The sequence below is a fragment of the Perissodus microlepis genome, chromosome 20, assembly GCF_051167445.1.
Source record: "Perissodus microlepis isolate ML-2025 ecotype Zambia chromosome 20, ASM5116744v1, whole genome shotgun sequence".
Lineage (NCBI taxonomy): Eukaryota > Metazoa > Chordata > Actinopteri > Cichliformes > Cichlidae > Perissodus > Perissodus microlepis.
The window spans coordinates 13082976-13211607 of record NC_140480.1 but is presented as its reverse complement, the minus strand read 5'-3'; the positions used below and the strand labels follow the sequence as shown (position 1 = coordinate 13211607).

Here is a 128632-nt window from a genome sequence, read left to right as displayed (position 1 = left end):
TACTTCTACATCACTATGGAACACCAGCATTTCTGCAGAGGACAGAACCATCTGCTTTAAACTACCATGATGCTCTGTGCTATGTTGTCATGGCAATATGAATTCAAATAAATACATAAGTCGAAAAATGCACATTTGAAGGAGGACAAGAAGACAGGCAACTGGAAGAGCTTTTGAAACAGGAAAACTTTTTTGGATTTCTCTTAATTTACCTGGAAATTTTGCTAATACAAGTCAAGGAGGAAACAAGGAGGCAGGTTGGATTATATTTGAGGACAGGACGCATGAAGGAGAAGCATGAGGAGAGAGAAAACAGCAGAGCGACGGTGAAAAGCTAATCATGGATCAAGTCGAAGAAGCAAGCATCAAAACTGTGAGTAAACATAACACACAAAAAGTTAAAAATGACTGTGCTGATTAAGGAAACATTACATTTGGTTAGTTTGGGGTCTCGAGCTTCAGGTTTGTGGGTTCAGTTGCTCTCAAAATTGAGGAAAGACAAAAAATGTTTCTTTTGAAAGGTTGTTGGAGGATTCTTACTGTAAGAAATATCTGGGTGTGCATCTGTTTTTATTTAAAAAAAAAAAAAAAAAGTTGAATTTTATTTAGTCACATTGAAAAGGGAAAATTGGAGGATCAGGACAATAACGTGGCCAAATTTACTGTTTCCTTAATCAGAACAATAATTTTGATCTGAACTAGAAATGTGTAAATGGGTTATTTTCTTTCTTCTCTACTGATCACTGTGTTACATGTTTAGTTACTTGTCAGTCTACATGATTAATGGTACTTTTAAACAATGCAGTTTATTCATAATTTTGTAGAAAAAGGCTCTGCACCTGTGAAAAACAAATCCAAACCCCCAAAATCACTGTAGATCAGAGTAGCTAAGCTCTGGTTAACTGCAATTATATTACAGGAGATTAAAAATATTAAGATGATTGAAAGAAACAAAGATTGCTTTAAGGTCTGAAGATTTGACTTTCTTATTGAAAGAGACGAAAACTAATCCATGTGTGACACTGAGGAAATAACTGAACGCTAAAAAGATGTGGAGGTCCAAATGTTTTATAAAAATGGGCAAACTTGATTTAATGACATTAGAAAGAAAAAATGGGATGTTTAAAAAGGTAATAAATAAAAACGATTTTTATATTACTTGAAAAAATGATGTTGGTTAGTGCAGCTGTATTTGGAAAAGCTACTGGGTCACTAGTAAGATGAGATTTAATGTGATAAACTGAGGATAGGTAATATAATCTGCACACTCGCTATTATTGTTGTAATCCACACACCACCATTATTGTTGCATCCATACACCAGCTAATGTTTTATCAAACATTAATCATAATTGGTGATCAATGCAAGTTTTAAGCAATTATATTTATTTGGATTCAAAACCAATTTACAAAATATAAAAAAGAATCTTGTTTTTTTTAAGATAAAAAGACGTTTCTAACTGACTTCAGTTAGCTGAGCTGTAGAGGAGATTGATGAGCACGCAATAAAGTGAACTTGTTAGGGAGAGTTTGCAATCAACTCAAATTTTGATGATAGACACAGATAAAAATGAGCGTTTTTTTAGACACTGATGTGTGGACCGATCACATGGTTATAAACCAGGTGAAAATTGACTTCAAACTTTTGAGCTGTGGTGTAGATTGATTACAATGATAGCGTATAGTTATCTATTACAGAAGAATATATAGAAGTATGAGGACAGAGAGACACTGTTAAAAGGTTATGAGCTGTCTTGATGCAGAGAAAGTGGAGTTTGTCATCCTGGAGCTGTTGCCAAGATTGAACGATGCTCTGGCTCTGTGGTCAAGTTCAGACATAGGCTTTAAGCAACCATGAGCCACTGATAAGCGTGATAGATTAATAAGCATGTATAAAGTGGACTTGTTAAACAGCTCTGATAGGAGAAAGTCAATGAGCACGCAATAAAGTGGACTTGTTAGGGACAGTTTACCATCAGCCTTGATAAAGTTTAACTTCATTTGTATTGAAAGACAGACTTTAAAGAAGATTCTTATTTGAAACTGGTGATAAAATCCAGGTCAGATACAGTTACATACAAGCATACAGTACACACTACTGCTCAAAGGTCAGAGGTCACTTAGAAAAGACCCTGATTTTAATAGAAAATTGGCTTTAATGTAACATCACATGAAGTTTATCAGTAATGTTTCACAGCTTTAATCAAATCCTTCATCATCCATAAGTTGTGATGGAAAAATGTCTGCAAGCGTGCAGGAGCCCATTTTTAGAGACAATCATTCCTGTGTTATAATGCTCATTGAAGTTTATCAGGTCAGACGACCAACAGATGATAAGAAATATAATCTTACTAATTATTAGAGTTGAAAAGTACTTTGCTAAGCAAAATTCAATGAGGTTAGGCTGGAGATTGAGACGTTAACATAAAAGGGTCAGTTGGTGATGCATGAAAGAAAATAAATTTCTTCTAAAAATCTATTGGAGAATTCTGATTGTAAGAAATGAAAAATATTCAAAGAGTGAAACTGTTAAAAAAAGTGAAGGTTTTGTGCAGCTGGGTGTTGCAGCCCCTTTAGAGGAAAATGGAAACTTGGTTTCATGAGGTTAAAAACAAACACTGGGATGATCCAGACACATTTATTGTTTCTTTAATCACCACAATAGTTTCAGTTTGTGCTAAAATCTCTTAAAAAGCTGTTTTGAGTGATAAGTTTGGCTTTAATGTGTTAAGCTTGCATTAGATAAGACAATGTACCACTGAACACAGGAGGGATTATTGCTGAAAATGGGTCTCTGAACACCTCTGTAGATATTCTATTAAAAATCATTCATGATTTGTGATCAGTGTTAATATTAAGCATTTATATGATTATTTTGATAAATTGCTGTGATTCAATCTGAAACCAAATTTGAATCTATTCTGAAAACAAGACATTTCTAATTCACCTCAGACTTTTGAGCTGTAGTCTACATTGTAATGATAGTGTATGGTTATTGATTAGAGCAGATGATATGAGGCTATCAGGAGAGACTGTTAAAAAGTTATGAGCTGTCTTGATGCAGAGAAAGTGGAGTTTGTCATCCTGGAGCTGTTGCCAAGATTGAACGATGCTCTGGCTCTGTGGTCAAGTTCAGACATAGGCTTTAAGCAACCATGAGCCACTGATAAGCGTGATAGATTAATAAGCATGTATAAAGTGGACTTGTTAAACAGCTCTGATAGGAGAAAGTCAATGAGCACGCAATAAAGTGGACTTGTTAGGGACAGTTTACCATCAGCCTTGATAAAGTTTAACTTCATTTGTATTGAAAGACAGACTTTAAAGAAGATTCTTATTTGAAACTGGTGATAAAATCCAGGTCAGATACAGTTACATACAAGCATACAGTACACACTACTGCTCAAAGGTCAGAGGTCAGTTAGAAAAGACCCTGATTTTAATAGAAAATTGGCTTTAATGCAACATCACATGAAGTTTATCAGTAATGTTTCACAGCTTTAATCAAATCCTTCATCATCCATAAGTTGTGATGGAAAAATGTCTGCAAGCGTGCAGGAGCCCATTTTTAGAGACAATCATTCCTGTGTTATAATGCTCATTGAAGTTTATCAGGTCAGACGACCAACAGATGATAAGAAATATAATCTTACTAATTATTAGTTGAAAAGTACTTTGCTAAGCAAAATTCAATGAGGTTAGGCTGGAGATTGAGATGTTAACATAAAAGGGTCAGTTGGTGATGCATGAAAAAAAAAAATTTCTTCTGAAAATCTATTGGAGAATTCTGATTGTAAGAAATGAAAAATATTAAAATAGTTAAACTGTTAAAAAAAAGTGAAGGTTTTGTGCAGCTGGGTGTTGCAGCCCCTTTAGAGGAAAATGGAAACTTGGTTTTATGAGGTTAAAAACAAACACTGGGATGATCCAGACACATTTATTGTTTCTTTAATCACCACAATAGTTTCAGTTTGTGCTAAAATCTCTTAAAAAGCTGTTTTGAGTGATAAGTTTGGCTTTAATGTGTTAAGCTTGCATTAGATAAGACAATGTACCACTGAACACAGGAGGGATTATTGCTGAAAATGGGTCTCTGAACACCTCTGTAGATATTCTATTAAAAATCATTCATGATTTGTGATCAGTGTTAATATTAAGCATTTATATGATTATTTTGATAAATTGCTGTGATTCAATCTGAAACCAAATTTGAGTCTATTCTGAAAACAAGACATTTCTAATTCACCTCAGACTTTTGAGCTGTAGTCTACATTGTAATGATAGCGTATGGTTATTGATTAGAGCAGATGATATGAGGCTATCAGGAGAGACTGTTAAAAAGTTATGAGCTGTCTTGATGCAGAGAAAGTGGAGTTTGTCATCCTGGAGCTGTTGCCAAGATTGAACGATGCTCTGGCTCTGTGGTCAAGTTCAGACATAGGCTTTAAGCAACCATGAGCCACTGATAAGCGTGATAGATTAATAAGCATGTATAAAGTGGACTTGTTAAACAGCTCTGATAGGAGAAAGTCAATGAGCACGCAATAAAGTGGACTTGTTAGGGACAGTTTACCATCAGCCTTGATAAAGTTTAACTTCATTTGTATTGAAAGACAGACTTTAAAGAAGATTCTTATTTGAAACTGGTGATAAAATCCAGGTCAGATACAGTTACATACAAGCATACAGTACACACTACTGCTCAAAGGTCAGAGGTCAGTTAGAAAAGACCCTGATTTTAATAGAAAATTGGCTTTAATGTAACATCACATGAAGGTTATCAGTAATGTTTCACAGCTTTAATCAAATCCTTCATCATCCATAAGTTGTGATGGAAAAATGTCTGCAAGCGTGCAGGAGCCCATTTTTAGAGACAATCATTCCTGTGTTATAATGCTCATTGAAGTTTATCAGGTCAGACGACCAACAGATGATAAGAAATATAATCTTACTAATTATTAGAGTTGAAAAGTACTTTGCTAAGCAAAATTCAATGAGGTTAGGCTGGAGATTGAGACGTTAACATAAAAGGGTCAGTTGGTGATGCATGAAAGAAAATAAATTTCTTCTAAAAATCTATTGGAGAATTCTGATTGTAAGAAATGAAAAATATTCAAAGAGTGAAACTGTTAAAAAAAGTGAAGGTTTTGTGCAGCTGGGTGTTGCAGCCCCTTTAGAGGAAAATGGAAACTTGGTTTCATGAGGGTAAAAACAAACACTGGGATGATCCAGACACATTTATTGTTTCTTTAATCACCACAATAGTTTCAGTTTGTGCTAAAATCTCTTAAAAAGCTGTTTTGAGTGATAAGTTTGGCTTTAATGTGTTAAGCTTGCATTAGATAAGACAATGTACCACTGAACACAGGAGGGATTATTGCTGAAAATGGGTCTCTGAACACCTCTGTAGATATTCTATTAAAAATCATTCATGATTTGTGATCAGTGTTAATATTAAGCATTTATATGATTATTTTTGATAAATTGCTGTGATTCAATCTGAAACCAAATTTGAGTCTATTCTGAAAACAAGACATTTCTAATTCACCTCAGACTTTTGAGCTGTAGTCTACATTGTAATGATAGTGTATGGTTATTGATTAGAGCAGATGATATGAGGCTATCAGGAGAGACTATTAAAAAGTTATGAGCTGTCTTGATGCAGAGAAAGTGGAGTTTGTCATCCTGGAGCTGTTGCCAAGATTGAACGATGCTCTGGCTCTGTGGTCAAGTTCAGACATAGGCTTTAAGCAACCATGAGCCACTGATAAGCGTGATAGATTAATAAGCATGTATAAAGTGGACTTGTTAAACAGCTCTGATAGGAGAAAGTCAATGAGCACGCAATAAAGTGGACTTGTTAGGGACAGTTTACCATCAGCCTTGATAAAGTTTAACTTCATTTGTATTGAAAGACAGACTTTAAAGAAGATTCTTATTTGAAACTGGTGATAAAATCCAGGTCAGATACAGTTACATACAAGCATACAGTACACACTACTGCTCAAAGGTCAGAGGTCAGTTAGAAAAGACCCTGATTTTAATAGAAAATTGGCTTTAATCTAACATCACATGAAGTTTATCAGTAATGTTTCACAGCTTTAATCAAATCCTTCATCATCCATAAGTTGTGATGGAAAAATGTCTGCAAGCGTGCAGGAGCCCATTTTTAGAGACAATCATTCCTGTGTTATAATGCTCATTGAAGTTTATCAGGTCAGACGACCAACAGATGATAAGAAATATAATCTTACTAATTATTAGAGTTGAAAAGTACTTTGCTAAGCAAAATTCAATGAGGTTAGGCTGGAGATTGAGACGTTAACATAAAAGGGTCAGTTGGTGATGCATGAAAAAAAAGAATTTCTTCTAAAAATCTATTGGAGAATTCTGATTGTAAGAAATGAAAAATATTAAAACAGTGAAACTGTTAAAAAAAAGTGAAGGTTTTGTGCAGCTGGGTGTTGCAGCCCCTTTAGAGGAAAATGGAAACTTGGTTTCATGAGGTTAAAAACAAACACTGGGATGATCCAGACACATTTATTGTTTCTTTAATCACCACAATAGTTTCAGTTTGTGCTAAAATCTCTTAAAAAGCTGTTTTGAGTGATAAGTTTGGCTTTAATGTGTTAAGCTTGCATTAGATAAGACAATGTACCACTGAACACAGGAGGGATTATTGCTGAAAATGGGTCTCTGAACACCTCTGTAGATATTCTATTAAAAATCATTCATGATTTGTGATCAGTGTTAATATTAAGCATTTATATGATTCTTTTTGATAAATTGCTGTGATTCAATCTGAAACCAAATTTGAGTCTATTCTGAAAACAAGACATTTCTAATTCACCTCAGACTTTTGAGCTGTAGTCTACATTGTAATGATAGTGTATGGTTATTGATTAGAGCAGATGATATGAGGCTATCAGGAGAGACTGTTAAAAAGTTATGAGCTGTCTTGATGCAGAGAAAGTGGAGTTTGTCATCCTGGAGCTGTTGCCAAGATTGAACGATGCTCTGGCTCTGTGGTCAAGTTCAGACATAGGCTTTAAGCAACCATGAGCCACTGATAAGCGTGATAGATTAATAAGCATGTATAAAGTGGACTTGTTAAACAGCTCTGATAGGAGAAAGTCAATGAGCACGCAATAAAGTGGACTTGTTAGGGACAGTTTACCATCAGCCTTGATAAAGTTTAACTTCATTTGTATTGAAAGACAGACTTTAAAGAAGATTCTTATTTGAAACTGGTGATAAAATCCAGGTCAGATACAGTTACATACAAGCATACAGTACACACTACTGCTCAAAGGTCAGAGGTCAGTTAGAAAAGACCCTGATTTTAATAAAAAATTGGCTTTAATGTAACATCACATGAAGTTTATCAGTAATGTTTCACAGCTTTAATCAAATCCTTCATCATCCATAAGTTGTGATGGAAAAATGTCTGCAAGCGTGCAGGAGCCCATTTTTAGAGACAATCATTCCTGTGTTATAATGCTCATTGAAGTTTATCAGGTCAGACGACCAACAGATGATAAGAAATATAATCTTACTAATTATTAGAGTTGAAAAGTACTTTGCTAAGCAAAATTCAATGAGGTTAGGCTGGAGATTGAGACGTTAACATAAAAGGGTCAGTTGGTGATGCATGAAAAAAAAGAATTTCTTCTAAAAATCTATTGGAGAATTCTGATTGTAAGAAATGAAAAATATTAAAACAGTGAAACTGTTAAAAAAAAGTGAAGGTTTTGTGCAGCTGGGTGTTGCAGCCCCTTTAGAGGAAAATGGAAACTTGGTTTCATGAGGTTAAAAACAAACACTGGGATGATCCAGACACATTTATTGTTTCTTTAATCACCACAATAGTTTCAGTTTGTGCTAAAATCTCTTAAAAAGCTGTTTTGAGTGATAAGTTTGGCTTTAATGTGTTAAGCTTGCATTAGATAAGACAATGTACCACTGAACACAGGAGGGATTATTGCTGAAAATGGGTCTCTGAACACCTCTGTAGATATTCTATTAAAAATCATTCATGATTTGTGATCAGTGTTAATATTAAGCATTTATATGATTCTTTTTGATAAATTGCTGTGATTCAATCTGAAACCAAATTTGAGTCTATTCTGAAAACAAGACATTTCTAATTCACCTCAGACTTTTGAGCTGTAGTCTACATTGTAATGATAGTGTATGGTTATTGATTAGAGCAGATGATATGAGGCTATCAGGAGAGACTGTTAAAAAGTTATGAGCTGTCTTGATGCAGAGAAAGTGGAGTTTGTCATCCTGGAGCTGTTGCCAAGATTGAACGATGCTCTGGCTCTGTGGTCAAGTTCAGACATAGGCTTTAAGCAACCATGAGCCACTGATAAGCGTGATAGATTAATAAGCATGTATAAAGTGGACTTGTTAAACAGCTCTGATAGGAGAAAGTCAATGAGCACGCAATAAAGTGGACTTGTTAGGGACAGTTTACCATCAGCCTTGATAAAGTTTAACTTCATTTGTATTGAAAGACAGACTTTAAAGAAGATTCTTATTTGAAACTGGTGATAAAATCCAGGTCAGATACAGTTACATACAAGCATACAGTACACACTACTGCTCAAAGGTCAGAGGTCAGTTAGAAAAGACCCTGATTTTAATAGAAAATTGGCTTTAATGCAACATCACATGAAGTTTATCAGTAATGTTTCACAGCTTTAATCAAATCCTTCATCATCCATAAGTTGTGATGGAAAAATGTCTGCAAGCGTGCAGGAGCCCATTTTTAGAGACAATCATTCCTGTGTTATAATGCTCATTGAAGTTTATCAGGTCAGACGACCAACAGATGATAAGAAATATAATCTTACTAATTATTAGAGTTGAAAAGTACTTTGCTAAGCAAAATTCAATGAGGTTAGGCTGGAGATTGAGACGTTAAGATAAAAGGGTCAGTTGGTGATGCATGAAAGAAAATAAATTTCTTCTAAAAATCTATTGGAGAATTCTGATTGTAAGAAATGAAAAATATTCAAAGAGTGAAACTGTTAAAAAAAAGTGAAGGTTTTGTGCAGCTGGGTGTTGCAGCCCCTTTAGAGGAAAATGGAAACTTGGTTTCATGAGGTTAAAAACAAACACTGGGATGATCCAGACACATTTATTGTTTCTTTAATCACCACAATAGTTTCAGTTTGTGCTAAAATCTCTTAAAAAGCTGTTTTGAGTGATAAGTTTGGCTTTAATGTGTTAAGCTTGCATTAGATAAGACAATGTACCACTGAACACAGGAGGGATTATTGCTGAAAATGGGTCTCTGAACACCTCTGTAGATATTCTATTAAAAATCATTCATGATTTGTGATCAGTGTTAATATTAAGCATTTATATGATTCTTTTTGATAAATTGCTGTGATTCAATCTGAAACCAAATTTGAGTCTATTCTGAAAACAAGACATTTCTAATTCACCTCAGACTTTTGAGCTGTAGTCTACATTGTAATGATAGTGTATGGTTATTGATTAGAGCAGATGATATGAGGCTATCAGGAGAGACTGTTAAAAAGTTATGAGCTGTCTTGATGCAGAGAAAGTGGAGTTTGTCATCCTGGAGCTGTTGCCAAGATTGAACGATGCTCTGGCTCTGTGGTCAAGTTCAGACATAGGCTTTAAGCAACCATGAGCCACTGATAAGCGTGATAGATTAATAAGCATGTATAAAGTGGACTTGTTAAACAGCTCTGATAGGAGAAAGTCAATGAGCACGCAATAAAGTGGACTTGTTAGGGACAGTTTACCATCAGCCTTGATAAAGTTTAACTTCATTTGTATTGAAAGACAGACTTTAAAGAAGATTCTTATTTGAAACTGGTGATAAAATCCAGGTCAGATACAGTTACATACAAGCATACAGTACACACTACTGCTCAAAGGTCAGAGGTCAGTTAGAAAAGACCCTGATTTTAATAGAAAATTGGCTTTAATGCAACATCACATGAAGTTTATCAGTAATGTTTCACAGCTTTAATCAAATCCTTCATCATCCATAAGTTGTGATGGAAAAATGTCTGCAAGCGTGCAGGAGCCCATTTTTAGAGACAATCATTCCTGTGTTATAATGCTCATTGAAGTTTATCAGGTCAGACGACCAACAGATGATAAGAAATATAATCTTACTAATTATTAGAGTTGAAAAGTACTTTGCTAAGCAAAATTCAATGAGGTTAGGCTGGAGATTGAGACGTTAACATAAAAGGGTCAGTTGGTGATGCATGAAAGAAAATAAATTTCTTCTAAAAATCTATTGGAGAATTCTGATTGTAAGAAATGAAAAATATTCAAAGAGTGAAACTGTTTCACACAGTAGAAATTTGTATTCATCGTTTATATTGGTTTTTTTTCTGATTTTAGTGTTTATTTGTGAGTGTAGTTTTTATTTGCATGATTTTATTCTGTTTGTATCACATTGTTTCAGTGTGTTATTTTACATTGTTTTAATCCACTGTGGATTGGCTGGCAATGGGACAAATTAGCTGATAGTGATCACATGTTGAGGCATGGGTGTGTCCAGAGGTGTCCTTTCAGCTGTTTAAAGGTCGTATTAAAAGGAAGCAAGCTGAGCACTGGGAGGAGAGAGGCCCTAGATTGGAAGAGGAACGCATGAAGGCCAGGTGGAAAAGAGGGATCCGCTGCGTGATCGTGGGGGGTGCGACGCCTCGTCTGGAGACCGGTCAGCGTGATGTGGTGACCCAGTCCCGACAGCAGGAACGGCGACAGTAGGAGACAACGTGTGTGATTGACATCAGGGCAGATGTATACTGCCTGCATTTGTGAGTAGTGTCTCACTGTTGTTCACTGGGTGCAGCTGTGTTGGGAGAGGGTCGCCATGGCTATAAGCCAGGGCAGCTTCCGGGATGATGGTTCTGGCTCCTATTTGTTTTTACTTATAGGTGATGACGTGAGGGGAGCCGCGGTGGTATCGAGCGACGGACTCCAATGCAGAATGCGAACTGGGTTGGGATGTGATGGACCCAGTTGACGGACGAGACTGGGACAGGAGGCTCCTCGTCTGCCTGACACGAGGCTGGCGTGGACCCCGCTCAGCAAGAGGAATTTCTGTCCAGCTCAAGAACACACAAGGAATATTTGTCCTGGGTTGTGGGACTGGGTGGGATTTCTGTGCATGAAGAGAATTGTATTTTGACCAGTTTTAGAATAATCTTATCCAGTCTCAGTGGGAATTTTAGCATATCGAGAATATTTCATTGTATACTTTATTTCTTAGTATCTGGTTTGTTCTATTCCTGCTGTCCACCTCGTGGAATAAACATGAATGAAACAATACTTTCCTGTCAAAAACAATATTTTAGTCAGGGCTAGCGGAAAGTTTCATATATATCATGAACATCTTTCCTCTTTGTCTTCCTATAGTTTAGTTTCATTTTCTTACCCCAACCGGTGGAGGCAGATGGCCGCCCCTCCCTGATTCTGGTTCTGCCGAAAATGGAGTTTTCTTGCTCATAGGGGGTCATTTGATCGTTTGGGCTTCCTCTGTATTATTGCACAACCTTTATCTTACCATATATTTCAAGTTTATATGTTGTGAATTGGCTTGATTTAAATCAAATTGAACTCATTCAATTAAAACCAAATATAACTTGTAATCGAATCTATTCAAATGTAAAGTCATCTCACTCAATTTGTACAACTAGCACTGAAACATACACTGACATCCTCTGTTTCCCAATTAGCAGATCAGAGGTTGCTGTTTTATTCATGACTCAATACTTGAATGGTTTTAATAAACATTTTAAAAGTACATTGCTTCATTGTATGATTAATTCTTTGTCTGTGTCAGTCCTTAATACACACACGTATACAATAATTCTAGTTGCCACAGTCTCCGGAGATCCTATGCTCCCTTTTCTCATACTTTTCTTCACTGTTTACCTCATTTTGCGGAATAAAATGTATATTTTTGTAAACAATGACTTGTTTTGGGCCATTAAAAAAACTGTCTCCATATGAGGACGTACTTGAAGAGAAAAAGTCACCACTTTGCATTTTACAAATCAAGTAAACAAACACGGGGCTGTTTATCATATAACTAACTTTTAGGTCTGTGGGATGGAAGGACAGGAGCTTTAAATGTTGTGCCTCCATAATTATTCTAGAGTCTTTACAGTGTTCAGCGCCTGCTGTGATTTAGTGCTACATACATAAACTTGAAATGAATGAATCCACCTGTTCACAGGAGATCACAGGAAGATGACACCAAACATCAGAAGATCTTATTGTGCGCCACAGGGTGGTTTCTTGGGGCTAAAAGCACATAATAAACTACAGCAGAAGCTCACATAAAGCAGGAAATAAGCAGGCAGCACTTGATCTGCTAATGCACGTTTCCCACTTTTATTGTTCAATGGTGCAAGATTACCATACACAGAATTAGGATATCTGCATGACACATCTATGCTGTACAGCTAATGGATTATAATTATTACAAATACAGTAAACATATTTACATTTTAGTTCAAGCTCCATACAACATAGATATTTACAAAGCATGAAAATGAAACCGGTCTGACAAATAATAAACAGCGTTAATGACGTTTTATTTTTATTTTCTTTTGGTGAACAAATCTGAAAGGGGGCGGGGTTAACTGATATTAATTGTCAGAGGGGGAAGGTGGAAAATATCATGGCTAGTTTTGTTTGAAAGGCATCAACAGAAAAATAAACACACAGAAAAAAGTGATGAGGTGAAGAAAGACACAATAAGTCTGCTGTCGTTTTAGATGTCACCAGCTACTTTGTATAGTCCTATATCTCTGATATTAGAAAAAATTAAAATGAGTTAAAATACACCTTTATTTTGATAGAGCTCAGATGGATGCCTCGCATGACTAATGAGTAGACCTCCTCCAAAAAAATAACAGACTTCTAATTCACTCAAACCGCTTTCTAATAAAGAGGAAGCACTAATGTAACTCACCTCCTCAGTCGAGCTGCAGGGGTTACATGTTAGGTCTGCTTTTCCTTTCCCCCCTCTCTTACATTCAAAGCCTCTCTTAGTTCACACTAGAACAGGCCGCCACACCATCATTTGGTTTAATATGAGTGGAACAACTAAACCGCACAGACTTTATTTGATCAGTTAGTTGAACCTTTTATTAATATGTGCAAAGAGCTGCAAACTAATATTTAAAGATTGAAAACAATAAATACACAATCCAAAATAAAAACACCTCTGCAAATGCAGTGGAAACGTTTGCTCTGGCAGCGCTTCGCATCAACATGTATATGAGGTACATTGCACTTTTCAGACTTGATCTGTGCATAGGTGCATCTTTGATGTGCAGCTCAGAGATCCACAATCCAGCACGTTTCTGTTTCTCTGACCGTCAGGCTGGCTGACCCGAGGTCACGTCAGAGCTTTATTTTTTATCTATATGTAACAGACAGTTGGTACCTCTCCTTCCATCCATTTCATACGACACAGCAGGCAGACTGCTGGTTGGTTGACCAGAGTTTTTCAATACCTTTCTGCATTAACACATCTCGAGAGGCGTAGGTGCCAAAAAGTGAATCCGAAGCCGAATGTAGCAGCTGCAGCACGGCACACAGAGCAAATATTTTCATGGGGTAGTATCAGAAATAAGACCTTTGAATATGTAGTCCCTTTAACTTCTTTCCTTCTATTAAACCATTCATTCATTCTTTTTCCTTAAGTCCTTCTAACCTTTTCACTGTGTTTTCTTTGCGTCTTTACAACAAGAGTGTAAAGTTAATAGCAGTAAATGTCAAGGCTTTCTGATTCTCAGTGAGATAGAGCGAGCTAGAGGAGCAGAGAGGAATGTGTTAAATGAGGGTTAACTACCACACTGATCCCAGAACAGACTGCATGTACAAATCAAGTTCTCTCCTTAGTTTGTTTTCATCCTCCTAGTCCTCGTCCTCATCTCCTTGTAACCCTGTTTTTTTTCCTTGGGATGAAAAAGCAAAAAGGGGCCCAAATCTACTCCTGCAGGAACAATCGGTCATTGTTTGTTTTTTAAACTGCTGAGATATGAAGCGATCCGCGCTTGTTTGTCTCTAGTTAGTCTGCAGTTTTTATGTTAACACAAATGCATGAGTATTTTACTGACTCACTAACTGACACTGGCACTTTCGGGGGTTTAGAGGCGGCGTATGTACACAGATTGAGGAGGATCTAAGTATGACGTGGATGACAGTGGAAATCGGGCGTGGCCCTCCTGTCAAAGTTCATTCCCACTTTGAGTTTTTGTTTCAGAGACGGTTCAGCCTGATGCAAATTCACTGCGAGAAGAAAAATACCCTATAAATCTATTAGCAGCTATAGTTTAGGTAGCAGAGCGTAAACTAACACGTCACTTGGAGATGTAAGCTGTCTGATTTGGTTCATTTTTGTTTTTTGTTTGAAACTGAGTAAACCTGGTCTTCTCCTGAGGACTGCTGCAGGTATCATGCGAGCATGTTAATTTAATAAAAAACCAACAACAAAAAAACCCAAAATAGAATGAAACTCATTTCAGGAGACAAATAAAACTGATAGAGGCAGGGGCAGACCCAAGACAGGCTGAGAGATTATATCTCCCGGCTGGCCTGGGAACGCTTTGGTGTTCATATTCATATTAATATTCTTATTCTTCTATGACAAAAAGTACAAGTGTTCATTTAAGGAAATAAACAGAGCAGTAAGAGATATTTTTCAATTTTTTATTTTTTTATTTTTGATTTGCCGCCAATTACATGTTTTTATTTGTAATTTTTGTAGTGCTCCCTACTATGTGAACCCCTCACCTGATGTTTTATGTTTATTAGTTTAGTTTAGATTCTAAACTATCAACCCCAACAATCGAATGATCTCCTTTAATAGCAAGCGCTTGGCAACGGTGGAAAGGAAAAACTCCCTTATAAAAAGGGAGAAACCTTTGACAGAACCAGGCTAAGAAAGGGGCAGCCATCTGTCGTGACTGGTTGGGGGGTGAGAGGCAGAGGAAAAGAAAAAAGAGAGCACATGTTAGCTATATGTTGCTCACATTGCCTAAAATGAACAACGTATGGTTTTCTGGACTGTTCATTTCCTTTCTTGGAGAAATGAACTCCGTTGCGCAAAAAAATGGAGTTGTCGAAAAACCTGATATGCGGAGGCTCAATAATCACTCCATCGAAGCGGTCGACAGCCTTTCTAATGCTGGCATTCACAGTCTTCCTGTCCTTATTGATTTTGCCTGGATTTCCATATATCCACACTTGACGCTCGTTGATGGATGAATATGCAATTGTCATTGAGGGGAACTCTGTGTGCAATTGCATTAATTCCTTCTCAATGACAGAAGAAAGTTTATAAGCAGAAAAGAGTCCCAAATCATTGCCCCCAGCATGGATTACCAGTATGTCAGGTGGGCTCTGTGTGGATAGCTCCTTATAAAAACGAGGAAGGACTCCCCACCAGCGCATTCCTCCTTTGCCAAACCACTGGACTTTGGTATTAAGTCCGAAATTTTCTCCAAAAATCTCTTTTGCTTCACCCTCGGCTCGTCTGATGTAACTGGACCCAATGATCCACACATTTGTTTCTCTCTGGTCTTCTGGGCTCTCTTTCTATTTCGGTGTGTTTTCACAGGTGTTGGTATCACTCAAGGCCGTATCGTTTGTTTTCTGACGTGGGAGTCGGATAGTCCTGGACCAGGGACTTTTTTGGCTGCTCTGTGTCACTGCTGCTTGTTCTGGCCTCTTGTTGTCTTTCAGTGTGTTTTCAGAGGTTTTGGTATCACTCAAGGCCGTATCGTTTGTTTTCTGACGTGGGAGTCGGATAGTCCTGGACCAGGGACTTTTTTGGCTGCTCTGTGTCACTGCTGCTTGTTCTGGCCTCTTGTTGTATTTTGGAGTGTTTTCAGAGGTTTTGGTATCACTCGAGGTCGTAACGTCCATTTTCTCAACTACGTGTTGGATAGTCCTTGACGAAGAACTTTTCTGGATGCTCTGTCTAACTGCTGCTTGTTCTGGCCTCTTGTTGTATTTTGGAGTGTTTTCAGAGGTTTTGGTATCACTCGAGGTCGTAACGTCCATTTTCTCAACTACGTGTTGGATAGTCCTTGACGAAGAACTTTTCTGGATGCTCTGTGTCACTGCTGCTTGTTCTGGCCTCTTGCTGTCTTTTGGTGTGTTTTCAAAGGTTTTGGTATCACTCAAGGTCATATTGTTCATTTTCTCAACTAGGAGTCGGATAGTCCTTGGCGAACAACTTTTTTGGCTGCTCTTTGTCACTGCAGCTTGTTCTGGCCTCTTGTTGTCTTTTGGTGTGTTTTGAGAGTTTTTGGTATCACTCAAGTTCATATCGTTCTTTTTCTGAACTTGGAGTTGGATAGTCCTTGAAGAAGAACTTTTTTGGATGCTCCGAGTCACTGCTGTTTCTTTTTTCTCAGTGTCTATTCTCATCCTCTTTCTCTCTGGAGAGTAGCTCTCAGAGTTGTTTTTGCTGCCTTTGGAAATCTGACTGTATTTTCTTTTCAACACAGTTTTTTCTTCACAGATTCGTCTTTTTTTCCTTGGTGGAGAGCAGCTGTCGTCACTTCTGCAATTCTGTGCAACATAATTCGGGCCTCGCTTCCTCTTGAGTGGAAGCTGGAAATGTGTTTCATCAGAATTTGGCTCTGGATTTTGGTGGTCCATTGTAGTAAAGCCTTTGCCGTGTTTACTCTGAGACATGTCAGAGTGTTGATGAAGTGACTGTCTTAAAGATTCAACTGTTTTAAAATTTTTCTCAGGCGTACCTTTGAATGCTGCAATCTCGAGTGTTACAAGTAAACTGCATGAAAGTTTGGGCTTCTTACCCGGATTTAAGGATTCACAGATCAAAGGCATGTTATGACATCATGATGATGTCATAACATAATGTAACAACAACATTCTTTTTTTCTTCTTTTTTTAAAAATTTGGTTCTATTGTCTATGGGGCTTTGGAGCGTGATGTCACGGCAGGGGGCGTGGCCGCCGGGGCGCCAATTTAGCAGGCCAAACAAAGCTGCAGTCATGGAGAAACTTGCTTATCTCTGTTCGGGAATGGCAGATAGAGCAGGACGCTGAGAGGAGGTCCGCTGCTTGTTTTTTCCGGTAAGTTAAATGTGTTTGTCAGTAACTACCGTCCTTGCTAGGTCCTGAAATCTAGGCAGGTAAGATGAGAAGTGGGCTCTTCGGGGAAACTTGTTATGTAAAGTTGGTTTAGCTAATCCATAGAAGGGAGTCATTGATGCTAGCTAAGAGGATGTAATAAAGGCACGGTAGCAGAGATGAAAAAGGAGTGGTTGTTGAGAAATAAGTGTAGAAAGAGGTGTGCAGGGAAAAAAGCAGGTGTGGGTGTGTGAAATTTGTTGAGTATTTGAGTGCAAAAATGTGTGGTCTCCAGCTAATTTGGAAAGGCTGGTTGCGCGATGTGCACGTTGTGCTCTTTAAAAGTGTTTCCCTGAGCTTTTACTTGCAGCTTGAAATCTAAATAAATGGTAATGGAAAAAAAAGCTGGAAAAAGGAGGAGCCCGGAGCTTCGTCTTTCGCTCGGCCTACCCCGCTGTAGCAGACAGACCGTCAGAGACTCGAACTTGGCCGTTAAACTCTGGGGTCTGAATGCTGGCCTGTTAACGCTGTGCACCACACAGCAGGCCAGTTAACGTTATAAAAAAAGGACATTTATCTTCTGTTCTTCAACAATTTTTTTTTTCGTTTTTCTAAATCTATTTAGCTTCTTGTGCAGTATTGTTCCACACAAATTACACATGGAAACCTAGTTATTTTTTTAATTGGCTTTCACAAAATGGGACTGCCAATGTTGGAGGTGGTACCCAAAGCCTTCCTGCTAGCCGGAAACCTGCTGGCAGCGCCACTATGTTCTCAACACACTCTTCAGCTTTGTTGCCTCTTTTCGGCACACCTACCTAGTCCCACTCATCCACTTTATCTGCTCATGGCTTTACCCACACTGACCACTCCTTCCATTAAGGTAAATTCAAGCAGGTCATTATAAAAAAGACACACAGCTTATCATCTTATCCTTGGGCAACACCTAAAACCACTCTGTTCATTTGTTTGCTAGATTAGCCACTAGCATACACACACTGTGTTAGAGGCTTGTTGCTACCTAGTTAGCGATGCTACACACCTGTTACTGTGTATTTTTCAATGATTCAGCACTCCTTGGATTTTTAGACAGTAATGAGATCATCTGCACACTCCACAGAGGTCCAGAGTTACTGTTAATAGCAAAAATGTAATGCTGTCCTTAGGAGATTTTCACATAAGACTGTGAGTGTGTAATGGATTTAAAAGTGTTAAAATGTTCAGAGCACTCTACAGCCTGGTAACATGGAAAGTTTGAAAAGAGCAGCAGAAGGTATCAGTACTGTAGTGTAACTTGTTCTTTTCATTTCATAATAGTGAAGAGAGTGCAGATTATTATGAACAGCTACATCCACCCGGGGTGAAAGTAGTGTGGGAGACCATCAGGACCCAGCTGGGTTTCGTTAGCCCAGAGGTTTGGAGAAACTTCTTCCTTTTCTTTCATCACAGCTGTCCTGTGCCAGATGTTCTGTTGACCCACTGAAAGAGGCATCTTTGAGAAACATCAGAAAGACTGAAGCTCATGGCAGGAATCAAGGAGGACATTGTGATCTTCACCAGCAGCTCCCTCACAAGGAACTCTTCAGAACTCCACTGCAGGCACGCCCCAGAAGATGGATAAAGCCAGCGTTTCATGAAGACACTGGAACCAATCTATCTTCATAACAGTGAGTTTTGTCAACAGATCATATGCTCTTGAGACATAGTCTGGTCTCGTTGGTGCGTTTAAATTATAGCAGCTATGTGGTGTAGCTTATAGCAACATGTACTGTGTGCTCTGGATGTTGTAGGTGAAAGCAGCATAGTTCACTACAAAAAGCTTTCATGATCAACATTTCTGCCACTATAAAGCAAAAATGTATGAGGAATTCATAGATCAAACTTAATGAGTCCCTCAGGTGGGTTCAAACTATCATGCATTTTAATCTCCTTTACAATAAACACACAGTGACATGATTTGAAACTTGAAATTGTTACCAATTAACCAACTTGTTTCATTTGAGTTTATCTGATTAAAAAAATGCTGCTAAGTAAGCTTGTTACAGTATTGGATGTAAATTGTGTATGCTGTTGAAATATCTAACAGACCAAAATATTTTTCAGTGGTGAATGATATTAGGAAAACCCGTAGATCTTATTTTATAACTGCATTATAAGTAGCAGATAATAAGGGATGGCGTTCAGCTGCAGTTAAAGAGGTTAATGTTTAGAGCTGTACCCAAGCTGGCCCCCTGCCTTTGGCCACACAGCTGTGTAAATAAATTTGGCAAGGTGGCTTGGTCTGACTGTAGACTGAGTTTAAATGACAGTTGCACTTTCACTGGGTGAGTGATCTCCATTTCCTGTGCAAATGCAAATTCCTCGCTGACAGTTTGACCAAAAGGCATTTCCAGTGGAAATTGGCCGACATATCCTCAGCATAACCATGTATAATATCCACAAAACTTAAAAAGAGGTTATACACACACAATACGGTAATATTATGTTGAAGCACAGTACGTATCACTCCGCAAGGCGCCTGCCTACGATAGCCGTAATGCTCCGACAATCCATCAAGTGGTGCGGGTTCGTAGCTTAGCAAAGTCGTACTAAAACATTTGACAGATTTTCGAGCGCCATGTACATACAATCGTTTCGAGGTCAGTAAACACAACCAGAATTTATACATAAGGCCCATTGGATTATAAGGGGCACTGTCGATTTTCAGAAAATTCTAAGGATTGATTTTAAGTGTGCCGTATTTTCCAAAAAACATAGTAATAACTAGGGATGGGTACCGGTATCCGGTGCCATGATGGCACCGGTTCTGACATAAACGGTAGTAACCAGACCGAAAAGCAGCGCACATTTCGGTGCTTTTTTTTCCTGAGCTGTGATACACTTTAGATTCTAGCCAATCATCTTACGTTTCCGAGGATAGTAGGCGGGCCCAGGTACGTACGTTCTTTTAGAGCAGAGCTACAGATTAAAAATGCCCAAGGCGAAGCGGTCAAAAGTCTGGCTGTACTTCACAGCAAAAGATGGAAACTCAGCAGCCTGCAACAAGTGCTTTAAGGTGATACTGTGATACTGTCAAAGGAGGTAACACCTCAAATCCGATGAAACACCTGGCGACGCATAGCGTTTTTTTTAAAAAGCCGAAAAATGCGCCGTATTTGATAGCTTGCTGCGAGACCTCACACCGTGCACATCTACTGCGGGTGTGGTGCCTGTTATCAGTCCTGGAGTTAGCAACATCCCCCAAAAACCCAAAGAGGAGAGTCCTGGCCCCTAGCCCTGCCAGTGTAGCAGAAATGATGACGGATGATGTGTGAGACAGCAGGGTGCTGCCACTGGTGTTGTAATGTGTGATTTAGTTCCTCCTAACATTTCAGTTTGCTTCCAGTATCTATCCTCTGTGATTACTGGCTCTTTAGACAGATTTAATAGAAGTGTGTGAGCTATTGGCTCAGTATAAAGGGTCAGTAGTGTTTTCATGTCACCTATCCATCCTCCATTTAGTCACCCAAAGCATGTAGTAAATACTCCTCACTTTTATTCATCTTCTCTTAAATTCAGACAAATTCCCACTTGTTAACATTGAGCGTGTGTGTGTGTGTGTGTGTGTGTGTGTGTGTGTGTGTGTGTGGCAGTTCCAGCCACCAAGTTGAACACCATCACCAAATCCAACCTGGGTCAGTGTGTCAGCAAGTACGACCTGCTGGTCTGGTTTGAGATCAGCGAGCTGGAGCCCACTGGAGAGTGAGTATCCACCTGGAGTGTTATATTCACGCACAAGCTTTAAAGGAACCATAAAAATTATCTCCACGAAGAATATTATAAGTTGGGATGTTGTGTCACCTCCTCCCTCCATGCACAGGTACATCCCAGCCATCGTGGATCACAGTGGAGGCCTGCCCTGTCATGGTACCTACCTGCTGCACCAGGTACATTTTACTGTAAAAACGGAAATTCAATCATCAATCCTTCTCCCATTTTCACATAAGCAGCACATAATTTATGTGTTGGTTCCTTCCTCAGCAGTAGTTAACAACATATGGTGGCTTATTTTTCCTTTCCAAATCTTGAGTGACAGCCACTTTTGCTGCTATCACGCTTAAAGATAGAAATAAAGCAAAGTTATCAAAAGACTGATCTGCAGATTGCAGCTACTTAGACAACTGACAATCTGTTTGTGCCTGTTTTTTTTCCTTCATTGATATATGTGTAACTGATACATGTGGTGTGTAAATCAGAATCTATGTTATTTAAAGTAGTATTAAAGTACTTATACACTGTAAATGGCATAAAATCAAGTGATGATGTAGCTTAATAAAATAGTGATGGGTATAGATAATGTTGTGGATATTTAAATGTTAATAATCTGGGCAGTTTGTTTAAAGGTTTAAGTAATGTTTTAAATATTGTTTTGGATGTATAGCTACTTTTAGTTGCTCCCTTGTGACAAAGCTTCTGTGTGTGTGTGTGTGTGTGTGTGTGTGTATGTGTGTGTGTGTGTGTGTGTGCGCGTGCACGCAAGTTCCAGCCACCAAGTTGAATGAACACCATCACCAAATCCAACCTGGGTCAGTGTGTCAGCAAGATTTAAAGAAAACATAAAAATTATATTGTCTCCTCGAACGGATGTTGTGTCACCTCCTCCCTCCATGCACAGGTACATCCCAGCCATCGTGGATCACAGTGGAGGCCTGCCCTGCCATGGTACCTACCTGCTGCACCAGGTACAGGATTGGTGCACATGTTGTTTTCTTATTACTCACACAGTGGTAACTGCTTCCTTTGTATACAGTTGAATCTCTTCTTTTAAAGCGTAATGTTGCTCTAGCTGTGCTCACTGTGATCCTGAGCTCCTGTTATGTTTGCTGCAGGGGATCCAGCGGAGGATCACAGTGACCCTCATCCACGAGAAGGGCAGCGAGCTCCATTGGAAAGATGTTCGTGAGCTGTTTGTAGGTGAGCAGCCTACCTTTAGGGTCTAGTCGTACTATACCTCTCTGTAGTAAACAAAAGCCCAAGCTCAGAAACAATGTTTTATAGTGTTTGTGTGCTTTTGATAGAAGAAGACAGGACAGAACATCATTAAAGGGATTTGACTTTGTGAGATCACACTGAAAACGCACCACTCGGTTCACTCTGAGATATTTTCAGTCTGGAAAGATGAATCTGTCGGGCTTTAGGCTGCTTCTCACTTTAAGCAGTTCATGCTGTAGCTGATGGACCAAAAAAATTACATTTCATATTTTAGACATTCAGCTGCTGACTCTGAAGCCAACAGGGCTCTTGAGTGTGGATGATTGTGTTGGTACTGGATGCTGTGATCAAACAGCTGTTCTGATCTGTCTTCATTCATGCCTGTTGATATTAAGCCTCCTAAGCTCCAAACCAGTAAAAGCGATCTTTGGAGGCAACACCCTTTGTAGTACTTTTCTGTATTTGTTTGTGATTGTGTGACACTGAACCACAGTGCTATGTATATCCTCTGTAACACTCAGACGTTTCCAGATCAATGTTTTCCCCCTCAGCTGTTTCTCACTATAGAGCAGGGGTAGGCAACTCCAGGCCTCGAGTGCCGGTGTCCTGCAGGTTTTAGATGTGTCCTTGATCCAACACAGCTGATTCAAATGGCTAAATTACCTCCTCAACATGTCTTGAAGTTCTCCAGGGGGCTGGTAATGAACTAATCATTTGATTTAGGTGTGTTGACCCAAGGTGAGATCTAAAACCTGCAGGACACCGGCACTCGAGGCCTGGCGTTGCCTACCCCTGCTATAGAGTCTTACCTCAGTAACAATGAGGCACCAGCAGAGCATATCTGGCTCTCAGTCTGTGGCTGATAGTGCCCCCTGCTGTTAATAACAGGAACAGTGTAACCTTGTATAGAGCTCATAGTGATGGTCTTAAGATTGCTGCTGCAAGGCACTAATTTGTATCCATGTGTGCTGTATATTCTGAGCATATGCAGTTATGTGAGCTCTCAGGTTTTATGTATCAGGACATAATTAAAAAAAATCAGGTCCTTAGTAGGTCTTAATATGAGGTAAATGCAACCTCAGATGAACAACACATAACACATTATACCAGGTCATTATTTATTTAACAAACACTGAGCCGAAATTCAGATGTTTAAAAAACTAAGTACATCCAAGACTATTTCCATAATTAGTTAAGAGGGTCAGTATCAGCCAGGTGCTAATCAAATGCAATAGATCATCAGTAAGTGTAACCACTACTGTCAGTTTGCTGGTGTGGCGTATTCAGGTAAGTGGTAACATACTGAGGAGGAGAGAAGCAGTTGTTGATACCCATGAATGTGGGAAGGCTTTGAAGTCCATCATTTTACAGCAAGAAAGATTATTTGCAAGTTCAAAAAATCAAAGACTGTTTCCAATCTTACCAGGAGTGGACGTCCCAGAAAATTCACCCCACACATCTGAGGCTCTACAGGCCACAGTTAGCATGCTAAATGTTGGAGTTCATGGCAGTGCAATTAGAAAAAGACTCAACATATATGGCCTGTTTGGAAAGGCTTCCAGGAGAAACCATTTTCCCTCTAAATACAACATGGCAGCATGGGTTAGGTTTGCAAAGTTGAAAACCTAAGCCCTAATGCACAGCTTCAACATTGGTAAAAACCAAACACGGCATATCAGCACAAACACCTCATACCAACGGTTTTGCTCGGGTGATGATTATTTGGGCTTTTTTTTGCTGGCAAAGAACCTGCAAAGTGTCCAGGTCACTGAGTGAGCCATGAAGTACTCTAGAGTCAAAGAGATCATCGTTGGGTCTGACTCCAGAGCGCAGCAGCAAAGCAACAACAGAGTGGTGCTGCAGTGGCTCAAAGTTGAGACTTTAACATGATTGAATGTTAAGAAAGCTGTGAATGAATAAATATCTGCAAACTTCAATGAACCGAAGAACCATTGTAAAGACAAATGGGCCAGAAATCCATCCACACTGCTGTGAAACACTAATAAAAAATGATTACCTCAAGTTTGTGCTGCTAAAGTTGGTTCCATCAGCTGCTGCATCACAGGTATAATGATGATGTGGTGTAATAATCTAGATCCAGATCCTTAAACTGCTTTTTCACGTGTCTGTAAATGAATTTCTTATCATTGTCCCGATTGGTGTCGGCTGACACTTGACACTCTGTGGCTCCTGATTTATCTGTTGTCAAGGTCTCACCTCAGTGCGATTCCTCACGTTTTGTCATGATTCAAGGATGAATGTGAACACCGCTTCAGTCACTGTGTTCACTTCCTGATATGTCAGAACTGTGCTCACGTCACTCACTTTTTTTTAACAGCATGACACACTGCTGTAAACAGAGACCCTGTAATGTTAGCACCAAGTAGGACTTCATAAAAAATAATGCTGTCAAGCTAACTTTTCCTCTTTCTGTCTTTTTCAGCACTTTCTATCGCTTTGAGGCAGTGTGGGACAGATCCCTGCACAACTCCCTCCTGCTCAACCGCGTCACTCCCTATGGAGAGAAGATCTACATGACCTTATCTGCGTATCTGGAGGTCAGCCGCTGCTCCGCCGTGTTGTACCTGTTTGTACGTGTTTTTAAGTGTCTTGATGTCATCGTGTCTAACACACACCCTTTATCTCCTCTCTGCAGCTGGACCATTGCATCCAGCCTGCCATTATCACCAAAGACATCTGCATGGTCTTTTACTCCCGAGACGCCAAGTTGTCCCCACCTGTTCTCTCAAGAACCTCTTTGGGACTGGATACTCCAAAACTCCTGACTGGTAAATCTGGGCTGCTGCACTGTGGCCATCTCTGTTTCACAATCAAAGATATCTGCCCTGTTACAAAGTTTCCTTGTTCATAACTTCTGCTTCATTATAGCAACCGAGTGACTGGGATCTACGAGCTGAGCTTGTGTAAGATGTCTGACACTGAAAGCCCAGGTGGGCGGCCATGAAACATGTTTAAAGAACAGCAGCTGTTTTATCATAATTCTGTGGAGAGCTTCATCCTAATGAGGGCTCATGTCCGGAGCAGGGATGCAGAGGAGGAGGAGGAAGGTCTTGGACACATCAGTGGCTTACGTGCGAGGAGAGCCTCGCTGGCTGGAGACCCAGAGGAGATAGCCTCATCCTAGAGCAGCGGTCCCCAACCCCCGGGCCTCGGACCGGTACCGGTCCGTGAGTCGTTTGGTACCGGGCCGCGAGAGTTGAGGCTCGGGTGAAAAATGTATGGTTTTCAGGGTTTTTATCGGTTTTCAGCGTTATTTTGTTATCATTTTTATCGTTAACTCGGTTTTCCTGGGTCTTTTCACGTGTGTTCTGAATAAATCTTCTTTTTTTCGGTACCGGTACTGGTTTTATTTTGTTGTATTTATCCGTGACACCTTAAAGGCCGGTCCGTGAAAATATTGTCGGGCATAAACCGGTCCGTGGCGCAAAAAAGGTTGGGGACCGCTGTCCTAGAGCACCAGTGGGAGCTAGAGAAGATGGAGCAGCTGCAGGAGGTGGGGCCTTAAAAGATTTATAAAGAAATGAATCTCTGTTTAATATCGTAGAGGGAAAAAGACTTTTCAACTCAAAGACCAAAGTGCTATTCTAAAAAGTTTTTTTTAGAGTACAGACTTTACATGACTAACCCTCCCCTTTTCTCCCCACCTCACATTCGCCCCCATCCTTCGTCCAGGTGGATGAAAAGACCCGTCACCTTCTGGCGCTGAGAGAGAAGCTGGGAGAGGCGGCTCCCGTGGGAACAGCTCCCACCTCCAAGTCCCTGAGCGAGTCTCTGTCCCCCAGTGTGAGCTCGGGTACTCTGTCCACGTCCACCTCCATCTCCTTGCAGATCTCAAGCACCACCTTTGAAAGCGCCATCACGCCGAGCGAGAGCAGCGGCTACGATTCCGCTGACATGGAGAGCTGGTGGATCGTGAGAAGGAGCTGGCCACCAAGGTGAGAAAAACGTCGGAGGCAGGATAGACGTAAAACTCTCCCAGCAGATCTAAGCTGGCGAGGCGGCGTGGCAGCCTGACGAAGAACTGATCGGGCGGAGCGGTACGCGGGAAAACCACCGCTTCCATCCTTTCTGAAAAGCCTTTGAAAATACAGAAAATACCAAGTGTTAAAACTTAGTAATCATTGTGATTCTTGACGGTTTTCTCTTGTAAGTAGACTTGTGGCTTAAGTCTCTTTTCATGCAACTCAAACGTTTAAGTTCCACAGAACTTTTGCCTCCCCGCTTCCCTCCAGCAACCCCGCTGCCAGCTTAGCTTTCCTCCTCTCTATTCCCTCCCCTCAGCTTTTTGTGTTTTTGTTTCGATGACAATGTTTGGGTCTAATTTTGTTCCGCTTGGTTGTCATTCCCAAACTCCCCTAACTAAGTAGCATGTTGTAGTAGTCTACTTGTGTGTGCACGACTCTTTAGAAACTTTCCGTTTGCCAATCATCTGTACAAAAAAAATGTCTCTATCAGTTTTATTTGTCTCCTGAAATGAGTTTCATTCTATTTTGGGTTTTTTTGTTGTTGGTTTTTTATTAAATTAACATGCTCGCATGATACCTGCAGCAGTCCTCAGGAGAAGACCAGGTTTGCTCAGTTTCAAACAAAAAACAAAAATGAACCAAATCAGACAGCTTACATCTCCAAGTGACGTGTTAGTTTACGCTCTGCTACCTAAACTATAGCTGCTAATAGATTTATAGGGTATTTTTCTTCTCGCAGTGAATTTGCATCAGGCTGAACCGTCTCTGAAACAAAAACTCAAAGTGGGAATGAACTTTGACAGGAGGGCCACGCCCGATTTCCACTGTCATCCACGTCATACTTAGATCCTCCTCAATCTGTGTACATACGCCGCCTCTAAACCCCCGAAAGTGCCAGTGTCAGTTAGTGAGTCAGTAAAATACTCATGCATTTGTGTTAACATAAAAACTGCAGACTAACTAGAGACAAACAAGCGCGGATCGCTTCATATCTCAGCAGTTTAAAAAACAAACAATGACCGATTGTTCCTGCAGGAGTAGATTTGGGCCCCTTTTTGCTTTTTCATCCCAAGGAAAAAAAACAGGGTTACAAGGAGATGAGGACGAGGACTAGGAGGATGAAAACAAACTAAGGAGAGAACTTGATTTGTACATGCAGTCTGTTCTGGGATCAGTGTGGTAGTTAACCCTCATTTAACACATTCCTCTCTGCTCCTCTAGCTCGCTCTATCTCACTGAGAATCAGAAAGCCTTGACATTTACTGCTATTAACTTTACACTCTTGTTGTAAAGACGCAAAGAAAACACAGTGAAAAGGTTAGAAGGACTTAAGGAAAAAGAATGAATGAATGGTTTAATAGAAGGAAAGAAGTTAAAGGGACTACATATTCAAAGGTCTTATTTCTGATACTACCCCATGAAAATATTTGCTCTGTGTGCCGTGCTGCAGCTGCTACATTCGGCTTCGGATTCACTTTTTGGCACCTACGCCTCTCGAGATGTGTTAATGCAGAAAGGTATTGAAAAACTCTGGTCAACCAACCAGCAGTCTGCCTGCTGTGTCGTATGAAATGGATGGAAGGAGAGGTACCAACTGTCTGTTACATATAGATAAAAAATAAAGCTCTGACGTGACCTCGGGTCAGCCAGCCTGACGGTCAGAGAAACAGAAACGTGCTGGATTGTGGATCTCTGAGCTGCACATCAAAGATGCACCTATGCACAGATCAAGTCTGAAAAGTGCAATGTACCTCATATACATGTTGATGCGAAGCGCTGCCAGAGCAAACGTTTCCACTGCATTTGCAGAGGTGTTTTTATTTTGGATTGTGTATTTATTGTTTGCAATCTTTAAATATTAGTTTGCAGCTCTTTGCACATATTAATAAAAGGTTCAACTAACTGATCAAATAAAGTCTGTGCGGTTTAGTTGTTCCACTCATATTAAACCAAATGATGGTGTGGCGGCCTGTTCTAGTGTGAACTAAGAGAGGCTTTGAATGTAAGAGAGGGGGGAAAGGAAAAGCAGACCTAACATGTAACCCCTGCAGCTCGACTGAGGAGGTGAGTTACATTAGTGCTTCCTCTTTATTAGAAAGCGGTTTGAGTGAATTAGAAGTCTATTTTGATAGAGCTCAGATGGATGCCTCGCATGACTAATGAGTAGATCTCCTCCAAAAAAATAACAAAGGTGTATTTGAACTCATTTTAATTTTTTCTAATATCAGAGATATAGGACTATACAAAGTAGCTGGTGACATCTAAAACGACAGCAGACTTATTGTGTCTTTCTTCACCTCATCACTTTTTTCTGTGTGTTTATTTTTCTGTTGATGCCTGTGATGGACCGAGTTGAAAAACAGGAGGAGTCCCAGGAATTATTAGAAAAATATAGTTTCCATTTATTTAACCCCCAAAATTATATTTACAAGAGTAATGAATGTTGAGCTCATAAAAGAGGTCAAAGAAACAAAACTGAACTCAGGCAAAGACTGCAAACTTAACAAACCAAATGACTGCTACAAACAAACATAACTGACCTAAAACATGAAATGACATACAAAGGTATATATATAATGGCTGATCAGACCATTGTGACACATGAGGGGTAACAAACAAAACACAATCATAAATCACAAACAATGCAGTACAATCTAGTTTGTTAATAAACTAAACACCAAAGAAGAAAATCAAAAACCCCATTAAACCCTAAACTCAAATATTTAATTAAATACAAATACTTTGTTTTTAAAGTAAAGAAAACACACATTCCCCCTTCAGCAGGAAGTGGTGGTGTGGTCCAATTATCTTCCTTTGCATTTAATGGTTTCAAACCCTGGCTACCATCTTTTGTCCAGCAACGACTTTAGAGTGTGGCCACGGGTTTGGCCATCACACACCCCCCCACTTCTGGATCTTCCATCAGGCAGCGAGAGAGGTAATCAGCAGTGGTGTTGTCTTTACCAGGGATATAGTGAACCTTAAACCGGTATGGCTGCATAGCCAGATACCACCTGGTGATTCTCCCATTAGTGTCTTTCATTCTTTCCAGCCACTGCAGGGCTTTGTGGTCAGTTTGAAGGATGAATTCTCTTCCCAGCAAATAATATTTGAAAGAGTCAAGTGCCCATTTAATGGCCAAGGCTTCCTTCTCAACCGTTGCGTAGCGGCTCTCCCTTGGTAGCAGCTTACGGCTGATGTAAGCGACAGGATGTCGATCCTCTGGTGGTCCCTGCAGAAGCACTGCTCCCAAACCCCTTTCAGAAGCATCAGTCTGCAATGTAAAGTCTTTTGTGAAATCTGGTGAGTGCAGAACAGGGTTCTTACTCAGGGACTGGCGAAGGTCTTTGAAAGCTGCAACGGCTTCAGCTGTCCACCGAATCTTATTGGGACATCTTGAGCCAATCCTGTCCGTCAGTGGGGCTGCTCTAGCTGAGAAGTTGGGAATGAATCTGTTGTAGAACGCAGCCATGCCGAGGAAGGATCGCAGCTGTTTCCTGGTTTGTGGAAGAGGACATGATGCAATTGCATTAATTTTGTCAACCTGTGGTTTAATTGTCCCACCTCCAACAGTAAACCCGAGGTACTGGACTTCAGTCCTAGCAAGAGCACACTTTGCTGGATTGATGGTAAGGCCTGCGGAACACAGCCGATCCAGCACGATCCTTAGGTGATCCACATGCTCTTCCCAAGTTCCACTGAAAACAACAACATCATCAAGGTACGCACAGGTGAATGCTGAGAGCCCACAGAGTATCTTATCCATTAGTCTTTGAAATGTTGCTGGGGCCCCATGCAGACCAAATGGCAAGACTGTGAACTCGAACAATCCCCACAGAGTACGGAATGCTGTCAACTCTTGAGACTGTTTAGTGAGAGGTACTTGCCAGTATCCCTTGGAGAGATCAATGGTCGTTAGATATTTTGCCTTCCCCAAACGCTCAATGAGATCGTCAATGCGTGGCATCGGGTAAGAGTCAAATTTTGATATGGAATTGAGGTACCTGAAGTCGATGCAGAAACGTATCGTGCTATCCTTTTTCGGAGCCAACACAACAGGGTTGCACCACTCACTTGTTGAAGGTTGGATGATTCCAAGAGACAGCATGAGGTCCACCTCCTCCTTTAACTCCACCAGGAAGCGTTCCGGTATCCTGTAACTCATACGCTTCACAGCTGCATCAGGTTTTAAAACAATGTCATGCTCCACCAGACTCGTGCGACCTGGGTACTTTTGAAATATGTCTGAATTAATCAGAGGTGTTACCTGAGACTGTTGCTCACTGGTGAGATGGCTCAGGTCCAGGACAGAGACTGTTACTGAAGGCAAGTAGTCATTAACTTCTTCCTCCTCATCCACGCTGTGAATAAGCAAACCCTCCGTTTTATTCTCAGTGCGTGGAATCCATTCCTTAAGAAGGTTAACATGGAGCACTCTACTCCCTCGCTGGAGACCTGGTGTGGAAACTTTGTAGGTAGTAGGTCCAAGTTTCTTCTGTACTTCAAAGGGTCCCTGCCACTTTGCCAGCAACTTGCTGTCAGAAGTTGGCAACATTACCAAAACCTTCTGGCCAGGGACAAAACTCCTGTGGCGAGCTTTTTTATCAAACAAAGTCTTTTGTTGCCTCTGAGCAGCTGCCATATGGCTCTGAGCCAGTTCACTCATCTGCTGAAGCTTTTCTCTCATATGAATGACATATGAAATAACATTGACCGATTCCTCTTTAACTTGCTCTCCCTCCCATGAGTCCTTTAGCAGGGTCAATGGGCCTCTCACCTCATTGCCATAAAGAAGCTCAAACGGGGAGAAGCAAGTGGAGGCTTGAGGAACTTCCCTGTAGGCAAAAAGGAGGTATGGCAGCCACTGGTCCCAATCAGACCCTGTATCATTGACAAACTTTCGGAGCATTTGTTTGAGAGTTTGGTTGAAGCGCTCCGTCAGTCCATCTGTCTGTGGGTGATAAGGGGTTGTCCGCACACTCCTGATGCCTAACAGCTTATAGACCTCTTTCAACAGTGTGGACATAAAATTAGTGCCCTGGTCAGTTAAAATCTCCTGTGGGAATCCAACCCTTGAGAACAGTTGAATCAATGAGGAAGCTACAGTTTTTGCTTTAACAGTTTTTAGTGGAAAGACTTCAGGATACCTCGTAGCATAGTCTGTAATGACTAGCATAAAGCGATTTCCAGATTTACTTGTTTCTACAGGACCAACTACGTCCATGCCAAGACGCTGAAATGGTATACCAATGATTGGGAGAGGTTGGAGTGGTGCTTTGGTGGGGACCCTAATTGAAGTCTTCTGACATTGAGGACAACTCCTGCAAAACATAGCAACATCTGAGCGCAAAAACCAGGCCAGAAAAAATATCGCTTGATGCGAGCGGTGGTCTTATGCTTCCCCAGGTGGCCAGCCCAGGGAATAGAGTGCCCCAAAGTAAGCACTGTTTCACGGGCTACTTTAGGGACCACTAACTGTTTAACCTGGCCGTGCTGGTGGTATAAAATGCCATCTTGCAGAATGTACAGCTCTTTATTTGTGTCAGATTCAACAGAGTCCTTTTCCTTAGCCCTCAGCAACATGGCAGACAAAGTTGGATCAGCCTGCTGCATTTGTCTAATGTTTGTAGGTACTGAAAAACCTAAAGGCATATCTGGAGCAGCCTGAACTGATGTATTTCCAACAGTGTGTTGAAATTTTTCACTTCTTCTTTGACTGCGTGGCTTCCGAGACTTCCCGGGTTCTGTCTCTAGTTCAGCCTCAAAGAAGGGTAAAGCACTGAGGGTTGCATAATGCTCATCCTGATTTTTAGTTTGAGCCCTTGTTATAGCAACATTACACTCATGTACTTCCCTCAACAGATCATAGATGACTGGCAGATCCTCCCCAAGAACTACAGGATAGGGCAGATTATCAGCTACACCAACCTTTAACAGATAGGGTGTCCCCTGCACTTCAATAAACAGATCAGCAGTAGGGTATGGTCTTTCATCACCATGTATACAGCAAACTGATATGGTTTCAGAGGAGCATGTGTAATCGTTTGACACATATTTCCTGTGTACCAGAGTCTGTGTGCTGCCAGTATCTATTAAAGCATTAATTTCTTGTCCATTAATCTTAACTGTGGTGATTTTATTTGACTGCTTTCTCTCAGATGTAATATCCACATTCTGGTGAGGCACAAAACACATCTGAGATAATTTGCTTTGATTATTAGGACACATGGGCTTAGTGTGACCTTCCTGTCCACAAAGGTAGCACACTGGTGGCCTTTTACCTGGCTTCAAGGTATTCAGAGGCTGCTTTTCCCTTGTAAAGGGCTTACCCACACCCGTCGCTGACCTCTGAGGATGCTGAGGGGGTTGCGACCGACGTGAATCTCTGGCAGCCTTCCATGCACTGTTGCTCCATGGCTGACTCTTACTTCGGGCAGCTACAAACACATCAGCCAGGGTGGCAGCCTCTGCAGCAGACTTTGGATTATGCTCCTTAATGCAGACCTGAAGCTCAGGACACAGCATTCTTAAAAACTGCTCCAAGATAATAATTTCACCAACTTCTTTTACAGTTCTGTTTTTTGGCTGAATCCATTTTTCATAAAGTTCTTTCAGTCTTGCATACAGTTCCTTGGGACTCTCATCAAAAACTTCAAGACAGCGAAATCTTTGCCTGTATGTTTCTGGGTTTATATCATATTTTTGCAAAATGGCAGCTTTTACCTTATCATATTGCAGTGAATCGTCCACATCCATATTAACATAGGCACTTCGAGCCTTACCAGTAAGAAGAGGAATGAGGTGAAAAATCCAGTCTGACTCTGGCCAGCGACAAGCAGCTGCAATTCTCTCAAAAGTGGTCAGAAAATGTTCAACATCATCTTCAACAGCTAGTTTCTCTAGTTTAGGATGATGAATATGCACAGACTGACCTGTTAATATGGAGGCTGAGCCAGAACCCTCATGCTGAGATGTTGCTTGTGTCTGATAATCAGCTGGAGTTTCAACAGGCTCTGGATCAGTTGATGTGGGCTCTGGAAGTGGGGTGGTTCTGGCCTGCACTTCCATTTGCAAAAGCCGAAACTGGTGTTGCAAACTCTTAAAACGCTGTTCTTGCAGTATAGCATCCTCTCTCTGCTTTTTATCTCGAACTTCCTGCTGTCCCATGAAAGCCTGAAGAATCCCAGCAATATCAAGCAGAGTTGGCTCCCTGGTATCCTCTCCTTCAGTGTCTCCAGCCACAACTGAAATTCCTTCTTCCATCTCCCTCTCTGGCTGCTGCAAGGCCTCTTTGGCCTCCATTTTATTTCCTCTCTTTGGGCGCACAGCATTCTGCATGGCTCAAAAAGTTTGTCAGGGGACAAAAAAGGGCAGAAAAATGCAAAAAAAAAAATCCTGTCTCCTCAACTGAAGGATCCCACTTCTGACACCACATGTGAAGGACCGAGTTGAAAAACAGGAGGAGTCCCAGGAATTATTAGAAAAATATAGTTTCCATTTATTTAACCCCCAAAATTATATTTACAAGAGTAATGAATGTTGAGCTCATAAAAGAGGTCAAAGAAACAAAACTGAACTCAGGCAAAGACTGCAAACTTAACAAACCAAATGACTGCTACAAACAAACATAACTGACCTAAAACATGAAATGACATACAAAGGTATATATAATGGCTGATCAGACCATTGTGACACATGAGGGGTAACAAACAAAACACAATCATAAATCACAAACAATGCAGTACAATCTAGTTTGTTAATAAACTAAACACCAAAGAAGAAAATCAAAAACCCCATTAAACCCTAAACTCAAATATTTAATTAAATACAAATACTTTGTTTTTAAAGTAAAGAAAACACACATTCCCCCTTCAGCAGGAAGTGGTGGTGTGGTCCAATTATCTTCCTTTGCATTTAATGGTTTCAAACCCTGGCTACCATCTTTTGTCCAGCAACGACTTTAGAGTGTGGCCACGGGTTTGGCCATCACAATGCCTTTCAAACAAAACTAGCCATGATATTTTCCACCTTCCCCCTCTGACAATTAATATCAGTTAACCCCGCCCCCTTTCAGATTTGTTCACCAAAAGAAAATAAAAATAAAACGTCATTAACGCTGTTTATTATTTGTCAGACCGGTTTCATTTTCATGCTTTGTAAATATCTATGTTGTATGGAGCTTGAACTAAAATGTAAATATGTTTACTGTATTTGTAATAATTATAATCCATTAGCTGTACAGCATAGATGTGTCATGCAGATATCCTAATTCTGTGTATGGTAATCTTGCACCATTGAACTGTTAGTGAATGAGGCAACAATAAAAGTGGGAAACGTGCATTAGCAGATCAAGTGCTGCCTGCTTATTTCCTGCTTTATGTGAGCTTCTGCTGTAGTTTATTATGTGCTTTTAGCCCCAAGAAACCACCCTGTGGCGCACAATAAGATCTTCTGATGTTTGGTGTCATCTTCCTGTGATCTCCTGTGAACAGGTGGATTCATTCATTTCAAGTTTATGTATGTAGCACTAAATCACAGCAGGCGCTGAACACTGTAAAGACTCTAGAATAATTATGGAGGCACAACATTTAAAGCTCCTGTCCTTCCATCCCACAGACCTAAAAGTTAGTTATATGATAAACAGCCCCGTGTTTGTTTACTTGATTTGTAAAATGCAAAGTGGTGACTTTTTCTCTTCAAGTACGTCCTCATATGGAGACAGTTTTTTTTAATGGCCCAAAACAAGTCATTGTTTACAAAAATATACATTTTATTCCGCAAAATGAGGTAAACAGTGAAGAAAAGTATGAGAAAAGGGAGCATAGGATCTCCGGAGACTGTGGCAACTAGAATTATTGTATACATGTGTGTATTAAGGACTGACACAGACAAAGAATTAATCATACAATGAAGCAATGTACTTTTTAAATGTTTATTAAAACCATTCAAGTATTGAGTCATGAATAAAACAGCAACCTCTGATCTGCTAATTGGGAAACAGAGGATGTCAGTGTATGTTTCAGTGCTAGTTGTACAAATTGAGTGAGATGACTTTACATTTGAATAGATTCGATTACAAGTTATATTTGGTTCTAATTGAATGAGTTCAATTTGATTTAAATCAAGCCAATTCACAACATATAAACTTGAAATATATGGTAAGATAAAGGTTGTGCAATAATACAGAGGAAGCCCAAACGATCAAATGACCCCCTATGAGCAAGAAAACTCCATTTTCGGCAGAACCAGAATCAGGGAGGGGCGGCCATCTGCCTCCACCGGTTGGGGTAAGAAAATGAAACGAAACTATAGGAAGACAAAGAGGAAAGATGTTCATGATATATATGAAACTTTCCGCTAGCCCTGACTAAAATATTGTTTTTGACAGGAAAGTATTGTTTCATTCATGTTTATTCCACGAGGTGGACAGCAGGAATAGAACAAACCAGATACTAAGAAATAAAGTATACAATGAAATATTCTCGATATGCTAAAATTCCCACTGAGACTGGATAAGATTATTCTAAAACTGGTCAAAATACAATTCTCTTCATGCACAGAAATCCCACCCAGTCCCACAACCCAGGACAAATATTCCTTGTGTGTTCTTGAGCTGGACAGAAATTCCTCTTGCTGAGCGGGGTCCACGCCAGCCTCGTGTCAGGCAGACGAGGAGCCTCCTGTCCCAGTCTCGTCCGTCAACTGGGTCCATCACATCCCAACCCAGTTCGCATTCTGCATTGGAGTCCGTCGCTCGATACCACCGCGGCTCCCCTCACGTCATCACCTGTAAGTAAAAACAAATAGGAGCCAGAACCATCATCCCGGAAGCTGCCCTGGCTTATAGCCATGGCGACCCTCTCCCAACACGGCTGCACCCAGTGAACAACAGTGAGACACTACTCACAAATGCAGGCAGTATACATCTGCCCTGATGTCAATCACACACGTTGTCTCCTACTGTCGCCGTTCCTGCTGTCGGGACTGGGTCACCACATCACGCTGACCGGTCTCCAGACGAGGCGTCGCACCCCCCACGATCACGCAGCGGCTCCCTCTTTTCCACCTGGCCTTCATGCGTTCCTCTTCCAATCTAGGGCCTCTCTCCTCCCAGTGCTCAGCTTGCTTCCTTTTAATACGACCTTTAAACAGCTGAAAGGACACCTCTGGACACACCCATGCCTCAACATGTGATCACTATCAGCTAATTTGTCCCATTGCCAGCCAATCCACAGTGGATTAAAACAATGTAAAATAACACACTGAAACAATGTGATACAAACAGAATAAAATCATGCAAATAAAAACTACACTCACAAATAAACACTAAAATCAGAAAAAAAAACAATATAAACGATGAATACAAATTTCTACTGTGTGAAACAGTTTCACTCTTTGAATATTTTTCATTTCTTACAATCAGAATTCTCCAATAGATTTTTAGAAGAAATTTATTTTCTTTCATGCATCACCAACTGACCCTTTTATGTTAACGTCTCAATCTCCAGCCTAACCTCATTGAATTTTGCTTAGCAAAGTACTTTTCAACTCTAATAATTAGTAAGATTATATTTCTTATCATCTGTTGGTCGTCTGACCTGATAAACTTCAATGAGCATTATAACACAGGAATGATTGTCTCTAAAAATGGGCTCCTGCACGCTTGCAGACATTTTTCCATCACAACTTATGGATGATGAAGGATTTGATTAAAGCTGTGAAACATTACTGATAAACTTCATGTGATGTTACATTAAAGCCAATTTTCTATTAAAATCAGGGTCTTTTCTAACTGACCTCTGACCTTTGAGCAGTAGTGTGTACTGTATGCTTGTATGTAACTGTATCTGACCTGGATTTTATCACCAGTTTCAAATAAGAATCTTCTTTAAAGTCTGTCTTTCAATACAAATGAAGTTAAACTTTATCAAGGCTGATGGTAAACTGTCCCTAACAAGTCCACTTTATTGCGTGCTCATTGACTTTCTCCTATCAGAGCTGTTTAACAAGTCCACTTTATACATGCTTATTAATCTATCACGCTTATCAGTGGCTCATGGTTGCTTAAAGCCTATGTCTGAACTTGACCACAGAGCCAGAGCATCGTTCAATCTTGGCAACAGCTCCAGGATGACAAACTCCACTTTCTCTGCATCAAGACAGCTCATAACTTTTTAACAGTCTCTCCTGATAGTCTCATATCATCTGCTCTAATCAATAACCATACACTATCATTACAATGTAGACTACAGCTCAAAAGTCTGAGGTGAATTAGAAATGTCTTGTTTTCAGAATAGACTCAAATTTGGTTTCAGATTGAATCACAGCAATTTATCAAAAATAATCATATAAATGCTTAATATTAACACTGATCACAAATCATGAATGATTTTTAATAGAATATCTACAGAGGTGTTCAGAGACCCATTTTCAGCATTAATCCCTCCTGTGTTCAGTGGTACATTGTCTTATCTAATGCAAGCTTAACACATTAAAGCCAAACTTATCACTCAAAACAGCTTTTTAAGAGATTTTAGCACAAACTGAAACTATTGTGGTGATTAAAGAAACAATAAATGTGTCTGGATCATCCCAGTGTTTGTTTTTAACCTCATGAAACCAAGTTTCCATTTTCCTCTAAAGGGGCTGCAACACCCAGCTGCACAAAACCTTCACTTTTTTTTAACAGTTTCACTGTTTTAATATTTTTCATTTCTTACAATCAGAATTCTCCAATAGATTTTTAGAAGAAATTCTTTTTTTTCATGCATCACCAACTGACCCTTTTATGTTAACATCTCAATCTCCAGCCTAACCTCATTGAATTTTGCTTAGCAAAGTACTTTTCAACTCTAATAATTAGTAAGATTATATTTCTTATCATCTGTTGGTCGTCTGACCTGATAAACTTCAATGAGCATTATAACACAGGAATGATTGTCTCTAAAAATGGGCTCCTGCACGCTTGCAGACATTTTTCCATCACAACTTATGGATGATGAAGGATTTGATTAAAGCTGTGAAACATTACTGATAAACTTCATGTGATGTTGCATTAAAGCCAATTTTCTATTAAAATCAGGGTCTTTTCTAAGTGACCTCTGACCTTTGAGCAGTAGTGTGTACTGTATGCTTGTATGTAACTGTATCTGACCTGGATTTTATCACCAGTTTCAAATAAGAATCTTCTTTAAAGTCTGTCTTTCAATACAAATGAAGTTAAACTTTATCAAGGCTGATGGTAAACTGTCCCTAACAAGTCCACTTTATTGCGTGCTCATTGACTTTCTCCTATCAGAGCTGTTTAACAAGTCCACTTTATACATGCTTATTAATCTGTCACGCTTATCAGTGGCTCATGGTTGCTTAAAGCCTATGTCTGAACTTGACCACAGAGCCAGAGCATCGTTCAATCATGGCAACAGCTCCAGGATGACAAACTCCACTTTCTCTGCATCAAGACAGCTCATAACTTTTTAACAGTCTCTCCTGATAGCCTCATATCATCTGCTCTAATCAATAACCATACACTATCATTACAATGTAGACTACAGCTCAAAAGTCTGAGGTGAATTAGAAATGTCTTGTTTTCAGAATAGACTCAAATTTGGTTTCAGATTGAATCACAGCAATTTATCAAAAATAATCATATAAATGCTTAATATTAACACTGATCACAAATCATGAATGATTTTTAATAGAATATCTACAGAGGTGTTCAGAGACCCATTTTCAGCATTAATCCCTCCTGTGTTCAGTGGTACATTGTCTTATCTAATGCAAGCTTAACACATTAAAGCCAAACTTATCACTCAAAACAGCGTTTTAAGAGATTTTAGCACAAACTGAAACTATTGTGGTGATTAAAGAAACAATAAATGTGTCTGGATCATCCCAGTGTTTGTTTTTAACCTCATGAAACCAAGTTTCCATTTTCCTCTAAAGGGGCTGCAACACCCAGCTGCACAAAACCTTCACTTTTTTTTAACAGTTTCACTGTTTTAATATTTTTCATTTCTTACAATCAGAATTCTCCAATAGATTTTTAGAAGAAATTCTTTTTTTTCATGCATCACCAACTGACCCTTTTATGTTAACGTCTCAATCTCCAGCCTAACCTCATTGAATTTTGCTTAGCAAAGTACTTTTCAACTCTAATAATTAGTAAGATTATATTTCTTATCATCTGTTGGTCGTCTGACCTGATAAACTTCAATGAGCATTATAACACAGGAATGATTGTCTCTAAAAATGGGCTCCTGCACGCTTGCAGACATTTTTCCATCACAACTTATGGATGATGAAGGATTTGATTAAAGCTGTGAAACATTACTGATAAACTTCATGTGATGTTGCATTAAAGCCAATTTTCTATTAAAATCAGGGTCTTTTCTAAGTGACCTCTGACCTTTGAGCAGTAGTGTGTACTGTATGCTTGTATGTAACTGTATCTGACCTGGATTTTATCACCAGTTTCAAATAAGAATCTTCTTTAAAGTCTGTCTTTCAATACAAATGAAGTTAAACTTTATCAAGGCTGATGGTAAACTGTCCCTAACAAGTCCACTTTATTGCGTGCTCATTGACTTTCTCCTATCAGAGCTGTTTAACAAGTCCACTTTATACATGCTTATTAATCTATCACGCTTATCAGTGGCTCATGGTTGCTTAAAGCCTATGTCTGAACTTGACCACAGAGCCAGAGCATCGTTCAATCTTGGCAACAGCTCCAGGATGACAAACTCCACTTTCTCTGCATCAAGACAGCTCATAACTTTTTAACAGTCTCTCCTGATAGCCTCATATCATCTGCTCTAATCAATAACCATACACTATCATTACAATGTAGACTACAGCTCAAAAGTCTGAGGTGAATTAGAAATGTCTTGTTTTCAGAATAGACTCAAATTTGGTTTCAGATTGAATCACAGCAATTTATCAAAAATAATCATATAAATGCTTAATATTAACACTGATCACAAATCATGAATGATTTTTAATAGAATATCTACAGAGGTGTTCAGAGACCCATTTTCAGCAATAATCCCTCCTGTGTTCAGTGGTACATTGTCTTATCTAATGCAAGCTTAACACATTAAAGCCAAACTTATCACTCAAAACAGCTTTTTAAGAGATTTTAGCACAAACTGAAACTATTGTGGTGATTAAAGAAACAATAAATGTGTCTGGATCATCCCAGTGTTTGTTTTTAACCTCATGAAACCAAGTTTCCATTTTCCTCTAAAGGGGCTGCAACACCCAGCTGCACAAAACCTTCACTTTTTTTTAACAGTTTCACTGTTTTAATATTTTTCATTTCTTACAATCAGAATTCTCCAATAGATTTTTAGAAGAAATTCTTTTTTTTCATGCATCACCAACTGACCCTTTTATGTTAACGTCTCAATCTCCAGCCTAACCTCATTGAATTTTGCTTAGCAAAGTACTTTTCAACTCTAATAATTAGTAAGATTATATTTCTTATCATCTGTTGGTCGTCTGACCTGATAAACTTCAATGAGCATTATAACACAGGAATGATTGTCTCTAAAAATGGGCTCCTGCACGCTTGCAGACATTTTTCCATCACAACTTATGGATGATGAAGGATTTGATTAAAGCTGTGAAACATTACTGATAAACTTCATGTGATGTTGCATTAAAGCCAATTTTCTATTAAAATCAGGGTCTTTTCTAACTGACCTCTGACCTTTGAGCAGTAGTGTGTACTGTATGCTTGTATGTAACTGTATCTGACCTGGATTTTATCACCAGTTTCAAATAAGAATCTTCTTTAAAGTCTGTCTTTCAATACAAATGAAGTTAAACTTTATCAAGGCTGATGGTAAACTGTCCCTAACAAGTCCACTTTATTGCGTGCTCATTGACTTTCTCCTATCAGAGCTGTTTAACAAGTCCACTTTATACATGCTTATTAATCTATCACGCTTATCAGTGGCTCATGGTTGCTTAAAGCCTATGTCTGAACTTGACCACAGAGCCAGAGCATCGTTCAATCTTGGCAACAGCTCCAGGATGACAAACTCCACTTTCTCTGCATCAAGACAGCTCATAACTTTTTAACAGTCTCTCCTGATAGCCTCATATCATCTGCTCTAATCAATAACCATACGCTATCATTACAATGTAGACTACAGCTCAAAAGTCTGAGGTGAATTAGAAATGTCTTGTTTTCAGAATAGACTCAAATTTGGTTTCAGATTGAATCACAGCAATTTATCAAAATAATCATATAAATGCTTAATATTAACACTGATCACAAATCATGAATGATTTTTAATAGAATATCTACAGAGGTGTTCAGAGACCCATTTTCAGCAATAATCCCTCCTGTGTTCAGTGGTACATTGTCTTATCTAATGCAAGCTTAACACATTAAAGCCAAACTTATCACTCAAAACAGCTTTTTAAGAGATTTTAGCACAAACTGAAACTATTGTGGTGATTAAAGAAACAATAAATGTGTCTGGATCATCCCAGTGTTTGTTTTTAACCTCATGAAACCAAGTTTCCATTTTCCTCTAAAGGGGCTGCAACACCCAGCTGCACAAAACCTTCACTTTTTTTTAACAGTTTAACTATTTGAATATTTTTCATTTCTTACAATCAGAATTCTCCAATAGATTTTCAGAAGAAATTTTTTTTTTTCATGCATCACCAACTGACCCTTTTATGTTAACGTCTCAATCTCCAGCCTAACCTCATTGAATTTTGCTTAGCAAAGTACTTTTCAACTAATAATTAGTAAGATTATATTTCTTATAATCTGTTGGTCGTCTGACCTGATAAACTTCAATGAGCATTATAACACAGGAATGATTGTCTCTAAAAATGGGCTCCTGCACGCTTGCAGACATTTTTCCATCACAACTTATGGATGATGAAGGATTTGATTAAAGCTGTGAAACATTACTGATAAACTTCATGTGATGTTACATTAAAGCCAATTTTCTATTAAAATCAGGGTCTTTTCTAACTGACCTCTGACCTTTGAGCAGTAGTGTGTACTGTATGCTTGTATGTAACTGTATCTGACCTGGATTTTATCACCAGTTTCAAATAAGAATCTTCTTTAAAGTCTGTCTTTCAATACAAATGAAGTTAAACTTTATCAAGGCTGATGGTAAACTGTCCCTAACAAGTCCACTTTATTGCGTGCTCATTGACTTTCTCCTATCAGAGCTGTTTAACAAGTCCACTTTATACATGCTTATTAATCTATCACGCTTATCAGTGGCTCATGGTTGCTTAAAGCCTATGTCTGAACTTGACCACAGAGCCAGAGCATCGTTCAATCTTGGCAACAGCTCCAGGATGACAAACTCCACTTTCTCTGCATCAAGACAGCTCATAACTTTTTAACAGTCTCTCCTGATAGCCTCATATCATCTGCTCTAATCAATAACCATACACTATCATTACAATGTAGACTACAGCTCAAAAGTCTGAGGTGAATTAGAAATGTCTTGTTTTCAGAATAGACTCAAATTTGGTTTCAGATTGAATCACAGCAATTTATCAAAAATAATCATATAAATGCTTAATATTAACACTGATCACAAATCATGAATGATTTTTAATAGAATATCTACAGAGGTGTTCAGAGACCCATTTTCAGCATTAATCCCTCCTGTGTTCAGTGGTACATTGTCTTATCTAATGCAAGCTTAACACATTAAAGCCAAACTTATCACTCAAAACAGCTTTTTAAGAGATTTTAGCACAAACTGAAACTATTGTGGTGATTAAAGAAACAATAAATGTGTCTGGATCATCCCAGTGTTTGTTTTTAACCTCATGAAACCAAGTTTCCATTTTCCTCTAAAGGGGCTGCAACACCCAGCTGCACAAAACCTTCACTTTTTTTTAACAGTTTCACTGTTTTAATATTTTTCATTTCTTACAATCAGAATTCTCCAATAGATTTTTAGAAGAAATTCTTTTTTTTCATGCATCACCAACTGACCCTTTTATGTTAACGTCTCAATCTCCAGCCTAACCTCATTGAATTTTGCTTAGCAAAGTACTTTTCAACTCTAATAATTAGTAAGATTATATTTCTTATCATCTGTTGGTCGTCTGACCTGATAAACTTCAATGAGCATTATAACACAGGAATGATTGTCTCTAAAAATGGGCTCCTGCACGCTTGCAGACATTTTTCCATCACAACTTATGGATGATGAAGGATTTGATTAAAGCTGTGAAACATTACTGATAAACTTCATGTGATGTTGCATTAAAGCCAATTTTCTATTAAAATCAGGGTCTTTTCTAAGTGACCTCTGACCTTTGAGCAGTAGTGTGTACTGTATGCTTGTATGTAACTGTATCTGACCTGGATTTTATCACCAGTTTCAAATAAGAATCTTCTTTAAAGTCTGTCTTTCAATACAAATGAAGTTAAACTTTATCAAGGCTGATGGTAAACTGTCCCTAACAAGTCCACTTTATTGCGTGCTCATTGACTTTCTCCTATCAGAGCTGTTTAACAAGTCCACTTTATACATGCTTATTAATCTGTCACGCTTATCAGTGGCTCATGGTTGCTTAAAGCCTATGTCTGAACTTGACCACAGAGCCAGAGCATCGTTCAATCATGGCAACAGCTCCAGGATGACAAACTCCACTTTCTCTGCATCAAGACAGCTCATAACTTTTTAACAGTCTCTCCTGATAGCCTCATATCATCTGCTCTAATCAATAACCATACACTATCATTACAATGTAGACTACAGCTCAAAAGTCTGAGGTGAATTAGAAATGTCTTGTTTTCAGAATAGACTCAAATTTGGTTTCAGATTGAATCACAGCAATTTATCAAAAATAATCATATAAATGCTTAATATTAACACTGATCACAAATCATGAATGATTTTTAATAGAATATCTACAGAGGTGTTCAGAGACCCATTTTCAGCATTAATCCCTCCTGTGTTCAGTGGTACATTGTCTTATCTAATGCAAGCTTAACACATTAAAGCCAAACTTATCACTCAAAACAGCGTTTTAAGAGATTTTAGCACAAACTGCAACTATTGTGGTGATTAAAGAAACAATAAATGTGTCTGGATCATCCCAGTGTTTGTTTTTAACCTCATGAAACCAAGTTTCCATTTTCCTCTAAAGGGGCTGCAACACCCAGCTGCACAAAACCTTCACTTTTTTTTAACAGTTTCACTGTTTTAATATTTTTCATTTCTTACAATCAGAATTCTCCAATAGATTTTTAGAAGAAATTCTTTTTTTTCATGCATCACCAACTGACCCTTTTATGTTAACGTCTCAATCTCCAGCCTAACCTCATTGAATTTTGCTTAGCAAAGTACTTTTCAACTCTAATAATTAGTAAGATTATATTTCTTATCATCTGTTGGTCGTCTGACCTGATAAACTTCAATGAGCATTATAACACAGGAATGATTGTCTCTAAAAATGGGCTCCTGCACGCTTGCAGACATTTTTCCATCACAACTTATGGATGATGAAGGATTTGATTAAAGCTGTGAAACATTACTGATAAACTTCATGTGATGTTGCATTAAAGCCAATTTTCTATTAAAATCAGGGTCTTTTCTAAGTGACCTCTGACCTTTGAGCAGTAGTGTGTACTGTATGCTTGTATGTAACTGTATCTGACCTGGATTTTATCACCAGTTTCAAATAAGAATCTTCTTTAAAGTCTGTCTTTCAATACAAATGAAGTTAAACTTTATCAAGGCTGATGGTAAACTGTCCCTAACAAGTCCACTTTATTGCGTGCTCATTGACTTTCTCCTATCAGAGCTGTTTAACAAGTCCACTTTATACATGCTTATTAATCTATCACGCTTATCAGTGGCTCATGGTTGCTTAAAGCCTATGTCTGAACTTGACCACAGAGCCAGAGCATCGTTCAATCTTGGCAACAGCTCCAGGATGACAAACTCCACTTTCTCTGCATCAAGACAGCTCATAACTTTTTAACAGTCTCTCCTGATAGCCTCATATCATCTGCTCTAATCAATAACCATACACTATCATTACAATGTAGACTACAGCTCAAAAGTCTGAGGTGAATTAGAAATGTCTTGTTTTCAGAATAGACTCAAATTTGGTTTCAGATTGAATCACAGCAATTTATCAAAAATAATCATATAAATGCTTAATATTAACACTGATCACAAATCATGAATGATTTTTAATAGAATATCTACAGAGGTGTTCAGAGACCCATTTTCAGCAATAATCCCTCCTGTGTTCAGTGGTACATTGTCTTATCTAATGCAAGCTTAACACATTAAAGCCAAACTTATCACTCAAAACAGCTTTTTAAGAGATTTTAGCACAAACTGAAACTATTGTGGTGATTAAAGAAACAATAAATGTGTCTGGATCATCCCAGTGTTTGTTTTTAACCTCATGAAACCAAGTTTCCATTTTCCTCTAAAGGGGCTGCAACACCCAGCTGCACAAAACCTTCACTTTTTTTTAACAGTTTCACTGTTTTAATATTTTTCATTTCTTACAATCAGAATTCTCCAATAGATTTTTAGAAGAAATTCTTTTTTTTCATGCATCACCAACTGACCCTTTTATGTTAACGTCTCAATCTCCAGCCTAACCTCATTGAATTTTGCTTAGCAAAGTACTTTTCAACTCTAATAATTAGTAAGATTATATTTCTTATCATCTGTTGGTCGTCTGACCTGATAAACTTCAATGAGCATTATAACACAGGAATGATTGTCTCTAAAAATGGGCTCCTGCACGCTTGCAGACATTTTTCCATCACAACTTATGGATGATGAAGGATTTGATTAAAGCTGTGAAACATTACTGATAAACTTCATGTGATGTTGCATTAAAGCCAATTTTCTATTAAAATCAGGGTCTTTTCTAACTGACCTCTGACCTTTGAGCAGTAGTGTGTACTGTATGCTTGTATGTAACTGTATCTGACCTGGATTTTATCACCAGTTTCAAATAAGAATCTTCTTTAAAGTCTGTCTTTCAATACAAATGAAGTTAAACTTTATCAAGGCTGATGGTAAACTGTCCCTAACAAGTCCACTTTATTGCGTGCTCATTGACTTTCTCCTATCAGAGCTGTTTAACAAGTCCACTTTATACATGCTTATTAATCTATCACGCTTATCAGTGGCTCATGGTTGCTTAAAGCCTATGTCTGAACTTGACCACAGAGCCAGAGCATCGTTCAATCTTGGCAACAGCTCCAGGATGACAAACTCCACTTTCTCTGCATCAAGACAGCTCATAACTTTTTAACAGTCTCTCCTGATAGCCTCATATCATCTGCTCTAATCAATAACCATACGCTATCATTACAATGTAGACTACAGCTCAAAAGTCTGAGGTGAATTAGAAATGTCTTGTTTTCAGAATAGACTCAAATTTGGTTTCAGATTGAATCACAGCAATTTATCAAAATAATCATATAAATGCTTAATATTAACACTGATCACAAATCATGAATGATTTTTAATAGAATATCTACAGAGGTGTTCAGAGACCCATTTTCAGCAATAATCCCTCCTGTGTTCAGTGGTACATTGTCTTATCTAATGCAAGCTTAACACATTAAAGCCAAACTTATCACTCAAAACAGCTTTTTAAGAGATTTTAGCACAAACTGAAACTATTGTGGTGATTAAAGAAACAATAAATGTGTCTGGATCATCCCAGTGTTTGTTTTTAACCTCATGAAACCAAGTTTCCATTTTCCTCTAAAGGGGCTGCAACACCCAGCTGCACAAAACCTTCACTTTTTTTTAACAGTTTAACTATTTGAATATTTTTCATTTCTTACAATCAGAATTCTCCAATAGATTTTCAGAAGAAATTTTTTTTTTTCATGCATCACCAACTGACCCTTTTATGTTAACGTCTCAATCTCCAGCCTAACCTCATTGAATTTTGCTTAGCAAAGTACTTTTCAACTAATAATTAGTAAGATTATATTTCTTATCATCTGTTGGTCGTCTGACCTGATAAACTTCAATGAGCATTATAACACAGGAATGATTGTCTCTAAAAATGGGCTCCTGCACGCTTGCAGACATTTTTCCATCACAACTTATGGATGATGAAGGATTTGATTAAAGCTGTGAAACATTACTGATAAACTTCATGTGATGTTGCATTAAAGCCAATTTTCTATTAAAATCAGGGTCTTTTCTAACTGACCTCTGACCTTTGAGCAGTAGTGTGTACTGTATGCTTGTATGTAACTGTATCTGACCTGGATTTTATCACCAGTTTCAAATAAGAATCTTCTTTAAAGTCTGTCTTTCAATACAAATGAAGTTAAACTTTATCAAGGCTGATGGTAAACTGTCCCTAACAAGTCCACTTTATTGCGTGCTCATTGACTTTCTCCTATCAGAGCTGTTTAACAAGTCCACTTGATACATGCTTATTAATCTATCACGCTTATCAGTGGCTCATGGTTGCTTAAAGCCTATGTCTGAACTTGACCACAGAGCCAGAGCATCGTTCAATCTTGGCAACAGCTCCAGGATGACAAACTCCACTTTCTCTGCATCAAGACAGCTCATAACTTTTTAACAGTCTCTCCTGATAGCCTCATATCATCTGCTCTAATCAATAACCATACACTATCATTACAATGTAGACTACAGCTCAAAAGTCTGAGGTGAATTAGAAATGTCTTGTTTTCAGAATAGATTCAAATTTGGTTTCAGATTGAATCACAGCAATTTATCAAAATAATCATATAAATGCTTAATATTAACACTGATCACAAATCATGAATGATTTTTAATAGAATATCTACAGAGGTGTTCAGAGACCCATTTTCAGCAATAATCCCTCCTGTGTTCAGTGGTACATTGTCTTATCTAATGCAAGCTTAACACATTAAAGCCAAACTTATCACTCAAAACAGCTTTTTAAGAGATTTTAGCACAAACTGAAACTATTGTGGTGATTAAAGAAACAATAAATGTGTCTGGATCATCCCAGTGTTTGTTTTTAACCTCATGAAACCAAGTTTCCATTTTCCTCTAAAGGGGCTGCAACACCCAGCTGCACAAAACCTTCACTTTTTTTTAACAGTTTCACTGTTTTAATATTTTTCATTTCTTACAATCAGAATTCTCCAATAGATTTTTAGAAGAAATTCTTTTTTTTCATGCATCACCAACTGACCCTTTTATGTTAACGTCTCAATCTCCAGCCTAACCTCATTGAATTTTGCTTAGCAAAGTACTTTTCAACTAATAATTAGTAAGATTATATTTCTTATCATCTGTTGGTCGTCTGACCTGATAAACTTCAATGAGCATTATAACACAGGAATGATTGTCTCTAAAAATGGGCTCCTGCACGCTTGCAGACATTTTTCCATCACAACTTATGGATGATGAAGGATTTGATTAAAGCTGTGAAACATTACTGATAAACTTCATGTGATGTTACATTAAAGCCAATTTTCTATTAAAATCAGGGTCTTTTCTAACTGACCTCTGACCTTTGAGCAGTAGTGTGTACTGTATGCTTGTATGTAACTGTATCTGACCTGGATTTTATCACCAGTTTCAAATAAGAATCTTCTTTAAAGTCTGTCTTTCAATACAAATGAAGTTAAACTTTATCAAGGCTGATGGTAAACTGTCCCTAACAAGTCCACTTTATTGCGTGCTCATTGACTTTCTCCTATCAGAGCTGTTTAACAAGTCCACTTTATACATGCTTATTAATCTATCACGCTTATCAGTGGCTCATGGTTGCTTAAAGCCTATGTCTGAACTTGACCACAGAGCCAGAGCATCGTTCAATCTTGGCAACAGCTCCAGGATGACAAACTCCACTTTCTCTGCATCAAGATAGCTCATAACCTTTTAACAGTGTCTCTCTGTCCTCATACTTCTATATATTCTTCTGTAATAGATAACTTTACGCTATCATTGTAATCAATCTACACCACAGCTCAAAAGTTTGAAGTCAATTTTCACCTGGTTTATAACCATGTGATCGGTCCACACATCAGTGTCTAAAAAAGCGCTCATTTTTATCTGTGTCTATCATCAAAATTTGAGTTGATTGCAAACTCTCCCTAACAAGTTCACTTTATTGCGTGCTCATCAATCTCCTCTACAGCTCAGCTAACTGAAGTCAGTTAGAAACGTCTTTTTATCTTAAAAAAAACAAGATTCTTTTTTATATTTTGTAAATTGGTTTTGAATCCAAATAAATATAATTGCTTAAAACTTGCATTGATCACCAATTATGATTAATGTTTGATAAAACATTAGCTGGTGTATGGATGCAACAATAATGGTGGTGTGTGGATTACAACAATAATAGCGAGTGTGCAGATTATATTACCTATCCTCAGTTTATCACATTAAATCTCATCTTACTAGTGACCCAGTAGCTTTTCCAAATACAGCTGCACTAACCAACATCATTTTTTCAAGTAATATAAAAATCGTTTTTATTTATTACCTTTTTAAACATCCCATTTTTTCTTTCTAATGTCATTAAATCAAGTTTGCCCATTTTTATAAAACATTTGGACCTCCACATCTTTTTAGCGTTCAGTTATTTCCTCAGTGTCACACATGGATTAGTTTTCGTCTCTTTCAATAAGAAAGTCAAATCTTCAGACCTTAAAGCAATCTTTGTTTCTTTCAATCATCTTAATATTTTTAATCTCCTGTAATATAATTGCAGTTAACCAGAGCTTAGCTACTCTGATCTACAGTGATTTTGGGGGTTTGGATTTGTTTTTCACAGGTGCAGAGCCTTTTTCTACAAAATTATGAATAAACTGCATTGTTTAAAAGTACCATTAATCATGTAGACTGACAAGTAACTAAACATGTAACACAGTGATCAGTAGAGAAGAAAGAAAATAACCCATTTACACATTTCTAGTTCAGATCAAAATTATTGTTCTGATTAAGGAAACAGTAAATTTGGCCACGTTATTGTCCTGATCCTCCAATTTTCCCTTTTCAATGTGACTAAATAAAATTCAACTTTTTTTTTTTTTTTTTAATAAAAGCAGATGCACACCCAGATATTTCTTACAGTAAGAATCCTCCAACAACCTTTCAAAAGAAACATTTTTTGTCTTTCCTCAATTTTGAGAGCAACTGAACCCACAAACCTGAAGCTCGAGACCCCAAACTAACCAAATGTAATGTTTCCTTAATCAGCACAGTCATTTTTAACTTTTTGTGTGTTATGTTTACTCACAGTTTTGATGCTTGCTTCTTCGACTTGATCCATGATTAGCTTTTCACCGTCGCTCTGCTGTTTTCTCTCTCCTCATGCTTCTCCTTCATGCGTCCTGTCCTCAAATATAATCCAACCTGCCTCCTTGTTTCCTCCTTGACTTGTATTAGCAAAATTTCCAGGTAAATTAAGAGAAATCCAAAAAAGTTTTCCTGTTTCAAAAGCTCTTCCAGTTGCCTGTCTTCTTGTCCTCCTTCAAATGTGCATTTTTCGACTTATGTATTTATTTGAATTCATATTGCCATGACAACATAGCACAGAGCATCATGGTAGTTTAAAGCAGGTGGTTCTGTCCTCTGCAGAAATGCTGGTGTTCCATAGTGATGTAGAAGTATGTTAATAGTCTTGAAACAGACACTCACTGATCCGGTAAGAGCAGGAATTTAACTACAAACCCTCATAGTCCCCATCAGTATTCTTCATTTTGCTCTGCAGCAATGGTCACAGTGGCTGCTTTAAGTACGTTTGCCCCATAGAAATCCACTGATGTTCAGTGAGTCCCTTTGATACATATTTAGACCTTCATAATTTTCAGGGTGCATGAGTGTTATATCTCCATCTCATCCTAAACATTTTACCAACCAACACGTTCTCACTCCCAACTCGTCAAACGTGTGACGCATGGTCAGGCTCCCTCTGCTTCACTTATTGACGTGCAGGGTCCTCTCATTGAATACTATAGAGCTCCCTTAACGTTGCTTATTGACGACAAGAGATTGCCGCGGAAGAGCCTGTTGTCCGTATATTTATATATTTCCGAAATCACATTGTATTTATAGAATGACTATTAAAAGTCAGCGAGTGTCAGTAATGTTAATGTGGTTATGTTAGTAATACACCGAGTGCTAATATAACAGCTTTAAGATGCATTTGTAGATATTATTACGTGTTTTACCGTCTTTATGGTGCTAGCTTAAAGTTACGGTGTAAACGTTAGCTTATATTGTAGTAAAGCTGTTACTGTTTAAACGATGTTAGCACAGAAATATTAGCTTCTGTCATGACTGATGAAGTTACTAGTTAATAAAGTTTTCAGTAAAGTGTTTAATCGCAGCCACAGATTGACAGCAAATATCTCGATTAGCTTCAGTGCATCTATAATAAATATGTGCAAGTTTCAGTGCTTCGTTTAAACTGTATGATACTTATACTGATCCAGGGTCAGTGCAAAATACAATCCTAGCTGTGTGAACAAAGCCTGGCTCCTTTAATCCTGCATGACAAACCTCAGAATGCAGGTTATTATTACTCTTTCCTGCTGGCACACCTGTCACACCTGAGAGTCAGCTAGAAACTTACAGTGACGTGGACATCATGCAAAGACTGCCAGACTCTGTAATACTGCAAATGATCAGTGACTCATGTTAACACTAAACTTTAAACGGTATCTCTGTGTCTCTCTGTGTGTGCTGAACATTTAGGATTGAGTCAGGCTGCATCAGCTGAAGCTGTTATTTGTATATATCAGTATTTTTTTCATTCAGGTGTGGGGAAAATACGTAAGACTGCAGTGAAGCGATGTACCAGATTAATCCCTGGCCAAAGGTATCGTACTTAAATCAGACTACTGATCCAGCCACATCAGCCTTTTGTGAGGTCTGTTTAAAGTAGACTAAAAATGAACTGCAGGTTCCTGAGAGGTGGACTGTGAGCACAGAAACACATGTTCATACATACAGCTGCAGCAAACTTACATTAATTTTAAATAGATTTGTTACTCTGATGTCTGTCTCTGTGTTTGTCCTCTGACAGACTGGTGACCTGTCCAGGTGTGCTCTACCTATGACTACTGGGACAGGCTCTAGCCTCTGTAAAAGAAATTTTCTGTTATTCTCATTTAAAGTATTTAAGTGCTTATGCATATGCTTAGTTGTGACACTGTTATAGACTGTTCAGTGAAAGTTTCTAAAACTAGATGAACTTACTTCAGCGTCAGCAGTTTGAGAAAACAACTCCCTTTACAGGTGCTGATAAGGCCAAGGGCACAAAACAGCATAACCATTGATCCGTTAGGTTTCATAGCGAGACACGTGAAGTGTGGTAGGATCAGTTTGTAACTTCCTCCCTCTTCCTTGGAATGCATAAAGGAGTAGGAGCACAACTTCTGTGGCAGCGCTGACATGACTGAACTGTGATGTTTGATGTGTGTTGGCGCAGTAATAAATAGCTTGATCACAGCTCTTTCTGTGTTGCAGACTTTATTTAAAAAATTCCACGACACCCCCCACCCTCCCACTGTGAACCTGAATTGAATATTCAGAAGACATTTGTTTAAATAGTTCTACAAATCTGAGCTGTTGGTGTGTCCTTGGATTGTGTGGTAATAATATTAGAGCTAGCAATCTTTCTTACTGAATCTCTACTATGAGTCATGTTACCTGAGATTAATTCTATGTTTACCTGTCAGCCTGGACAAATGTGCTGTGTGAAGGAAATTAAATTAAATCAGATCTGAACTGCGTACATTTAAGGAACCTGTTCATATTTAATTGAAATATGAACCAGTGATTTTTTGATTGCTGATTCCAAGAGAGTCTTTGTGGAAATCCTGTTTGGCTTTTTGTTATTTTAATTCTCTTCTCTGTTTTCCAGAACAGTTCTCCACAGTCGCTGTCCACATGGGTCAGTGGGACCAAGAAGCACTCTGCTAATGTGTGGACTCTGACCAGCAACATCCAGCAAGACCCAGACAGCGTTTTCTATCTCCCAGCTGGAGTTTTTTGTTTGTCTGTGACTGGAGAGTCAGATTTTTGTTGAGCTTCACACTTGCAGAGGTAAGTCAGTTTGCAGAGATCCCTCCCACCCTGGCTTTTATGTCCTAGATTTCTTATCTGAAACAGTAATATTTCAGTGACTGCTGCTTATACCACAGGTTAATACACGCTACTGATCCCTGATAGGAGAATCATCAATTTTGGCAACAAAGAAGCCTGGTGGATGTTTGTTTGCAGTCTGATGATGGGACATCATGCTCTGCATCTTCAAAGTTTGCCCCCTCATTATTATTCATACCCAGTAATGTGAAGTATGCTTATATCTACTATAACTGAACCAACCTGGTGCTCTTCATTTATGGAGGCTGTTGAGTCTGAATGTTGGATGTTGTGTATCTCGTGTTCTCTGGGCTTCGTTGTCCTCAGTCTTTTTGCAGGATCAGAAAACAAAACCAGGAGGCGTGTAAATGTTTCTTCTCCATGATGTTTCTTCAAATGTTTCTTCTGGATGATGATAAGACTGTGACACGGGATGCCACCTTTGGTCTTGTGATGAAGCAAAGCTCAGGAAGAAGTGGGATTAAATGGTACCCACATGTGTGCTGCTGAGAAGGATGTACAGGGGCACCTGCAGCCAAATCCAAGCTTCAGGTTAGTTGTAGTTGCAGAACGCTATAGGACTGAGACAGCTGAGGCATCAAATGTTTGATTAAACGGATGAAAAAGAGAAGTTTTTTCCCTATAATTATCACTTCTTAAAATCTGTAGCAACTTCAAGTCTGTCAGCGTGCTGAGCATGCTCAGAATGTGACAATATATTTTTGTTCAATATTTAATTTCTTTCAGTTGCAATTGTTAAATGAAAAAAAATATATATATATTCTTATAATTTAGCAAACTAATTTATCAAAAAAAATATATACATATATCTGTATTAGTTTTAATAAATTAATTTGACACCTGTATTGAAAATACCATATTGTATTCATACAGAATCAGTATGGTATCATTGTTTGTCTGCTCACTGATTGTTGAAACTAAGAGCTACTTTGATCTGTTTAGATCTAAAGTATCCAAAGTTGAGCTCTAATGTTTCTTCACCCCTGTGTGTGTGATATCTGATTTCCTACATGCTGGCAGAGCAGCAGTTTGTGCTCACAGATGGTGACGGTGTGGAGAGACGGTGGTGTTTCCTCAGAAGAACCAGCAGAGTCACAAAGGACACCAGTCCATCTCACCACCTTGACTTGCTGACTGATGTTCGTCTGCACTGCACAGAGGAAATCAACTGACCGAGGTTTGTCCAGTGACGTGTTATGAAATGTATATTTGTTTTATGCTTACAGATATGTTTTTCTTGACAGAGGCTCTGCAGAGGTTAGACAAAGCAGAGAAAATATGTGCTTTACATTTTACTGTGATTTATTGAGATATTTGTTGCCTGATGTTCAGCAGGAATGGAGAAATAGAATCAAAGGGAGATGTTTTTGATGTTTTTGTAATGATGTAAGTAAATCTTCAATATTATTTATTTGCTTGGTTATATTAGGAGTGTTTCTGAGTGAGGGGGAGAGGAGTCATCATCCAGTTTAAGTGACGTAGATCAGTGGATACACTTGTCTCCCCTTTAAAGGAGACAATCCAAGTCATCCTTAAATGTTAGTGCTTTCAAATACACAAACATTTTTAAAGGACAAAAATGAACATCCAACTTTGACTGTAATACAAAATAAATCTTTGCATGTGTGTTTTCAAACTCTCAGATGGGCAGGATATCAGTCTTGGACTGTCTAACCTGCCGGAGCAGCACTGAATGACCACCACACATGAGCATGTTCCTGCAACATTCAGCATCTGATCTGTCATCTGTGTGCTTCTGCTTTTGGTAAGTAGAGTTACCCAACTCCAGTAACTCTAAACACATGCCATCCATTTCTAACGGCCTGGTTACTTCCTGTCAGTTACTTTAGAAACCATGTGGTCACCTGACCTAACACTGTTTCTTCTTCTTCCCCTTAATGTTCAAGTGTCAAATGTCCAACAGCTGGAGAGGAAACTACACCAGTGTACTGGGATGTTTCAGCAACACGTGCCAGATGCTGTTCCTTCATGGTGACATCACCAGAGACAGCCCCACCCACCTAAGGACCTCGCCATTGATCATGATGATTATAATGATGACAGCGAGCGGAACTAAGACTGTAAAAATCCACGACCACAATTTTTCTTTCTAATTATTAATGAATACTGAGAGCCTCTTTCTGTGTTTTGTCTGTTTTGGGGTTGTTGTTTTTTACCTCATTTGTTACTAACAAAGTTCACCAAACTCACACAGTTTTCATTCTGTATGTTTCCATCTTTACCAGCCACACTCTAACTGCATTTAAGAAAATAATCCTTATAAATCGTCGTTTTTCTCTTTCGTAATTGATGATAATTCAGTGAATATACTGCGCTGCTTCCTTTTATTGCGTCACACATTGCTTTAAGTTTTTCAGTGTCCAGTTGGCTGTAGCTCAGGTGGCAGAGCAGGTCAGCCACTAATCAGAAGGTCGGTGGTTTGATCCCAGGCTGCCTCCTGGATGCATGCCAAATATCCTTGGGCAAGATACTAACCCCATGTTTGCCTACTGGTGGTGGTCAGAGGGCCCGGTGGCGCCTGTGTCCGGCAGCCTCGCCTCTGTCAGTGCGCCCCAGGGCAGCTGTGGCTACAATGTAGCTTGCTATCGCCAGTGTGTGAATGTGTGTGTGACTGGGTGAATGACTGAATGTAGTGTAAAGCGCTTTGGGGTCCTATGGACTAGAAAAGCGCTATGCAGGCCAGGCCAGTTATTTTTTACGGCTGTTTGAATTCTCTGTATGTTTGACCCTGTAGACTGTTTGATGGACTGCTTGTCTTCCTGTTTGTTACCGCCGCCTGTTTTTGACTAAAGATTTGGATTTCTGACTTCAACACAGCCTCTGCGTGTCCTCCCTTTGTGTCCTCTTCCTCTGTGAATGTGTTGCATGTGTCACAGATTCATTTTATTAACAGTTTTCACACAGTGAGTTGCATCAGCATTCATCCACAGCACATTTCAGAAGGATTCAGATTAATACAGTGATCTTATAGTCAGAATTATCCTGACAGACTGCCACTGTAAATTATCTTTCATCAGGTAAATTTTCAAATAAAGTCAAATAAAGTTCAGTATTTCAAAGCAGGAGTTATGAAGAATCATACTGGCATTAGGACTAATAATATGTACTTACAAAGTCAAAGTTTTTTAATTATGCTAGAATACTGGAAGACAATCAACTTTTAGTGTTTTCCGCATATTAATTATTCTGAAATAGAGATGGTGACCCTAACCGTACAGAAGCACACTAAACAACTGACAATCTAACAGACATCATTGGCCTGAGCTGTCATGCACAGTGAGTCTGATCCTTTGCTGTGAGAGTCTGACAAGCATGTTTCTGGTCAGTTTGGAAGAAATAATATCACAATGTTGATCTTTTTTTCCAATATTCCTTCTCTTTTACAACATAAACTGTGATCAAAGCTACTTATGTTCACAGCATGTAATAATAATAACAGTCCAGAGCATTGTGGTCTGTTGAGCTAGGGTTAGGGTTAGCAATTCAGACATATGTAATCAATATTAAACGTCTCTGACGTGGGCCACTGTCCGCAGTGTTGGGAAATCCATACCAGGCTGGAACGAGTCAAGGTAGGTGAGCATCCACGAGAAGACACAGCAGATGCATCCTACTAATACTGACAGGACCAGGAGACTCCAGAAACCGAGCATCTTCTCTTCAGTGCCATCCTCTCCTGTCACCCTCTCTGCCCGCAGCTCTTTGAGTATGGGGTAGATAAGGGCGCAGAGAAAGCCTTATTACTAATTTGTATTATAATTCAATTTTCATGAAATATTCATATTCAGTATTGGTCCTTTTATATTATAACCACGTATCCACCCAGGCTCATGGTGGGGCAGGGCTCTGTCCTGGGATGCTTGAGTACAAGGTAATGTACACCCTGACCAGGTATCCAGTCTGTCAGAATTGTTTTCAATATTTGGTTCAAAAACATGAGTGACAACAAAAATCCAACTAGGATTCTTGCATATGATGAATGAAGTCTGTCTTTGACTGTATTGTCCAGCTGATCCATCAAACCCCCAGCAGGTGAACCTTATTCATGACATAACACGGCAACAATGTAAAAAATTAAACAGCAACAGTCTAAATGTAAAGTGCATTCTAAACTCCTCTTCAATAAATTATATGCAAAGAGTCATTCAGGACTGTAAAACGTGAACTACAGAACCCAGAGTATTCATCATTAAATCTCTGGTTGCTTCATTTTTCTATCTATCCTATATCAGATACTTTAAAGGTTAGGTTAGGTAAAGTTGCATTCTCATGGTGAGGCAAAGTGCTTTATGTGTGTGTGTGCGTGTCATGAACGGCTATAAAAGGCCTATAATTAAAGAACAAAGCGGGGTTTGAGTTCGAGTTGCGGCAGACTGTCACTACTTGTAAATGGAACGCAGCCTTCCTACGGCGGACAGCTAATAACAGGAATCGGACGCGGTCCACCCAAGTCCACAGCAACCACCATAGCAACCGCCTAGCATGACCTTAAAAACATATTCTGTCTTCATAACTATCAAAAACATGAAATGGTTTGCAAAGTGTTTAAGTGTTACAGCTGCAGAGAGCTATGGCGGTATCTTTGGAAGCTGTTTACATAGCTAATAATATACGATGTAACCATGGAGACAGTCAGTCACGTGAGCTAGCGGTGCATGTTTACTACAGTGAATAAGGTGATTGCGTGCACAGCGTCCACACGCTGCAGGGGGTAAAGACATTACTTCAATATTGTTTTATATTGATATATATTTGCCTTCTGTTGACCATCACCTCAGGTTCACCATTACAGTTTCAGCATACAGATGCACACTGTCTAAATATCAACACATTCAAAAACTTATGTCTCAGAAATAAGCACAGCTGTTCATGTTTGTCATTAGAGTTTTATTTGTAAGAAAATTATGAACTTCATATTGTGTATCAAATAAAAGAACATTTCACAACTCTGAGTCAACAGAAACAGGTAACAGAAATGTCTCTAATGTAGACATGTACAGTGTAGTGTAAGCATTAAAAGATCATAAAGGAAAAACTAACATTTATGTGAAACTAATTGTAATAAAAAAAAATGAACAGGTGGTTTATAGATGTAAAAGAAAGAATCTGAAAACAACACTTTTTTGGTCTAAGTGATCAAAGTAGAAAACAGAACTGATGTTCAAAAACAAACCGTAGCTGCACTAATATTACACATCTCCATTGTTGTGGTGAACAGACATGTTGCTTTTAAAACCACATGCAGTGTGTGACCGTGACTGTTCACTGAGACCATGAACGCCACTTCGCTGAAGCCTTCGCCTTCTTCTTCTTCTTCTAAAATGGAAGCAGAAGGAGCACGAGCTGCTTTGATCTACTGAAAGGAAAAAGCAGAACATCTGAGCTGAAACCAGTCAGCTGAAATCATTAAGACAGGAACAATCATTCAATGCAGTGTCTCAGGTGGCTTAGCCTGTTACAACTGTTGATACAAGCTAAATACGGTTAACACACAGTGTCAGGGAGCTCCAGTGTGGGAACTAGTGGCTTTAGGTTTGTAGTCATTTAACTTTCATCCATTCATTCATTTAATTCAGGAGGAAGAAATGTCAGGTTGATGCAGGCTGGTTACATGCATTTGGTCCCATGCTGTCTTTAACTAAATGACTTGGTTCATTTTATGGCTGGGCTGTACGTGGGGTTATATCATGTTATTTGGGCAGGAGTACCTGTCCCCTGTTAGACTTAGAAAGTTTCTCCATAAGTAGAGTTTCTAACTCTTCTAGCACATCTGTTGCTGACAGCTTTTTGGTGGCTCTTTTTACCCCACACTGGTTGTGAGTGTGTAAATAGCCCCACTAGTTCTTTTGGGTTGCAGTTAACTTGGGAGGAAGAGGTAGGTCTGCCATGACTAGATGAATAACAATTATCTGGGATACATAAATTTCATAATGCATGCATATATCTCTCTAAACCTGGCCTGAGGGCTGCCATTTTTTACATTCAGTTATTTCTTTGTTGAATCTAAATAATGAATGTGTTACAGTTAAACTGACACTGATCAGTGTAAATGGCTCATTGGGACACAGAAACCTTTAAATTAAACCCTATCACCTGATATCGAGTGTCAAACAATATCAAAGCTGTAAAAGCTGTTTACAGTCAGAATTTATAAAGCTATGATAGTAAATAAATTCAAACAAGTGAGCTTTTCTCTTTGTGCTGAATATCAACACTGTGATTTCTTAGACTGCAAGCTTTACTTTAGCACAACCAGTTGTAGAAGCTGCCACTCCAAATGTCTTTTGATAGCAAGAAAAAATACCTTTTCAGTACACGGCCTGAAGTTCTTCTCTGACATCTTCTGCAATCGGCTTTGTCTGCTGGTTTGAAGACAATAAACCACAAAAAGATGATTTAGTCACTTTGTCTGCGTCATGCAGCTCGAATGTGTCGTGTAACGATGTTGAATAGCCGTCGTTATCCCTCTGCTGTGTCAGTAGGATTGTACTGTACAGCATCTCATTGATATGTGAGGAATGCTAATGTAACACGATAACAGACTTCCATCATTAAAACATAAAGGACAGGAGATATTTACATATTTTTATATTTATATTACATTTTATAGCTGACGGATATTACTAAATAGATAGAATTTACTAAATAGCTGGATGAACATGAAAAATATGTCTATAATAACAAATGACCATGAGAGCCAGTAGAATTAATTCAACTGGACACTCAAAAGATGTCCTTAAATGCTCTTTAAGTGGCAGAACAAACGAACAAACAGTTAATTGCTTACTTGAGATGAAATCTGCTCAGCTACTTTGAAAACAGCTTCTAAGTGGTTCCTCCTTTAACAGGATGACTGCTCAGGGGTAAGGCCATCATGCAATCCAGCAACCTTTATGGTTCTGCTTTGATTCACCAGGAACTATTAGGGAAACCTTCCAGCGCCTCCTGTGAAAGACACAGGCATAAACACACAAACATTTATTAACATGTTCCACAGTCTTCCAGTTTGATTTTCTCATCCTGTGGACAACAACGTACATGGATGCAGGTTTATTGTTAACTTTTGTAAGGTTTATTTAGTGAACATATCCAGCTGCAGCTCCACTGTGATCCTGAACTGGATAAGCACTTAAGAAAATGTGTCAATAAATGGACATACATCAACTTACTATATTTATCCAAACAGACGGGACCAATAATGCTTCACTGAGTTAGAGACTTTAACAGTCTCTTCTATGTAAGAATGTCTCGTGCTGATATACCTGCAAACTTGACAACAAAGGTTTTTCAGACTACATTTAGCTGTCCTCTATGTCAGCTCACACAATCACATTCATGTCACACTTATTTCTGCTTTCCCATTTTATAATTATTACTTACATTTTGATTAGATACCTTGAGTTTGTAAATGATCAGATTACATAATTGGAATACAATGTATCCAATTCAGGGTTGCGGGAGGATGAAGCCTATCCCAGCTGATACAGGACAAAGACAGGCTGCCAGTTTATTGCAGGGCTAACACAATATGTGTAACAGAAAATCCACTTAAATGTTTGATATTTCTTATAATAATCATAATTATGACTATTATTTAAAGGTTTCTTTATAAATACATTTTGATTTTTTATAACACCTAAAATCCAAACCTGAGCTGTTTCAGATTCTGACCTCTGACCTCAGTGACCTGGCTGTGTCCTCACTGCAGCTCCCTCTTGGAAGTACGTCTGCTTCTTGTCTACCCCCAGTGTTGACCGCCTGCCCTTGATATCACGTACTGTACCTGAGGAACAAAAAAGGACAAACACTTGCCTTCATTTAAGAAGTACATTCATACAGAGGTAATCTATGGAAACACACTAGTTCACCCTTTGGGAGAAATCAGTTCCTGTGAAACATTTCTGTAAATGAACATCATGTGGAGAATGAATGAAATGAGTTCTTCAGGTGACTCAGCAGACCCACACTGACAAATGAAATCTAGTTAAACTATTAAGCATATTTGCTCTTCTGAAATCTGTGTTAAACAACAACAAACATAAATTAGTAACAAAAATACAGCTGAGTAGAGGCTTTACAAACCACCAGCAGCCATAATGCAAAATTTTAATCTTCAAATGTTTCTGAGCCGTCTTCAACCTGCTTTTAACACATTAAAGTCCCACAGTCAATGCAGCCTGACTCAATCCTAGATGTTCAGCACACAGAGACACAGAGGTACTGTTTAAAGTTTAGTGTTAACATGAGTCACTGATCATTTGCAGTATTACAGAGTCTGGCAGTCTTTGCATGATGTCCACGTCACTGTAAGTTTCTAGCTGACTCTCAGGTGTGACAGGTGTGCCAGCAGGAAAGAGTAATAATAACCTGCATTCTGAGGTTTGTCATGCAGGATTAAAGGAGCCAGGCTTTGTTCACACAGCTAGGATTGTATTTTACACTGACCCTGGATCAGTATAAGTATCATACAGTTTAAACGAAGCACTGAAACTTGCACATATTTATTATAGATGCACTGAAGCTAATCGAGATATTTGCTGTCAATCTGTGGCTGCGATTAAACACTTTACTGAAAACTTTATTAACTAGTAACTTCATCAGTCATGACAGAAGCTAATATTTCTGTGCTAACATCGTTTAAACAGTAACAGCTTTACTACAATATAAGCTAACGTTTACACCGTAACTTTAAGCTAGCACCATAAAGACGGTAAAACACGTAATAATATCTACAAATGCATCTTAAAGCTGTTATATTAGCACTCGGTGTATTACTAACATAACCACATTAACATTACTGACACTCGCTGACTTTTAATAGTCATTCTATAAATGCTGTCCGTTTAAATGGTCTTACCTGTACACACTGCTGTATCCACATGTATTCCATAAGTTCCAAAAATTTAAATGAGTTCTGACTGTGTTGGGATGATAGTGTTGTTTGTTGTCTGCAGTTGCTGGTCCCTGGTGGAGAGAAGCAGGTGATGCTGGAGTCACTGCAGCCAGATGCACGTTACAGCATCTTGGTCACCGCTGAGTACCACAACAGAGAAGGAGGCAGCGGTTCAGCTCAGGGCAAAACTGGTGAGTCAAACAAGGGAAAGATGCCAAGACAGCTCAAGTGCAACTTCCAGTTAAGACCGACAGGCTTACATGCAAAAAGTGCAAATGTCCCATTACTTTACCCTTACAGGAGGATATGCATACTTGAAGGTTTCCACATATAGAAACATCAAGGTTTTTGGGCAGTATTGTTTCTACAGCACTACACGTACAGTCATTTTGGTCCAGAGACACAGATTCCTTTCTCTGCATAATGATGGGCTGTCTGAACAATGAGACAGAAGCCAGTGCCGGTACAATGACAGTACTGCTCTTGATACTTGGTTGGAAGTTCAAAAATTACTGGGTGCACTGTGTCTACGGTTATTGTCCAAGCTAGTGTGCAGATGACATTCTTTGGCTTTGTGTTTTTTGTTTGTTTTCTGGCTTTTTTCTGTTTCTCTAGACACTTTGTGGGTAAGCAGTGCGAGTGTGGTCAGGTCAGACCACTCCAGTATCTGTGTGTCATGGAGACCAGTATCTGCCGTTGATGGATATCCTATTGTAATCCAGGATGTAAAAGGTATTCTGTAATCAGTGATGTGAAAAGGTGTTTCCCCCCAAGTTAATACAAAATGCAGTTTTTAAATGATGATTTCATAGATTAGGGAGAAAGATTATCCAAACCTCCCTGGTCCTGTGTAAAAACAAATTGCCCCCCTTGTTAAATCACGAGTTAACTGTGATTAACCAATTTTGGAAACCTCAGTTCAGTGTTACTAGACACACTCAGGCCTGATTAATTGCAGACTTGTGAATCAAGAAATCAGTTAAATAGAACCTGTCTGACAAAGTGAAACAGGCTAAAAGACCTCAAAAAGCAACACATCGTGTCACCAGCCATCCTCCTGGTCCTCAGTGTTAATGCCCACTTAACTGGGTCCTTCAGTGGAAAGGCTCAAGCAGATGAAGCCTAATATAACAAGATGAGACTGACAAATATTCTATTTGAATGTTTAAAAAGAAAAATATCACAGTATCTATGCTTTCACTGAGCATATACCTGCATCACGAGTGTCAATGATGAACTCTGCAGCCTGAAAAGTCCTGGCCTCGGTCAGCCCCGGTCCACTCACACGCACACGGCTCACATCACCAATCCCTGACTGCTTGATCATAACAGCAATTGGGCTGCTGGGAACATGACGGCCGTTCTTCTTGATGTTAACAAGGTGCTCACCAATGTCCCTGGGTTACAAATGAGATTCCTAACACAGACAGACAAAACAGATGAGGGTTAACGCTTATTCTTGTGTGTGCACGCAGCCCGTTTCAGTTGCTCCTGCTTCTTTCTCCATGTTTTAACTTTATTACTTTCCCCCTCTGTCTTTTACTTAGGGGTTAATAAAGTATTTGGATTCTGATGAGTCTCATTGTTTTGCAAACTTCTCACTTATCAGACGGACACTCACCAATGTGAGCATCTCAAACACACAACGTGTATCGTGCCTGTTTATCTGCACACTATACTGTATGACAGAGTTTGCTGCACAGAAAGTGCCGTAAGCTATTTTAAAGGAACAGTTTCACAAACAACCTGATTTCTTACAAAATGAAACAATTGTCTTTACACTGCAGTCCTTGTCACTGTTAGATGTAACGCTGGCTCTGGAAAGGCTGCTGACAGCTCTGTCACCTTTGTGATTCTTTTCCTCTGTCAGCGATGAACCTCAGTGGGAGTGACATTCGTGATGTTCACTCTGTCACTCAGTCAAAGAAAAAAAAACTATACATTCAGACGTGAGGTTGAGCTGAACACAATGATACCAAGCAAGGCGAAAAAACCTGAAGGTGAAATACAAATGCAAAATTAAAAGTAGTCAAAAATGGCCAGTTATATTTTGGACCTCAGAGGGTTAACCCAACAAATCATGAAAAATTAGGTTTAAATTTTTATTCATGACAGTGCAGATTTCTCACATTTCAATTTAAGCATGTAACAATTTGATTTTTTCTAACACAAAAGGAGTGAAACTTAGGTTAGACTTGTGTTTGCAAATGACCCACCCCATGTTTTGTAGCTTTCTGGATTTCATACTTATTGGGCTATATATTAATTTATTATACAGACTTATACAGTACATTAAATCAAAATTCACGTTTTATGTAACTGAAATGTTTAATTATGTGGGCTACAGAAAATAATTAAGTTATAGACTATATTTATAAGAAACATGTACACTTACACGAGGAAGTGGTGTCCCAGAAACGATGTGGGCTCCATAGATAATTGGCAAACCTTCTGGAGGAAACCTGGTCTTGTTAGGAGAGACGGCATCCATCCCACTTTGGATGGAGCAGCTCTCATTTCTAGAAATATGGACAAATTTATTAAACCCCCCAAAATATGACTATCCAGAGTTGGGACCAGGAAGCAGAGTTGCAGTCTTACACGCCTCTCTGCAGCTTCTCTCCTCCTGCTACCCCCCCAAAAACCCATCACCATAGAGACTGTGTCAGCTTCCAAAAAGACAAAAAACAAACTAAAAACCAGCAACAAACAACTTAAACATAAACAATTACAAAGAAAGAACAATACAGTATCCACATCTGAACCAAAGAGTAAAACAGTGAAATGTGGATTATTAAATATTAGGTCTCTCTCCTCCAAGTCTCTGTTAGTACATGACTTAATAATTGATCAACAAATTGATTTACTCTGCCTTACAGAAACCTGGTTGCAGCAGGATGATTATGTTAGTTTAAATGAATCAACACCCCCGAGTCATTCTAACTACCAGAAATCTCGAAGCACAGGCCGAGGGGGCGGTGTGGCAGCAATTTTTCACACCAGCCTATTAATTAATGAAAGACCAAGACAGACTTTTAATTCATTTGAAAGCCTGATGCTTAACATTGTCCACCCCAGCTGTGAAACTCAGAAACCAGTCTTACTTGTTATCATCTATCGTCCACCTGGGCCTTATACAGAGTTTCTGTCTGATTTCTCAGACTTTATATCTAATTTAGTTCTGAGCTCAGATAAAATAATTATTGTGGGTGATTTTAACATCCATGTAGATGCTAAAAATGACAGCCTCAACATGGCATTTAATCTGTTATTAGACTCAATTGGTTTCTCTCAAAATGTAAAAGAACCCACCCACCACTTTTATCACACTCTAGATCTTGTTTTAACATATGGCATAGAAACTGAACATTTAACAGTGTTTCCTGAAAACCCTCTCCTGTCTGATCATTTCCTGATAACATTTACATTTACAATAATTGATTACACAGCGGTGGAGAGTAGACTTTATCAAAGTAGATGTCTTTCTGAAAGCGCTGTAACTAAGTTTAAGAATATAATCCACCCACTGTTATCATCTTCAATGCCCTGTACCAACACAGAGCAGAGCAGCTATCTGAACGCTACTCCAACAGAGGTCGATTATCTTGTTAATAATTTTACCTCCTCACTACGTAGGACTCTGGATACTGTAGCTCCAGTGAAAACCAAGGTCTCTAATCAGAAGTACCTGACTCAGTGGTATAATTCTCAAACACGTAGCCTAAAGCAGATGACTCGTAATCTGGAGCAGAGATGGGCAGTAACGCGTTACTTGTAACGCGTTACTGTAATCTGATTACTTTTTTCAAGTAACGAGTAAAGTAAGGGATTACTATTGCAAAAACGGTAATTAGATTACCGTTACTTTCCCGTAGGAACGCTGCGTTACTGCGTTACTAAAACGGTGATTTTTTTGCGAGAATGTCTCATGACAGTGACGTAAGCAAGTGCGACGTTTGTGACAACAGCTGTCTGCAGATCAACAATGGATCATATATCGAGTGCAGGAGAGAGTATGAGCGTGCAGCGTTTAAAGCGTGGAAGTACTGACCTTAGCTGACCTCAGCTGTTGACTGCACCAACCAAACGTCTTCAATCAGGTTTGCCCTGCTCAACACTCGCTCAGTCACAAACAAATCGTTTATTTTAAACGATCTTTTTATAAAGGAATCTCTCAACTTCTTGTGTTTAACTGAGACGTGGCAACAAAACATGGATTATATACATCTGAAGGAAATTTGTTCGACTGGCTGCTCCGTCATCGGAACTCCACGTCTTTCGGGACGTGGCGGAGGTCTCGCTGTTGTGCACCAGGACAGATTCACATGCAGACTGATGAACTCGGATTCTTTTACTTCATTTGAAGTTCAGATGATCAAGGTCGGCTCTTTGCGCACCTTTTATTGTATTTTAATCTACCGACCTCCTGGCCCTGCCGGAGTCTTTTTAACTGAATTTAACGACCTCCTATCATCCATTATTAAATTAGAGAAGGTGGTAATGTTGGGAGATTTTAACCTTCATATTGATGATGCATCCTGTAATATGGCTGCTGACTTCATGACTATCACAGAGTCTTTTAATTTTATGCAGCATGTTTCTGGCCCTACACATGTAAAGGGTCACACATTGGACCTTGTTTTCTCCTTGGGTTTAAATATAAATGACATTCGTGTGGAAAATGTCCATGTGAGTGACCATAGCTGCATATATTTTAACTTGTCGTTTTATTTGGATCCCCTGGCTCCCAAAATAACGATTGAAAGGCGAATCATAAACCAGAACGCCGGCAAAAGGTTCTCTGCCATGTTCGACGCTGAAATGACTTACAATGATTTGGACTCTCTTGTCTCATCCTTTAATAACCAGTGTAATTCTATTTTAGACATAGTGGCACCTCTGAAAAAAAGTACTGTCCTACATTTGAAATCTCATCCTTGGTTAAATGAAAACATTCGTAATTTCAGGAGATACTGTCGCAAGCTAGAACGTTTGTGGAAGGCTTCCAAGCTTGAGGTTTATAAGTTACACCTTAAAGAATCTATCCTCTTGCTAAATGACATGTGGAAAAATGCCAGAACAGAGTATTTTTCACACCTCATAGCTTCAAAAAAGAAAGATCCTAAATTCTTGTTTAAAACAATTAAGAGTATTGTTTCTCCTGATGCTCCTTGTGCACCAGTTCACTCAACATCCGAATGCAATGAGTTTATGAACTATTTCAGAAATAAGGTCATTGCCATCAGGTCTAATATCTCTCCATCATCTTCTCAATATCAAACTTTTAACTTGTTCTCCTCTGATACTCGGTCCTCTTTTACTCCTGTTACATTACAAGACATCAGAGGCCTGCTTTGTCATATAAAACAGACTTCAAGCCCCCTTGATGTCCTTCCATCTTCATTTTTCACTAGTGTGTTTGATTCAATTGGCCCCTGTATTGTGGAAATGATAAATACTTCTCTTCATACTGGCTCAGTCCCCAGCTTCTTTAAACAAGCTATTGTTGAGCCAATATTAAAGAAACCCCAGCTGGATCCATCTCTTCCTAACAGTTATAGGCCAATATCCAAATTGCCTTTTATATCAAAATTTTTAGAAAAAGTAGTACTAGAACAACTTAACTATTTCCTGGATAAAAATGCTGTTATGGACACTTTCTAGTCTGGTTTTCGTAAATTGCATTCCACTGAAACGGCCTTACTTAGAGTATCTAGTGATATCTTGATGGCAGCAGACTCTGGAGAATATACAGTGCTGGTCCTGTTGGATCTCAGCTCTGCTTTTGACACTGTAGATCACAGTATCATGATAAACAGACTCGAGAACTTGTTTGGGATTACTGGTGTTGTTTTAAAATGGTTTATATCATATCTGTCTGAGAGATCTTTTACTGTTTGCATGAATCATGTCACATCAGAATCAACAGTTTTGCCGTGTGGGGTACCTCAGGGATCTGTCCTGGGTCCAATTCTCTTTTTACTTTATGTATTTCCCCTAGGCCAAATTATTAAGCGCTATAAATATATCTCCTATCATCTCTATGCTGACGACATCCAACTATACTGTTCCTTCAAAATGTCTGAGTTTTATAAATTGTCTAATTTAAGTAATTGCCTGACAGAAATCAACAAATGGTTATATGACAATTTTCTCCAACTAAACTCTGATAAAACAGAAACTCTAATTATTGCTCCAGACCACATGGTCCCAGAAATTAGACAGCATATCAGCTTCTTAGACCCTTATGTAAAATCAAGCCTTAGAAATCTCGGTGTCATATTTGACAGCTCGATGTCGCTCCAGCAGCATTCTAAGCAGCTGGTCCGAAACTGTTTTTATCATTTACGGAATATTTCTAAACTCAGACTAATGGTATCAAAGCTTGAACTTGAGATGATTATTCATGCTTTTATTTCTTCTCGTTTAGACTATTGTAATGGCCTTTTTACTTGTTTTAACAAATCAGCCTTAAATCGTCTTCAGACTGTGCAGAATGCTGCAGCACGTCTCTTAACAGGCACCAAGAGAAGATCGCATATCACTCCAGTCTTGGCCTCCCTTCACTGGTTGCCTGTAAATTTTAGGTTTCATTTTAAAATTTTAGTTCTAACCTTTAGGGCCCTACATGGTCAGGCTCCTCAATATTTATCTGACCTGCTGAAACCACATACATCTTCTCGGGCTTTAAGGTCATTAGATCAGAGACTGCTGGTGGTACCGCGCACTCGTTTTAAAACTCGTGGTGATCGGGCCTTTCAGACTGTGGCACCACGGTTGTGGAATTCTCTCCCACTGTCTCTTCGCTGCACGGACTCCATTGATTCTTTTAAGAAACAGCTGAAGACATTTTTATTTAGAAAAGCATTTGATTAATTTCTTCTTATGCTGTTTTTATAGTTTTATTGTTTTACATTGTTTTATTTACTGTTATATTGTTTTTATATTCCCATTTCCTGTGTTGTAAAGCACTTTGTGATTTTTATCTGTGAAAAGCGCTATATAAATAAATTTTACTTACTTTTTACTTACTTACTACTTTGAATTTGATTCCATAAAAAGTGACAAAAACATTAGTGTCCGTTGTGCGTGGGAAGAAAACTTCTTTTTACACCGAAAAAAACCCCTAAACAAGCTCCGAGTGTCCAACGTCGTAATGGGAAATTCACAGAGAAACTGGCGGATTCTTCCACTGACCGCTGCGCCACACCTGCACCAGGGTAAACCTCCGCCTACCCTACTCCTGCTTTACAGGTGAAAATAGAGCAACAGGACCGCTAGTCTTTGATTTTATTTACTTTCTGCTGTGTTTTACTTGCATCTATTTGAAAGACTGAGTGTAAACACAAAAAATATTTTATTTTATGTGCTGGAATGTGCAGAAAATAGGTTTAAATGTTAAACTAATTTCTTCAAGTCAGAGAATGGTGCATATAATTTAATTTTTGCTTGATGCATAAAGTTAAAAGATTAAACTGATAAAACAAGTTTAAAAAAAAGAGACTTTTCCATTTGATTACATTTTGTATGATGGATTATGCAGAAAAAGTAGAATTGGGTTGACAGATCTATCGCTTTATCACCTATTCAGGTTGTAAATCGTGTTTTTAAAAAGTAACTAAGTAACTAAGTAACTAAGTAATTAATTACTTTTGAAAATAAGTAATCAGTAAAGTAACGGGATTACTTTTTTGGGGAAGTAATCAGTAATTAGTTACTGATTACTTTTTTCAAGTAACTTGACCAACACTGGTTGAGAGTGAATTGATTTAAACAGCACAATATGCTGCTGAATCACTCTCATTGTTATTGTTATTTTATTTCCTGTCAGTAGCTGAAGTACTGGTGACAAAAGAGAACGGTTGAGTTTCATCTCATAAAATTGACACCGCTCCAGAATAGCTGGAGTAGAAGGGCGTGTTAATAACCACTCTTATTCGTCTAATACCAGAGAAGGCTCTGCAGTTTCTGTTTAATGGGTAATCAGCCCACTAAGTTTACTGTTGACGAACAGTGGTTAGAAAAAAAATGTCCAGGCGCCGGACAAATTAGTGTGCAAGGATGGAGAAATCCATCTGCACTATTACAACTTAAAGAAGTAGGAGAAAGAAAAGATTTAAAGAAAGAAGGAAAACGCACATAAGAATTAGAATATTTCCAAGTGTGGAAGCGAGAGGTAACAGACAGGGACAGAGGAGAGGAAATAGAGGCAGAGGAAGAGGAGGATTTAGAGGAAAGGGCCAGAGATACGTAGGGCAGACAGACTTACGCGAAAGAAGTGAAGAAAGAGATAATACGTGCTGGAATTGTGGCAAGGAAGGGCATTTCGCCAGAGATTGCAGACATAAAACAGACAAACGGCAATATTCAAAAGAATGACTAAATGAGAAAAAGCCAAATGAAAATGACAAAAGTGACGCAGAAGTATTTAATGTCTATCAATTAGTGTCTGAAGTAAAAGGCAAACTTACGCTGACAGTATATGTTAATGGCAAACCAGTGCAGATGTTATGTGATACAGGAGTATGTAAAACCGTTTTGAACAGAAAACCACGGGAAGTACAATTCTCAGAAGATACTTTAATAGTAAAATCAGCATCAGGTCACACTACAGTGCAGTGACTGATAAAACCCTTATTAAGTGAAAACCAGAGATCAAAATAGTTTAAAGTAGTTTAAAAAGGTTGGAAACAGACCCCACCGAATAGATATAAATATAAGAAGTACAAAAATAAAATAAACAAAGACAAAATTACATTAGAACTTATTTTTAACGTATTGAAACTAATAATAGCAAGGATAACAACCTGCAAACTGATATTAACAATGAAACATAGTTGGCATGACGACCATGCCCAGAATGTATAAAATGAATAAAAGGAAATAATTCACACGAAAACCTTTTAAATAAAATAGAGAGATGCATAAGGTACATTAGGGCTGTGTCATTGTTCAGCCAAGGAAAGTGTGTGAAAAGGTAAATGTCTCCAGCTTGGGAAAAGGTGAAACTGCAAATCACCCGAAGCCCTTGATGGATACAAAATAAAATATAAAATATATAATAATAAATTGCTTGGTTCGTCACGCAAAAGAGAGAATGAATGTGACTGAAGGTTGGATCTGAGATGAGACAAACAGAAGACCAGTCTAAAAAGTAGGCACAAACCTGTTCAGAGAAAAAGCAAATTTGTACAGATTGGATGAATTCTAAATTATCTGTTTGCTGAGTAAGATGATCCTAACTATTAAATTGGCTCAGTAGTAGTATAGTGGTATACACTAATAAAATATTGTAATATACTATTGTTATTATATAGAAAGAAAAAGATGATAATATTAATAATGACATAATATTAATAATAAGAAGCAACCTAGTCAGTTATGATGTGAGGTGGATGATTGTTATGAAGTAATCTGCATCAAGCTTAAGGTTTGCTCAAACTCAGTATAATGACATATGAGATGAAGAAAATAAAGAAACTATCTAAACTAATTAAGTGCATAGAGGCACTTGACCTGCTTGAAAACCTGTCATTTATCCTGGATAAAACATTACTGAGATATAGAGCACACCTATAATAACAACTAATAAGCCAAACCCTGTAGACAACAGCTAAAGCTACAGGATTGAGAAGCTGAATTAAATATGTGGACACCGCTAAGTTGATGAGCATGTTACACATTTTCTTTTATTTTTATTTGTTTGTTTTTAGAGCAGAAGCTGCATAAAAGCCAATACATGCAGCTGTCTGTGAGCTCAGTTTTTCCCTCACACTTCTGCTCTGTTTCAGTAGCAGCATTTTTCTTTTTGTGTCCTGACTCATGTATGTTTTCTGTTTTGTTTGATTATTTTATTTTGTTGATTTGGAAACGAATTTGTGACCATACTTGTGGATCACAGTGACACATAGTGATTAGGCATATGATTTATAAATGCCTAGTTTTAGAACTGTGGGCAATTCAAAGTTTAAAAAAAAAATATATATATAAAAAACCCTAACTTCAAAGTTTGAAATATGTAAGATGTGTGAGATGGGTGAATTCTTTGAAAAACTAGAAATTATCTAAAAATGCATTAAGTGAAAATATAATGTTGCATCTATAGAGAAGAAAGAAGAAGCATTCAGTTATTTAAAAATAGGCATTACAGACAGATACAGTTTTAGCACTGCCTGACTATGATAAGCCTTTCTACTTACGTGTAGATAGAGGAGCAGGTTATATGAAAGCTGTGATAACACAGGCATTTGGAGAAAAATAACACCTGTTAACATTCCTGGTGAAATTTAGACTCGTGTAAATTAGACTCTGTAGCGTCAGGCCTGCCTGCATGTGCAAGCCTGTGTAGCCGCAGCAGAGGCAGTAAAAGAGTCAGCTGCACGTATGTAGTCATATGTGCATATGAATTGCACGCAGGCCAAGATATAAATATATACACTGACAGCCAGTTTGTTTTTTCAGCAGTGCACCACTTTGCAAAAATTTGGCATAATAGAGGTATGGTCACCTCTACGGATAACCCCGTGCAACACGGCAGCTTATTAAAAATCTTATTGGAAGTGATCAGCTTGCCAAAACAATTGGCACTTTGCAAATGTGCAGCAAATCAAAAAGACAATTTTATTGTCACAAAAGGAAATAATTTTGCAGATCAAGCAGCAAAACAGGCTGCACAACAATCGGCAGAGCTACTAGTATCCGACTACTGCCCACAAATACCACTTGACGTACTAAAAACCGAACAAAAAGCTGCAACAACCACTGAACAGAACAAGTGGCTGAAATGTGGAGCACAACTGAAAGATGACTTAATGGTCTGTGATGGAAAACCAATATTACCAGAGTCGTTACACAGGACAGCGGCTGTAGTGACACATGAAGTAATACATGTGTCAACAGGAGGGAAATATAGTATAGATAAACAATACACACTTTTACACTATAAATTTTGAAACTTCAGCGAAAAATTTGTAAGAACATGCCTATTCTGTCAAAAACACAACTCACAAGGAAACTTAAGACCTAAGAGAGGCCAGTTCTCCACACCATCCACATGGATTTTATTGAATTGAATGAATGTCAAGGATCAAAATATACCTTAGTGATCATAGATGTGTTTTCAAACTGACCAGAGATATATGCAGTAAAAAGCAGAGGCAATCTCCATTGCAAAATGTTTATGTAATCATTTTATTCCAACATATGGTATCCCTTCTCTGATAAGATCAGACAATGGGACACATTTTGTCAATGATGTGATCAGTAAGGTCTCTGAAGCACTAGGATTCAGCATAAGAAATCACTGTGCTTATCATCTATGGAGTGCAGGGTTAGTAGAGAGAACTAACGGCACCATAAAACAGAGACTCAGAAAATGCCTGAAATAGATAAAAATGCAAAGAGTTTAGTTTATTTAAAAGGCAGTGTGTGTGAGAGGAATATGAAATTATTGTGTGAATGATGCTACATTTTAGATTAAAAGTTAGTAGAATTACAGAGGGTTTGTAGATTGTAAATACAAAATGAGTTTGATTAGCCTGTAGAAACACAAAAGAGAGTAACAGGAAGTGTGTGTGTGACAGGACCTTTGCATGCCCATAGAGGGAGTGAGCACCCAGAGAGAAAAACAGAAGAGACAGACTCTAGCCAGATGAAGCAAATGGAGGCTTTAAGAAAAGAAATGAAAATGATATTAATGGTATGGTTTAGTGTGTCAATATAGGTCACAAATAAATAAAGGTGGACTTTTCTCAACCTAGGATTTCGAGCATAGCAGCAAAACCATAGATCAACATAATTGGGAGAAAACAAGCCAAAGTTTGGCTTAAAATTTTACAGCTTGACCTCCCACTTGTCCCGATCCTGAGAAGAAGCTCAAAGGACAGTCAATCTCCTGATGAAGACCAACGGAACATCGTGGACTTGAAGAATTAACAGCAGGCTGGTAAGAACAGTGTGACATAACTGTTTAAAGGCACTGAATGTGATATTTTGCCTGGCTGGGACTTAATCTAAAAGGAAGAAACAGAGAAGAAACAGATTGTGTTTGCTGGAGATTTAAGACAACAAAGGACACTTTGAGAAGGGTACAGGGGCCAGTGGGAAGGTGAAGCCCAGAGGAGTATAATTGGGTTGAAATTGAAGCCTGAACTCATGATGGTGTTTAGAGATGTCCACCAGATCACAACAAAGAGGTAAACAAAAATAGAAAACACACATATATAAATTGTTACATGTGAAATTATTTTTGGAAAGAATCAGAAGTAAGATAGTTTGAATCAGACCTCAGTGAAAAGATGCATGAATTGATGCAAGTGAACTAATAGATAAATCTGTTAGAAAGACAACTTTACGCTGAGAGGCCCTCTTGGATCCACCAGAGCCATTGCAAAAAGTGGAAGTGAGTGATAGCACAACCTAAAGACACCACCACCCCGACTCTTTGGTGATCTACAGGTGAAGGGAGGGCTGATTGGGTATATCCCGCCTTCTACTTCTCGCCTGTAGTCTACTCACCAGAGTAAATCGGTGTGTCTGGTCATCATGAAGATTATTCTGTTTACCACCTTGGCCCTGCTGCTTACAGCATGGACCCTGATGCACTTAAAGGATCAAGAAGCCAACTTGCATAGAAGGGCATGGATATATGACAACTCACACCTGACTGAAGTGACACAGGACTACATCCATCCCTGGATGAACAACGCCTGGTATAGAAAATATATAATCGCACAGAAGGCAAAGATTGTTATATATGCTCACACATGCCTGCTACAACACAGCATGCTACATTATATGGCAGACTTATGAACATGACTCAAGTGACATGCGCAGCAAGCTTTGCCAGTCTAGGTTATCAATATTTAGGAATTGTCCTAAACCACAGCGACTTCCTGACTATTGGACTATCGTTTTGGGCTGTTTTTAAATGCATTGACCAGCATCAACAAAGAACAAAATCAGGAAATTGATGCCATGAGAATAACTGTTATGCAACACCGAGTTGCCCTGGACATGATCTTGGCAGAAAAGGGCGGACTGTGTGTTTTGTTTAATATAACTTGTTGTACATATATTCCAGACAATGTGCATTCTGATAATATGACAAATGCTCTACAATTACTTAGAAACGTTCAACAGGCACAGGTAACCGATTGGGCAAATTTACAAAGTAATTGGTGGGATTGGTTTATGAGCGGCTCATGGAGAACATTGATGTTTAAGGTTTTGATGTTTATTGGCCTAATACTTATCATGTTTTGTATCTTTACTACATGCATTATCCCCTGTGTAAGAGGAATGGTATCAAGAATGATATCCCAATCTCTTGTTGCATATGTCACTGTGCCAGACGAGGAGGAAGGAGAAGACGATGAGTATGAAACTAATGTGATGAATGATTATATTTGAATGATACACATTTTATGACGACCAGACCGAAAGCACTCACAATGTAGGGTCTGTGTCTGAAACACATTGATGTATCTGTTTAATTTCAGCTACAAACAGGAGGGAATGATGAAAGATTTTTAATTTTGTGATTATTGTTTAGTTGTAGCTTCATTTAAGATAGGAGAGCTTGTGAGTTGGAACCACCACAGGAAAGGAAAGTGGAACCAGATGTGTAGAGGAATGCGGTGACATACGATACTACCTCCTGAGTTAATGGTCTCTCTCTCTCTCTCTCTCTCCTTATATGGGAATGTTTAAATTTCTATACATACCAAGCTATCTCCTGTTTCAACAGACAAGCTAAAGGTCTCTCCTTTTATGGAAATGTTTTTGTATTCTGAACATGCCACTCCTACTTCCTTGGAAACTTGCTTGAAGTATAAATAAAGGATGTGCTAAGAGCCCTGGGCGGTTTTCCTCTGGGTCACATCTGTTCTGCACACAGTTGGTGCAGAGCAGATTGGACCGTGATGGGGGATCGCCCATGTATATGTACATGTAAATAGATATCTGAGTTTGAGTATCTTTGCCTTCTAACAATTTTCTCTTCACAATAGGCCTTTTATAGCCGTTCATGACACGCACACACACACATAAAGCACTTTGCCTCACCATGAGAATGCAACTTTACCTAACCTAACCTTTAAAGTATCTGATATAGGATAGATAGAAAAATGAAGCAACCAGAGATTTAATGATGAATACTCTGGGTTCTGTAGTTCACGTTTTACAGTCCTGAATGACTCTTTGCATATAATTTATTGAAGAGGAGTTTAGAATGCACTTTACATTTAGACTGTTGCTGTCTAATTTTTTACATTGTTGCCGTGTTATGTCATGAATAAGGTTCACCTGCTGGGGGTTTGATGGATCAGCTGGACAATACAGTCAAAGACAGACTTCATTCATCATATGCAAGAATCCTAGTTGGATTTTTGTTGTCACTCATGTTTTTGAACCAAATATTGAAAACAATTCTGACAGACTGGATACCTGGTCAGGGTGTACATTACCTTGTACTCAAGCATCCCAGGACAGAGCCCTGCCCCACCATGAGCCTGGGTGGATACGTGGTTATAATATAAAAGGACCAATACTGAATATGAATATTTCATGAAAATTGAATTATAATACAAATTAGTAATAAGGCTTTCTCTGCGCCCTTATCTACCCCATACTCAAAGAGCTGCGGGCAGAGAGGGTGACAGGAGAGGATGGCACTGAAGAGAAGATGCTCGGTTTCTGGAGTCTCCTGGTCCTGTCAGTATTAGTAGGATGCATCTGCTGTGTCTTCTCGTGGATGCTCACCTACCTTGACTCGTTCCAGCCTGGTATGGATTTCCCAACACTGCGGACAGTGGCCCACGTCAGAGACGTTTAATATTGATTACATATGTCTGAATTGCTAACCCTAACCCTAGCTCAACAGACCACAATGCCCTGGACTGTCAGTATTATTACATGCTGTGAACACAAGTAGCTTTGATCACAGTTTATGTTGTAAAAGAGAAGGAATATTGGAAAAAAAGATCAACATTGTGATATTATTTCTTCCAAACTGACCAGAAACATGCTTGTCAGACTCTCACAGCAAAGGATCAGACTCACTGTGCATGACAGCTCAGGCCAATGATGTCTGTTAGATTGTCAGTTGTTTAGTGTGCTTCTGTACGGTTAGGGTCACCATCTCTATTTCAGAATAATTAATATGCGGAAAACACTAAAAGTTGATTGTCTTCCAGTATTCTAGCATAATTAAAAAACTTTGACTTTGTAAGTACATATTATTAGTCCTAATGCCAGTATGATTCTTCATAACTCCTGCTTTGAAATACTGAACTTTATTTGAAAATTTACCTGATGAAAGATAATTTACAGTGGCAGTCTGTCAGGATAATTCTGACTATAAGATCACTGTATTAATCTGAATCCTTCTGAAATGTGCTGTGGATGAATGCTGATGCAACTCACTGTGTGAAAACTGTTAATAAAATGAATCTGTGACACATGCAACACATTCACAGAGGAAGAGGACACAAAGGGAGGACACGCAGAGGCTGTGTTGAAGTCAGAAATCCAAATCTTTAGTCAAAAACAGGCGGCGGTAACAAACAGGAAGACAAGCAGTCCATCAAACAGTCTACAGGGTCAAACATACAGAGAATTCAAACAGCCGTAAAAAATAACTGGACACTGAAAAACTTAAAGCAATGTGTGACGCAATAAAAGGAAGCAGCGCAGTATATTCACTGAATTATCATCAATTACGAAAGAGAAAAACGACGATTTCTAAGGATTATTTTCTTAAATGCAGTTAGAGTGTGGCTGGTAAAGATGGAAACATACAGAATGTAAACTGTGTGAGTTTGGTGAACTTTGTTAGTAACAAATGAGGTAAAAAACAACAACCCCAAAACAGACAAAACACAGAAAGAGGCTCTCAGTATTCATTAATAATTAGAAAGAAAAATTGTGGTCGTGGATTTTTACAGTCTTAGTTCCGCTCGCTGTCATCATTATAATCATCATGATCAGTGGCGAGGTCCTTAGGTGGGTGGGGCTGTCTCTGGTGATGTCACCATGAAGGAACAGCATCTGGCACGTGTTGCTGAAACATCCCAGTACACTGGTGTAGTTTCCTCTCCAGCTGTTGGACATTTGACACTTGAACATTAAGGGGAAGAAGAAGAAACAGTGTTAGGTCAGGTGACCACATGGTTTCTAAAGTAACTGACAGGAAGTAACCAGGCCGTTAGAAATGGATGGCATGTGTTTAGAGTTACTGGAGTTGGGTAACTCTACTTACCAAAAGCAGAAGCACACAGATGACAGATCAGATGCTGAATGTTGCAGGAACATGCTCATGTGTGGTGGTCATTCAGTGCTGCTCCGGCAGGTTAGACAGTCCAAGACTGATATCCTGCCCATCTGAGAGTTTGAAAACACACATGCAAAGATTTATTTTGTATTACAGTCAAAGTTGGATGTTCATTTTTGTCCTTTAAAAATGTTTGTGTATTTGAAAGCACTAACATTTAAGGATGACTTGGATTGTCTCCTTTAAAGGGGAGACAAGTGTATCCACTGATCTACGTCACTTAAACTGGATGATGACTCCTCTCCCCCTCACTCAGAAACACTCCTAATATAACCAAGCAAATAAATAATATTGAAGATTTACTTACATCATTACAAAAACATCAAAAACATCTCCCTTTGATTCTATTTCTCCATTCCTGCTGAACATCAGGCAACAAATATCTCAATAAATCACAGTAAAATGTAAAGCACATATTTTCTCTGCTTTGTCTAACCTCTGCAGAGCCTCTGTCAAGAAAAACATATCTGTAAGCATAAAACAAATATACATTTCATAACACGTCACTGGACAAACCTCGGTCAGTTGATTTCCTCTGTGCAGTGCAGACGAACATCAGTCAGCAAGTCAAGGTGGTGAGATGGACTGGTGTCCTTTGTGACTCTGCTGGTTCTTCTGAGGAAACACCACCGTCTCTCCACACCGTCACCATCTGTGAGCACAAACTGCTGCTCTGCCAGCATGTAGGAAATCAGATATCACACACACAGGGGTGAAGAAACATTAGAGCTCAACTTTGGATACTTTAGATCTAAACAGATCAAAGTAGCTCTTAGTTTCAACAATCAGTGAGCAGACAAACAATGATACCATACTGATTCTGTATGAATACAATATGGTATTTTCAATACAGGTGTCAAATTAATTTATTAAAACTAATACAGATATATGTATATATATTTTTTGATAAATTAGTTTGCTAAATTATAAGAATATATATATATATTTTTTTCATTTAACAATTGCAACTGAAAGAAATTAAATATTGAACAAAAATATATTGTCACATTCTGAGCATGCTCAGCACGCTGACAGACTTGAAGTTGCTACAGATTTTAAGAAGTGATAATTATAGGGAAAAAACTTCTCTTTTTCATCCGTTTAATCAAACATTTGATGCCTCAGCTGTCTCAGTCCTATAGCGTTCTGCAACTACAACTAACCTGAAGCTTGGATTTGGCTGCAGGTGCCCCTGTACATCCTTCTCAGCAGCACACATGTGGGTACCATTTAATCCCACTTCTTCCTGAGCTTTGCTTCATCACAAGACCAAAGGTGGCATCCCGTGTCACAGTCTTATCATCATCCAGAAGAAACATTTGAAGAAACATCATGGAGAAGAAACATTTACACGCCTCCTGGTTTTGTTTTCTGATCCTGCAAAAAGACTGAGGACAACGAAGCCCAGAGAACACGAGATACACAACATCCAACATTCAGACTCAACAGCCTCCATAAATGAAGAGCACCAGGTTGGTTCAGTTATAGTAGATATAAGCATACTTCACATTACTGGGTATGAATAATAATGAGGGGGCAAACTTTGAAGATGCAGAGCATGATGTCCCATCATCAGACTGCAAACAAACATCCACCAGGCTTCTTTGTTGCCAAAATTGATGATTCTCCTATCAGGGATCAGTAGCGTGTATTAACCTGTGGTATAAGCAGCAGTCACTGAAATATTACTGTTTCAGATAAGAAATCTAGGACATAAAAGCCAGGGTGGGAGGGATCTCTGCAAACTGACTTACCTCTGCAAGTGTGAAGCTCAACAAAAATCTGACTCTCCAGTCACAGACAAACAAAAAACTCCAGCTGGGAGATAGAAAACGCTGTCTGGGTCTTGCTGGATGTTGCTGGTCAGAGTCCACACATTAGCAGAGTGCTTCTTGGTCCCACTGACCCATGTGGACAGCGACTGTGGAGAACTGTTCTGGAAAACAGAGAAGAGAATTAAAATAACAAAAAGCCAAACAGGATTTCCACAAAGACTCTCTTGGAATCAGCAATCAAAAAATCACTGGTTCATATTTCAATTAAATATGAACAGGTTCCTTAAATGTATGCAGTTCAGATCTGATTTAATTTAATTTCCTTCACACAGCACATTTGTCCAGGCTGACAGGTAAACATAGAATTAATCTCAGGTAACATGACTCATAGTAGAGATTCAGTAAGAAAGATTGCTAGCTCTAATATTATTACCACACAATCCAAGGACACACCAACAGCTCAGATTTGTAGAACTATTTAAACAAATGTCTTCTGAATATTCAATTCAGGTTCACAGTGGGAGGGTGGGGGGTGTCGTGGAATTTTTTAAATAAAGTCTGCAACACAGAAAGAGCTGTGATCAAGCTATTTATTACTGCGCCAACACACATCAAACATCACAGTTCAGTCATGTCAGCGCTGCCACAGAAGTTGTGCTCCTACTCCTTTATGCATTCCAAGGAAGAGGGAGGAAGTTACAAACTGATCCTACCACACTTCACGTGTCTCGCTATGAAACCTAACGGATCAATGGTTATGCTGTTTTGTGCCCTTGGCCTTATCAGCACCTGTAAAGGGAGTTGTTTTCTCAAACTGCTGACGCTGAAGTAAGTTCATCTAGTTTTAGAAACTTTCACTGAACAGTCTATAACAGTGTCACAACTAAGCATATGCATAAGCACTTAAATACTTTAAATGAGAATAACAGAAAATTTCTTTTACAGAGGCTAGAGCCTGTCCCAGTAGTCATAGGTAGAGCACACCTGGACAGGTCACCAGTCTGTCAGAGGACAAACACAGAGACAGACATCAGAGTAACAAATCTATTTAAAATTAATGTAAGTTTGCTGCAGCTGTATGTATGAACATGTGTTTCTGTGCTCACAGTCCACCTCTCAGGAACCTGCAGTTCATTTTTAGTCTACTTTAAACAGACCTCACAAAAGGCTGATGTGGCTGGATCAGTAGTCTGATTTAAGTACGATACCTTTGGCCAGGGATTAATCTGGTACATCGCTTCACTGCAGTCTTACGTATTTTCCCCACACCTGAATGAAAAAAATACTGATATATACAAATAACAGCTTCAGCTGATGCAGCCTGACTCAATCCTAAATGTTCAGCACACACAGAGAGACACAGAGATACCGTTTAAAGTTTAGTGTTAACATGAGTCACTGATCATTTGCAGTATTACAGAGTCTGGCAGTCTTTGCATGATGTCCACGTCACTGTGAGTTTCTAGCTGACTCTCAGGTGTGACAGGTGTGCCAGCAGGAAAGAGTAATAATAACCTGCATTCTGAGGTTTGTCATGCAGGATTAAAGGAGCCAGGCTTTGTTCACACAGCTAGGATTGTATTTTACACTGACCCTGGATCAGTATAAGTATCATACAGTTTAAACGAAGCACTGAAACTTGCACATATTTATTATAGATGCACTGAAGCTAATCGAGATATTTGCTGTCAATCTGTGGCTGCGATTAAACACTTTACTGAAAACTTTATTAACTAGTAACTTCATCAGTCATGACAGAAGCGAATATTTCTGTGCTAACATCGTTTAAACAGTAACAGCTTTACTACAATATAAGCTAACGTTTACACCGTAACTTTAAGCTAGCACCATAAAGACAGTAAAACACGTAATAATATCTACAAATGCATCTTAAAGCTGTTATATTAGCACTCGGTGTATTACTAACATAAGCACATTAACATTACTGACACTGGCTGACTTTTAATAGTCATTCTATAAATGCTGTCTGTTTAAATGGTCTTACCTGTACACACTGCTGTATCCACCGGATTCCAGCCAGAGTGGATTCTGGATCCTCCATCTGGATGGATGAGAACAACCTTCTGAACAATCTAGCAGGAGATGGCCCATATCTATGGGACTGATTTGTGCTAATAACGCCCATTGTATGGACTGATAACATCCGAAGCGGGTGAATAAAGTCACCCAGTCGCTAGCTGTGCCATTACCCAGCATACATCACTCCCTCCATAAATGCAATAAACGATACAAAAGTATCGTTCTACCTGTTTTTCCAGGTAGTTGTTTACATTATATAATTTATTGTGTTCAGTATACGTCACTACAATGTGATTTCGGAAATATATAAATATACGGACAACAGGCTCTTCCGCGGCAATCTCTTGTCGTCAATAAGCAACGTTAAGGGAGCTCTATAGTATTCAATGAGAGGACCCTGCATGTCAATAAGTGAAGCAGAGGGAGCCTGACCATGCGTCACACGTTTGACGAGTTGGGAGTGAGAACGTGTTGGTTGGTAAAATGTTTAGGATGAGATGGAGATATAACACTCATGCACCCTGAAAATTATGAAGGTCTAAATATGTATCAAAGGGACTCACTGAACATCAGTGGATTTCTATGGGGCAAACGTACTTAAAGCAGCCACTGTGACCATTGCTGCAGAGCAAAATGAAGAATACTGATGGGGACTATGAGGGTTTGTAGTTAAATTCCTGCTCTTACCGGATCAGTGAGTGTCTGTTTCAAGACTATTAACATACTTCTACATCACTATGGAACACCAGCATTTCTGCAGAGGACAGAACCACCTGCTTTAAACTACCATGATGCTCTGTGCTATGTTGTCATGGCAATATGAATTCAAATAAATACATAAGTCGAAAAATGCACATTTGAAGGAGGACAAGAAGACAGGCAACTGGAAGAGCTTTTGAAACAGGAAAACTTTTTTGGATTTCTCTTAATTTACCTGGAAATTTTGCTAATACAAGTCAAGGAGGAAACAAGGAGGCAGGTTGGATTATATTTGAGGACAGGACACATGAAGGAGAAGCATGAGGAGAGAGAAAACAGCAGAGCGACGGTGAAAAGCTAATCATGGATCAAGTCGAAGAAGCAAGCATCAAAACTGTGAGTAAACATAACACACAAAAAGTTAAAAATGACTGTGCTGATTAAGGAAACATTACATTTGGTTAGTTTGGGGTCTCGAGCTTCAGGTTTGTGGGTTCAGTTGCTCTCAAAATTGAGGAAAGACAAAAAATGTTTCTTTTGAAAGGTTGTTGGAGGATTCTTACTGTAAGAAATATCTGGGTGTGCATCTGCTTTTATTTAAAAAAAAAAAAAAAAGTTGAATTTTTTCACATTGAAAAGGGAAAATTGGAGGATCAGGACAATAACGTGGCCAAATTTACTGTTTCCTTAATCAGAACAATAATTTTGATCTGAACTAGAAATGTGTAAATGGGTTATTTTGTTTCTTCTCTACTGATCACTGTGTTACATGTTTAGTTACTTGTCAGTCTACATGGTTAATGGTACTTTTAAAAAATGCAGTTTATTCATAATTTTGTAGAAAAAGGCTCTGCACCTGTGAAAAACAAATCCAAACCCCCAAAATCACTGTAGATCAGAGTAGCTAAGCTCTGGTTAACTGCAATTATATTACAGGAGATTAAAAATATTAAGATGATTGAAAGAAACAAAGATTGCTTTAAGGTCTGAAGATTTGACTTTCTTATTGAAAGAGACGAAAACTAATCCATGTGTGACACTGAGGAAATAACTTAACGCTAAAAAGATGTGGAGGTCCAAATGTTTTATAAAAATGGGCAAACTTGATTTAATGACATTAGAAAGAAAAAATGGGATGTTTAAAAAGGTAATAAATAAAAATGATTTTTTATATTACTTGAAAAAATGATGTTGGTTAGTGCAGCTGTATTTGGAAAAGCTACTGGGTCACTAGTAAGATGAGATTTAATGTGATAAACTGAGGATAGGTAATATAATCTGCACACTCGCTATTATTGTTGTAATCCACACACCACCATTATTGTTGCATCCATACACCAGCTAATGTTTTATCAAACATTAATCATAATTGGTGATCAATGCAAGTTTTAAGCAATTATATTTATTTGGATTCAAAACCAATTTACAAAATATAAAAAAGAATCTTGTTTTTTTTAAGATAAAAAGACGTTTCTAACTGACTTCAGTTAGCTGAGCTGTAGAGGAGATTGATGAGCACGCAATAAAGTGAACTTGTTAGGGAGAGTTTGCAATCAACTCAAATTTTGATGATAGACACAGATAAAAATGAGCGTTTTTTTAGACACTGATGTGTGGACCGATCACATGGTTATAAACCAGGTGAAAATTGACTTCAAACTTTTGAGCTGTGGTGTAGATTGATTACAATGATAGCGTATAGTTATCTATTACAGAAGAATATATAGAAGTATGAGGACAGAGAGACACTGTTAAAAGGTTATGAGCTGTCTTGATGCAGAGAAAGTGGAGTTTGTCATCCTGGAGCTGTTGCCAAGATTGAACGATGCTCTGGCTCTGTGGTCAAGTTCAGACATAGGCTTTAAGCAACCATGAGCCACTGATAAGCGTGATAGATTAATAAGCATGTATAAAGTGGACTTGTTAAACAGCTCTGATAGGAGAAAGTCAATGAGCACGCAATAAAGTGGACTTGTTAGGGACAGTTTACCATCAGCCTTGATAAAGTTTAACTTCATTTGTATTGAAAGACAGACTTTAAAGAAGATTCTTATTTGAAACTGGTGATAAAATCCAGGTCAGATACAGTTACATACAAGCATACAGTACACACTACTGCTCAAAGGTCAGAGGTCAGTTAGAAAAGACCCTGATTTTAATAGAAAATTGGCTTTAATGTAACATCACATGAAGTTTATCAGTAATGTTTCACAGCTTTAATCAAATCCTTCATCATCCATAAGTTGTGATGGAAAAATGTCTGCAAGCGTGCAGGAGCCCATTTTTAGAGACAATCATTCCTGTGTTATAATGCTCATTGAAGTTTATCAGGTCAGACGACCAACAGATGATAAGAAATATAATCTTACTAATTATTAGTTGAAAAGTACTTTGCTAAGCAAAATTCAATGAGGTTAGGCTGGAGATTGAGACGTTAACATAAAAGGGTCAGTTGGTGATGCATGAAAAAAAAAAATTTCTTCTGAAAATCTATTGGAGAATTCTGATTGTAAGAAATGAAAAATATTCAAATAGTTAAACTGTTAAAAAAAAGTGAAGGTTTTGTGCAGCTGGGTGTTGCAGCCCCTTTAGAGGAAAATGGAAACTTGGTTTCATGAGGTTAAAAACAAACACTGGGATGATCCAGACACATTTATTGTTTCTTTAATCACCACAATAGTTTCAGTTTGTGCTAAAATCTCTTAAAAAGCTGTTTTGAGTGATAAGTTTGGCTTTAATGTGTTAAGCTTGCATTAGATAAGACAATGTACCACTGAACACAGGAGGGATTATTGCTGAAAATGGGTCTCTGAACACCTCTGTAGATATTCTATTAAAAATCATTCATGATTTGTGATCAGTGTTAATATTAAGCATTTATATGATTATTTTTGATAAATTGCTGTGATTCAATCTGAAACCAAATTTGAGTCTATTCTGAAAACAAGACATTTCTAATTCACCTCAGACTTTTGAGCTGTAGTCTACATTGTAATGATAGTGTATGGTTATTGATTAGAGCAGATGATATGAGGCTATCAGGAGAGACTGTTAAAAAGTTATGAGCTGTCTTGATGCAGAGAAAGTGGAGTTTGTCATCCTGGAGCTGTTGCCAAGATTGAACGATGCTCTGGCTCTGTGGTCAAGTTCAGACATAGGCTTTAAGCAACCATGAGCCACTGATAAGCGTGATAGATTAATAAGCATGTATAAAGTGGACTTGTTAAACAGCTCTGATAGGAGAAAGTCAATGAGCACGCAATAAAGTGGACTTGTTAGGGACAGTTTACCATCAGCCTTGATAAAGTTTAACTTCATTTGTATTGAAAGACAGACTTTAAAGAAGATTCTTATTTGAAACTGGTGATAAAATCCAGGTCAGATACAGTTACATACAAGCATACAGTACACACTACTGCTCAAAGGTCAGAGGTCAGTTAGAAAAGACCCTGATTTTAATAGAAAATTGGCTTTAATGCAACATCACATGAAGTTTATCAGTAATGTTTCACAGCTTTAATCAAATCCTTCATCATCCATAAGTTGTGATGGAAAAATGTCTGCAAGCGTGCAGGAGCCCATTTTTAGAGACAATCATTCCTGTGTTATAATGCTCATTGAAGTTTATCAGGTCAGACGACCAACAGATGATAAGAAATATAATCTTACTAATTATTAGTTGAAAAGTACTTTGCTAAGCAAAATTCAATGAGGTTAGGCTGGAGATTGAGACGTTAACATAAAAGGGTCAGTTGGTGATGCATGAAAAAAAAAAATTTCTTCTGAAAATCTATTGGAGAATTCTGATTGTAAGAAATGAAAAATATTCAAATAGTTAAACTGTTAAAAAAAAGTGAAGGTTTTGTGCAGCTGGGTGTTGCAGCCCCTTTAGAGGAAAATGGAAACTTGGTTTCATGAGGTTAAAAACAAACACTGGGATGATCCAGACACATTTATTGTTTCTTTAATCACCACAATAGTTTCAGTTTGTGCTAAAATCTCTTAAAAAGCTGTTTTGAGTGATAAGTTTGGCTTTAATGTGTTAAGCTTGCATTAGATAAGACAATGTACCACTGAACACAGGAGGGATTAATGCTGAAAATGGATCTCTGAACACCTCTGTAGATATTCTATTAAAAATCATTCATGATTTGTGATCAGTGTTAATATTAAGCATTTATATGATTATTTTTGATAAATTGCTGTGATTCAATCTGAAACCAAATTTGAGTCTATTCTGAAAACAAGACATTTCTAATTCACCTCAGACTTTTGAGCTGTAGTCTACATTGTAATGATAGTGTATGGTTATTGATTAGAGCAGATGATATGAGGCTATCAGGAGAGACTGTTAAAAAGTTATGAGCTGTCTTGATGCAGAGAAAGTGGAGTTTGTCATCCTGGAGCTGTTGCCAAGATTGAACGATGCTCTGGCTCTGTGGTCAAGTTCAGACATAGGCTTTAAGCAACCATGAGCCACTGATAAGCGTGATAGATTAATAAGCATGTATAAAGTGGACTTGTTAAACAGCTCTGATAGGAGAAAGTCAATGAGCACGCAATAAAGTGGACTTGTTAGGGACAGTTTACCATCAGCCTTGATAAAGTTTAACTTCATTTGTATTGAAAGAAAGACTTTAAAGAAGATTCTTATTTGAAACTGGTGATAAAATCCAGGTCAGATACAGTTACATACAAGCATACAGTACACACTACTGCTCAAAGGTCAGAGGTCAGTTAGAAAAGACCCTGATTTTAATAGAAAATTGGCTTTAATGTAACATCACATGAAGTTTATCAGTAATGTTTCACAGCTTTAATCAAATCCTTCATCATCCATAAGTTGTGATGGAAAAATGTCTGCAAGCGTGCAGGAGCCCATTTTTAGAGACAATCATTCCTGTGTTATAATGCTCATTGAAGTTTATCAGGTCAGACGACCAACAGATGATAAGAAATATAATCTTACTAATTATTAGTTGAAAAGTACTTTGCTAAGAAAAATTCAATGAGGTTAGGCTGGAGATTGAGACGTTAACATAAAAGGGTCAGTTGGTGATGCATGAAAAAAAAGAATTTCTTCTAAAAATCTATTGGAGAATTCTGATTGTAAGAAATGAAAAATATTAAAATAGTTAAACTGTTAAAAAAAAGTGAAGGTTTTGTGCAGCTGGGTGTTGCAGCCCCTTTAGAGGAAAATGGAAACTTGGTTTCATGAGGTTAAAAACAAACACTGGGATGATCCAGACACATTTATTGTTTCTTTAATCACCACAATAGTTTCAGTTTGTGATAAAATCTCTTAAAAAGCTGTTTGAGTGATAAGTTTGGCTTTAATGTGTTAAGCTTGCATTAGATAAGACAATGTACCACTGAACACAGGAGGGATTAATGCTGAAAATGGATCTCTGAACACCTCTGTAGATATTCTATTAAAAATCATTCATGATTTGTGATCAGTGTTAATATTAAGCAATTATATGATTATTTTGATAAATTGCTGTGATTCAATCTGAAACCAAATTTGAGTCTATTCTGAAAACAAGACATTTCTAATTCACCTCAGACTTTTGAGCTGTAGTCTACATTGTAATGATAGTGTATGGTTATTGATTAGAGCAGATGATATGAGACTATCAGGAGAGACTGTTAAAAAGTTATGAGCTGTCTTGATGCAGAGAAAGTGGAGTTTGTCATCCTGGAGCTGTTGCCAAGATTGAACGATGCTCTGGCTCTGTGGTCAAGTTCAGACATAGGCTTTAAGCAACCATGAGCCACTGATAAGCGTGATAGATTAATAAGCATGTATAAAGTGGACTTGTTAAACAGCTCTGATAGGAGAAAGTCAATGAGCACGCAATAAAGTGGACTTGTTAGGGACAGTTTACCATCAGCCTTGATAAAGTTTAACTTCATTTGTATTGAAAGACAGACTTTAAAGAAGATTCTTATTTGAAACTGGTGATAAAATCCAGGTCAGATACAGTTACATACAAGCATACAGTACACACTACTGCTCAAAGGTCAGAGGTCAGTTAGAAAAGACCCTGATTTTAATAGAAAATTGGCTTTAATGCAACATCACATGAAGTTTATCAGTAATGTTTCACAGCTTTAATCAAATCCTTCATCATCCATAAGTTGTGATGGAAAAATGTCTGCAAGCGTGCAGGAGCCCATTTATAGAGACAATCATTCCTGTGTTATAATGCTCATTGAAGTTTATCAGGTCAGACGACCAACAGATGATAAGAAATATAATCTTACTAATTATTAGAGTTGAAAAGTACTTTGCTAAGCAAAATTCAATGAGGTTAGGCTGGAGATTGAGACGTTAACATAAAAGGGTCAGTTGGTGATGCATGAAAAAAAAGAATTTCTTCTAAAAATCTATTGGAGAATTCTGATTGTAAGAAATGAAAAATATTAAAACAGTGAAACTGTTAAAAAAAAAGTGAAGGTTTTGTGCAGCTGGGTGTTGCAGCCCCTTTAGAGGAAAATGGAAACTTGGTTTCATGAGGTTAAAAACAAACACTGGGATGATCCAGACACATTTATTGTTTCTTTAATCACCACAATAGTTTCAGTTTGTGCTAAAATCTCTTAAAAAGCTGTTTTGAGTGATAAGTTTGGCTTTAATGTGTTAAGCTTGCATTAGATAAGACAATGTACCACTGAACACAGGAGGGATTATTGCTGAAAATGGGTCTCTGAACACCTCTGTAGATATTCTATTAAAAATCATTCATGATTTGTGATCAGTGTTAATATTAAGCATTTATATGATTATTTTTGATAAATTGCTGTGATTCAATCTGAAACCAAATTTGAGTCTATTCTGAAAACAAGACATTTCTAATTCACCTCAGACTTTTGAGCTGTAGTCTACATTGTAATGATAGTGTATGGTTATTGATTAGAGCAGATGATATGAGGCTATCAGGAGAGACTGTTAAAAAGTTATGAGCTGTCTTGATGCAGAGAAAGTGGAGTTTGTCATCCTGGAGCTGTTGCCAAGATTGAACGATGCTCTGGCTCTGTGGTCAAGTTCAGACATAGGCTTTAAGCAACCATGAGCCACTGATAAGCGTGATAGATTAATAAGCATGTATAAAGTGGACTTGTTAAACAGCTCTGATAGGAGAAAGTCAATGAGCACGCAATAAAGTGGACTTGTTAGGGACAGTTTACCATCAGCCTTGATAAAGTTTAACTTCATTTGTATTGAAAGACAGACTTTAAAGAAGATTCTTATTTGAAACTGGTGATAAAATCCAGGTCAGATACAGTTACATACAAGCATACAGTACACACTACTGCTCAAAGGTCAGAGGTCAGTTAGAAAAGACCCTGATTTTAATAGAAAATTGGCTTTAATGTAACATCACATGAAGTTTATCAGTAATGTTTCACAGCTTTAATCAAATCCTTCATCATCCATAAGTTGTGATGGAAAAATGTCTGCAAGCGTGCAGGAGCCCATTTTTAGAGACAATCATTCCTGTGTTATAATGCTCATTGAAGTTTATCAGGTCAGACGACCAACAGATGATAAGAAATATAATCTTACTAATTATTAGTTGAAAAGTACTTTGCTAAGCAAAATTCAATGAGGTTAGGCTGGAGATTGAGACGTTAACATAAAAGGGTCAGTTGGTGATGCATGAAAAAAAAAAATTTCTTCTGAAAATCTATTGGAGAATTCTGATTGTAAGAAATGAAAAATATTCAAATAGTTAAACTGTTAAAAAAAAGTGAAGGTTTTGTGCAGCTGGGTGTTGCAGCCCCTTTAGAGGAAAATGGAAACTTGGTTTCATGAGGTTAAAAACAAACACTGGGATGATCCAGACACATTTATTGTTTCTTTAATCACCACAATAGTTTCAGTTTGTGCTAAAATCTCTTAAAAAGCTGTTTTGAGTGATAAGTTTGGCTTTAATGTGTTAAGCTTGCATTAGATAAGACAATGTACCACTGAACACAGGAGGGATTATTGCTGAAAATGGGTCTCTGAACACCTCTGTAGATATTCTATTAAAAATCATTCATGATTTGTGATCAGTGTTAATATTAAGCATTTATATGATTATTTTTGATAAATTGCTGTGATTCAATCTGAAACCAAATTTGAGTCTATTCTGAAAACAAGACATTTCTAATTCACCTCAGACTTTTGAGCTGTAGTCTACATTGTAATGATAGTGTATGGTTATTGATTAGAGCAGATGATATGAGGCTATCAGGAGAGACTGTTAAAAAGTTATGAGCTGTCTTGATGCAGAGAAAGTGGAGTTTGTCATCCTGGAGCTGTTGCCAAGATTGAACGATGCTCTGGCTCTGTGGTCAAGTTCAGACATAGGCTTTAAGCAACCATGAGCCACTGATAAGCGTGATAGATTAATAAGCATGTATAAAGTGGACTTGTTAAACAGCTCTGATAGGAGAAAGTCAATGAGCACGCAATAAAGTGGACTTGTTAGGGACAGTTTACCATCAGCCTTGATAAAGTTTAACTTCATTTGTATTGAAAGACAGACTTTAAAGAAGATTCTTATTTGAAACTGGTGATAAAATCCAGGTCAGATACAGTTACATACAAGCATACAGTACACACTACTGCTCAAAGGTCAGAGGTCAGTTAGAAAAGACCCTGATTTTAATAGAAAATTGGCTTTAATGTAACATCACATGAAGTTTATCAGTAATGTTTCACAGCTTTAATCAAATCCTTCATCATCCATAAGTTGTGATGGAAAAATGTCTGCAAGCGTGCAGGAGCCCATTTTTAGAGACAATCATTCCTGTGTTATAATGCTCATTGAAGTTTATCAGGTCAGACGACCAACAGATGATAAGAAATATAATCTTACTAATTATTAGAGTTGAAAAGTACTTTGCTAAGCAAAATTCAATGAGGTTAGGCTGGAGATTGAGACGTTAACATAAAAGGGTCAGTTGGTGATGCATGAAAAAAAAGAATTTCTTCTAAAAATCTATTGGAGAATTCTGATTGTAAGAAATGAAAAATATTCAAATAGTTAAACTGTTAAAAAAAAGTGAAGGTTTTGTGCAGCTGGGTGTTGCAGCCCCTTTAGAGGAAAATGGAAACTTGGTTTCATGAGGTTAAAAACAAACACTGGGATGATCCAGACACATTTATTGTTTCTTTAATCACCACAATAGTTTCAGTTTGTGCTAAAATCTCTTAAAAAGCTGTTTTGAGTGATAAGTTTGGCTTTAATGTGTTAAGCTTGCATTAGATAAGACAATGTACCACTGAACACAGGAGGGATTATTGCTGAAAATGGGTCTCTGAACACCTCTGTAGATATTCTATGAAAAATCATTCATGATTTGTGATCAGTGTTAATATTAAGCATTTATATGATTATTTTGATAAATTGCTGTGATTCAATCTGAAACCAAATTTGAATCTATTCTGAAAACAAGACATTTCTAATTCACCTCAGACTTTTGAGCTGTAGTCTACATTGTAATGATAGTGTACGGTTATTGATTAGAGCAGATGATATGAGGCTATCAGGAGAGACTGTTAAAAAGTTATGAGCTGTCTTGATGCAGAGAAAGTGGAGTTTGTCATCCTGGAGCTGTTGCCAAGATTGAACGATGCTCTGGCTCTGTGGTCAAGTTCAGACATAGGCTTTAAGCAACCATGAGCCACTGATAAGCGTGATAGATTAATAAGCATGTATAAAGTGGACTTGTTAAACAGCTCTGATAGGAGAAAGTCAATGAGCACGCAATAAAGTGGACTTGTTAGGGACAGTTTACCATCAGCCTTGATAAAGTTTAACTTCATTTGTATTGAAAGACAGACTTTAAAGAAGATTCTTATTTGAAACTGGTGATAAAATCCAGGTCAGATACAGTTACATACAAGCATACAGTACACACTACTGCTCAAAGGTCAGAGGTCAGTTAGAAAAGACCCTGATTTTAATAAAAAATTGGCTTTAATGTAACATCACATGAAGTTTATCAGTAATGTTTCACAGCTTTAATCAAATCCTTCATCATCCATAAGTTGTGATGGAAAAATGTCTGCAAGCGTGCAGGAGCCCATTTTTAGAGACAATCATTCCTGTGTTATAATGCTCATTGAAGTTTATCAGGTCAGACGACCAACAGATGATAAGAAATATAATCTTACTAATTATTAGAGTTGAAAAGTACTTTGCTAAGCAAAATTCAATGAGGTTAGGCTGGAGATTGAGACGTTAACATAAAAGGGTCAGTTGGTGATGCATGAAAAAAAAGAATTTCTTCTAAAAATCTATTGGAGAATTCTGATTGTAAGAAATGAAAAATATTAAAACAGTGAAACTGTTAAAAAAAAGTGAAGGTTTTGTGCAGCTGGGTGTTGCAGCCCCTTTAGAGGAAAATGGAAACTTGGTTTCATGAGGTTAAAAACAAACACTGGGATGATCCAGACACATTTATTGTTTCTTTAATCACCACAATAGTTTCAGTTTGTGCTAAAATCTCTTAAAAAGCTGTTTTGAGTGATAAGTTTGGCTTTAATGTGTTAAGCTTGCATTAGATAAGACAATGTACCACTGAACACAGGAGGGATTATTGCTGAAAATGGGTCTCTGAACACCTCTGTAGATATTCTATTAAAAATCATTCATGATTTGTGATCAGTGTTAATATTAAGCATTTATATGATTATTTTTGATAAATTGCTGTGATTCAATCTGAAACCAAATTTGAGTCTATTCTGAAAACAAGACATTTCTAATTCACCTCAGACTTTTGAGCTGTAGTCTACATTGTAATGATAGTGTATGGTTATTGATTAGAGCAGATGATATGAGGCTATCAGGAGAGACTGTTAAAAAGTTATGAGCTGTCTTGATGCAGAGAAAGTGGAGTTTGTCATCCTGGAGCTGTTGCCAAGATTGAACGATGCTCTGGCTCTGTGGTCAAGTTCAGACATAGGCTTTAAGCAACCATGAGCCACTGATAAGCGTGATAGATTAATAAGCATGTATAAAGTGGACTTGTTAAACAGCTCTGATAGGAGAAAGTCAATGAGCACGCAATAAAGTGGACTTGTTAGGGACAGTTTACCATCAGCCTTGATAAAGTTTAACTTCATTTGTATTGAAAGACAGACTTTAAAGAAGATTCTTATTTGAAACTGGTGATAAAATCCAGGTCAGATACAGTTACATACAAGCATACAGTACACACTACTGCTCAAAGGTCAGAGGTCAGTTAGAAAAGACCCTGATTTTAATAGAAAATTGGCTTTAATGCAACATCACATGAAGTTTATCAGTAATGTTTCACAGCTTTAATCAAATCCTTCATCATCCATAAGTTGTGATGGAAAAATGTCTGCAAGCGTGCAGGAGCCCATTTTTAGAGACAATCATTCCTGTGTTATAATGCTCATTGAAGTTTATCAGGTCAGACGACCAACAGATGATAAGAAATATAATCTTACTAATTATTAGAGTTGAAAAGTACTTTGCTAAGCAAAATTCAATGAGGTTAGGCTGGAGATTGAGACGTTAACATAAAAGGGTCAGTTGGTGATGCATGAAAAAAAAGAATTTCTTCTGAAAATCTATTGGAGAATTCTGATTGTAAGAAATGAAAAATATTAAAACAGTGAAACTGTTAAAAAAAAGTGAAGGTTTTGTGCAGCTGGGTGTTGCAGCCCCTTTAGAGGAAAATGGAAACTTGGTTTCATGAGGTTAAAAACAAACACTGGGATGATCCAGACACATTTATTGTTTCTTTAATCACCACAATAGTTTCAGTTTGTGCTAAAATCTCTTAAAAAGCTGTTTGAGTGATAAGTTTGGCTTTAATGTGTTAAGCTTGCATTAGATAAGACAATGTACCACTGAACACAGGAGGGATTAATGCTGAAAATGGATCTCTGAACACCTCTGTAGATATTCTATTAAAAATCATTCATGATTTGTGATCAGTGTTAATATTAAGCATTTATATGATTATTTTGATAAATTGCTGTGATTCAATCTGAAACCAAATTTGAGTCTATTCTGAAAACAAGACATTTCTAATTCACCTCAGACTTTTGAGCTGTAGTCTACATTGTAATGATAGCGTATGGTTATTGATTAGAGCAGATGATATGAGGCTATCAGGAGAGACTGTTAAAAAGTTATGAGCTGTCTTGATGCAGAGAAAGTGGAGTTTGTCATCCTGGAGCTGTTGCCAAGATTGAACGATGCTCTGGCTCTGTGGTCAAGTTCAGACATAGGCTTTAAGCAACCATGAGCCACTGATAAGCGTGATAGATTAATAAGCATGTATAAAGTGGACTTGTTAAACAGCTCTGATAGGAGAAAGTCAATGAGCACGCAATAAAGTAGACTTGTTAGGGACAGTTTACCATCAGCCTTGATAAAGTTTAACTTCATTTGTATTGAAAGACAGACTTTAAAGAAGATTCTTATTTGAAACTGGTGATAAAATCCAGGTCAGATACAGTTACATACAAGCATACAGTACACACTACTGCTCAAAGGTCAGAGGTCAGTTAGAAAAGACCCTGATTTTAATAGAAAATTGGCTTTAATGCAACATCACATGAAGTTTATCAGTAATGTTTCACAGCTTTAATCAAATCCTTCATCATCCATAAGTTGTGATGGAAAAATGTCTGCAAGCGTGCAGGAGCCCATTTTTAGAGACAATCATTCCTGTGTTATAATGCTCATTGAAGTTTATCAGGTCAGACGACCAACAGATGATAAGAAATATAATCTTACTAATTATTAGTTGAAAAGTACTTTGCTAAGCAAAATTCAATGAGGTTAGGCTGGAGATTGAGACGTTAACATAAAAGGGTCAGTTGGTGATGCATGAAAAAAAAAAATTTCTTCTGAAAATCTATTGGAGAATTCTGATTGTAAGAAATGAAAAATATTAAAACAGTGAAACTGTTAAAAAAAAGTGAAGGTTTTGTGCAGCTGGGTGTTGCAGCCCCTTTAGAGGAAAATGGAAACTTGGTTTCATGAGGTTAAAAACAAACACTGGGATGATCCAGACACATTTATTGTTTCTTTAATCACCACAATAGTTTCAGTTTGTGCTAAAATCTCTTAAAAAGCTGTTTTGAGTGATAAGTTTGGCTTTAATGTGTTAAACTTGCATTAGATAAGACAATGTACCACTGAACACAGGAGGGATTATTGCTGAAAATGGGTCTCTGAACACCTCTGTAGATATTCTATTAAAAATCATTCATGATTTGTGATCAGTGTTAATATTAAGCATTTATATGATTATTTTTGATAAATTGCTGTGATTCAATCTGAAACCAAATTTGAGTCTATTCTGAAAACAAGACATTTCTAATTCACCTCAGACTTTTGAGCTGTAGTCTACATTGTAATGATAGTGTATGGTTATTGATTAGAGCAGATGATATGAGGCTATCAGGAGAGACTGTTAAAAGGTTATGAGCTGTCTTGATGCAGAGAAAGTGGAGTTTGTCATCCTGGAGCTGTTGCCAAGATTGAACGATGCTCTGGCTCTGTGGTCAAGTTCAGACATAGGCTTTAAGCAACCATGAGCCACTGATAAGCGTGATAGATTAATAAGCATGTATAAAGTGGACTTGTTAAACAGCTCTGATAGGAGAAAGTCAATGAGCACGCAATAAAGTGGACTTGTTAGGGACAGTTTACCATCAGCCTTGATAAAGTTTAACTTCATTTGTATTGAAAGACAGACTTTAAAGAAGATTCTTATTTGAAACTGGTGATAAAATCCAGGTCAGATACAGTTACATACAAGCATACAGTACACACTACTGCTCAAAGGTCAGAGGTCAGTTAGAAAAGACCCTGATTTTAATAGAAAATTGGCTTTAATGCAACATCACATGAAGTTTATCAGTAATGTTTCACAGCTTTAATCAAATCCTTCATCATCCATAAGTTGTGATGGAAAAATGTCTGCAAGCGTGCAGGAGCCCATTTTTAGAGACAATCATTCCTGTGTTATAATGCTCATTGAAGTTTATCAGGTCAGACGACCAACAGATGATAAGAAATATAATCTTACTAATTATTAGTTGAAAAGTACTTTGCTAAGCAAAATTCAATGAGGTTAGGCTGGAGATTGAGACGTTAACATAAAAGGGTCAGTTGGTGATGCATGAAAAAAAAAAATTTCTTCTGAAAATCTATTGGAGAATTCTGATTGTAAGAAATGAAAAATATTCAAATAGTTAAACTGTTAAAAAAAAGTGAAGGTTTTGTGCAGCTGGGTGTTGCAGCCCCTTTAGAGGAAAATGGAAACTTGGTTTCATGAGGTTAAAAACAAACACTGGGATGATCCAGACACATTTATTGTTTCTTTAATCACCACAATAGTTTCAGTTTGTGCTAAAATCTCTTAAAAAGCTGTTTTGAGTGATAAGTTTGGCTTTAATGTGTTAAGCTTGCATTAGATAAGACAATGTACCACTGAACACAGGAGGGATTATTGCTGAAAATGGGTCTCTGAACACCTCTGTAGATATTCTATTAAAAATCATTCATGATTTGTGATCAGTGTTAATATTAAGCATTTATATGATTATTTTTGATAAATTGCTGTGATTCAATCTGAAACCAAATTTGAGTCTATTCTGAAAACAAGACATTTCTAATTCACCTCAGACTTTTGAGCTGTAGTCTACATTGTAATGATAGTGTATGGTTATTGATTAGAGCAGATGATATGAGGCTATCAGGAGAGACTGTTAAAAAGTTATGAGCTGTCTTGATGCAGAGAAAGTGGAGTTTGTCATCCTGGAGCTGTTGCCAAGATTGAACGATGCTCTGGCTCTGTGGTCAAGTTCAGACATAGGCTTTAAGCAACCATGAGCCACTGATAAGCGTGATAGATTAATAAGCATGTATAAAGTGGACTTGTTAAACAGCTCTGATAGGAGAAAGTCAATGAGCACGCAATAAAGTGGACTTGTTAGGGACAGTTTACCATCAGCCTTGATAAAGTTTAACTTCATTTGTATTGAAAGACAGACTTTAAAGAAGATTCTTATTTGAAACTGGTGATAAAATCCAGGTCAGATACAGTTACATACAAGCATACAGTACACACTACTGCTCAAAGGTCAGTTAGAAAAGACCCTGATTTTAATAGAAAATTGGCTTTAATGTAACATCACATGAAGTTTATCAGTAATGTTTCACAGCTTTAATCAAATCCTTCATCATCCATAAGTTGTGATGGAAAAATGTCTGCAAGCGTGCAGGAGCCCATTTTTAGAGACAATCATTCCTGTGTTATAATGCTCATTGAAGTTTATCAGGTCAGACGACCAACAGATGATAAGAAATATAATCTTACTAATTATTAGTTGAAAAGTACTTTGCTAAGCAAAATTCAATGAGGTTAGACTGGAGATTGAGACGTTAACATAAAAGGGTCAGTTGGTGATGCATGAAAAAAAAAAATTTCTTCTGAAAATCTATTGGAGAATTCTGATTGTAAGAAATGAAAAATATTCAAATAGTTAAACTGTTAAAAAAAAGTGAAGGTTTTGTGCAGCTGGGTGTTGCAGCCCATTTAGAGGAAAATGGAAACTTGGTTTCATGAGGTTAAAAACAAACACTGGGATGATCCAGACACATTTATTGTTTCTTTAATCACCACAATAGTTTCAGTTTGTGCTAAAATCTCTTAAAAAGCTGTTTTGAGTGATAAGTTTGGCTTTAATGTGTTAAGCTTGCATTAGATAAGACAATGTACCACTGAACACAGGAGGGATTATTGCTGAAAATGGGTCTCTGAACACCTCTGTAGATATTCTATTAAAAATCATTCATGATTTGTGATCAGTGTTAATATTAAGCATTTATATGATTATTTTGATAAATTGCTGTGATTCAATCTGAAACCAAATTTGAATCTATTCTGAAAACAAGACATTTCTAATTCACCTCAGACTTTTGAGCTGTAGTCTACATTGTAATGATAGTGTATGGTTATTGATTAGAGCAGATGATATGAGGCTATCAGGAGAGACTGTTAAAAAGTTATGAGCTGTCTTGATGCAGAGAAAGTGGAGTTTGTCATCCTGGAGCTGTTGCCAAGATTGAACGATGCTCTGGCTCTGTGGTCAAGTTCAGACATAGGCTTTAAGCAACCATGAGCCACTGATAAGCGTGATAGATTAATAAGCATGTATAAAGTGGACTTGTTAAACAGCTCTGATAGGAGAAAGTCAATGAGCACGCAATAAAGTGGACTTGTTAGGGACAGTTTACCATCAGCCTTGATAAAGTTTAACTTCATTTGTATTGAAAGACAGACTTTAAAGAAGATTCTTATTTGAAACTGGTGATAAAATCCAGGTCAGATACAGTTACATACAAGCATACAGTACACACTACTGCTCAAAGGTCAGAGGTCAGTTAGAAAAGACCCTGATTTTAATAGAAAATTGGCTTTAATGTAACATCACATGAAGTTTATCAGTAATGTTTCACAGCTTTAATCAAATCCTTCATCATCCATAAGTTGTGATGGAAAAATGTCTGCAAGCGTGCAGGAGCCCATTTTTAGAGACAATCATTCCTGTGTTATAATGCTCATTGAAGTTTATCAGGTCAGACGACCAACAGATGATAAGAAATATAATCTTACTAATTATTAGTTGAAAAGTACTTTGCTAAGCAAAATTCAATGAGGTTAGGCTGGAGATTGAGACGTTAACATAAAAGGGTCAGTTGGTGATGCATGAAAAAAAAAAATTTCTTCTGAAAATCTATTGGAGAATTCTGATTGTAAGAAATGAAAAATATTCAAATAGTTAAACTGTTAAAAAAAAGTGAAGGTTTTGTGCAGCTGGGTGTTGCAGCCCATTTAGAGGAAAATGGAAACTTGGTTTCATGAGGTTAAAAACAAACACTGGGATGATCCAGACACATTTATTGTTTCTTTAATCACCACAATAGTTTCAGTTTGTGCTAAAATCTCTTAAAAAGCTGTTTTGAGTGATAAGTTTGGCTTTAATGTGTTAAGCTTGCATTAGATAAGACAATGTACCACTGAACACAGGAGGGATTATTGCTGAAAATGGGTCTCTGAACACCTCTGTAGATATTCTATTAAAAATCATTCATGATTTGTGATCAGTGTTAATATTAAGCATTTATATGATTATTTTGATAAATTGCTGTGATTCAATCTGAAACCAAATTTGAATCTATTCTGAAAACAAGACATTTCTAATTCACCTCAGACTTTTGAGCTGTAGTCTACATTGTAATGATAGTGTATGGTTATTGATTAGAGCAGATGATATGAGGCTATCAGGAGAGACTGTTAAAAAGTTATGAGCTGTCTTGATGCAGAGAAAGTGGAGTTTGTCATCCTGGAGCTGTTGCCAAGATTGAACGATGCTCTGGCTCTGTGGTCAAGTTCAGACATAGGCTTTAAGCAACCATGAGCCACTGATAAGCGTGATAGATTAATAAGCATGTATAAAGTGGACTTGTTAAACAGCTCTGATAGGAGAAAGTCAATGAGCACGCAATAAAGTGGACTTGTTAGGGACAGTTTACCATCAGCCTTGATAAAGTTTAACTTCATTTGTATTGAAAGACAGACTTTAAAGAAGATTCTTATTTGAAACTGGTGATAAAATCCAGGTCAGATACAGTTACATACAAGCATACAGTACACACTACTGCTCAAAGGTCAGAGGTCAGTTAGAAAAGACCCTGATTTTAATAAAAAATTGGCTTTAATGTAACATCACATGAAGTTTATCAGTAATGTTTCACAGCTTTAATCAAATCCTTCATCATCCATAAGTTGTGATGGAAAAATGTCTGCAAGCGTGCAGGAGCCCATTTTTAGAGACAATCATTCCTGTGTTATAATGCTCATTGAAGTTTATCAGGTCAGACGACCAACAGATGATAAGAAATATAATCTTACTAATTATTAGAGTTGAAAAGTACTTTGCTAAGCAAAATTCAATGAGGTTAGGCTGGAGATTGAGACGTTAACATAAAAGGGTCAGTTGGTGATGCATGAAAAAAAAGAATTTCTTCTAAAAATCTATTGGAGAATTCTGATTGTAAGAAATGAAAAATATTAAAACAGTGAAACTGTTAAAAAAAAGTGAAGGTTTTGTGCAGCTGGGTGTTGCAGCCCCTTTAGAGGAAAATGGAAACTTGGTTTCATGAGGTTAAAAACAAACACTGGGATGATCCAGACACATTTATTGTTTCTTTAATCACCACAATAGTTTCAGTTTGTGCTAAAATCTCTTAAAAAGCTGTTTTGAGTGATAAGTTTGGCTTTAATGTGTTAAGCTTGCATTAGATAAGACAATGTACCACTGAACACAGGAGGGATTATTGCTGAAAATGGGTCTCTGAACACCTCTGTAGATATTCTATTAAAAATCATTCATGATTTGTGATCAGTGTTAATATTAAGCATTTATATGATTATTTTTGATAAATTGCTGTGATTCAATCTGAAACCAAATTTGAGTCTATTCTGAAAACAAGACATTTCTAATTCACCTCAGACTTTTGAGCTGTAGTCTACATTGTAATGATAGCGTATGGTTATTGATTAGAGCAGATGATATGAGGCTATCAGGAGAGACTGTTAAAAAGTTATGAGCTGTCTTGATGCAGAGAAAGTGGAGTTTGTCATCCTGGAGCTGTTGCCAAGATTGAACGATGCTCTGGCTCTGTGGTCAAGTTCAGACATAGGCTTTAAGCAACCATGAGCCACTGATAAGCGTGATAGATTAATAAGCATGTATAAAGTGGACTTGTTAAACAGCTCTGATAGGAGAAAGTCAATGAGCACGCAATAAAGTGGACTTGTTAGGGACAGTTTACCATCAGCCTTGATAAAGTTTAACTTCATTTGTATTGAAAGACAGACTTTAAAGAAGATTCTTATTTGAAACTGGTGATAAAATCCAGGTCAGATACAGTTACATACAAGCATACAGTACACACTACTGCTCAAAGGTCAGAGGTCAGTTAGAAAAGACCCTGATTTTAATAAAAAATTGGCTTTAATGTAACATCACATGAAGTTTATCAGTAATGTTTCACAGCTTTAATCAAATCCTTCATCATCCATAAGTTGTGATGGAAAAATGTCTGCAAGCGTGCAGGAGCCCATTTTTAGAGACAATCATTCCTGTGTTATAATGCTCATTGAAGTTTATCAGGTCAGACGACCAACAGATGATAAGAAATATAATCTTACTAATTATTAGAGTTGAAAAGTACTTTGCTAAGCAAAATTCAATGAGGTTAGGCTGGAGATTGAGACGTTAACATAAAAGGGTCAGTTGGTGATGCATGAAAAAAAAGAATTTCTTCTAAAAATCTATTGGAGAATTCTGATTGTAAGAAATGAAAAATATTAAAACAGTGAAACTGTTAAAAAAAAGTGAAGGTTTTGTGCAGCTGGGTGTTGCAGCCCCTTTAGAGGAAAATGGAAACTTGGTTTCATGAGGTTAAAAACAAACACTGGGATGATCCAGACACATTTATTGTTTCTTTAATCACCACAATAGTTTCAGTTTGTGCTAAAATCTCTTAAAAAGCTGTTTTGAGTGATAAGTTTGGCTTTAATGTGTTAAGCTTGCATTAGATAAGACAATGTACCACTGAACACAGGAGGGATTATTGCTGAAAATGGGTCTCTGAACACCTCTGTAGATATTCTATTAAAAATCATTCATGATTTGTGATCAGTGTTAATATTAAGCATTTATATGATTATTTTTGATAAATTGCTGTGATTCAATCTGAAACCAAATTTGAGTCTATTCTGAAAACAAGACATTTCTAATTCACCTCAGACTTTTGAGCTGTAGTCTACATTGTAATGATAGTGTATGGTTATTGATTAGAGCAGATGATATGAGGCTATCAGGAGAGACTGTTAAAAAGTTATGAGCTGTCTTGATGCAGAGAAAGTGGAGTTTGTCATCCTGGAGCTGTTGCCAAGATTGAACGATGCTCTGGCTCTGTGGTCAAGTTCAGACATAGGCTTTAAGCAACCATGAGCCACTGATAAGCGTGATAGATTAATAAGCATGTATAAAGTGGACTTGTTAAACAGCTCTGATAGGAGAAAGTCAATGAGCACGCAATAAAGTGGACTTGTTAGGGACAGTTTACCATCAGCCTTGATAAAGTTTAACTTCATTTGTATTGAAAGACAGACTTTAAAGAAGATTCTTATTTGAAACTGGTGATAAAATCCAGGTCAGATACAGTTACATACAAGCATACAGTACACACTACTGCTCAAAGGTCAGAGGTCAGTTAGAAAAGACCCTGATTTTAATAAAAAATTGGCTTTAATGTAACATCACATGAAGTTTATCAGTAATGTTTCACAGCTTTAATCAAATCCTTCATCATCCATAAGTTGTGATGGAAAAATGTCTGCAAGCGTGCAGGAGCCCATTTTTAGAGACAATCATTCCTGTGTTATAATGCTCATTGAAGTTTATCAGGTCAGACGACCAACAGATGATAAGAAATATAATCTTACTAATTATTAGTTGAAAAGTACTTTGCTAAGCAAAATTCAATGAGGTTAGGCTGGAGATTGAGACGTTAACATAAAAGGGTCAGTTGGTGATGCATGAAAGAAAATGAATTTCTTCTAAAAATCTATTGGAGAATTCTGATTGTAAGAAATGAAAAATATTCAAATAGTTAAACTGTTAAAAAAAAGTGAAGGTTTTGTGCAGCTGGGTGTTGCAGCCCATTTAGAGGAAAATGGAAACTTGGTTTCATGAGGTTAAAAACAAACACTGGGATGATCCAGACACATTTATTGTTTCTTTAATCACCACAATAGTTTCAGTTTGTGCTAAAATCTCTTAAAAAGCTGTTTTGAGTGATAAGTTTGGCTTTAATGTGTTAAGCTTGCATTAGATAAGACAATGTACCACTGAACACAGGAGGGATTATTGCTGAAAATGGGTCTCTGAACACCTCTGTAGATATTCTATTAAAAATCATTCATGATTTGTGATCAGTGTTAATATTAAGCATTTATATGATTATTTTGATAAATTGCTGTGATTCAATCTGAAACCAAATTTGAATCTATTCTGAAAACAAGACATTTCTAATTCACCTCAGACTTTTGAGCTGTAGTCTACATTGTAATGATAGTGTATGGTTATTGATTAGAGCAGATGATATGAGGCTATCAGGAGAGACTGTTAAAAAGTTATGAGCTGTCTTGATGCAGAGAAAGTGGAGTTTGTCATCCTGGAGCTGTTGCCAAGATTGAACGATGCTCTGGCTCTGTGGTCAAGTTCAGACATAGGCTTTAAGCAACCATGAGCCACTGATAAGCGTGATAGATTAATAAGCATGTATAAAGTGGACTTGTTAAACAGCTCTGATAGGAGAAAGTCAATGAGCACGCAATAAAGTGGACTTGTTAGGGACAGTTTACCATCAGCCTTGATAAAGTTTAACTTCATTTGTATTGAAAGACAGACTTTAAAGAAGATTCTTATTTGAAACTGGTGATAAAATCCAGGTCAGATACAGTTACATACAAGCATACAGTACACACTACTGCTCAAAGGTCAGAGGTCAGTTAGAAAAGACCCTGATTTTAATAGAAAATTGGCTTTAATGCAACATCACATGAAGTTTATCAGTAATGTTTCACAGCTTTAATCAAATCCTTCATCATCCATAAGTTGTGATGGAAAAATGTCTGCAAGCGTGCAGGAGCCCATTTTTAGAGACAATCATTCCTGTGTTATAATGCTCATTGAAGTTTATCAGGTCAGACGACCAACAGATGATAAGAAATATAATCTTACTAATTATTAGTTGAAAAGTACTTTGCTAAGCAAAATTCAATGAGGTTAGGCTGGAGATTGAGACGTTAACATAAAAGGGTCAGTTGGTGATGCATGAAAAAAAAAAATTTCTTCTGAAAATCTATTGGAGAATTCTGATTGTAAGAAATGAAAAATATTCAAATAGTTAAACTGTTAAAAAAAAGTGAAGGTTTTGTGCAGCTGGGTGTTGCAGCCCCTTTAGAGGAAAATGGAAACTTGGTTTCATGAGGTTAAAAACAAACACTGGGATGATCCAGACACATTTATTGTTTCTTTAATCACCACAATAGTTTCAGTTTGTGCTAAAATCTCTTAAAAAGCTGTTTTGAGTGATAAGTTTGGCTTTAATGTGTTAAGCTTGCATTAGATAAGACAATGTACCACTGAACACAGGAGGGATTATTGCTGAAAATGGGTCTCTGAACACCTCTGTAGATATTCTATTAAAAATCATTCATGATTTGTGATCAGTGTTAATATTAAGCATTTATATGATTATTTTTGATAAATTGCTGTGATTCAATCTGAAACCAAATTTGAGTCTATTCTGAAAACAAGACATTTCTAATTCACCTCAGACTTTTGAGCTGTAGTCTACATTGTAATGATAGTGTATGGTTATTGATTAGAGCAGATGATATGAGGCTATCAGGAGAGACTGTTAAAAAGTTATGAGCTGTCTTGATGCAGAGAAAGTGGAGTTTGTCATCCTGGAGCTGTTGCCAAGATTGAACGATGCTCTGGCTCTGTGGTCAAGTTCAGACATAGGCTTTAAGCAACCATGAGCCACTGATAAGCGTGATAGATTAATAAGCATGTATAAAGTGGACTTGTTAAACAGCTCTGATAGGAGAAAGTCAATGAGCACGCAATAAAGTGGACTTGTTAGGGACAGTTTACCATCAGCCTTGATAAAGTTTAACTTCATTTGTATTGAAAGACAGACTTTAAAGAAGATTCTTATTTGAAACTGGTGATAAAATCCAGGTCAGATACAGTTACATACAAGCATACAGTACACACTACTGCTCAAAGGTCAGAGGTCAGTTAGAAAAGACCCTGATTTTAATAGAAAATTGGCTTTAATGTAACATCACATGAAGTTTATCAGTAATGTTTCACAGCTTTAATCAAATCCTTCATCATCCATAAGTTGTGATGGAAAAATGTCTGCAAGCGTGCAGGAGCCCATTTTTAGAGACAATCATTCCTGTGTTATAATGCTCATTGAAGTTTATCAGGTCAGACGACCAACAGATGATAAGAAATATAATCTTACTAATTATTAGTTGAAAAGTACTTTGCTAAGCAAAATTCAATGAGGTTAGGCTGGAGATTGAGACGTTAACATAAAAGGGTCAGTTGGTGATGCATGAAAAAAAAAAATTTCTTCTGAAAATCTATTGGAGAATTCTGATTGTAAGAAATGAAAAATATTCAAATAGTTAAACTGTTAAAAAAAAGTGAAGGTTTTGTGCAGCTGGGTGTTGCAGCCCCTTTAGAGGAAAATGGAAACTTGGTTTCATGAGGTTAAAAACAAACACTGGGATGATCCAGACACATTTATTGTTTCTTTAATCACCACAATAGTTTCAGTTTGTGCTAAAATCTCTTAAAAAGCTGTTTTGAGTGATAAGTTTGGCTTTAATGTGTTAAGCTTGCATTAGATAAGACAATGTACCACTGAACACAGGAGGGATTATTGCTGAAAATGGGTCTCTGAACACCTCTGTAGATATTCTATTAAAAATCATTCATGATTTGTGATCAGTGTTAATATTAAGCATTTATATGATTATTTTGATAAATTGCTGTGATTCAATCTGAAACCAAATTTGAATCTATTCTGAAAACAAGACATTTCTAATTCACCTCAGACTTTTGAGCTGTAGTCTACATTGTAATGATAGTGTATGGTTATTGATTAGAGCAGATGATATGAGGCTATCAGGAGAGACTGTTAAAAAGTTATGAGCTGTCTTGATGCAGAGAAAGTGGAGTTTGTCATCCTGGAGCTGTTGCCAAGATTGAACGATGCTCTGGCTCTGTGGTCAAGTTCAGACATAGGCTTTAAGCAACCATGAGCCACTGATAAGCGTGATAGATTAATAAGCATGTATAAAGTGGACTTGTTAAACAGCTCTGATAGGAGAAAGTCAATGAGCACGCAATAAAGTGGACTTGTTAGGGACAGTTTACCATCAGCCTTGATAAAGTTTAACTTCATTTGTATTGAAAGACAGACTTTAAAGAAGATTCTTATTTGAAACTGGTGATAAAATCCAGGTCAGATACAGTTACATACAAGCATACAGTACACACTACTGCTCAAAGGTCAGAGGTCAGTTAGAAAAGACCCTGATTTTAATAAAAAATTGGCTTTAATGTAACATCACATGAAGTTTATCAGTAATGTTTCACAGCTTTAATCAAATCCTTCATCATCCATAAGTTGTGATGGAAAAATGTCTGCAAGCGTGCAGGAGCCCATTTTTAGAGACAATCATTCCTGTGTTATAATGCTCATTGAAGTTTATCAGGTCAGACGACCAACAGATGATAAGAAATATAATCTTACTAATTATTAGAGTTGAAAAGTACTTTGCTAAGCAAAATTCAATGAGGTTAGGCTGGAGATTGAGACGTTAACATAAAAGGGTCAGTTGGTGATGCATGAAAAAAAAGAATTTCTTCTAAAAATCTATTGGAGAATTCTGATTGTAAGAAATGAAAAATATTAAAACAGTGAAACTGTTAAAAAAAAGTGAAGGTTTTGTGCAGCTGGGTGTTGCAGCCCCTTTAGAGGAAAATGGAAACTTGGTTTCATGAGGTTAAAAACAAACACTGGGATGATCCAGACACATTTATTGTTTCTTTAATCACCACAATAGTTTCAGTTTGTGCTAAAATCTCTTAAAAAGCTGTTTTGAGTGATAAGTTTGGCTTTAATGTGTTAAGCTTGCATTAGATAAGACAATGTACCACTGAACACAGGAGGGATTATTGCTGAAAATGGGTCTCTGAACACCTCTGTAGATATTCTATTAAAAATCATTCATGATTTGTGATCAGTGTTAATATTAAGCATTTATATGATTATTTTTGATAAATTGCTGTGATTCAATCTGAAACCAAATTTGAGTCTATTCTGAAAACAAGACATTTCTAATTCACCTCAGACTTTTGAGCTGTAGTCTACATTGTAATGATAGCGTATGGTTATTGATTAGAGCAGATGATATGAGGCTATCAGGAGAGACTGTTAAAAAGTTATGAGCTGTCTTGATGCAGAGAAAGTGGAGTTTGTCATCCTGGAGCTGTTGCCAAGATTGAACGATGCTCTGGCTCTGTGGTCAAGTTCAGACATAGGCTTTAAGCAACCATGAGCCACTGATAAGCGTGATAGATTAATAAGCATGTATAAAGTGGACTTGTTAAACAGCTCTGATAGGAGAAAGTCAATGAGCACGCAATAAAGTGGACTTGTTAGGGACAGTTTACCATCAGCCTTGATAAAGTTTAACTTCATTTGTATTGAAAGACAGACTTTAAAGAAGATTCTTATTTGAAACTGGTGATAAAATCCAGGTCAGATACAGTTACATACAAGCATACAGTACACACTACTGCTCAAAGGTCAGAGGTCAGTTAGAAAAGACCCTGATTTTAATAAAAAATTGGCTTTAATGTAACATCACATGAAGTTTATCAGTAATGTTTCACAGCTTTAATCAAATCCTTCATCATCCATAAGTTGTGATGGAAAAATGTCTGCAAGCGTGCAGGAGCCCATTTTTAGAGACAATCATTCCTGTGTTATAATGCTCATTGAAGTTTATCAGGTCAGACGACCAACAGATGATAAGAAATATAATCTTACTAATTATTAGTTGAAAAGTACTTTGCTAAGCAAAATTCAATGAGGTTAGGCTGGAGATTGAGACGTTAACATAAAAGGGTCAGTTGGTGATGCATGAAAGAAAATGAATTTCTTCTAAAAATCTATTGGAGAATTCTGATTGTAAGAAATGAAAAATATTCAAATAGTTAAACTGTTAAAAAAAAGTGAAGGTTTTGTGCAGCTGGGTGTTGCAGCCCATTTAGAGGAAAATGGAAACTTGGTTTCATGAGGTTAAAAACAAACACTGGGATGATCCAGACACATTTATTGTTTCTTTAATCACCACAATAGTTTCAGTTTGTGCTAAAATCTCTTAAAAAGCTGTTTTGAGTGATAAGTTTGGCTTTAATGTGTTAAGCTTGCATTAGATAAGACAATGTACCACTGAACACAGGAGGGATTATTGCTGAAAATGGGTCTCTGAACACCTCTGTAGATATTCTATTAAAAATCATTCATGATTTGTGATCAGTGTTAATATTAAGCATTTATATGATTATTTTGATAAATTGCTGTGATTCAATCTGAAACCAAATTTGAATCTATTCTGAAAACAAGACATTTCTAATTCACCTCAGACTTTTGAGCTGTAGTCTACATTGTAATGATAGTGTATGGTTATTGATTAGAGCAGATGATATGAGGCTATCAGGAGAGACTGTTAAAAAGTTATGAGCTGTCTTGATGCAGAGAAAGTGGAGTTTGTCATCCTGGAGCTGTTGCCAAGATTGAACGATGCTCTGGCTCTGTGGTCAAGTTCAGACATAGGCTTTAAGCAACCATGAGCCACTGATAAGCGTGATAGATTAATAAGCATGTATAAAGTGGACTTGTTAAACAGCTCTGATAGGAGAAAGTCAATGAGCACGCAATAAAGTGGACTTGTTAGGGACAGTTTACCATCAGCCTTGATAAAGTTTAACTTCATTTGTATTGAAAGACAGACTTTAAAGAAGATTCTTATTTGAAACTGGTGATAAAATCCAGGTCAGATACAGTTACATACAAGCATACAGTACACACTACTGCTCAAAGGTCAGAGGTCAGTTAGAAAAGACCCTGATTTTAATAGAAAATTGGCTTTAATGCAACATCACATGAAGTTTATCAGTAATGTTTCACAGCTTTAATCAAATCCTTCATCATCCATAAGTTGTGATGGAAAAATGTCTGCAAGCGTGCAGGAGCCCATTTTTAGAGACAATCATTCCTGTGTTATAATGCTCATTGAAGTTTATCAGGTCAGACGACCAACAGATGATAAGAAATATAATCTTACTAATTATTAGTTGAAAAGTACTTTGCTAAGCAAAATTCAATGAGGTTAGGCTGGAGATTGAGACGTTAACATAAAAGGGTCAGTTGGTGATGCATGAAAAAAAAAAATTTCTTCTGAAAATCTATTGGAGAATTCTGATTGTAAGAAATGAAAAATATTCAAATAGTTAAACTGTTAAAAAAAAGTGAAGGTTTTGTGCAGCTGGGTGTTGCAGCCCCTTTAGAGGAAAATGGAAACTTGGTTTCATGAGGTTAAAAACAAACACTGGGATGATCCAGACACATTTATTGTTTCTTTAATCACCACAATAGTTTCAGTTTGTGCTAAAATCTCTTAAAAAGCTGTTTTGAGTGATAAGTTTGGCTTTAATGTGTTAAGCTTGCATTAGATAAGACAATGTACCACTGAACACAGGAGGGATTATTGCTGAAAATGGGTCTCTGAACACCTCTGTAGATATTCTATTAAAAATCATTCATGATTTGTGATCAGTGTTAATATTAAGCATTTATATGATTATTTTTGATAAATTGCTGTGATTCAATCTGAAACCAAATTTGAGTCTATTCTGAAAACAAGACATTTCTAATTCACCTCAGACTTTTGAGCTGTAGTCTACATTGTAATGATAGTGTATGGTTATTGATTAGAGCAGATGATATGAGGCTATCAGGAGAGACTGTTAAAAAGTTATGAGCTGTCTTGATGCAGAGAAAGTGGAGTTTGTCATCCTGGAGCTGTTGCCAAGATTGAACGATGCTCTGGCTCTGTGGTCAAGTTCAGACATAGGCTTTAAGCAACCATGAGCCACTGATAAGCGTGATAGATTAATAAGCATGTATAAAGTGGACTTGTTAAACAGCTCTGATAGGAGAAAGTCAATGAGCACGCAATAAAGTGGACTTGTTAGGGACAGTTTACCATCAGCCTTGATAAAGTTTAACTTCATTTGTATTGAAAGACAGACTTTAAAGAAGATTCTTATTTGAAACTGGTGATAAAATCCAGGTCAGATACAGTTACATACAAGCATACAGTACACACTACTGCTCAAAGGTCAGAGGTCAGTTAGAAAAGACCCTGATTTTAATAGAAAATTGGCTTTAATGTAACATCACATGAAGTTTATCAGTAATGTTTCACAGCTTTAATCAAATCCTTCATCATCCATAAGTTGTGATGGAAAAATGTCTGCAAGCGTGCAGGAGCCCATTTTTAGAGACAATCATTCCTGTGTTATAATGCTCATTGAAGTTTATCAGGTCAGACGACCAACAGATGATAAGAAATATAATCTTACTAATTATTAGTTGAAAAGTACTTTGCTAAGCAAAATTCAATGAGGTTAGGCTGGAGATTGAGACGTTAACATAAAAGGGTCAGTTGGTGATGCATGAAAAAAAAAAATTTCTTCTGAAAATCTATTGGAGAATTCTGATTGTAAGAAATGAAAAATATTCAAATAGTTAAACTGTTAAAAAAAAGTGAAGGTTTTGTGCAGCTGGGTGTTGCAGCCCCTTTAGAGGAAAATGGAAACTTGGTTTCATGAGGTTAAAAACAAACACTGGGATGATCCAGACACATTTATTGTTTCTTTAATCACCACAATAGTTTCAGTTTGTGCTAAAATCTCTTAAAAAGCTGTTTTGAGTGATAAGTTTGGCTTTAATGTGTTAAGCTTGCATTAGATAAGACAATGTACCACTGAACACAGGAGGGATTATTGCTGAAAATGGGTCTCTGAACACCTCTGTAGATATTCTATTAAAAATCATTCATGATTTGTGATCAGTGTTAATATTAAGCATTTATATGATTATTTTGATAAATTGCTGTGATTCAATCTGAAACCAAATTTGAATCTATTCTGAAAACAAGACATTTCTAATTCACCTCAGACTTTTGAGCTGTAGTCTACATTGTAATGATAGCGTATGGTTATTGATTAGAGCAGATGATATGAGGCTATCAGGAGAGACTGTTAAAAAGTTATGAGCTGTCTTGATGCAGAGAAAGTGGAGTTTGTCATCCTGGAGCTGTTGCCAAGATTGAACGATGCTCTGGCTCTGTGGTCAAGTTCAGACATAGGCTTTAAGCAACCATGAGCCACTGATAAGCGTGATAGATTAATAAGCATGTATAAAGTGGACTTGTTAAACAGCTCTGATAGGAGAAAGTCAATGAGCACGCAATAAAGTGGACTTGTTAGGGACAGTTTACCATCAGCCTTGATAAAGTTTAACTTCATTTGTATTGAAAGACAGACTTTAAAGAAGATTCTTATTTGAAACTGGTGATAAAATCCAGGTCAGATACAGTTACATACAAGCATACAGTACACACTACTGCTCAAAGGTCAGAGGTCAGTTAGAAAAGACCCTGATTTTAATAAAAAATTGGCTTTAATGTAACATCACATGAAGTTTATCAGTAATGTTTCACAGCTTTAATCAAATCCTTCATCATCCATAAGTTGTGATGGAAAAATGTCTGCAAGCGTGCAGGAGCCCATTTTTAGAGACAATCATTCCTGTGTTATAATGCTCATTGAAGTTTATCAGGTCAGACGACCAACAGATGATAAGAAATATAATCTTACTAATTATTAGAGTTGAAAAGTACTTTGCTAAGCAAAATTCAATGAGGTTAGGCTGGAGATTGAGACGTTAACATAAAAGGGTCAGTTGGTGATGCATGAAAAAAAAGAATTTCTTCTAAAAATCTATTGGAGAATTCTGATTGTAAGAAATGAAAAATATTAAAACAGTGAAACTGTTAAAAAAAAGTGAAGGTTTTGTGCAGCTGGGTGTTGCAGCCCCTTTAGAGGAAAATGGAAACTTGGTTTCATGAGGTTAAAAACAAACACTGGGATGATCCAGACACATTTATTGTTTCTTTAATCACCACAATAGTTTCAGTTTGTGCTAAAATCTCTTAAAAAGCTGTTTTGAGTGATAAGTTTGGCTTTAATGTGTTAAGCTTGCATTAGATAAGACAATGTACCACTGAACACAGGAGGGATTATTGCTGAAAATGGGTCTCTGAACACCTCTGTAGATATTCTATTAAAAATCATTCATGATTTGTGATCAGTGTTAATATTAAGCATTTATATGATTATTTTTGATAAATTGCTGTGATTCAATCTGAAACCAAATTTGAGTCTATTCTGAAAACAAGACATTTCTAATTCACCTCAGACTTTTGAGCTGTAGTCTACATTGTAATGATAGTGTATGGTTATTGATTAGAGCAGATGATATGAGACTATCAGGAGAGACTGTTAAAAAGTTATGAGCTGTCTTGATGCAGAGAAAGTGGAGTTTGTCATCCTGGAGCTGTTGCCAAGATTGAACGATGCTCTGGCTCTGTGGTCAAGTTCAGACATAGGCTTTAAGCAACCATGAGCCACTGATAAGCGTGATAGATTAATAAGCATGTATAAAGTGGACTTGTTAAACAGCTCTGATAGGAGAAAGTCAATGAGCACGCAATAAAGTGGACTTGTTAGGGACAGTTTACCATCAGCCTTGATAAAGTTTAACTTCATTTGTATTGAAAGACAGACTTTAAAGAAGATTCTTATTTGAAACTGGTGATAAAATCCAGGTCAGATACAGTTACATACAAGCATACAGTACACACTACTGCTCAAAGGTCAGAGGTCAGTTAGAAAAGACCCTGATTTTAATAGAAAATTGGCTTTAATGCAACATCACATGAAGTTTATCAGTAATGTTTCACAGCTTTAATCAAATCCTTCATCATCCATAAGTTGTGATGGAAAAATGTCTGCAAGCGTGCAGGAGCCCATTTTTAGAGACAATCATTCCTGTGTTATAATGCTCATTGAAGTTTATCAGGTCAGACGACCAACAGATGATAAGAAATATAATCTTACTAATTATTAGAGTTGAAAAGTACTTTGCTAAGCAAAATTCAATGAGGTTAGGCTGGAGATTGAGACGTTAACATAAAAGGGTCAGTTGGTGATGCATGAAAGAAAATAAATTTCTTCTAAAAATCTATTGGAGAATTCTGATTGTAAGAAATGAAAAATATTAAAACAGTGAAACTGTTAAAAAAAAGTGAAGGTTTTGTGCAGCTGGGTGTTGCAGCCCCTTTAGAGGAAAATGGAAACTTGGTTTCATGAGGTTAAAAACAAACACTGGGATGATCCAGACACATTTATTGTTTCTTTAATCACCACAATAGTTTCAGTTTGTGCTAAAATCTCTTAAAAAGCTGTTTTGAGTGATAAGTTTGGCTTTAATGTGTTAAGCTTGCATTAGATAAGACAATGTACCACTGAACACAGGAGGGATTATTGCTGAAAATGGGTCTCTGAACACCTCTGTAGATATTCTATTAAAAATCATTCATGATTTGTGATCAGTGTTAATATTAAGCATGTATATGATTCTTTTTGATAAATTGCTGTGATTCAATCTGAAACCAAATTTGAGTCTATTCTGAAAACAAGACATTTCTAATTCACCTCAGACTTTTGAGCTGTAGTCTACATTGTAATGATAGTGTATGGTTATTGATTAGAGCAGATGATATGAGGCTATCAGGAGAGACTGTTAAAAAGTTATGAGCTGTCTTGATGCAGAGAAAGTGGAGTTTGTCATCCTGGAGCTGTTGCCAAGATTGAACGATGCTCTGGCTCTGTGGTCAAGTTCAGACATAGGCTTTAAGCAACCATGAGCCACTGATAAGCGTGACAGATTAATAAGCATGTATAAAGTGGACTTGTTAAACAGCTCTGATAGGAGAAAGTCAATGAGCACGCAATAAAGTGGACTTGTTAGGGACAGTTTACCATCAGCCTTGATAAAGTTTAACTTCATTTGTATTGAAAGACAGACTTTAAAGAAGATTCTTATTTGAAACTGGTGATAAAATCCAGGTCAGATACAGTTACATACAAGCATACAGTACACACTACTGCTCAAAGGTCAGAGGTCACTTAGAAAAGACCCTGATTTTAATAGAAAATTGGCTTTAATGTAACATCACATGAAGTTTATCAGTAATGTTTCACAGCTTTAATCAAATCCTTCATCATCCATAAGTTGTGATGGAAAAATGTCTGCAAGCGTGCAGGAGCCCATTTTTAGAGACAATCATTCCTGTGTTATAATGCTCATTGAAGTTTATCAGGTCAGACGACCAACAGATGATAAGAAATATAATCTTACTAATTATTAGAGTTGAAAAGTACTTTGCTAAGCAAAATTCAATGAGGTTAGGCTGGAGATTGAGACGTTAACATAAAAGGGTCAGTTGGTGATGCATGAAAGAAAATAAATTTCTTCTAAAAATCTATTGGAGAATTCTGATTGTAAGAAATGAAAAATATTCAAAGAGTGAAACTGTTTCACACAGTAGAAATTTGTATTCATCGTTTATATTGGTTTTTTTTCTGATTTTAGTGTTTATTTGTGAGTGTAGTTTTTATTTGCATGATTTTATTCTGTTTGTATCACATTGTTTCAGTGTGTTATTTTACATTGTTTTAATCCACTGTGGATTGGCTGGCAATGGGACAAATTAGCTGATAGTGATCACATGTTGAGGCATGGGTGTGTCCAGAGGTGTCCTTTCAGCTGTTTAAAGGTCGTATTAAAAGGAAGCAAGCTGAGCACTGGGAGGAGAGAGGCCCTAGATTGGAAGAGGAACGCATGAAGGCCAGGTGGAAAAGAGGGAGCCGCTGCGTGATCGTGGGGGGTGCGACGCCTCGTCTGGAGACCGGTCAGCGTGATGTGGTGACCCAGTCCCGACAGCAGGAACGGCGACAGTAGGAGACAACGTGTGTGATTGACATCAGGGCAGATGTATACTGCCTGCATTTGTGAGTAGTGTCTCACTGTTGTTCACTGGGTGCAGCCGTGTTGGGAGAGGGTCGCCATGGCTATAAGCCAGGGCAGCTTCCGGGATGATGGTTCTGGCTCCTATTTGTTTTTACTTACAGGTGATGACGTGAGGGGAGCCGCGGTGGTATCGAGCGACGGACTCCAATGCAGAATGCGAACTGGGTTGGGATGTGATGGACCCAGTTGACGGACGAGACTGGGACAGGAGGCTCCTCGTCTGCCTGACACGAGGCTGGCGTGGACCCCGCTCAGCAAGAGGAATTTCTGTCCAGCTCAAGAACACACAAGGAATATTTGTCCTGGGTTGTGGGACTGGGTGGGATTTCTGTGCATGAAGAGAATTGTATTTTGACCAGTTTTAGAATAATCTTATCCAGTCTCAGTGGGAATTTTAGCATATCGAGAATATTTCATTGTATACTTTATTTCTTAGTATCTGGTTTGTTCTATTCCTGCTGTCCACCTCGTGGAATAAACATGAATGAAACAATACTTTCCTGTCAAAAACAATATTTTAGTCAGGGCTAGCGGAAAGTTTCATATATATCATGAACATCTTTCCTCTTTGTCTTCCTATAGTTTAGTTTCATTTTCTTACCCCAACCGGTGGAGGCAGATGGCCGCCCCTCCCTGATTCTGGTTCTGCCGAAAATGGAGTTTTCTTGCTCATAGGGGGTCATTTGATCGTTTGGGCTTCCTCTGTATTATTGCACAACCTTTATCTTACCATATATTTCAAGTTTATATGTTGTGAATTGGCTTGATTTAAATCAAATTGAACTCATTCAATTAGAACCAAATATAACTTGTAATCGAATCTATTCAAATGTAAAGTCATCTCACTCAATTTGTACAACTAGCACTGAAACATACACTGACATCCTCTGTTTCCCAATTAGCAGATCAGAGGTTGCTGTTTTATTCATGACTCAATACTTGAATGGTTTTAATAAACATTTAAAAAGTACATTGCTTCATTGTATGATTAATTCTTTGTCTGTGTCAGTCCTTAATACACACACGTATACAATAATTCTAGTTGCCACAGTCTCCGGAGATCCTATGCTCCCTTTTCTCATACTTTTCTTCACTGTTTACCTCATTTTGCGGAATAAAATGTATATTTTTGTAAACAATGACTTGTTTTGGGCCATTAAAAAAAACTGTCTCCATATGAGGACGTACTTGAAGAGAAAAAGTCACCACTTTGCATTTTACAAATCAAGTAAACAAACACGGGGCTGTTTATCATATAACTAACTTTTAGGTCTGTGGGATGGAAGGACAGGAGCTTTAAATGTTGTGCCTCCATAATTATTCTAGAGTCTTTACAGTGTTCAGCGCCTGCTGTGATTTAGTGCTACATACATAAACTTGAAATGAATGAATCCACCTGTTCACAGGAGATCACAGGAAGATGACACCAAACATCAGAAGATCTTATTGTGCGCCACAGGGTGGTTTCTTGGGGCTAAAAGCACATAATAAACTACAGCAGAAGCTCACATAAAGCAGGAAATAAGCAGGCAGCACTTGATCTGCTAATGCACGTTTCCCACTTTTATTGTTGCCTCATTCACTAACAGTTCAATGGTGCAAGATTACCATACACAGAATTAGGATATCTGCATGACACATCTATGCTGTACAGCTAATGGATTATAATTATTACAAATACAGTAAACATATTTACATTTTAGTTCAAGCTCCATACAACATAGATATTTACAAAGCATGAAAATGAAACCGGTCTGACAAATAATAAACAGCGTTAATGACGTTTTATTTTTATTTTCTTTTGGTGAACAAATCTGAAAGGGGGCGGGGTTAACTGATATTAATTGTCAGAGGGGGAAGGTGGAAAATATCATGGCTAGTTTTGTTTGAAAGGCATTGTGATGGCCAAACCCGTGGCCACACTCTAAAGTCGTTGCTGGACAAAAGATGGTAGCCAGGGTTTGAAACCATTAAATGCAAAGGAAGATAATTGGACCACACCACCACTTCCTGCTGAAGGGGGAATGTGTGTTTTCTTTACTTTAAAAACAAAGTATTTGTATTTAATTAAATATTTGAGTTTAGGGTTTAATGGGGTTTTTGATTTTCTTCTTTGGTGTTTAGTTTATTAACAAACTAGATTGTACTGCATTGTTTGTGATTTATGATTGTGTTTTGTTTGTTACCCCTCATGTGTCACAATGGTCTGATCAGCCATTATATATACCTTTGTATGTCATTTCATGTTTTAGGTCAGTTATGTTTGTTTGTAGCAGTCATTTGGTTTGTTAAGTTTGCAGTCTTTGCCTGAGTTCAGTTTTGTTTCTTTGACCTCTTTTATGAGCTCAACATTCATTACTCTTGTAAATATAATTTTGGGGGTTAAATAAATGGAAACTATATTTTTCTAATAATTCCTGGGACTCCTCCTGTTTTTCAACTCGGTCCATCACATGTGGTGTCAGAAGTGGGATCCTTCAGTTGAGGAGACAGGATTTTTTTTTTGCATTTTTCTGCCCTTTTTTGTCCCCTGACAAACTTTTTGAGCCATGCAGAATGCTGTGCGCCCAAAGAGAGGAAATAAAATGGAGGCCAAAGAGGCCTTGCAGCAGCCAGAGAGGGAGATGGAAGAAGGAATTTCAGTTGTGGCTGGAGACACTGAAGGAGAGGATACCAGGGAGCCAACTCTGCTTGATATTGCTGGGATTCTTCAGGCTTTCATGGGACAGCAGGAAGTTCGAGATAAAAAGCAGAGAGAGGATGCTATACTGCAAGAACAGCGTTTTAAGAGTTTGCAACACCAGTTTCGGCTTTTGCAAATGGAAGTGCAGGCCAGAACCACCCCACTTCCAGAGCCCACATCAACTGATCCAGAGCCTGTTGAAACTCCAGCTGATTATCAGACACAAGCAACATCTCAGCATGAGGGTTCTGGCTCAGCCTCCATATTAACAGGTCAGTCTGTGCATATTCATCATCCTAAACTAGAGAAACTAGCTGTTGAAGATGATGTTGAACATTTTCTGACCACTTTTGAGAGAATTGCAGCTGCTTGTCGCTGGCCAGAGTCAGACTGGATTTTTCACCTCATTCCTCTTCTTACTGGTAAGGCTCGAAGTGCCTATGTTAATATGGATGTGGACGATTCACTGCAATATGATAAGGTAAAAGCTGCCATTTTGCAAAAATATGATATAAACCCAGAAACATACAGGCAAAGATTTCGCTGTCTTGAAGTTTTTGATGAGAGTCCCAAGGAACTGTATGCAAGACTGAAAGAACTTTATGAAAAATGGATTCAGCCAAAAAACAGAACTGTAAAAGAAGTTGGTGAAATTATTATCTTGGAGCAGTTTTTAAGAATGCTGTGTCCTGAGCTTCAGGTCTGGATTAAGGAGCATAATCCAAAGTCTGCTGCAGAGGCTGCCACCCTGGCTGATGTGTTTGTAGCTGCCCGAAGTAAGCGTCAGCCATGGAGCAACAGTGCATGGAAGGCTGCCAGAGATTCACGTCGGTCGCAACCCCCTCAGCATCCTCAGAGGTCAGCGACGGGTGTGGGTAAGCCCTTTACAAGGGAAAAGCAGCCTCTGAATACCTTGAAGCCAGGTAAAAGGCCACCAGTGTGCTACCTTTGTGGACAGGAAGGTCACACTAAGCCCATGTGTCCTAATAATCAAAGCAAATTATCTCAGATGTGTTTTGTGCCTCACCAGAATGTGGATATTACATCTGAGAGAAAGCAGTCAAATAAAATCACCACAGTTAAGATTAATGGACAAGAAATTAATGCTTTAATAGATACTGGCAGCACACAGACTCTGGTACACAGGAAATATGTGTCAAACGATTACACATGCTCCTCTGAAACCATATCAGTTTGCTGTATACATGGTGATGAAAGACCATACCCTACTGCTGATCTGTTTATTGAAGTGCAGGGGACACCCTATCTGTTAAAGGTTGGTGTAGCTGATAATCTGCCCTATCCTGTAGTTCTTGGGGAGGATCTGCCAGTCATCTATGATCTGTTGAGGGAAGTACATGAGTGTAATGTTGCTATAACAAGGGCTCAAACTAAAAATCAGGATGAGCATTATGCAACCCTCAGTGCTTTACCCTTCTTTGAGGCTGAACTAGAGACAGAACCCGGGAAGTCTCGGAAGCCACGCAGTCAAAGAAGAAGTGAAAAATTTCAACACACTGTTGGAAATACATCAGTTCAGGCTGCTCCAGATATGCCTTTAGGTTTTTCAGTACCTACAAACATTAGACAAATGCAGCAGGCTGATCCAACTTTGTCTGCCATGTTGCTGAGGGCTAAGGAAAAGGACTCTGTTGAATCTGACACAAATAAAGAGCTGTACATTCTGCAAGATGGCATTTTATACCACCAGCACGGCCAGGTTAAACAGTTAGTGGTCCCTAAAGTAGCCCGTGAAACAGTGCTTACTTTGGGGCACTCTATTCCCTGGGCTGGCCACCTGGGGAAGCATAAGACCACCGCTCGCATCAAGCGATATTTTTTCTGGCCTGGTTTTTGCGCTCAGATGTTGCTATGTTTTGCAGGAGTTGTCCTCAATGTCAGAAGACTTCAATTAGGGTCCCCACCAAAGCACCACTCCAACCTCTCCCAATCATTGGTATACCATTTCAGCGTCTTGGCATGGACGTAGTTGGTCCTGTAGAAACAAGTAAATCTGGAAATCGCTTTATGCTAGTCATTACAGACTATGCTACGAGGTATCCTGAAGTCTTTCCACTAAAAACTGTTAAAGCAAAAACTGTAGCTTCCTCATTGATTCAACTGTTCTCAAGGGTTGGATTCCCACAGGAGATTTTAACTGACCAGGGCACTAATTTTATGTCCACACTGTTGAAAGAGGTCTATAAGCTGTTAGGCATCAGGAGTGTGCGGACAACCCCTTATCACCCACAGACAGATGGACTGACGGAGCGCTTCAACCAAACTCTCAAACAAATGCTCCGAAAGTTTGTCAATGATACAGGGTCTGATTGGGACCAGTGGCTGCCATACCTCCTTTTTGCCTACAGGGAAGTTCCTCAAGCCTCCACTTGCTTCTCCCCGTTTGAGCTTCTTTATGGCAATGAGGTGAGAGGCCCATTGACCCTGCTAAAGGACTCATGGGAGGGAGAGCAAGTTAAAGAGGAATCGGTCAATGTTATTTCATATGTCATTCATATGAGAGAAAAGCTTCAGCAGATGAGTGAACTGGCTCAGAGCCATATGGCAGCTGCTCAGAGGCAACAAAAGACTTTGTTTGATAAAAAAGCTCGCCACAGGAGTTTTGTCCCTGGCCAGAAGGTTTTGGTAATGTTGCCAACTTCTGACAGCAAGTTGCTGGCAAAGTGGCAGGGACCCTTTGAAGTACAGAAGAAACTTGGACCTACTACCTACAAAGTTTCCACACCAGGTCTCCAGCGAGGGAGTAGAGTGCTCCATGTTAACCTTCTTAAGGAATGGATTCCACGCACTGAGAATAAAACGGAGGGTTTGCTTATTCACAGCGTGGATGAGGAGGAAGAAGTTAATGACTACTTGCCTTCAGTAACAGTCTCTGTCCTGGACCTGAGCCATCTCACCAGTGAGCAACAGTCTCAGGTAACACCTCTGATTAATTCAGACATATTTCAAAAGTACCCAGGTCGCACGAGTCTGGTGGAGCATGACATTGTTTTAAAACCTGATGCAGCTGTGAAGCGTATGAGTTACAGGATACCGGAACGCTTCCTGGTGGAGTTAAAGGAGGAGGTGGACCTCATGCTGTCTCTTGGAATCATCCAACCTTCAACAAGTGAGTGGTGCAACCCTGTTGTGTTGGCTCCGAAAAAGGATAGCACGATACGTTTCTGCATCGACTTCAGGTACCTCAATTCCATATCAAAATTTGACTCTTACCCGATGCCACGCATTGACGATCTCATTGAGCGTTTGGGGAAGGCAAAATATCTAACGACCATTGATCTCTCCAAGGGATACTGGCAAGTACCTCTCACTAAACAGTCTCAAGAGTTGACAGCATTCCGTACTCTGTGGGGATTGTTCGAGTTCACAGTCTTGCCATTTGGTCTGCATGGGGCCCCAGCAACATTTCAAAGACTAATGGATAAGATACTCTGTGGGCTCTCAGCATTCACCTGTGCGTACCTTGATGATGTTGTTGTTTTCAGTGGAACTTGGGAAGAGCATGTGGATCACCTAAGGATCGTGCTGGATCGGCTGTGTTCCGCAGGCCTTACCATCAATCCAGCAAAGTGTGCTCTTGCTAGGACTGAAGTCCAGTACCTCGGGTTTACTGTTGGAGGTGGGACAATTAAACCACAGGTTGACAAAATTAATGCAATTGCATCATGTCCTCTTCCACAAACCAGGAAACAGCTGCGATCCTTCCTCGGCATGGCTGCGTTCTACAACAGATTCATTCCCAACTTCTCAGCTAGAGCAGCCCCACTGACGGACAGGATTGGCTCAAGATGTCCCAATAAGATTCGGTGGACAGCTGAAGCCGTTGCAGCTTTCAAAGACCTTCGCCAGTCCCTGAGTAAGAACCCTGTTCTGCACTCACCAGATTTCACAAAAGACTTTACATTGCAGACTGATGCTTCTGAAAGGGGTTTGGGAGCAGTGCTTCTGCAGGGACCACCAGAGGATCGACATCCTGTCGCTTACATCAGCCGTAAGCTGCTACCAAGGGAGAGCCGCTACGCAACGGTTGAGAAGGAAGCCTTGGCCATTAAATGGGCACTTGACTCTTTCAAATATTATTTGCTGGGAAGAGAATTCATCCTTCAAACTGACCACAAAGCCCTGCAGTGGCTGGAAAGAATGAAAGACACTAATGGGAGAATCACCAGGTGGTATCTGGCTATGCAGCCATACCGGTTTAAGGTTCACTATATCCCTGGTAAAGACAACACCACTGCTGATTACCTCTCTCGCTGCCTGATGGAAGATCCAGAAGTGGGGGGGTGTGTGATGGCCAAACCCGTGGCCACACTCTAAAGTCGTTGCTGGACAAAAGATGGTAGCCAGGGTTTGAAACCATTAAATGCAAAGGAAGATAATTGGACCACACCACCACTTCCTGCTGAAGGGGGAATGTGTGTTTTCTTTACTTTAAAAACAAAGTATTTGTATTTAATTAAATATTTGAGTTTAGGGTTTAATGGGGTTTTTGATTTTCTTCTTTGGTGTTTAGTTTATTAACAAACTAGATTGTACTGCATTGTTTGTGATTTATGATTGTGTTTTGTTTGTTACCCCTCATGTGTCACAATGGTCTGATCAGCCATTATATATACCTTTGTATGTCATTTCATGTTTTAGGTCAGTTATGTTTGTTTGTAGCAGTCATTTGGTTTGTTAAGTTTGCAGTCTTTGCCTGAGTTCAGTTTTGTTTCTTTGACCTCTTTTATGAGCTCAACATTCATTACTCTTGTAAATATAATTTTGGGGGTTAAATAAATGGAAACTATATTTTTCTAATAATTCCTGGGACTCCTCCTGTTTTTCAACTCGGTCCATCACAGGCATCAACAGAAAAATAAACACACAGAAAAAAGTGATGAGGTGAAGAAAGACACAATAAGTCTGCTGTCGTTTTAGATGTCACCAGCTACTTTGTATAGTCCTATATCTCTGATATTAGAAAAAATTAAAATGAGTTAAAATACACCTTTATTTTGATAGAGCTCAGATGGATGCCTCGCATGACTAATGAGTAGATCTCCTCCAAAAAAATAACAGACTTCTAATTCACTCAAACCGCTTTCTAATAAAGAGGAAGCACTAATGTAACTCACCTCCTCAGTCGAGCTGCAGGGGTTACATGTTAGGTCTGCTTTTCCTTTCCCCCCTCTCTTACATTCAAAGCCTCTCTTAGTTCACACTAGAACAGGCCGCCACACCATCATTTGGTTTAATATGAGTGGAACAACTAAACCGCACAGACTTTATTTGATCAGTTAGTTGAACCTTTTATTAATATGTGCAAAGAGCTGCAAACTAATATTTAAAGATTGCAAACAATAAATACACAATCCAAAATAAAAACACCTCTGCAAATGCAGTGGAAACGTTTGCTCTGGCAGCGCTTCGCATCAACATGTATATGAGGTACATTGCACTTTTCAGACTTGATCTGTGCATAGGTGCATCTTTGATGTGCAGCTCAGAGATCCACAATCCAGCACGTTTCTGTTTCTCTGACCGTCAGGCTGGCTGACCCGAGGTCACGTCAGAGCTTTATTTTTTATCTATATGTAACAGACAGTTGGTACCTCTCCTTCCATCCATTTCATACGACACAGCAGGCAGACTGCTGGTTGGTTGACCAGAGTTTTTCAATACCTTTCTGCATTAACACATCTCGAGAGGCGTAGGTGCCAAAAAGTGAATCCGAAGCCGAATGTAGCAGCTGCAGCACGGCACACAGAGCAAATATTTTCATGGGGTAGTATCAGAAATAAGACCTTTGAATATGTAGTCCCTTTAACTTCTTTCCTTCTATTAAACCATTCATTCATTCTTTTTCCTTAAGTCCTTCTAACCTTTTCACTGTGTTTTCTTTGCGTCTTTACAAGAAGAGTGTAAAGTTAATAGCAGTAAATGTCAAGGCTTTCTGATTCTCAGTGAGATAGAGCGAGCTAGAGGAGCAGAGAGGAATGTGTTAAATGAGGGTTAACTACCACACTGATCCCAGAACAGACTGCATGTACAAATCAAGTTCTCTCCTTAGTTTGTTTTCATCCTCCTAGTCCTCGTCCTCATCTCCTTGTAACCCTGTTTTTTTTCCTTGGGATGAAAAAGCAAAAAGGGGCCCAAATCTACTCCTGCAGGAACAATCGGTCATTGTTTGTTTTTTAAACTGCTGAGATATGAAGCGATCCGCGCTTGTTTGTCTCTAGTTAGTCTGCAGTTTTTATGTTAACACAAATGCATGAGTATTTTACTGACTCACTAACTGACACTGGCACTTTCGGGGGTTTAGAGGCGGCGTATGTACACAGATTGAGGAGGATCTAAGTATGACGTGGATGACAGTGGAAATCGGGCGTGGCCCTCCTGTCAAAGTTCATTCCCACTTTGAGTTTTTGTTTCAGAGACGGTTCAGCCTGATGCAAATTCACTGCGAGAAGAAAAATACCCTATAAATCTATTAGCAGCTATAGTTTAGGTAGCAGAGCGTAAACTAACACGTCACTTGGAGATGTAAGCTGTCTCATTTGGTTCATTTTTGTTTTTTGTTTGAAACTGAGCAAACCTGGTCTTCTCCTGAGGACTGCTGCAGGTATCATGCGAGCATGTTAATTTAATAAAAAACCAACAACAAAAAAACCCAAAATAGAATGAAACTCATTTCAGGAGACAAATAAAACTGATAGAGACCTTTTTTTTGTACAGATGATTGGCAAACGGAAAGTTTCTAAAGAGTCGTGCACACACAAGTAGACTACTACAACATGCTACTTAGTTAGGGGAGTTTGGGAATGACAACCAAGCGGAACAAAATTAGACCCAAACATTGTCATCGAAACAAAAACACAAAAAGCTGAGGGGAGGGAATAGAGAGGAGGAAAGCTAAGCTGGCAGCGGGGTTGCTGGAGGGAAGCGGGGAGGCAAAAGTTCTGTGGAACTTAAACGTTTGAGTTGCATGAAAAGAGACTTAAGCCACAAGTCTACTTACAAGAGAAAACCGTCAAGAATCACAATGATTAATAAGTTTTAACACTTGGTATTTTCTGTATTTTCAAAGGCTTTTCAGAAAGGATGGAAGCGGTGGTTTTCCCGCGTACCGCTCCGCCCGATCAGTTCTTCGTCAGGCTGCCACGCCGCCTCGCCAGCTTAGATCTGCTGGGAGAGTTTTACGTCTATCCTGCCTCCGACGTTTTTCTCACCTTGGTGGCCAGCTCCTTCTCACGATCCACCAGCTCTCCATGTCAGCGGAATCGTAGCCGCTGCTCTCGCTCGGCGTGATGGCGCTTTCAAAGGTGGTGCTTGAGATCTGCAAGGAGATGGAGGTGGACGTGGACAGAGTACCCGAGCTCACACTGGGGGACAGAGACTCGCTCAGGGACTTGGAGGTGGGAGCTGTTCCCACGGGAGCCGCCTCTCCCAGCTTCTCTCTCAGCGCCAGAAGGTGACGGGTCTTTTCATCCACCTGGACGAAGGATGGGGGCGAATGTGAGGTGGGGAGAAAAGGGGAGGGTTAGTCATGTAAAGTCTGTACTCTAAAAAAAACTTTTTAGAATAGCACTTTGGTCTTTGAGTTGAAAAGTCTTTTTCCCTCTACGATATTAAACAGAGATTCATTTCTTTATAAATCTTTTAAGGCCCCACCTCCTGCAGCTGCTCCATCTTCTCTAGCTCCCACTGGTGCTCTAGGACAGCGGTCGCCAACCTTTTTTGCGCCACGGACCGGTTTATGCCCGACAATATTTTCACGGACCGGCCTTTAAGGTGTCACGGATAAATACAACAAAATAAAACCAGTACCGGTACCGAAAAAAAGAAGATTTATTCAGAACACACGTGAAAAGACCCAGGAAAACCGAGTTAACGATAAAAACGATAACAAAATAACGCTGAAAACCGATAAAAACCCTGAAAACCATACATTTTTCACCCGAGCCTCAACTCTCGCGGCCCGGTACCAAACGACTCACGGACCGGTACCGGTCCGAGGCCCGGGGGTTGGGGACCGCTGCTCTAGGATGAGGCTATCTCCTCTGGGCCTCCAGCCAGCGAGGCTCTCCTCGCACGTAAGCCACTGATGTGTCCAAGACCTTCCTCCTCCTCCTCTGCATCCCTGCTCCGGACATGAGCCCTCATTAGGATGAAGCTCTCCACAGAATTATGATAAAACAGCTGCTGTTCTTTAAACATGTTTCATGGCCGCCCACCTGGGCTTTCAGTGTCAGACATCTTACACAAGCTCAGCTCGTAGATCCCAGTCACTCGGTTGCTATAATGAAGCAGAAGTTATGAACAAGGAAACTTTGTAACAGGGCAGATATCTTTGATTGTGAAACAGAGATGGCCACAGTGCAGCAGCCCAGATTTACCAGTCAGGAGTTTTGGAGTATCCAGTCCCAAAGAGGTTCTTGAGAGAACAGGTGGGGACAACTTGGCGTCTCGGGAGTAAAAGACCATGCAGATGTCTTTGGTGATAATGGCAGGCTGGATGCAATGGTCCAGCTGCAGAGAGGAGATAAAGGGTGTGTGTTAGACACGATGACATCAAGACACTTAAAAACACGTACAAACAGGTACAACACGGCGGAGCAGCGGCTGACCTCCAGATACGCAGATAAGGTCATGTAGATCTTCTCTCCATAGGGAGTGACGCGGTTGAGCAGGAGGGAGTTGTGCAGGGATCTGTCCCACACTGCCTCAAAGCGATAGAAAGTGCTGAAAAAGACAGAAAGAGGAAAAGTTAGCTTGACAGCATTATTTTTTATGAAGTCCTACTTGGTGCTAACATTACAGGGTCTCTGTTTACAGCAGTGTGTCATGCTGTTAAAAAAAAGTGAGTGACGTGAGCACAGTTCTGACATATCAGGAAGTGAACACAGTGACTGAAGCGGTGTTCACATTCATCCTTGAATCATGACAAAACGTGAGGAATCGCACTGAGGTGAGACCTTGACAACAGATAAATCAGGAGCCACAGAGTGTCAAGTGTCAGCCGACACCAATCGGGACAATGATAAGAAATTCATTTACAGACACGTGAAAAAGCAGTTTAAGGATCTGGATCTAGATTATTACACCACATCATCATTATACCTGTGATGCAGCAGCTGATGGAACCAACTTTAGCAGCACAAACTTGAGGTAATCATTTTTTATTAGTGTTTCACAGCAGTGTGGATGGATTTCTGGCCCATTTGTCTTTACAATGGTTCTTCGGTTCATTGAAGTTTGCAGATATTTATTCATTCACAGCTTTCTTAACATTCAATCATGTTAAAGTCTCAACTTTGAGCCACTGCAGCACCACTCTGTTGTTGCTTTGCTGCTGCGCTCTGGAGTCAGACCCAACGATGATCTCTTTGACTCTAGAGTACTTCATGGCTCACTCAGTGACCTGGACACTTTGCAGGTTGTTTAGCAGCAAAAAAAGCCCAAATAATCATCACCCGAGCAAAACCGTTGGTATGAGGTGTTTGTGCTGATATGCCGTGTTTGGTTTTTACCAATGTTGAAGCTGTGCATTAGGGCTTAGGTTTTCAACTTTGCAAACCTAACCCATGCTGCCATGTTGTATTTAGAGGGAAAATGGTTTCTCCTGGAAGCCTTTCCAAACAGGCCATATATGTTGAGTCTTTTTCTAATTGCACTGCCATGAACTCCAACATTTAGCATGCTAACTGTGGCCTGTAGAGCCTCAGATGTGTGGGGTGAATTTTCTGGGACGTCCACTCCTGGTAAGATTGGAAACAGTCTTTGATTTTTTGAACTTGCAAATAATCTTTCTTGCTGTAAAATGATGGACTTCAAAGCCTTCCCACATTCATGGGTATCAACAACTGCTTCTCTCCTCCTCAGTATGTTACCACTTACCTGAATACGCCACACCAGCAAACTGACAGTAGTGGTTACACTTACTGATGATCTATTGCATTTGATTAGCACCTGGCTGATACTGACCCTCTTAACTAATTATGGAAATAGTCTTGGATGTACTTAGTTTTTTAAACATCTGAATTTCGGC

General features: G+C 38.2%; 3 protein-coding genes and 3 long non-coding RNA genes across 15 annotated transcripts in view; 2 read left to right on the top strand and 4 right to left on the bottom strand.

Annotated features, from left to right (window-relative positions):
* Positions 1-14750: 14750 nt before the first annotated feature.
* Positions 14751-18754, bottom strand: LOC146364253 (uncharacterized). Its single transcript, XM_084916758.1, has 2 exons — positions 18677-18754; positions 14751-15611 (listed from the first exon to the last, which is right to left on the bottom strand). Exons 1-2 carry the CDS (start codon positions 18752-18754, stop codon positions 14919-14921), a joined length of 771 nt encoding a protein of 256 aa, XP_084772884.1. The 3' UTR covers positions 14751-14918.
* Positions 16950-34182, top strand: LOC146364252 (kinesin-like protein KIF1B). The gene is made up of 10 exons (XM_084917379.1): positions 16950-17122; positions 18569-18786; positions 20752-20860; positions 21774-21840; positions 21988-22072; positions 24534-24648; positions 24747-24879; positions 24980-25041; positions 25136-25604; positions 25784-34182. The coding sequence occupies exons 2-6, from the start codon at positions 18753-18755 to the stop codon at positions 24626-24628; spliced, it is 390 nt and encodes a 129-aa protein (XP_084773505.1). The 5' UTR covers positions 16950-17122; positions 18569-18752; the 3' UTR covers positions 24629-24648; positions 24747-24879; positions 24980-25041; positions 25136-25604; positions 25784-34182.
* A 15972-nt stretch (positions 34183-50154) lies between these two features.
* On the top strand, positions 50155-55539 carry LOC146364251 (uncharacterized). Of its 4 annotated transcripts, none has more exons than XR_014799035.1 (5): positions 50155-53726; positions 54216-54372; positions 54625-54733; positions 54839-54960; positions 55103-55539. It is a non-coding gene; the product is annotated as an uncharacterized LOC146364251 (long non-coding RNA). The 4 variants fall into 4 exon arrangements; XR_014799036.1 differs by having other exon boundaries at positions 50158-53347; positions 53502-53726; positions 54625-54960; positions 55103-55532; XR_014799033.1 differs by having other exon boundaries at positions 50156-53726; positions 54625-54960; positions 55103-55537.
* A 2491-nt stretch (positions 55540-58030) lies between these two features.
* On the bottom strand, positions 58031-69227 carry LOC146364250 (uncharacterized). Of its 2 annotated transcripts, XR_014798968.1 has the most exons (7): positions 64505-69218; positions 63322-63526; positions 62074-62297; positions 60888-60999; positions 60004-60161; positions 59521-59578; positions 58031-58572 (listed from the first exon to the last, which is right to left on the bottom strand). It is a non-coding gene; the product is annotated as an uncharacterized LOC146364250 (long non-coding RNA). The 2 variants fall into 2 exon arrangements; XR_014798967.1 differs by having other exon boundaries at positions 60004-60999; positions 64505-69227.
* An 8851-nt stretch (positions 69228-78078) lies between these two features.
* Positions 78079-83234, bottom strand: LOC146364249 (uncharacterized). 5 transcript variants are annotated; one of them, XR_014799031.1, is made up of 5 exons: positions 79603-82045; positions 78956-79112; positions 78595-78703; positions 78368-78489; positions 78079-78225 (listed from the first exon to the last, which is right to left on the bottom strand). It is a non-coding gene; the product is annotated as an uncharacterized LOC146364249 (long non-coding RNA). The 5 variants fall into 5 exon arrangements; XR_014799030.1 differs by adding an exon at positions 82220-83234 and having other exon boundaries at positions 78081-78225; positions 78368-78703; positions 79603-80375; XR_014799032.1 differs by having other exon boundaries at positions 78081-78225; positions 78368-78703; positions 79603-79827; positions 79982-82045.
* A 34446-nt stretch (positions 83235-117680) lies between these two features.
* The window catches only part of LOC146364248 (kinesin-like protein KIF1B), a 17111-nt gene continuing 6159 nt past the window's right edge, over positions 117681-128632 (bottom strand). Inside the window, exons 6-8 of one of the 2 annotated variants that reach the window (XM_084917141.1) lie at positions 127212-127326; positions 126256-127113; positions 117681-126076 (exon numbers count right to left, since the gene is read on the bottom strand). In XM_084917141.1, coding sequence (XP_084773267.1) covers positions 125810-126076; positions 126256-126273 — 285 coding nt within the window. In that variant the 5' untranslated portion in view covers positions 126274-127113; positions 127212-127326 and the 3' untranslated portion in view covers positions 117681-125809. Of the gene's footprint in view, positions 127114-127211; positions 127327-128632 lie in introns of both variants that reach the window. The other variant, XM_084917142.1, reaches the window with a different exon arrangement.

Coding starts and splice junctions, on each gene's coding strand:
- LOC146364252 (XM_084917379.1), top strand. CDS start 18,753: ATGAAGACACTGGAACCAATCTATCTTCATAACA. Junction 20,861..21,773: donor GAGCTGGAGCCCACTGGAGA/GTGAGTATCCAC, acceptor CTCCATGCACAG/GTACATCCCAGCCATCGTGG. Junction 22,073..24,533: donor TGTTCGTGAGCTGTTTGTAG/GTGAGCAGCCTA, acceptor TGTCTTTTTCAG/CACTTTCTATCGCTTTGAGG.
- LOC146364253 (XM_084916758.1), bottom strand. CDS start 18,754: ATGAAACGCTGGCTTTATCCATCTTCTGGGGCGTGCCTGCAGTGGAGT. Junction 15,612..18,676: donor TCCTTGTGAGGGAGCTGCTG/GTGAAGATCACA, acceptor ACACCGAAATAG/AAAGAGAGCCCAGAAGACCA.